General features: G+C 41.1%; 1 protein-coding gene across 1 annotated transcript; it reads right to left on the bottom strand.

Annotated features, from left to right (window-relative positions):
- Positions 1 to 29085: 29085 nt before the first annotated feature.
- On the bottom strand, positions 29086 to 100048 carry LOC115052110 (ephrin-A5b-like). The gene is made up of 5 exons (XM_029516035.1): positions 99210 to 100048; positions 43542 to 43834; positions 35465 to 35530; positions 35254 to 35334; positions 29086 to 33744 (listed from the first exon to the last, which is right to left on the bottom strand). Exons 1-5 carry the CDS (start codon positions 99332 to 99334, stop codon positions 33620 to 33622), a joined length of 690 nt encoding a protein of 229 aa, XP_029371895.1. The 5' UTR covers positions 99335 to 100048; the 3' UTR covers positions 29086 to 33619.
- Between the last annotated feature and the right edge of the window lie 44131 nt (positions 100049 to 144179).

Here is a 144179-nt window from a genome sequence, read left to right as displayed (position 1 = left end):
GGGGAATGCTCAGCAAGGAAGAGGAGACCTTGGACTGACATTTAGCCGCCCAGCCTGGAGAAAAGCCACAGCTCCAGCACGGAGGAAGATGGTGGTGGAGAAAGTGCGGCGTCGGGAGGAGGCGGTACGATGGGCCAAGGCAGTGGAGGAATGACCCCAGTTTGGGCTCCCAAATAGCGTGCCAGGAGGTATGCAGTCAGCTTAGGCTTGACTCAGTGAACCGGACACCCCTGCCATGCATAGTCACTTGACAACAAGGTGACTCTCATGGCCAATTGGGCTTGGGACGCAAGCTCAGGTCTGATCAGCCTGTAGCTGGCCACCTCTGATGAGGGTGTATAGTGTCAAATGGCGAAACACCCCATGATTCGGAGGAACACTACTGATGATGCATTTCTTTCCCATTAATCTACCATCCACCATTCACAGATAAGTCCACCAGTTACTTGCAAGTGCTTGCACACGGATATCAACATCCAATCCTGTGTTTTCTGGAATTGGCCTGTTCTGGGGACACTGAAAGCCTCATATTGTATAAAATTAGATGTTTGTTCTTAATAAATGAATGAATTAAGTCTACTTTAGGTTCTATATAAATATTTTCAAAGTCTCAATGAGCCACAGAAAAACAGCTTGTATACAGAAACTGAGCCTTAAAACCAGCTGTTAGCAGCTGTGATGTCACAACATGCAGTCACTGCTCAGCCCGTGTCAAAGCCCCGCCCACATAGTACCACAATCCAACTTCAATCAGGTAAACAATCTGTTGAGCGTGCCTGATATTTGCTACACTTTTGCAGGATCACTTTGCCAATGAAAAGAGAGGCTCTCCTGATTTGCTGACTGACTTGTTGTTACTAAAGCTCCAGAGAGAGGCCTGACAAAGGAGATGTAGAACAACACTGAGACGGTTTGTGGTTCTTATAATCACCAATATGTAATTCAATTCAAATGAAACACTTCAGTAAAACAAGAAAGTGACTATATATAATGATTATTTCCACAAACTTGTTGGTGACGGGACCACATGCTCATATTTTTGGTCATTCAAAATAATGAATCATCTAACGAGCTCAACCTCTCGGCCAGATACTTTTTTTTTATCTGTATAGTCTGTTCAGCAGAAGAGTTCAGTGTTTCAGACACTTTGAGGAAATTTGGGATAAATATAGAAATTCACTGCAACTCCTATCTCACTGTTAACTTTTCAGATACCTCGTGCTTAATGACCATTTTGTGTCCTAAAAATAACTTGACTTTTTGTTGCCTAGTTTTAATGGCGCATAAAAACTCATTTCCAGAGATAGAAAAAAACCTTTGTGGATGCAAACTTAATTAAAATAATAGTTACACACTGTCTGGATACTCCAAAAGCCTCAATTTGCTTATCCTTCATACTTTCACTTGGAGGTTTCATTTTCACCTCCACCTGTGAATTCTGCTCAATGTGTGAGTAAACTACCCTGAACTGTTGATAATCAATGTTCACCCATAAAAGCCCTGGTTGAATCATTCCCCAGGGCGAGGCGTGTGGGTGTCTTATTTATGAAATTCAATATGCGTGCAGAGAGAGTGAACTGCGGTCCTCAGGGGTATCAGTAATCGTCTGGAATAACTTCCAATTAATGAGCCAGATGGTATTTTCACAGTAACACCTGGGATGTCCAGGCACTCAGCAAGCAGGAATTAATTCCACTTAGAGTAATATTTCAAAAATTGTTATCCCATACAACCCCGTTTCTTTCCCCCCCATTGCTTAAAGTTGTAACATTACCCTTTATATCTTCTTATTAGAGAAAGTGATTCACCTGCGCAGGTCTCCTCGCTTGTTTCTGCTTAGTCCTTCGTAATCCTGCTGAAAACAGAAGTGTCTGGGACAACTTCCAGGAAAGCACACGGGCGAAAAATGGAAAATGGCAAATTCCATGTGTTGGTCCGTTTATAACTTAATATGCCACTCAGGCTCCTGCGGCGCAGAGTGAGGGCTGTGGCCCAGTGCACACTGGCTAAATCGTATTAGTTAGGCAAACACTGCAACATGACAGGATTAACCAGGAATGTGAGCAAAGGCACAGCAGCCAGCGGGGTCCTCACCAAATTCACTGTATTCTCTGTAAAAAATTGTAATTATGACTAAGATATGCCTGTCCGTTGACCACATTGGCCATATAAACAAATTATAATGTCACATGTAATAAATGGCTCTCTATGGGGTAACAGACAAGTGGTCATTTTGGGGTTTTCTACTCTTGGCTGATGTGTTGTAAATCGAAACCATTCAGTGATTTAAAGTAGTTGGACTGATTAATGAATCTAGAAAATATGGTCGCTTTTAAGTGTGGATTAACATTGAAAGAATAAATAAATAAATAAAAATGTGTTCCAAAATAAATCCATAGATAAATACAAAAAGTATAAAGAAATCACTTCAATCATAGCAAACTACACAAATTCAAATAAATTTCCCAAAACTGAAAAAAAAAAAAAAAGCAAACAAAACAAAAACCGATCCCGGAACCATCAAAAGAAAAACTATTAATGAGTTCAAAATAAGTAAATAGATTAAATGAAGAAGAAGAAAACAAAAAATCTGATAATAATTTTGAAGCACAATTCAACATTAAACCACAATATTTACATCATATACAACTAAGTTTCACCAAACTAATGAAAAAAGAAAACAATTTAGAAGAGAAAAATGTTCACAAATTCACAAATACATTTCCTGTATGTTCAGATGGTTACTCAGTATGAGTGGTATGAATGTCAAAAACATTACAGAACAGACGCACATACAGAGAAAATGACCAAGTGGCGCTCCAAACCACAGCGCTGAGGTTCATGTCCTCACCGTGGCCTCAGGCCTGATCCCTGACCAGAGTCGTTAAATGAAAGGAGCACTCTCAGTAACATTTTTACCGTTTTTATTTTCACAAGCAGCATCAGAGAGAAAAATCTGAGTGGGTGGGAGATATTCCCAATTACAAGCACAATGGCTTTATGTCTAAGATAATTGTAGCTCTGCAGCAGCAGCTTTTTTATTCGATTCACTGTGACACATTTTTGTATTCCTTCTCTCCAGATCATTTATTGTCATCTGGCAATACTTAATTGAACATGTGGCCTCTTATAGGGACCCAAAGCCCAGGTTGGAAACCACAAAGTCCAAATATGAGAGAAACAGAAAAAAGGGAGCCATATCAATTGATATTCAAACTGCACTTTACTAACTGCATCATGATCATCTGTGCAAATTAAAACAATTTCTCCAAGGGCGTGGAGAGATGGAATAGATTACCTATCCAACGATATCAACTGCATAATTCGCCTATCATTCCAGAAGTATAATCGTTACATTTCAAGAAGAAAATAATTTCAAATATCTACTGTTCAACACCAAAATATTTCCCCCTGCTATGAATTTGAAATGCTTCATTAAAAAAAAAGTGAAGAAGCGACTCCAAATGATGAAACTTTGCATGTTTTGTCTGTGCTTCTTTGCAGCGACGTTGAGTTTATTGTGAAGAGCACAATGGGAGTGCTGTGATGAGCTGCCTTTGATGATCATAAATGAAATCAGAGCTCATTACGATGAGTTTGTTGATCATCAATCGACCCGTCTTTTTGTTTTCTTTGTTTTTTTTACCGCCCATAATGATCAAAGTCAAGTCAAATGCCTCTCCTGGGGAAGTGTTCGTACTCGCGGTTTGCCGTCGCCTTGTTTCCAGAGGCAGACCTGCGGCCCGGGGGGCTCAGCTCCATATGGAAGACATATGCACCCAGTTATTTGCTCATGCAGACGCAGCCTGCCTCTCTTCCTCCACTATATGATGTAATTAGTAGCTTCCCTTGTCAGGAATGAGGTTACTGTTTATCTTTGCCGAAAGCCGTCCATTAAATCATTATTAGCTGGTTAAATGCTGCTGGAGGAGTTTGCTGCCTGCGTGGCCGGTTCACTGAGTTATGACCAAATATTGGCTGTGTCTGACGGTCCTGTAATTGATGGCTCTGGTTAAGCTTGGGTCGATCTATAAAGAGCAGTTTCTGTGCTGTGGTTAATGCAGGCCTGGAAACTGAGGAAATCTGAGCTCGAGGAGGCAGTGAGTCACAGGAGGACACAGAAAGTCCCCACATGAGAGCCAGAACAGACACTACATAGATCCTTGTAATGTAATGATACTCAGGTCCAGCCGGAACATACCTCGTATTACTTTTTAGGAGATTAATATGACATAAACAAAGAGGCAGTTCTCCTGAGGCCCCTTGTACTTGAATATTTTATTGCTGTCCTGCATTTGACAGTATATTTTAACCCTTTAAACCTCTCCTTTGTTTTAAAGACTTTTTTTTCCGGACTTATTCAACAGGACAGCTTGAAGAGTGACAGGAAACGGGGGAAAGAGTGCGGGGAACGACATGCAGCAAGAAACCAGCTGGAGCCGAACCAGCGTGGCCAACCAGAGCCTGTTCGTGGAGGTCTACCCACTACACCACAGGTGGCCCCAATGGGCTCCTTCTTAACATTATCATGTTATAGTCGGCAAATATAATTTTATGGCATGCCATATGTTTCAGAGACTCTAATCTTCCTTCTATTCAAGGTAGGCTTCTTTCACTGCAACATCCAGTCAGTTTATTAACATTTCATCCAGCTACAGGCCCACTTTTGGCCGCCAGTTCTTGGTTTGATACAAAGTGCATCTCATAAAGGACGAACAGCAAACAGCATTTATGTCTGTTTATATGCAGCATTCCTGTTCCGATTAAACATTCAACTGAGAAAATGTGGGGCTAGCTTTTATTGTGGGGAAGCCACAGGAAATTCAATGTATTTGCATTGACAGTAGAAAAAAGGTAATTGAGGTTCAGAAAAAGAGGATTTATCCTCAGGGAAGCATGAGTACAAATCACCCGGTGCTAGTAACATTGTGCAGGAAGTTTTGTCATCAGCAGTAAGACAATAGTTCATCCAACAGAGACCAGAGGAAAAGATTCATGGGAATTTCTTGGGCTCATAGAAATGTAGCTCGACTGTTGGGTAGACATGGACCTCCTCTGGGGACCTTGAATATCAACAATAAACTATTACCAAAAATATTTAAAGACCTGAAATGATTAATACTGTTATTGTTGTTAGTTTAATTATTAGTTTCTTTTTCAGAAATCTTTTTAAGCAAAGAGAGGCAAGGAATGGATGACGACAAAAAGTGTATCTGGATTTCTGACATAAATCTTAAATATTAAAACCTTCTCTCACTGTTTGAAGTCCATAGCTCTTGGCAGACCTGTAGAGGACTCGCAGGGAAATGTCTGTCTTCAGCAAAGTTTGAGCGGGCATGTGTGTGTGCGTGTATGTGTGCATGCTTTTGTTTGTGAATTTGTGTGTCCTGTGTAGTCCCAATTTTCCAGGAAGTCTGGCTCTCTGGGCATCATGCAGTGATGCATGCTGGGAGCCTGAGGCATGGAGATATTAAATAGCTCAGAGGAAACAATAGACTGGCTAACAGAGAACAGAAAACAATGCCGGCTTCCAAACAGGATCCTTTTCAGTCAGACTAAATTAAATATCTCCTTTGCATATCATGATTTGAACAGCATTATTTTTATTTGTGCTGTTAACAAATATGTTCCTGTTATTTTCACAACAAACTGTTAAATTTATGCAGCTAATGCTGCTGTGCAAACAGAATCGTAATAGAACGGTTCGTTTGCAAAGTATTAACACAGCACAAGCCTTCATTACAGGTTTCTAGATGGTGTGGTTCTTTTGTGCACTGAAATCAAACACATCATCATGTGACGGGGTCGTTTTCCTTTCAAGCTCATGCCTCAATGGGAATATAGTGATAGAGGGCATTCAATTTCAGAACTCTTCTTTTGTTTTTTTAACTGTCAAAACAATATTATTAGAATAAAACATACATACGTTTATTTGGAAGTTTTTCAAAACTCCTTTATTCTCTCAGGTCGTGTAAAGATATTACTTTTGCAACACTTTGGGTCAGTGGTAAGAATAAGAGCCTTATTCTAATCACACAAGTACAGCAGCGTGTGTGGGGGTAGGGTACATGGACTGTGTGGGCATCTCCAAACACATCTGCTGTTTAGTTTTGTGTAGGTACAGTGGATTTGCTGGGTGAGATCAAGTGGAAACTGACTCTTATGTCAACAATCAGTTTGCTAGCTCACGCTTTTGAACTCTCTGATTTGTAATTTTGTTGTTGCCACCTTGCACTTGAAACCAGAAGAACCCAAATTTTGAGGATAAGGATCTGACGTGGTCTGTCCTCTACTGTATCCTGATGGAGCTGTACACTCACGCAGTAGTCTGCTTTATGGTCTATTTTCCTCTAATCGGGACTTTCATTTCAAAAATGAACTTCATGCCATTTTGAAGAAGACCGAGACCATAAACTCATTAGGAAAACATTTATTCAGCTAATAAATCAGACATTTCCACTTCGACATCCATACAATATGACTTATTTTTACAAATAGTGGAGTCGTCCCCTGATGGTGATTAGCATTAACTTCAGTATTGGCTTCACTTTTCAGACCCAGAGTTTACGCTGTTTTTTTGTTGACAGTCTGTGGGCGAGATGGAGGAAGTGATAATTGATGAATTTACTTTTTACCTGTCAGGTTTTTCCTGGGAAGCTGTGTCTCCTTCCTCCTGTGAAACTCCACAGAGAGCAGCAAAGCGACTTCCAAGCAGTTTGTGCAGTGCTTGCACTGGTCTTTGTGCTGCCGCGAAGATTAGAGACCTAACCCGAACTCACAGTGGTCAAAAAGCAGCTTGCAAATACTGATACACACATCCCTCTGTGCTTTTAACAGTAGTACAGTAAGTTATAAAGCGTGAGCGCAAACAAAACAAGAGAAGGTTCAGAATGGCATCATGAAATAGTTAATGCAGCAGTGAACAACCTACAGTACAAATGATCTGCATTTACTGTATTACCACCAAACCGCCATGTTTTAACCAACATGTCTTCTATATTATACATTAAGCCTGAGGATACACTCACATTATGTCTGAATTTGCAGCTATGTTGGGAATAACCCCCTGTGTCTGTACTGGCCTTGAACAGAGCCCTCCTTAAAGCCATTTCAGAAAAAGTGACAGGAGACAAAGTCCACAGTCCATTCCACTGGAAGTTTAGCCAATGCAAATACCATCGGCCTGAGCGAAAAATATAAAATTACCTCTTTTTGCCACAATCCCTCTTCAGCAACTAAAGACTTGGGAAAAACAAATAAGGAAAATGTTTGACTGATACTTGGTTTTTCTGGCCAAGATTCCCTCAGATTAGCTTCAGCTGGACTTTAACATTTTTTTACACAGAGGGGGGAGATGGATCTCGCTCTTTCCTGCCACCCCTGAAATTGAAAACATTTAGGAGGGTTTAGTTTTTAGTTTTTTTTTAACCTATCAATGATCCATGTACTCCAGCAAAGCCAGTGTTGACCCCTAAGACCCCTCTTTTTCTCCAAGCCCCAGTTTACAAATGCTGCTTACTGGAGTTTATCAAAAGTAATAAATACAGTAGTGTCACTGTCGTTACCATCAGACACAGCTCTGGTGAGCAGGACGTAGATCTAGAGATGCACAGGCCAGATCTAATATGTCCCATTCACACAGATTCAAGAGCCCCGCTAAGATTTGGTGGCTAAAAGTCAGACCAAAGTCAAATGACTGCAGTGGACAGGGAGTGGACAGCTCCATCTTTCAGAGCACAAGAGCACTCAGGATGATGGAGGGAGCTGCAGCCCCAATGTAAGTTTCAAAAACTCATGATCACAGATCAAAGTGTCGCACACAGAGACCGAAACAATTATTATACAGGAGCGCCAACCAATCTGCTTTACCGGTCCACACACCTGGTTTACCAATACTTCAAAAACCCACAGATTTTGATGGAAAAGGGGTATCTAAGTCTGCTGTTGTTGGCTGAAATCACTCACAAATTTAGCTGCCTTTCCTTCGACTTGCTCTCATGTTCCCTTTTTATTCTTTCCACACTTTCCCTACATCCTCTCGTTAAGCTTGGCACACAGAGTTGATGGGGGCACCATGTAACATGCAAATCGCGTGTTTAGGGCCACTCGGCCCTGCCCTCCAGAGGGAGAGACCTTACCATCTCCTTCCATTACCGCCCCTTGCCTGTCCATACTTTGGCTAAGAACATGGTGGATGTGTCCCATCTGTGTAGCCGCTGGGCAACATCTTGTCATTAATTTCGGTTGTTAGCAAAATCAAGTGAACACGCTTCCTGCATGCATCTCATAGCTGGCAGCTGCATCACAAGTTCTGGAAAGTCTCCGTCTTTCCATTTTTTATGGAAATGCAATACGCACATCTTGCTGCAAAAACAGAGGAAAAAGCCGTTCACAGACACTTTGACATCATTCAAGCAATATTACACAAACCTGACACCTTCCACTGCAGACTGTCCAGACTGAATCTGATATATGTGACATGAAAAAAACTGAAAAATATTTTAGCAGCTGCATGCAGACACAAAGACATTTTCTGTCTTGGTGTTAATAAAAAATAAGGAGAAATGCATCTTTCAAGTACCCTGTGACCTGTAAAGAGACAGACCTGCAGTATCAGCGACACACTCATAACTCCAGATGTTTGACCTTCTAACAAGGTAAAGAGAGATTTGTTTCTCTAAAAACACTGTGTATTCTGCGGGCAAAACTCTAATTGTACCAGATATGTAAGATAATCAATGAAATCATGAAATTTTTCTATAGACTGCGTGTTTATCAGGAAGAGAAACGACCATCTGACATTATTATCGCACTCGAATGACCTCAGTATGTTTGATAGTTACTGTATTGTGTTTTCAACAGTTTTACATGTGCGTGTTAGGAATCTTTTCAATAGAAATAAATCACACTTCACACAGGATGTCTCTAATATGTCTTCCACTTTTTTAAATCACCGTTGTTGACACCTTGGAGCAGTGACCAGTTACAATCAAAGGCGATTTATGTGGCATACTAAAAACCTCAAAGGTTGCAGCAGGGTGCTGGTGGAAAAACCGAGCTGATGCTCTATGGTGACGAGGTGAGAGCTGTTCTCATGAGGCTGTGTAACGAGCTACGGCTGCGGCGGGCGAAGCTGCGATTTCCGCCCATTAAAACCGAAACCCTGGCCCGCCTTGGCTGTCATTATGAGGCAGCTGTGTCTGCGAGGGTCAGCGCTGACACGGAGTTGGACTCTGATAGCGTGTCTCCAGCTAATTGTGAGAACACTCATTAGGTCTGATAAAGAAGAACATAAATCACAAGGAGAGGCTTGACCTGTGGCTGGCCCTGGACTTTTGGCGCAGCAAACTCTCAGGGGCCAACTCAGAGCGGCTAAGATCTAATTACGCCTTTGCCTTGACAGAGAGCCAGCAGCATCTTTGATACCGCCGAGGAGACCTGTTTTTATACACGCTGCCTCTGTTCTGCGAGGCTTTATGAAAGCAACCTTAGACTGACACCAATTGTGGTGGTGAGTCTGTGATGCTGTTGGCTGGAAGTCCTGCCCACCTCACAGAAATATCACTGATCAGTCGGGAAAGAGGCCTGTAACCGAACCAACAACCAGAAATCAAAATACCAGCAACATCTCCTGCAAATTCCTCTCACGTGAAACTGTTTTACATTCTTGAGAGAAACATAATGCTGCAGTGACTCAGACCTCTCGGACAGAAACCTCATTCCTCATGAGATTACCCAGTGTGCTTTCACACCTAACTTATCAGCCTGAATGTAATTAACACTGCTCTTTCCTATTTGCTTCAGTTTGTTTAGCCTGGAGTGAAAGCTGTCAATCAAACCATTCCACAGACTAAACACACAAGTAACTAAGGAAGTAAGTTTGTTTGTATGGCACCTTTCAAGAACTGGCATCTCAAAATAAAAGATAACAACAACTAACTGGACCGAGACCACATGTTGTTGGTTGCAGTCCACAGTCTGAACATGGAAACTGAAGGAGGTAGTATTATATATGATGCACATATGTGGAAGGAGAGGTAAAAAAAGCAACTCTATAGAAATGACCTTGTTACAAACATTCACGACTCTTCGTGAGGAAAGTGGTCTATCAAAAGTATCAACGTTTTATTACACTCTATTACACTTTAAATTAAAGGTGCAAATCAGGCGTAACTAGCCTGTTTCATAAGTTGATCAATAAAATGACATTATTTATATGGTGGGCATTTTTATTTAGCATTAGTGTAATATTTTTACATTCCTAATTATTGAGTAATGACAACCCAAAATGTAAAACATATGTGGGGGAGTAGAGATATAAAGTAGCATACTACTGAAACACTGAAGCGCAGTTGCAGCAGTATCTATCCAATACATTTGAGCTGCTTTCCCTTCTGCTCTATAGTTCTACAGTCTAGCTTCACCTCTTGGTTTAAACCTTTGATGAAGCAGAGTTGAAAGAAGCAAATACATGAAAATCTTCTTCCCTGCCCGTCACACTGCTTCCTGTGTATGTCTATGTATGGATTACAACATAAAAAGCAGTAAAAGACTTTTTCCAATGGTAAAAACAAACATCTAACATCAGGCTCCTGTCTGTCTGAGTAGACTTCAATCGATGGCGAAATTACTCCACAGCAGACACTGTTATTTATTGGCTCTATCTCCGATTGGCATTGATGTAAACACAACGCTCAGGCAAAAGCGTTAATTTTCACGTCCTCTCCCACTGTTATGTCTCAGAGCTCAGACACAGACCAGTCAAGTGGAGTAAGTTCCATTGTAGCAGTTAGCACAGCGGATAACAGCTCAGTCTGCGTACGTGCATGCTCTGGGAGTGCACGTGTTGACAGTGATCCATGCAGTTGTGTGTCAGTCTGAGCAGAAAGGAAAAAAGCCTGTTGATACCTGCTAATTTTGGGGGACAATGGGAATAAGAAACCACAGTTTCCTTACTATCATGACTGAAAATGTGATTTCTGATAACTCCCCTCGATGCTGCTCCACTTCCACCAATGCAGATTGAGTCTCTCCCAACATTTCACCCATCAACGACTTCACAGGTCATTGACTTCTCTCCTGTGAGCATGAGAAAACAGAATTGGTATAAATACGCCGTTTCTGTGTGTTTTTGCAGGTTTTACTCTTGAACTGCTGCCCAGACAGTCTGCGTCCACGGGCCAGCTGCAGCAGCTTCCCAGTGAGATGTTAGTTTGAAACAGGACCTACAGTCTCTGGCCTGCTGATGGAGACTGGAAGTAAAAATACCATTCAAACACTTTGGCTGTCCATGTTTTCACTTTCCTTGTCTCTTTATCTTTTATCCTTTATTGTTTCCTTCTTTCCTAAACTGTCTTTATTTTATTATTTCTTTTTTTGGGGGGGTTACTTTAAACTGGTATATTTTGTAGGTACATACTGATGACATTTTCTGAACCTGTCCTTTGGTTTCCAGCTTCATTCACACTATTTTCTTGCTTCTCATTGTTAATTAATTTACTTTTTTCTCTACTCCTTTTCTTCTTTTCCTCTTTCTTGTTCACAGTATTTCCTTCCTTCCTCATCCTCTATGTCATTTTTCTCTTCCACACTAATGTGAGCTGTACCTCCTTTTCCTGCCTAAGCCTAAAGTTTTTAGTTGAAGAGGGAGGGTCTGTTCAGCAGGGGGAAGTATTGGTTTGAGGAAGTATTTGACTTTTGACCCTTTCTACATGCTACCTAACTGCCAGAGGCTTGACAGCACCCGGCGTGTTTCCAGCTTTCCTTCAAACGTCTCAGCTCTCTCCTCCAGAGCAGTGAGTCTGTACATTACTGCAGGACTTTGACACGTGCTGTTATTCCAACACATGGCTAATTTTCTCCCTGACACATTGGAAGCCAAGACAAATATTCAGTTTCAATCTCCTGTATGAGTTTGGATTATCAGCCAGAGGTTTGACAGCCCAGCATGGAGAGAGCAGACTGAAACATTTTGCCACTGTGGTGGACTGCTGAGGCTTCTCAACCTCATTGTTTTGGACACTAAATATACTTTCATTTGCCATGAGGGACGTGGATGTGTCCTTGTCTTCAGACAGCATGAATTAGTGTAAACACTGGCTAGAAACATTTCCAGGACATTCCAGCTCTGTGTGAATCAGGGCGTAGCAACATCTGTACAGTCAACCCCTCCTGAATCCTCTATTCACCATCAGACTGAGCCAAATCTATTTCCAGCTGCTTTTCACAGCACACTGACATGCTTATTTTATCAGAGAACAGTCTAATATTTGTGATTTAAGAATCTATGGAGAGACCTGGAGAGATGGTCCACCCTAATTTAATTTGAATCCCTTTTCTCCTCCATTCAAATTTTCCAATCTGATGGCATTTCAACCTCACAACCGCCAGCAGCATGATCATATAGATCACTTCAGTGTTAGCCAACTAAGCTAACTTTGTTTACGGCTACATTCATTTTTTTCTTGATGTTTCTCACCCACTGAGAGAGTCTCTGCAATCCATGTAAAATATACTTTTACAGCTGCTAAATATTCAGCAATTTTATTTAAAAGAACGGCAGCAGAAACCTGCACTGTTGGACTTCGTGACATTTTACTTCATTACCATGCACTCAGAAAACACATACAATCCATTGGGCTGACAGAACAGAGAAGTGGTTTCCTGAAGCAAAAGTGACATCCAGGATGCCATCTACATCTTTGAGGCCATCACGGCAGCTGCAAGAACTGGTCAGGTATACCGTGCGAGTGGTGATGCCTTGTTCTGGGTTGTTGTTGGTGCTCCAGGCAACAGAACCTTGTTCGTGACACGAATGCAAAGGTCTGGTCTGCGACAAATAGGTATTTTCTGGACTCAACCAGAGTCACACTCTGTGATAGGCAAGTTGAAACCCGCAAGTTGTGCAAGCTGAGTGGAAGACATTGTATCTAGACAGGTATCAGTCAAAAACAAGCCATTATATAAAGGAATATTTAGTTGGAAGCTGCTATTTCATTCATGGTCATGTGTTTGTGTGAATGGCTCTCTGTTGGAGTAGCTCCTCTATGTGGCTCAGCCATCAGGTCCTGTGGGGGGTCCTGCCTCCTCTGTTCACCAGGCAATGAGTTCTGGAGGGAGGAGCTGCTGGTTCTCACACGTTCTGGATACTAGGACAGTAATAAATTACACTATCTTTGAAATTATACTTAGTCTCAAAGGTATGAGTATGAATTGGTTTATTTAATAATTACTAAATGTTTTTTTGATTTCTAAAAGAGTGAAGAATGTAGAGCAGTTGATGTGTTGATTCTATCCAATGATGGTCATTTCTCTTTCTCATAGTTTTTCTTGAACATTTGCGAGATTTTTCTCTCTTGTTTCATACATAATTGCCAAAACTAAATTAAATAATATACGCAGCAGTAGATGAGGAAAGCCAGGCGTCCATCCTGGACATGGCCCTGCCAAACATCCAAACTAAAGCAAAAAATTTAAGTGCAGTGTCATTTTTCATTGGTAATAATCGGCTGTCTCTATCTGACCTGTTCAGCCCTGGGAGTGGAGTCACTTTGTGGCACTGCATGACTAATGGACCACAGTTATTCATCCATCAAACCATGAAAGCAGGCGTCTGGAAGCCACCATGCTACTCACCCCTGATCCCCAGGCCCGTTTAGTGGCACTGTACGGCAGCATGGAAAACAGGACTAGGTGCCACTTTACTGTAAAGCTATGTTAATTAGCCAAGTAATAAAAACATACAGAATAATTAACATTGAAATGGCATATCAAAGAAAGGAATGTCAAATAGAGGAGGAGGAGCGAGACAGGCAGCTCAAACAGTGGGCTCACAAAGGAAGGAATGTAGAAGACCAAACGCCAGCTGAGGGTGTGCTGACCATGCTCCTGTCTTTGTGTGGTTCTCTGGGTTTTATTTTGTATTGTATGCATATGCAATAAGGGGTTTATGTATATGATATAGAAACCATGACATCTGAGAATATCCAGCCCCTCCGTACGGTGTCTGAGGCTTAATTGCAGTTTCTGCCATGTTGGTCAAATAATTTCTTTTCCACCAAATAATATCATATATATATTTTTATTCACATTTTTTAATTAACATCCAGAGCTCATTCAGGTATATTTAAAAAGAGTGAGAATTCATTTCAATAACACACACTGTCAGGTACTTCAACCACTTCATCCACTTCACAGAAAAAGAAAGTCATTTTTATATATTGAAATTTGACACAATTTGAGGAAAAGCTAAACATATTAGATTCAGTAGTCTATTACACACGCAGGCCACACTCAGGCTAAAAGAAGTTTAGTGCAGCAATGATTTGATTTTCTTTTGTCTGAGATAAAGATAAACCAGGATGTGATATGAAAGCTGAAAACTGATTCTATGAAGAATTTATACACAGCTGTCAAAATTGGTTGATTAAAGTTTTACTGGAATAAGCTTATACTAAAGATTTCTATATTTTTATGTTGAAGGATGCCTTTATGTGCACAATGTAGAGAAGAGGCTGGAGCAGTTCAACCTGTAATTTAACATATGAATTGTTAATAGATTGGTGTCCTGTGTTTGAATGCTAGAGTGCAGCATCCACACACCAGGGGGCAGCACACATTACTACAAAGTACCCAAAAACAAAATACCATGTTGCTAACATGCAAAGATAATCAATACTAAAGATAGTATGTTTTATTCATAAAGCGCTGTTAACAACGCCCAAAAACACTTAAAATATGAAAGTATAAAAAAATTAGAAGCAGTGTTCAACAGGCAAGTTTTGAGAAGAGTTTTGAAAGTGGACTGATTAGCGCGTCAAACCAATGGAAATATAAACAAAGATAATAAAATGCTAGCACGCCCCCCCCCCCCCAGCAAAACCAAACAAAACCCCAAAAAACAACCAAGTGGTAAACTCTCAATCCTGATCTGACCTCAGCAACATTTTTTCCATGTGTGTTGGTTTGGACATAAAAATGTTGTCATTATTGTCACTGTTGGCACAGCTACATCGCCACCCATAACAATGTTTACTTGATCAGTATTGTACTTGTTACTCCAACTGGTGTTAGTCAGTGACATGCTATGCAGCTGGGAACATGCTCAGTGCATGCACGTCAGAGCCTCCCTCTGTTCTCTGTCCACTGGGCCTCCTGCTCCCCTGGGATTTGGTCCTCAACATTGCACTCTCACTTTATAAAGCCCTTATTGAAGAGAAATACTTCTTCAAGCTAACTAGCTTGTTCATTGTCATTTGTAGGACAGTTAGTTCCCATAGTTTATTCAAAAGAAGCCCTTCTGTCCTTGACTTCCGCCTCCACGTTTTGTGAAGTACTTTTTGCAAACAGAGGAGAGTAAATACACGTGGATCATGCCACACAGTTGCTGGCAAAAGCCTCCTCGAGCTCTCCAGGCTCAGCACTGTTAAGGTTGAAGATCCTTCACAGCACAAATTCGACTGTCTAGTTTTAAAATTAACTTCAACATGAAATATTTGTACAGATTTTTGTTTCCTGAGAGCGAATCCACTGACGGCTGCGTCCTACTATAATGAACCAAATCAAATCCCCAGCACTTACAGCACTTTATAGCCAGGTTGAAACTAAGAGATGTCAGGGGCTCACCGAAGTCATTAGGATTAATCTTCTTGGGACCATGACATGTCCCAAGTTCATTGAATATTTTTGGTGACATTTCATTCTCGACAGATCAGATTGATAATTTAATCCTGAGAGCCGAAACAGTCGCTCAGCTTCACTCCTCAGTTTTTTTACTCTAAACAAGATGCTAAGACTCCCCTTTATATCCACACCTTGTGGTTAATTATCTTTGTTTCATCCATGTAAAATACTTATACACAGGGTTGTTTAAATTTTATATAACTATCAGGGATATAGCAACTATCGCATCAATGTGAATAGTACTGACTGTTTACAAACTAGTTCAGGAGCCATTTTCCAATGGTTGACTTTACTTAAATGAAAAGGCAAATGCTAGCATTTCATACTTGCATTTTCAGTTTTATTTTATGCTACAGAAGTTGTGACTGGACAGCTGTAGATTATCACATTGTAAAAAGGCAGGCTCGGGGTGATATGTTTCAGTTCAGGAAGCTCCCTGTGACCAAAACCTGCAACAGAGTGATCCCAGCTGCAACAATGTGAGGCTGTAAAATGGACTGTAAAAAGGAAAAACAGGAAGAACGTCTAGATTCCAGCACATCTGTGTGTTCTTTAAGTATTTACAACAGTTTGGTAAAGGACTGAAAAACCCGCTAGTTCCCAAACTTTCCTAAGACCTTTTGGCGTGGATCAGTGGTGGCTGTACCTGCCTTGTTGCCATGAAAACAACTGTAAACACACTCCCACAGAAATTACTGACACACCCACACAAGTGTCACTATTTCCATATATGTCACAGTTACAGTGCATCTTTACATTTAGTGCTCATTCAGGAGCCACTTTGATCGGTTACTGTCTGGGTTGGTCATCTGAATCAGCTTGAAGAGATAAATCTGTTTATTAAATCATTCATTCATTCATCTTCAACTGCTTCTGGGTCGCAGGCAAAGCTTACTTACTCATTCATTCATCTTCTAAATCTGTTTATTATCTTCCAACAAAGAAAGAAGGCTGGACAAAGAAAACAGTTCAACCGATGCATCTGATCTTCTTGTCACTGCTCTCTGTTTCTTCGCCTGTCCTCTGTGTCCTATTTAATTTCTTTATTTGTCAACTGTTCTCTTGCCTTGTACTGCTGTGACATTCGAATTTCCCCAGTGGAGATCAATAAAGTATTATTTTATCTTATCTTATTTACTTTCTTGTGAGCCGCTGGGGGCCCCAACCACCAGATCAGGAACTACTGATCCACAATATCAGAAGAACAGGAGAAAACGCAGTCGCAGCAGCATTTAACCTGGTTATATTTCACAGCAAAGTCAGTTAATATGATTTGCACAGACACAATCATCTGGGAAGAGATGAATTTGTTTGAAAATGTTCCTCTTCTCAGATTTTAATGAGTTGTGATTTTTGAACTCCCATTGGCTAATAGCACCATCTGGGTGCTGAGTGAATGTGGAGGAGCGTCTGCCTTTAGCTGTGTCACCATCCAATTCCAGACTGTCCACTAAGAGCTGAATGCACTCAGCTATCAGCTCTTAGTTGTCAATTAAAAGGCCAATGGCAAGCAAGTGAGCTAACTTGCTAAATGGTACTATCATAAGTATTGCAGAAAGCATGTTTCTGGTTAACTTCCCAAATACAATAGTTGAATTGACTTAAGTTTTATTACTTGGACTTGGAAAAATTAGGATGAGACAAATGAATTTGTTTGCTGCTTTATCTCACTGTCAAATATATATATCACAAGAGCATTTCTGCCCTTGTGCATACTAATTCAGGCCTTTAAAAAAAAAAAAGTAAAAAAAAAAAACTGTTAAAAAAGTGTAAAACTGTTCAGTTGTTATGTTTTTAAGTGTACACTGACGGCCTTTCTTAAACCTTTCTAAATAAACAAAGTTAGCTTTTTTTATTCGTTTAACTTACATGTGGAGCAGGAATGATTTTCTCTTAGTGGATGATGTAAATTCACGTAAAGGGAGCCTCTCAGTATAACTCTGCAGACACCTGTGGTCAGATGTCACAATTGCAGGACTTGTCTGTTTCCTGCTCTGTTAGCCAGCCAGTGTGTTGGTGGTTTTTCTGACTTCTTTGAGCTCTCTAATAAACTCACACATGTGTCTGCTATTAGTGAACTGAAGGTTTAAATATGTGTCAAGATGTATTGTTGGGAGGAAACATGTTGTTCAAACAGAAAAAAAAACCCCACTGCAAACTAGAGCGAAACCTTTTCACACTCACCACTGTTTCTCCCTTCATGTTTACTTTTCCAGCGTTTCCTCGGGAGGACCTATGGAGTTGTTAAGATCCTGAAGTACCCTGAGTGTTTTGTCTTCTTATTATAGGGAAAATAAATGAACTGAAAGTCCAAACAAACATTAGACCTAATGAGGTTTAAACTGTTAAAGACAGAACAAACAAAAATGTCCAAAGTGGAGCTCGGGGTGCGGTGATGTAATTGCCAGTTTTAAATGTGCAGCTGGATGGGCCAGCTGAGAATAAGGGTTTATGCTCTCCTGTTAAATATCGAGATGCCTTCTTCAGTCTGAACCCTTAATTATCAAAACGCTGTTTCCCACAGATAAGACACCAGGCTACTGTGGTGTCTGTAAAAACACACCAGCTACACACTGCAAAAAAGTTACTCTTACCATAACTACGCCTGTATAACAAAACCGTATCAGGGCGAGTTAAAATAGTATATAAAAAAAAAAAAAAGACGCCAGCTAATATTGAGACTTGTTAAACTAACTAACTAACTTAGACTAATTTCTACTAATTTAAAGTAAATAATTAAAATATTTTGTGTATTTAGACACAACAATGTTCAGCATCACGAAGGTTGTTTTTTCCCAACATTTTGATACAGCCCATGAGTGTGTCCCTTGAAATAATGTCCCACTGGTGGCTGGCATACCCGATCTCAGTTGTCCTGGTTACAATGATGCCCCTGTAGACTACAATGAGAGCTGCACACATGCCTTCATCACTGTGGCAGCTTTCATTTTAATCATGGCTTGGTTAGGTTTAGTTACAGAGACTACATGGATAGATTTCCAAGTATCATGACTGCAAAAAAAAAAAAAAAAAATCAATCTACTCCATCTGTCAAAATCTCCTTTTGCTGCTCTATAAACTACATCACTGCACTTTTCCATTTGTCAGTGTCATATTTATGCCACCTAGCAAAAAAATGTAGGCCATATTAACCTGGTGATCAGATGACCAATGGCTTCAAAACAACATTTTTTTTACATGGAGTTTTTGCATATAGAACTTTAAGATGGTTATGAGCAAAGTTTAACGTAAAATTACTGCTGCGTCACACAGTTTCTCATCGAGACACTGCCACCGCAGCTCATTTCCAGAGTTTCAGTCCTATTCTGTGGTTTCCGTGATGTTTACAGACACTTACAGTAAGCAGCAACCAGGCTGCCAGATATTTAAACATACTCTACAGCATCTAATATGCAGTCTGTATTTGTAAGAGGTTGGTACTTGAGCCCGTCTTCAAACCCCACTTTTGCTGCTCCCATTGACAATCATCAAACACAACATCATTTTAAATTCAAAACCCATAAATGCAGAACTTGAGCCTGGACAGCTTAACACAAGAACCTTTGTATGTTTGCCCAGAAAAACGAACAGGCCTGGCGTTCATAAGAAACAAGTTATATCTCATCCATCTAATTCTTTCTACAGAAAGTGACTTGTGTTCGTGGAAGCCCTTCATCAAGTCCTCATCATGTAAAACTGAAAAGTCAGCACGTTGAACCCAGTGACAATGTCCTCATAGAGAGTATTGTTGATCATGAACCTGATGCTATTTTGGCTTTTCTTTTTATTTAAAGAGAAACAGTTTTTCTTACTTGAAACATGAAAATCATTTTTCAGACTAATATCCTGCAGCTCCTGAATTTTGCATCAATGAGTATTGTAGCAAGAAATATCCTGTAAAGAAATGTTCCTTATTTGCCATAATTAATCACGACAACTTTCAAATCAGTTGCTCCAGTTTTAATATCAACAACTCCAGTGACTGTTCCAGTTACTTTGCACTAATTCTACCTGGGCCGAGGTCAGCTCCTATACGGCATGTTTTGTATGTGAGTATGTCTTATAGTGTGTTGTAGAGGTGGCCTGTCTGTGAGCTGCCTCCTGGGATCTTATACACTGACACTGTTTTGAAGTGTGTCTGCATACAGTAGCTGTGAGTGTGTGTGTGTGTGTGTGTGTGTGTCTGAGTACCAGGTGGCCTCCTGAGGCCCCGGGCTGGGAAAACACCTGCCTCCGCATTGCCTAAAGCTCTTTGCTGTCCCTTGTGTTTCAGCTTTATGTTGTTGTTTTGTAACAGTTGCTGTAACACAGTGCTGACGGCCACAAGGATGCAACACTTACACAACATATACCCTCATGCCAGCACAAGCACATCCAAAGGTACATTATCAATGACACCATCTGAAGAGCTCAGCATGACCCTTGACTTCTCCTCTCTTTCATCTGTTACATGTCTCCGTCTTTGAGCAATTTAAGTTGTTTGCGATTTTGTGATGTTGTGTTTTGAAGAACAAGAGTGTCAGAGCAGGCAGTATTTCAGAGGAATCCTGCTTAGGTTTGACGGAGGACGAGGCTGAAGAGACGGGCCTGGGGTCAGTGTATGATAGGTGGAGAAGGCGTAGAAGAGTGTGAATGCAGGTCAGCTGCACCCGGTCTAAATTGGACAAACATACGTCCAGATTGGGGAGACGAACTAGAAACAAACACTCGACATGGGGAAGAAAAATGCATGAGAAACTGCTGCAGAATCCTAACAGAGCATTGATATGAAATATACATTTTTATAGGCAGAAGAGGAACCTGTAAACATCAAATTAGATGTTAATAGTCATTTTTTGTGTAATATAACCAAAAGCTAAGTGCCCTGATGGTAAAATTGGCTCCATTTTGTGTTGTAAGGTTTGCTTGGCTTTCATTTGCTATTTTCATATATCTTATCATATTTATTGCTGCCCTCCAGTGGGATTGCACTCATTGTATTCATGGACAGCCAATTCTAACAGCATTGTGGCTTTCTTGAGTTTGTGCAGGGCTAAGTTTGTGAAAGCTTGTGTGAGCAGTGACAATTGTTTTTACAGTCTGTCACGGTCAAAGTGATTTTCTTAAAGGAGTTATTTATTAGATTTGCTCTTGCTACAGAGCTGATGTTAGCACAAAGAGCTGATTACATACTGTTATGGAAGAAATGTTGTAAGTTAGACAACAAATTGAATTCATTTACTCACCAAGAGCGGTCTCTTGAGGTGGAAAGCATGCTTCTGTTTTGTGTCTTTTTCTTTTTTTTTTATCTAGTTTGGCTGGCAAGCTTTGTACATCTCAAATAGATACATTTAGCTCTGCTGCAAACAGCTTGACTCATAAGTTCCTTTGACATTTGTGATGTTGGCCACTGAAAAAAACAAACAAAACAAACAAACAAACAAACAAAGCAGCCACTGCAGTAAGACATCCTTTTTTCTTCGCTTATTCTGAAACACAAAACTACCTCACTGATTTAATATAACAAATTATCCTGGCATGTCATAATACATCAGATCAGATGTAGGGAGGAAAAACTAATTATCAATCACAATGCTCCACTCTGAGCTGTACCAGTACAAGGGGACATTTTGCCAATATCGTTGTTTTTTTTTTTTTTTCTCTAAAGTACAGGCCTTTAAATTTCAGTCCTGTGAGTCTGAATAATAAATTTAGCACACCAGCCTTGAGTCAATCACAGTACCGTGCTCGTTGTTTTCTCTGGCTTAGCTCTCTCCCTTCAGAGAACCCATTCAGCTCAGAGCCATCTACAGCAAGAGCAGAGAGCAATGAATTTGTTCTATTCCACTCTGGCTTTATTTTTAGGTTTGAGTAGACTTACAGATGGCCTACATAAAATTGAATAGGGCTTCATTTTAACAGCGGGGTAGAGAATTGGCCAACGTACGCTTGTGTGGTCTCTATTATCAGAATATGGGGGAGTTCAGTAATACAGCCAATCCCACACTGTCCGCCAACATGGCCAACATGATTTTCCATGATGATTTCTGAAATGGGTTTGTCCTCAGGGTTTGTGGCTGTGCTGCCATACTGCCAAAGGTCAACATCTCTGAAGAGGTGGTGCAATTGTTTGGCTGCTGATATTACGTCTTGCTCCCCCAAAGTACGAATCATTTACTAAAGGCCGTCGACCGATTCCATCTGCTCAAGCCTTCAGCTAAATTAAAGAGGACAGGAATAAAAGTTCGAAGAGGAAGCGGAGATATTACAGAGGGTTTGCCATGTGATATCAAATTAACACAAACCTCGTGAGATGTTCTTAAGGACAAGAGGACAAGAAAATTAATCAGGAAAATGAAGGATTATATATTGGAGAATGTCAAACTGGTCTGTGAAATGTGCTGGATATTCAGAGATATTGGCTCAGCCTCACATCTCCTTTTGACCTCCGTTCATATTCCCCTATTTAAACCATGATTTCTTTTATTTCATAGCACTCACATCCTGAAAATCTATTAGTTCTCCATTTAGCTTTTTCCCTGTTACCTTCCAACAACAGGATGAGACAACATTTTTATCTATGAAAATGACTACGGATCTCAACTGTAACCAGGAACCTACTTCACTCCACCAGTGTGTTTACAGTTCTAATGTACTTTTATGGTTTCTATTTGAAGTGAAAATAGTAGAATCACTTTAAATATATCATTGGCACTTGAACACTAGACTTTTCAAAGCCTGGTTTGGTCCTCATTCCCATTTCTAATATTAATATGAGTAACTTTATATAATACATATAAAAATATGTATCAATAAATCTATACCATAATAAATACACAGCATAGTTTTTGTTCACTAGTTGCGATTGTTCATATTTATTTGGTTGCTGGTTTAGATTTTTTCCTCCTGGTTGTTGACCAAGTTGTTAGAAGAAGAGAAACAGATTTTGGATGTAACTGACAATTTATTTTGACTTTTTTTCTTTTTATGAAGTTAACTTGGACAAAACTAATTGCATGTCTAAACAGGAGGAGTTACAGACACTTTTTTCAACTACTGGAGATAGTTTAAATCAAGTGGCCTCCCAAATGTTTTAAACTCTTGCCAACCTTTTAATTATTATTATTTTAGTGATCCAACAAAAGAAATTTAAGGCCACTAGTCACCTTTCAAAACTGGCTGCACATAATTTTTACTTCTTAGACCAGCTATGAATGTATGTGTGTGAGTTTGTAGTGGGAAATATCATGGAGGCAGTTTTGATTATTTTGGCAGATTTTTCTAGCTTTTCGTGGCAAAAAGAAAAAGTTGAGTTTGAAAAAGTTTTTTAAAAGTTTTGTGTTCCAGAATCTGCTGCTATAACAGCCATGTTTGTGCTGACTTCAGACTTTCCACAAAAGTTTGGATTTGCTCCTGTTCAGCCACAACAGCATTAGTGAGGTCCAGTGCTGATGCTGGGTGATAAGGCCTGGCTCGCAGTTTATCCAAAAAGTGTTGGATGAACAGAGGCTGTGCAAACTGGATAACTCATTTCTTTATGGGCCCAGCTTTTTGCACAGAGGCACTGTCCTGTGGAAACATGAAAAAGGCCTTATACCAGTAATGCCTGAAAGATGTAAAACATTAACACATTATTGTCTGAATCATCTGTTTGCTTTACGTTAGCTGGATAAGCCCAGAGCATGAAAAACAACCCTAGGCCAAAAATACAGCTGACAATGTCCAAATAGTTCTGGATCTTTTGGGGAAAACAAACCCACTGCAGCTGCTGTCAGTCCCCACTTTATCTCCTGCCCTTTCAGATGAAACAACAGCAAGCAGCAGAGTCCACTTCCTGCCACTGACTGATTTTCTCAAGGTGGCGGGTGTCTTCACAGCCGAGTTAATGAAAGTGAAGCATCTCGCACCTCCCGCCTAGGTGGCTGCTGAGTGAGGTGCGCTACAGATGGAGAAACTGACAGAAAACAGCTTCTAGGCTTTTGCTATTTTAGAAAAAAAAACTGATGGAGCAGGATACCTTCTCAAGCTCAATCTCTCAGGTGGTTCAAAGCAGGATTACACACAGATGCTCAGCCCTGAGCTCCTCCACAACACTCCCATGATGTCACATCGCTGTATGGGGCAAACCACGCATTTTCAAATGAGGTCATTTGTTGTTTTTTTTCTTCCCAGCATAATAAAATCAATCAAGCAGTAATAAAATAAATGTATCAAGTAATTCAGAAGAGTGAATGTATAGCAATGAGCTTTGACAAATCCATCCCTCGTGGTTATCAGTTGTCTTTAAGTTGATCTATCTAACAGCAGAAGAGATACTGTGAATCTTTCTGCAGCTAATCCTGCTACTGTGAACAGGTTCCAGGCTTTATCCTGCCTAATCACACAATAAGAGTTTAAACACGAGAGGAATCCCTCTGTCTTACACTGTGATTATATCCTCCATAGAGAAGCTGAGAGGGCCGATCACACGTTTTTTTCTTGCTACTGGGGAAGCAGACAGAACAGGAAGTGGACATGCCTGACAGACATTTCTCTCAGGCCTCAAACAGGGATGGCAGGAGACTAGTTATCAGTGGGAAGTCCAGATCAACACGTTCCCACAATCCATTGTCAGACTACTTGGGAAACACACAAGAGATAGCCAAAAATAATGGAAACAGCTCAGGGTTGATGGACTCTGAAGTAGCTTGATGCCAGCTTCCAAACTCTTCTACATAAATGTAGGTTATTATGTTGAATTTCAATTACTGCAGAGCTGACAATCACTGATTTAATACGTGGGTTTCCATAACAACTGGAGACCAGGGCTCAAAAGGGTGAGGATAGCTTGTATGTGAAGTGCAGGTGCAGTCAGAAACACTTTGAAACATTAAAAGTGTTGCAGGGAACATTATGAATACAAAGACTGTCTTCTGTTTTTGTATTTTCATCTTATATTACATTTAAATATTTGAATTGTTCTACATGAATTACCCCAATGTACGCCCTTTGTTTCTGTGTTTTAAGCTTAGTATGATTTTCTTAAATTGCACGTTTGCAGTACAGCAAAGGCAGTTTTCTCCTGAGTAGACATACGGCATTTAGTCTAACTTGCAATAATGTTGTAGGGCCTCTGTGCTACTGTACTGTAGATGGTCTGTCTTCATAGCAAGATATTGTAAATCCAGTGAAGTGGCTGAAGCGATCTCACATTATAAAGATTTAAAAGCTTAGTACAAGCCTTCTGGAAGTAAACATAATGTTATCCTTTTAACATAATGAGAAAATTCTAATTAAATGTCAAATTAAACATCTACTACACCTGATTTTACAGTGGCTTGTCTTCTCTCTAGTATAATAATAAAAGTAGTGAAATGCTCCTATCTAATGACTACCAGGGGGCGGCGACTCTGATTGTAAAAAGAAGACAGGTTTTATTGAAGTCTTTCAGTGAAATTATTCTACTTTTCAATTGATTTATTCCCTCAGTTAATCCATTTATTATACATACTATATGTTAGCAAGGTCTAGCAAGGTGAAATGTGTGCACTTATTTAAAAATAGACCTCATGGACTGCTTGACCCTGCCCCCACCATGAGGGCAGAAGTGGTGCCAGTGGTAATCGCCTCCTTTTGTGTCTTTAGGTTTGTCTTTCAACAACATTTTGAAAAATGGTCATGTCCTGTTGCGCAGTGTGTCCACAAACGGGAGAAAGTGTTTCCTGAGCATTGTCTCATTGACAAGTAAGGCGTTTCAATTGCTAATGCTAGCAGACACATGCTATTCCCAGAGGTACACTTTATAAGGAAATCAAGTTATGAGGAGAAATAAAAGCAATGTCTGTATTACCTTCTTCATCCAGTTTCACAAGTTTGTCTCTCTTTTGAATAAATTACAAAGTCCACCACAACATTCGTTCATTCATTCATCTTTGACAGCTTAACCGTTTCTGGGCTGGGACAAACCTACAGAGACAGACTAAGATGAACAACAACTCACGCTCAGACTGACGGGAAATTTAGAGTCACCAGTCAACCCAAACATGACGTCTTTGGACGGTGAGAGGAAACCCACACAGGCACAGGGAGAACATGCAAACTCCACACAGAAAGGCCCCAGGCCGGGAACCGAGCCCGCAACCTTCTTGTTGTGAGGCAACAGGCTAGCCTCTATGCCGCCATGCTCCCCTTCCACCACAACATAATATGGAAAATCAGGAGCTTTGCCAAGAGGTTATGCTAACATTACTCTTTTATCTGTGTGGCAGTAACCCGTTTTCGAAAATTTCTGCTTGGTTGCCAGCAACTATTTCCATCAGACAGTCAGGAAAAATTTGAAAGCATAATTGTATATAATGATGGAAGCTGCAGAGTGTTTGATTCTGAACAAAATAGTGACAGTCATCTAAAGCTTGCGACAAAATACTGATAGGCATGAAGTGAATAGCGAGCTTTAAGACTGCTTCCTGAGCTGTATTTTACCATGCAGCGGTACAGGTCATGTGGTGTGGAACATGGTAGACTCTGGATTTTAACAATGCCAGTAAACGCCCCAGGAGGCATCAGGTATGGATCCTCGTCAATACCAATCTCCTTTTGTGAGCACCTTTGTGTTTTCACGAGTTCACACTCAATTTCACAATTTTCTGAAATTGATCTCTATTACACAATTCAACTTATTTGTCATCTGAAAGCTTTGCGTAACGGGCTGCTACTTCAGCCTTCCACTGTTGGGACAGACGCCACAGTGGTCATGTGTTTGCAAATGGCCAACAGCAGGGTACGTATTATGGCGTGCCTGCCTTGTATGTGACGGACAGACTGTACCACACAATCAGGATAGAGTCCGACAGGTCAGATCCAGTCTTCTCTCCTTCTCAACCTTCTCCTCCATTTTTTTTCTGGTAGAAAAAAACAAAAAAAAAAATAAAATAAAATAAATAAAAAAAGATGGCAATGGTGAAATCACAAACTCAAAGTTTCAGAGCATTCATAAACGATTGGATGATGTTATGGAAGATTCCCACTCACCATTTAATTTGAGAAAGACTCTGTGTATTCTGTATTACGTAGATATTACATTAAGTATATGTCGAGCCCAGGCAGGGATACATCTATTCATCACTCTGAGCTCATTGAGCGGAGGATGGTTGGATGTTCAGAGCACGTGAGTTTGATGCTGAGTTTCTCATCCAGAGTTCTCTCTGCGGTTTAGGCTATAACAGTCAAGAGTTAAAGTCAGATAATTTTAGTAACATCAACACTTTGATTTTAATTTTCCTCTGAATTTTAGACAGAATGACTTATGAAATTAGTTTTGGAAGTGTTGTCTCATGGATACTCTGGCACTTTAGACTGTTTGAATTGGAAAAGAGACAGAAATAGATTATCATCTTTACAGTGAAGAGTCTCCAACCACAATAGCCTCTCTTCCTCCTTTAAACGGCTGCACTGGCTGCGATTGAACCACAGGTCTGTCTGAGAATAGACACAGCCCCGCAGGACCAAGATGGAGGGTGGCTTTGGACTTGGGTTTCACCAGGGGTAGTAAAACAGAAGAGAAGGTCAGTGACTTAACACTGTGTCCAACTGCAGCTTTTCTTCACATCACGTTAGGTCAATTTTCACTTATTCTTCAAAGTGAATTCATTCAATTTAGCACAAATGTCACTTTGACTCTAGTATGAACTGATTAGATGTTGGTGGTCAAAGGTCAAGGCTTTGGTGAGGTCACAATGTAAATGCAATATCTCTGTAAAGCCTTGAGGCAGTTCCTACAAATTTGGTAAAATCTTTTGCCTGCATTCACTGACTGGCTTTGCTAGCTGAAGGTGAAAGGTCAAAGTCACAAATCACTGCTCTAAAGAACAAATTGTTCAGCAAATGTCCACTTGGACTAGAAGATGAGCTGATTAGATTTTGGTTGGTCAAAGGTCAAATGTGCCTTTTAGCCAAAAACACACAATTTATGATGACATCTCACATAAATGGTTAATATTTTGCATTACTGGTTACTGGATTTTTAATTCTTCAGTTTTTTCATTTTATTTTAATTTGCAGAAATGCAGTATTTAAGTTGTTTATTTGTCCTTTTTAGGGTTATTGAGGCACTGAAAAAATCTTGAAATGTTTTGGGTCTTCCATTTACTCTTCTTTCTCATTTTCTTTCTTCTGCTCGTTTTATTTGAAGAGTTTCTTAAGACAGGCTGTGAGCGGTTCTCTGTGAAGTCCTTTCATACTTTTACAGTATTAATATGGAATCTAGATCTGCTTTGTAACCAAACAGGATACACTATTCATAATGGGAGCTTTAGAGAAACATGTCTTTTCTTTTCTTTTCTTTTTTAACTATAATTACCTTTCTAAACTTCTACGTTCTCACTCCACGTCTTTGTGTTTTATTTTGTAGATTTAATGGAAGGAGAGGGAAAAAGTGCTTTAAATGGCCAACATTGTCAACTCCTTTTTCTTCCTGCCATCATACTTTTTAGCCAGCTTACTGTGAAACTCATCTTTGTTATGAGTGATTTTACTTTTGACATTTGAGTAGATTTTTGTTTCTGCCTCTTTACTTTTACTAGAATGAAATTTCAAACTGAAGGTGTGGAGTTAAAAGACAGGGCCATGTGTGGGTGCGATGAACACTATCAGGTTGCGTTATGGAAAATGAAGGACGGGTGTTTTGGAGCTTGATCTTTCTGAGGGAATAAAAGTTGAGCTGTTTCAGCATCTGCCATTTAGATTGTGACCTTTTTTGTTTCTCGTCTATCTTTTGCGACTTCACAAATTTAATGGAAGGAAAATAAACAGCTAAAGTGCAGAAAATTTCATCCATGGCCAGAAATTCGTGGCTAATCAATGGCAGAAATCCAGATTTCCACCAGCATACACGGCTCAGATGCCTCAGCTGTATTTTATTACTGTTAATAAAGGATGTTACACTTAACCAAAGACAAGTATGTTCTTGACCTTTTCCCAGAGATTTTCCACTGTGTTTGTGACAACACAACATATTAGCTGCTGTTTGACAGGAAAAACTGTTGTTGCATCAGGATGGTAAAGTCACTGGAGAGACGGAAGGAGGAAGACAAAGACTGGGAAAGACAAAAAGTGAGAAATTGAAGCAGACAGCAGGAGCTAGAGAGCGTGTGAGACAGAGTTTTCTTGGCAGAGCTCCCTGAAGCGCTGCACATTCCCGCAAGATTAATTGAAGCTGTTTCTGTTTTTGTTTTTTCAGCCTGTGAATTACCTCCAGATTATAGAGAAACAGCTGTTCACCCACTTCTCCCGGACTCAGCCTGCGCGATTATGCATCGAATGACAACCAAGACAAACATCTAGCATTCGCTCAAGCTGCTCCGACGCAGCCTTCACGCCTTTTTGATGTTCGTTCCATTTCACAAACTGTCACTCATTTACATGACTATTAATAAAACAAACCAGACATGCTAATTACAACGACAAAGGAATATTTATTAAATCTTTTTTGTTGTTTGTTTAGTCATAGCTGCTCCAACACGTGTATTTACAAAGAAATGGCCTTTTTGTAGAAAAGTCTAGTGAGGGACTGAGCAGGAAACAGACATTAGAAGAGTTTAGATGAGTACAGGAGGAGATGGGGCTCATATAGGCACAAGGTACAGGAACTACCATGTTAAAAGAAATGTGCAGTTTTGTGGCACATCCATGACATGTTTGGGAAAAAAAAAATAAACAAGCAAAAAAAAAAAAAACAAACAAAAAACAAACCAAAAAAAAAAAAAAAAACACAGTTGTGGCTAAAGTAACAAAACATCTCCAATGCTAGACACACATCCCAAAATACAGAGGATGTAAAACAGATGCTGCAAGCCAGAGACACAGCGGTGTTAGCGTCAGGCTACATGGTACCATAGTCAGGTGAAGAAGAAGTCCTCAGAGCTCATTAGTCGCCATCCTTGTAGCAGAGTTTGTTCAAACAACTTGAAACATCAAAATTCGATGTGGAAAACAGACGTTCTCCTGCCGCAACAAACAAACACATTGAGCGTCTTACACCAAGAGAAGTCAGTTGCATCTCATCATCTGAATCCTGCAACATCGTCACAGCAACAGATTCTTAACCGCAACAGCTGGAGGTGAAGATTAGCGAGAGACCACAAATGGAAACAAAGATCATACTGCACCTTGAAGCCACTTTGGATGCAACAATACAATGAACAAAAGCTGTTTTCTTCTTTTTTGTTTTTGTTTTTTTTTTTTTGCGTGGTTTTTTTTTTTTTTTTAAAAAGGAGAGAAAATGGATTTTCAAGCTCTTGGAGGTCCATCTGTTCTTTCTTCAGGCCCTTTGATTCGTGATTGTTACCCGACCAAACTGCATGTTTGATACAAATGTATCCATAGCGGGTGCAAAGTTGATCCTGTTTTGTTTTTGATTTCATATAAAAGACATATAAAATGAAATAAAGCATTTCTTATTACAAACATTGACTCGTTTTCTTGCTAAGAACATTAATGTGTCAGTTAAATCGCCCTTTAATAGAGGTGTGAAAAAAAGAGAAAGTATCTAACAGCGTATCTTACAACAGGCTAATTGCTGGATACACAGTACCCACAAAACTAATTGATTGGTTTTTGTCATTGTGGCATGGCTAAAGGAAAAGATTTCAGTGACAGCTGACTTCTATTGTTGACCAAACCAAAATGTATGGTGGCTGAAAAGTGTGAGGAGGAGAAGTTTTTCGAGGAAGTACTACCATGTGCTCCCAAATTTATGCTTATTCTCATATTAGCTAAATGCTGAATGCAATTCTTCTTAACTTGCAGGCTATTATTTATTTATTAACCCTGCAATCGTGAATTCTTGGGGAAGAAAAATCTAATAGTTCAATGCTTTCACTTGCTGTTCTTTTTTTCCCCAGGACTTTCAGCCGAGATTTAATTACATTTTGTTGTAAATTTCATATTGAGTTATATCAGTGACTTTTAGGTTTTTGTCTGGGAAACAGGCAGGATAAGTGCAAATCAGATAGTAGTTCAAAGGAATTCATTAGCAATACAAGAGGACCGAAAGTCGAATGCATTAAAGGTTCTATCTGTACATTTTTGCTATTGATACATTAGCACTAACAGGTAACAGGTCACCAAGAGCTTCAGCTATCGTTGTGTTTATGAGTGTACAAAAACTCACTATCACTGTAGTATAGTCTTAGCAGACCGCGGCTGGCTATATAGCATTAAAACTTAAGTAGAGAATGAGGTGGTAGGAACAGGGTGACAACAGGAGCTAACGTTGGTGTTGCTTTACGCTGCTGGAAACAGCCCTTCACAAGAACCTAGTGCTTCTTCAAGACAGCCATTAATGCTTCAAGTGGCGACGTAGCAATAACTTCTATATAGCACCGTTAGTGCTGCAGATTTGAGAGAAATAAATAATAAGGCATAGTTTTGTAATTTCATGGAACTATCTGTAACACGAGTGGGAGAGTTATGATTTTAGAGGCACTGGACTAATTTCACCCATTTTCCATCTCTTCTGTAGCTCTGTCTGAAAATCAACCATAACGACAACATATATTCAGCAATTTGGGCTTGACCTCCCTGACACGAAGCAGTCTCGCTTCTGTGACAGAGTATTCGGGCCACTGTCAAGGGGACTATTTTATTCTATTTCATTCTTGCAATATTGACGATTTCTTATAAAATTATAACTTAATTTTACTATTTATTATAAATTAAAATTGAAGCATCATAATATTCTTTTGTGTAACTTTATACTCATATTTATACTTATAAAATTATAATTATACATAAAATTACAATTTCATTTGTTAATTATAATTATTATTAGAAAATTTGGTCCCAGAGCTTTCTCTTAAATTGTGATCAATTTGCTAATATCCTAATTTTATTCTCTGAAATATTATTTCATTTCTTGAATAATTCTCATTGTGACAAGTCTTATTATGTATTATCTTATAGAAGTCTGATATGTTTTTCCCCTGAAGTGGCCCTGTATGCCTTTGCACTGAACCAAATGAGCTACAAGGCTTCTGTTTCAGCTGTGAACCTAGCAGGGCTGATTCCATTTGGCAGTGAGTGCGTGCGAAGGTAACAGTTCTGCAGCAACTGACACGTGGAAAAGATATGTTTACCGCACACAAAAGAAAAATAACAAATTAAAATATGGAACATGCATATTGATCTAGGCAGGAGCGCTACAGTGCTTCACAGTTCACTTTTTTCCCCTCTCAGGTCCAAAGGTGATAGAGTTTCAGTTTGCTCCAGAGAGACCAGGACACCTCGCTCTGTTTATTCCATCTCTCCTGGTGGTCGATTTTTCATTCCTGAAATAACTGGTACAAGGGTGCCCCTGGTGTATTTTCTCTACAGATGCCACTTGACACAATATCAAAGAATGCAACCGAATCCACACAACCCCAGACACACACATGCATACTACTACCACCTGCTCTGTAACTCAGTCACTGTCTCACGGAAACATCTTTAGCCACAGAAAACTTGTGCTGCTTTATTCGAGGAAGCATACGCACCTCGATTGAGAAAGCAAAGGGGGAAAAAAAAAAAAAAGAAAAGAAAAAGACAAGTAATTTTTTACCTCATGTTAAGCATGGACACATCCCTGAACTTTGTAGGAAATTTGCCTCTCTATATACAATAGTCATGTTATGACAGTGATTCACAAAAGCAATAGTGTAATAGTAAAACTACGTTTGTGACATTCGTTAATTACAAAAATCGAAACACAAATATTCTATGCTTTATACACCCTGATAGCACATCAGACTTTTTTTTTCGTGGACAATTTGAAACCATCATCAGCAGTCCTTCCAAACAGATACATAGACTGCTCTCAGTTTTACTGTATGATTGTATCAAATGAACTGTGTAATCTGAACTAACTTTAATGAGAAGGGTCCTTTTTTTATTGCCTTTCTACTGTACTTACAGATTAAACCAGAACAGAAAAAAGCACGAGGACTTCACAATAAATAGGAAAATACATTTTGCCCGACAAAATACCATGTTGACTTCTAAGCTCCTCTCAAATATTTTACTGTACAACTCGTGTTGACTGCTACAATTGCATTATGTGATTTATTAAAAAACACATACATTATTCAACCATTAAATTGCCTCTATCCAAACACTAAAAGATGGCTGCCTCTTTAAAATTTTCTTTTTCTTCTTCTTTTTTTACTCTCACCAAGGGTCCTCCACAGTCTGAGATGATGCATCCTTTTTAACCTGAGAGGAAGGTCATCAAAGGCCTGTCGTGTTACTCCACTTGCCCTCGGCAGCAGTCTCCTAGCAACAACATCCCTCATGTTTTCCTTTCCGTTGGCCTGTGATGTGATAAGTTGCTCCCAGATCTTCACTGAAACCTTTTTTTTCCCACTTTGAAGTAAGATTTAATTATGTTACATGTCGGGGTGTTACAAGATGTTCCTGAACACAAAGATGTTAAAAGTCTGTAAACGTTTGAGGGATCCTGCTGTGCTTCTTTGCCATTCGAGCTAAAGAGTGTAATGATTGTGTAGCTTGTTTTCAATGTAATGTGTATATGCATAAAAGCATGTATGTGTGCTTTGCTTATAAACACAAATCAATGTGTAATATCTGCAGCGACCAGTAGAGACCCTATTATCTCAGGGGGTGATGGTGGAGGGCTCGGTCATTGGTGCCCTCCCTAAGGTCAAGAATCACACTTGTTGGCATTTTCCAAAGTAAAAAAAAAAAAAAAGACAACAGAGGCTTCAGCGCTGAAGTCCCTCCTTCTCTCTTTTCACTGAGAGAGATTGTCAATGTTTTTTTCTTTCTTTCTTTCTTTCTTTTTTTTTTAAAAAGTGCTCCTTCAGGGGAAGGGTTTTAGGGTAGGGCGGCATGTGGTCCAATCAGGACAGTCCATTCCAGGCTAGGGGTGGGGGTGGGGGTGGGGCGGGCGGGGGGGTGGTGGTGGTGTTGGATTCCACACACTTGGCTATAAAGACAAGATGGAAACCAGGAGTATGAGGGCGGAGCTGTGCAGGAGAACTGAGGTCTGGCACCAAGTGGCTGAATTGACATTCCTCCGAGCTGGCTCTGGTGACTCGTGACTGATGCCGTCTGAGGGGCGAGACATGGAAAATATCATCACTCTCTGTGTGAGTTAAAACATTGAGCAAATCAGACACTGTGCGGAGGACTGTTCATCCAGCACAGCAGTAAATGAGCACAGACAACAAAGCTGGATTACCAACCCAGGAGAAGCCTGCAACAGCCCCCTGGTCCTGCACCTTTATATTAATCATGTGTCAGTTGGTTTGTGGTAAATTGAATAACTGCTTAATACTTTGGCTGGGAATATGCACCCCTAAAGCTGAGTATAAACTGAAATGAAAAGGGCCTTAAAGAGCAATTCAGCACTCAGCACCGGCTCTAACATACCCCTTTCAGTTATTCAGATAATGCATCCAAACCCAGGGGCCTGTGTTGAGATTTATATGGAGCTAAATACAATTTAGTTTAAGGTGAATTAGAGACATTTAGAGGTGCTGCTAGGTGGAAAGGCAAACTGTCTCTCTCAGTTTCCCTTTAACTGTCTCCCGGCTGCCGCTTTGTGTTTGTTTGGCAGACTCAGCAGAAAAGTAAATAAGCTTATTTCCCAAAATGTCAAACTGTACCCTCACAAACAGAGGGTCAATGGGGGGTCCAGAGCAAATGTGTACCCCAAGGTGTGTTAATGCAGCTATGTTGCACAAGCAAAACCCTACGAACTGTTGACAAAAATAAAACCCCAACAAAAATGCTGACACGCACTAGAGGCAGTTCAATTAGGTAACCAAATGTGAGATGTACGGCTGATGCATGAGCCAGTTCACATTGGAGTTCGGTTATCAGCAGTCATGCCCAAGTAGACTTCCCTTAGCGTCTACGGTATAGCGCACATTGCACACTGTGGCCATTTTTACTCTTATTTGTTGGGGTAGATGTCCTTTATAAAAGCAGCTGTGGGGCGTGAGTGGATGACATGCAGCAAAGATTCAAAACCTGGCAGCAATACCTTTTAGTAAAATAAAGCTATAGTATTTCAGGAGCACGGTGAAATGTTAATGCCATCTCCAACATTTCTTTTTTTTTTTTTTTACTCAAAAACTCAGCAGCAGCGGTTCTCTTGCCCTGAAGTATGTTTGTTTTTTTTTAATTCAGGTTAAACATTTCCATGTTTTTTTTCTAAAACACTAACATGCTGGCGTGGATTTTTAAATGTCATCACATCAGTGCTTTATAGTCTCACATTAGCTTTCTACTCCTGGATGGCCCATTTAGCTGCAAATATGAAAGTGGCATTCATTTAAGAACAAAATCCTCACTTTCATAAACTTTGCCACAGATCTAATGGAAAACCTGGGTCAAAGTCCCCCTGACTTTTAGTGGAGCGAACCAAGGTGAGACTAACGCGGGTTAGCATACAAATGAACTCATCCCTGCAGCACTTTGTTACATTCAACTTTTTAAGAAGTATTCATCAATCTTCAGAAGGAAATGAAAAGAAAAGAGAATTATCAGCAGATACACCAGGACAGTTTAATCTCTAACACACACACACACTCCGTGCTATGTAATCCCACCAACCTCTGGGTTCAAGAGAGTTGTGACTGTTGTCCTCAAAATCGACCCCTTCCTGCACGCTCCCAGTGTTTTTCACACAATTGTCTTTGGAAAACAAAGAGGGGAGAGGAGATGTGAAGATTAGACAATTCAAACGTCACGCAGCCCGATCACATGATGATGCCTGGCAGCATGGAAATCTGGACAGGACAAACACAACGATCCCATGACTCACTTTGAGGCCTGACGAAGACTTTGAGTCGAAGGCAGCTCCGTCTTCCCTTGTCGTCAGTGATAGAGGCTGTGGAACAAGTGAGCACATTAGACACATTAACACACACTTTTCCATTTCTAAAAGCTATGCATGATCTAATCTCTGTGTGCATGATAATAGGCAGAAATGACTGGCACTGTTTTCTGGATTATCTTTGCTCAACAATCAGATCATGACAATTCCACCGTCGCTGAAAACAAAACCATTTTACTGCACTTAAAACATTTTCACCTGACAAAAATTGACTTCACTTCCACTTTCCACTTAAGTACAAAATAAAAGAAAATGCTTTGAGTACAAACACAAATTAACCATTCTGTGCCAGCATTGCACCATATCCGCTTTGATCAAAAACAATGTTGCATAAAAATGGGATTTTATATTGTTTAGTCCACATCCTCAGAATATTGCCTCATTGCCATAGGACGCTCCCTCTCCATCACTTTATGATGTTTGCTGGGGCATCAAAGTTTTGATTAAAAAGGTAAAATGTGCCTCATGAAGGAAAAAACATTTACATTTTTTTAAGGTAAACAATTGCAAAACGTGGGCTTTGGAATCAATTCTGAAAGTCAGATATTTTCACAGCGTGACAATCAAAAAATTGAAACCCATCAATACCAAAGTGGGTCCAAGACCCCAAAGTTGAGCACCTTTTATGTTTTGTGTAGAAAAACCCATTTATAAAACAGAGATATGTATGTTCACCCTGCCACCAGGCCAACATCCTGATGAGCCATCAATGAGGATGACACAATCAGAATACAGAGCGAGAGAGAGCCTTTCAAATGAACAGTAATAATAATAATACATTTTATTTATACGTCTTTCAGGCCACCCAAGTATGACCCACCTGACCAACAAAAGTGTTATTTATATGCACATTCCATAGTGCAATATTAGATTGTTTATATTAAAACTGTAACAGACTGTAGCTATTGCATGATTCATGCTACACAGTTTCAGCCCGGCGAGCCCCCCCCCCAGGGCTTCCCAGGCAGGTGTGGGGTATTAGTAACAAACTGTTCAAATCCTGTTGTATCGCATCAAGTGTCCTGGTTCTGCAAACCCTCTCAATAATTTCCATTCACATCCAAATACGATAGAAACCTATCGACTCTGCGAACTCTACCTTCATTCATAAACATCAGCAGCGATGGAGAATATGACAAGGTTGGTTGTTTTTTTTCTCGTCGCAGGAATTCCACTGCAGCGTCCTTTCAATACAGTCTGAGGAGCTGTATCTTGATTTATCTTGCTGTCTGAACGTTCGTCTGATCTTGATGTAAAGTGTTTCTGCCTCATATATCTGATAGGAAACAAGTCAATGTCACCCTCATATTTCCGTGTCTAATTTAGCCAGGGGCAGCCATTTCTGTAGATGTGTGGCACGCTGTTATGCTCACCTACAAAATCTCATTTCCTCTGTTTCCTGATTGTGAAAGGCAAAGATTAAAAAACATTTTTCTGAGTTGATGTGATTGTTTTGCAGCGCTAACAAAACTAATTAGTTTTCAAGTAGTGCCGGGGACCACGTTGCTAATTGAGTGCTGAGGGTGTCTCCAACTGTGACGAATGAACTTCAGTTTTCACTTTTGTCAGAGAATATTTTCATGTTCTCTATGGCCTTATCTTTGACCCGCAGCTGATTTTCTTTTACCCTTTTCCTCACGGGCATTGATACTCTGACCTTTCCTTCTAACTTCTTCACACACAACGTCAAATGTGTTGGGATGTTTGCCACTGTGTGTCGGGTATGCATGCATGCACGTATGTGGTTGTGGTTGCCCTAGTATGTGCATCTGTGCGCAGACGTGTCTGTTTGTCCACAGACACTCCTCTATCCTTTCACCCAGACGTTTTGTGTAATGGATTCAGGGCCGGCAGTGAATTCCAGATAAAAGCAAACTATGTCAGTGTTTCCACTGTTGCAATGGCTCGGGCTCTTATTTCAAAAGTCACTTTATCAGATGCCGTGCGGCTGCAGGAGGGGATAAAAATCATCTTTAACACTCTGCCATGGGAGGAATATTGAAAGTGAAGCAGCAGAGAGAGGAATTAACGATAGAGACACTGTGTCAGTCATGCTGCTTCTGTGTCAGCGGGTATCGAGTAACTTACCTCACACTCTGACAGTGGCGGGAACAGGCGGAAGAGCTCACTGTCTCAGTTTCTGCCTCTGAACTGCACTGACCAAAACTCTTTCTGCTTCTCCCTTTATCTTCCCTTCCTTATCTGTTTCATTGACTGTTGTTATATCTTCAGCTGTATCAGGATTTACGACTGGATGACAGAAACTGTGGTCTGGAATAAATTTTTAATCTAGCGAAAGGATTCAGATTACAGCTGCAACTCACCAGAAATTTTACTTAATGATCATTAAATGGATAATCATTTAACTATCAAAAGGAAGCACCCCAAAATATTCTAGATAATTCAGGCAGTTGTCCCGATTTCTTTCCAATACATAAGACCAGTCACTAAATCAGTGATTGAGATGCATAAAACTCATGGTAACCATAGCTATGATGATTCCAATTGCATTTCCTGTTTACAAAGAACTGAGGATGTGTCACATTACCGTAGTAGAAAAAAAAGGACCAAAAACATTAACTGACAGCAGCAGGTTCAACTGCAAAGAATAATGTTAGTATGAGTTTGCCTGCTGCACAAGCTCAGAGCACTGGCGTGCTGCTTGTTATTGCATTTGTCACGTTAGCATGTACATTACACAAGCTTCACTCCTGACAAACTGAGACTGCTTAATTTTTTTCTCTCTGGAAATTTATAAGCATATCAACGTGACACAATTTCCATCCAGAGCCATCAGCTGTCACCCATTCCTTCAGTGAAACCTGAAACGCATGTCAAACACTGGGGCTCATTCATCAAACAGCCTAAAACACACAGCGACACTGTGAAGCCGTCTGACCTTAAAACTGCCGTTTATTCCTGCAAACCATCTTCTGCCTTCATGAAATCTGCCCATCAGCTAACAACTCACTCAGCCCTCTGAGCTAACAGGCAGATTTACTTCTTCTAATAATCAATCTTTAGCCTTCTGGTACTGTTTTTTCTTTTTACCCATTTTTGCAATTCTACAAAACAATCATTTATGTTGAACTCTTCATAAACTGTGAGTTTATTTTATTGTCTGCCTGTGCACATGTCCCACTGTTGACGTCGCTCTTGTTGAAGTTAACGCCTTACTGAAACAAAAACGGCGAAAACTTGCTACATGTGTGAGATGGAAAAATATTGAGATCACAGTAATCAGCCATTATGACACACGTTATTCTCAATATTTTCATGTATGACTTATTACACCTAACATCCCAGAAGAAGTTGAAGACATCACAGTGAATCACATTACAGATGACATGATGAAAAATAAGAGGAATTGGAAATTGCCACATGTGCAGCTCTCAGACTTTTTGCAGGTGTTTGAGGTGAATCTGTCGACTGTAGGAACTAAAAATAAGTTGTGGTGTTGCTCTGCACCTCAGAAAGAGAAATACAAGTGATAAAGTGGCAGAACAGCAACTTCAATTGTTTTTTTCAGGTTGTAAAAGGGGAAATTGAAAGTATAAAACTGCTTCGGCATCCAGAGGAATAAATCACAGCTGCTCTTGTTGTGACCACAGTATAAAGAGAATAATGAAACGTGCAGGTTATATATAACAGACCTTATTATATCTCTTTCAGATTATCAGATTTTATTTGGTATTCTTAATAGGTTTGTCTGAGGACATGGTCATAATACATTTTGGTTATTTGGGATTATTATTATGTTAGTCCCCAGGGAAATTCTTCAATCCATAATCTCCTGCTTATTATTGACAGTTTTGTTTGTTTGCTTGTTTGGGAATGACACTAAAATGTGTCTTTCTTAGCCTTTCTTCTGACAGTTTTTCTGTTATCATACTTTCTCACCATCTCTCTTTCTACCCGTACTATCAACCCACACTATTATCCAACTGTCTCTTCCTCCCTCCGATGTCTACCGCTGAGGTCAGAGTCTGGGTTTTCTGTCCTGGAGCAACACAGTCGGGATTCACTGTAACTGTGACTCCAGCTCTGCCTGCAACTCTAGACTCAGACTGTCAGTCAGGTCGTCTTTATGCTGCCTCATCATGACGATGGGGCGATGGCAAACCTCACGGTTACACGCTAAACCGAAAGACACGATGCAAGTAGAAGTCTGGTGCTGCTGAACCTGTGATCTTTCAATCATCACCAGCAACGTAATAGGCAGGGATGGCATGTCGGGCAAGGATTTAGTGTAACTGTGAATTAGACACATTCTGACATAAATAGCCTAGCGTAGGGTCCAGTGTTTTGCTTTTTTTTTATGTTAGCTTCATCTTGGTGAACAAAGCCCTTTGTCTTCACTTCAGCTGCGAGAAGCTAAAGGGAAACTGTCAGAGTACTGTGCCCTCATGTCATTATCAATATAGATCTGCGCTGGCTGTACGAAGTGGGACCCAGGCGTTTGAAGCGTGAGGGCTTTACAGGGAGACAGTCATCCCTCTCACACGGGGAGAGCCAGACTCTCAACTGTCTCCTCTGAAAATTGGATTTCTATCCCCTGAGATTAGGATCAGGCTTCCCCCGCTCTACTGCAGCTCTATTAGAAAAACAACCCTAACTCGCCCTCTAAGGCCATGAGAAGCTTGCTGTGCAGCCTTCGTCATCTTTGTGACCTTTGACCTTCTAGGACCAGCCGCAGCACTGATCCCACACCAGGCTTTCCCCCGGGTGTCTGTCTGTCTGCCAGACATGCAGGCCTGTAGCCGACTGCAGGTGTCATCTATTTGACGTGGCCCCGCCTCCAACCCCCCCCCTTGCCTGGGGCAAATGACAATCACCGCAAAGAAGGACAAAGGAGGGTCTGTCTTCACTGAGACAAGCAGGCATGAAGCCCCTTTTCCATGTCATTTACATGGCCACTCAACAGATTTCTAAACCATATTATCTGTAGAACACAGGTATTTACCCTCAGCTATTGTCAGGCTTTGCTACAGCAAGATACTGTTAACATGCAATTTGACACTGATACCAGCAGCTGATACAACATCCAGTATTAACTGTAATTCTGCCAGAGTTTGGGGATCTGGATGATGTTGATGGGAAGAAAAACAAGGAACCATCTGGAAAAATATGTTTTGCAGTAGTGCTCCAATACTTTTTCCTTCCTGCCTAAATATGCATTTATAGATTCCAAATGAAAGAAACTGTCATGGCAGTCCTTGTTTTCTGCACAGACAGTGTTCAGCATTAAGACAGTTGGAGTGCCTTAAGGCTTGGCTGGACATCAAACTCCGGTACAAAAGTCAGCCAGCTGCATTATAAAATATCTTGTTCTTTGAGTCAAGGATAAAGTCTCTGGACATAAAAACTTTTTTGGTTCAAAACATTCAGTGACTCAGACAAAATTTTGTTAGTGCACTGCTACTGGTGAGCTAAAGCTAAGGATTACACTTTGTAGACACCTAGTGAAAGATTCAGAGGCTTAAAGCTGCACTAATCAACATTTCTTTATTAACCATGGATTAAATGACTGTGTGTAATGGAGCCATTCGGTAATGAGGATGCTACAGCTATAATGCTATAATGAACTCTGAAGCTGCCCTCAGGCTTATGGAAAATTTTATCCTTGCTTTGCAAAAGTTTTTGCAGTTTTTTATTTTTCAAGTCCACGGCTTCAATATTTATTTTTTTTTTACTATGATAAACAAAGATTTCAGTTAAGTAATAAAACCCTGAAATACCAAAGAGTCAGCCTTGTAACGAAACCCTCAGCAAATCTAGCAAAGGTTAGTTATTTGTGAATGTGGCCATGTCCGGAAACTATTGAACTGTTGAACAGGACTATTGAATTCTAATGCTTTGTGTCTGTGGATGTGTATGAATTGTGTATATATTTCACTACATATCATCATATGGGATGAGAATATGTCATTGTTGTGGTTGCATCTTATTCTGCTTCCGCTGAAACAACAAAAATCTGTTTTAAATCGGCTCATTCAGATTCTGGATCAGTTTTACATGAATTCAGCAACTGTGTTACATTGTTTTGTTTAAGTATTCTGGGTAGCTTTGTCTCCACTGTAACAGCAGCAGAGACTCATGGATATTTGATTATTTGGAACCATTCATCAAACCAAACAGATGGAATTGCAATAATTAAAACCAATGGCCACAAGACAAACCTATAGAATTGTTAACATTATGCAGGTGACGCCATCGTGGAGGAATGAGGGACGTGGAGGAATTTGATGGTTAAAAAAAAAAAAAAAAAACTCTTCCTGAACCAGATCCAAGAACACAAATCAACACAATGAGAACAAATATTGGTATTATGAGAAATGTTGTGACTATAAGGTCATGGTATGTTCCCTGAGGTGTCTTTGTTGTTATTTCATACCGTGCTCAGATCCCATGTCCTCAGAGGAGGGAAAAGTGTCTTTGGTGAACAATGATCTGACGGATGAGTCATGAATCTGAGTCAGAGAGATAGTCCATATGGCCTGAAACTGCACAAAGCCATATGGATTGTCTCTCTCGCTTTGAATGATCAATCATCATTCAAATCAGCAAAAACATCATCTTACTCAATTTCGTATCAGCCAAGAGCAACACAGCAACTGAAACAGAATTAGGCAATCTATGCTTTTTCTTATCAACATCCAGAGGATTGCAACAACATCAGTAATTTTCTGGCAAGGCTAACAATAGACCACAATTTTTCCCGAACAGTCACGTATGCGATCGAGTGAATGCATGCAGTGAAATATGCAGTGAAGGGTAATACATCACAAAACTAATTATTACAACATATTAAGGTTTAGATCTGGCTAAACTTGGATGACAGGAGATTTGATGAGCTTGTGATTCCAGATGTGCAATTGCTGGACAATCTGAGATCAGTGAGGCAGAGGTGAAAGCATTGGAGGACATGCAAGGAGAAAAGAGGAGCCTTTTTGTGTTCTTTAACCCGCCTGTCTCTTTCATTACCAACACAATGTTCTTCATTTCATCCTCTAGTGGAGGTCGGAAAGTTTAAAAAGAAACAGAGAAGAGACGACATAGAAGAAAATCAACAAATGCGTGATGAAGCGTTTTTTGTTTTTTTTTTTTCCTTCTAGCTGTTATCATAGTCCAAAGGTTCAAATCAGCAACCAGCCATTAGATACTGAAACCTGGTTTGATAGTATTGCTTTTGGTTAAATTTTGATTTTCAAACACTTTATTGAAAGACCTGCTGTGGGTCTGGGGGCTGAACAGCTGCATGAAGGAAAACTAAATGTTGTAGGTCACTTTTTTTGTAAAGTCAAAATTGTTCCAATTTTCCTCTGACGCTTGCACTCCTTATTATTCTTGTTCTTGTTCCTGTTCCTGTTGCTCTTAATACCTGTAAACATTCTCGGACCATGAGTGTCAGCTGAGTTCCTGAAGCTCACTGTATCTAATGTAGTCCCTCTCCTCTGCACCTTCAGGACATTGACTTCATTTAAAAAAACATGACTTCCCGGCTGCTTGTTTTCCCTTGTCTTCTCATGAGGAGGAGAAAGCTGAGCTCAGCCAGTTAGCAACAAAAGATGCTTCAGACGAGACCTCAACAGCAGAAATGTTTTGCTCCCTCTGGCTCGTGTTTTGGTTTGGCCCTCTTTTCCAAAAGCTTGCAAAACAAAACCCAAACATTGCTGCTCTCTTTTTGCCAGATTTTGAGATTAAACCGATATGGATCTTCTGATGTGAGACCTGGGCAGAGTTTGTTTTCTCTGTGCATCTCTTTCACTAGTCCTGATATATTATCTTTTTCGTACTGATAAAAAAAGTCTTCTTTTCATTAAAAAAAAAAAAGTTATTAAGGGATTGTTGTAGTACCTACATAAAAAAGATGAAATATGTGAAGAAATATGAAAATATAGAAAAGAAATATGCGATCAAGAAAAAGTAATTCCGAGCACATTTCAGTTAGTATCAGAAAAACTGCTAAATAATAAATATTACCCTGAAGCATATGCATACTCACAGATATAATAATACTCTCTGCCAGGACGAAACTCGAAGCCTAAGGAGAAAGGAGTGAAGAGCTGGAACTTCTCAGAGAACTTGAGCGGTCCGTTGGGCGACAGAGGCCTGTTGCACTCCCAGCGTTTGAAGCCCTTGGCAGTGTGGTCGCAGGAGCTGTAGCCGTCGTAGTTCACCATGTAGAGGATGTAGCGCTCGGCTCGCTCGTCAGAGACCGGGCCGCTGTAGTGCGGACAGTAGACGTCAAGGTAGTCATTGATGCAGACGTCGATGTGGTAGTCCCCTCGATAAAACCTGGAGAAGAAGAAGAGAGACAAGAGTGAAATGGAAAGTTGTTGCTTGGTCAAATAATTTCATTGGTAGGTCCCCTTTTTAACTGATGCAGCACACATTTGGCGTAGTGCTAACACACAACAAAGGCTGCAATCAACCAACAAAAAGCTTGAAAGAAGATGACTGTGTGAGTGGAAAACATGAATGCGAGCTTTCCAAAAAAAAAAAAAAGTGGATCAACACAAACACGAAGGGACACACACACACACACAGGGATACACAACAGCACAGCTGGATTGAGTGGAGGCCTAGAGCCCCGACAGACCACAGAAGCTTGTGACCAGTTCTGCTTACATGTCTGAAATAATATATGTTCATAAACCACAGTGAGGGGCAGTTTTTGTCATGTCGATTAATCATGTTGGTACACACCGACATGATTAATCTATTATCGGTCAAGGTGATTGTACTACATGCAAAGATAATTCCCACAATGCCATTGTACGAGATCATGTGATCGCAGATCTTGAACTTTCTAATGAATTATTTTTTCAGGGAGAACACACTGAGCATGCACATTCGCTCGCTCTCTCTCTCTCTCTCTCTCTGCAGTGGCCTTCTGAGGTTTGACCACATTTAACATTCAGCTACTCGGAAGCAGCCCGTTGCTCAGGGGCACATTGGCAGCAGCTGTTTAAGTATGCAGACAGTTACTCATTGATTTGTTTGGGGACTCTCTCACCAACAAGTTCCTTGAAGCAAGCACTCATGACTGTTCAATGGCAACACACGATACTTTGGGCATCTTAGCGAGGCCACGGCTGAAGGAAAACTTGCCACATGTGCTCTCAAACTGAGGCCGGACTGTGAGAGACACATTCAGGCTACAGTGCCTCTGGTTCTGTTTACAGGCTCTCATCATGTCAGTCTCAATCATCCTGACCCTCTTGTGAGACTAAACTGAATCCCTGGTGCAACACACCCGTCTCGGCAGAAACTCTTACGACGCACGCTAGTCCTAAACCATATATCAATGTTAGTGCCTCACAGTGATGACTTATACTGGTGCTGAAATTAAAGTCCCCTAGCGTTACAGGGCTAATCCCCTGGTTAGCATGTGCCTTTAGCAGCTTTAAGAGGATCCCTTAGTAGAATGAGATTTTCATTAGTCCAACATGACAGCTTGATGTAGGAGCCCCTTGTGGAATCTCTGAGTCTGGGAAAATGAGGCCTGATCTCAAGGATCGCCTTGAAAGAGCCACGAGAGCTTGTGCCTGGTGTATACTGTAAACCGAGTGGACGGGGGAAAGGGGGTGAAAGAGTGCGGCGACAAGATATGTCAGGTATTCCTTCCCGGGGAGAGTGATTGGAAGCATATATTCCCATAGGCGCCGTATAAGGTTGCATTTCTGAGGCTTTTAGTGATGGCAGATTAGTCTTGGACGGTGGGACGGTTGTGTCCCTGTAGCTGCTAATGGCCCGCAGCTCAGTATCACTGACACACTGACATACTGCGGATGTCTTCAATGCTCTACCTCTGTTCATTTACACAGTGAGGACTGTCGGGGGGGGCTGAGGGTCTGATGTGAGCGACCTCGTGGAAGTGTGAGGGGAAAAGGCCGGGGGGCAGTTTTACTTTTACGTTTCTGGCTTGACTGGCCACAGATCGAATGTTACACCTAGTCCTGCTCCTTGCTGAGACAGTGTGAGTGCCAGTCAGCAGATCTGAGGCCAGGTGTGGCAGGAAGGGAGGGGTCGGGATGCAGCTGTTGCCACTGACATGTACATGTTGGGGCATCGGGAGGCATGAGCAGCATAAAGAGAGGTGTGTGCTCGCCGCGGCCTGCTGGGGGTATCAAGTTGTCATTACACAGATTGTAAATGTGCCGCAGGATTAGTGGCCGTCCTACTGGGTTTGCAGGGGCCTCAGCTGAGCGGATGTATGTGCACGCATGATAGTGGGGTGTGTAGGTGTCTTGTGGCATCGTCAGCCATATTCTTAATCTTTTTCTCTCTCTAATTATAGTCTGGTCAAACGAGAAACCAAAGCTCTTGTTTTCTCTTGCACTTTTTTCTCCCCCCCCTGCAGCACCAGTTAAGCGTGTTGGCTCCAGGCAAGCGCAGCATGGCTTCCTTTAGCCTTAGTTTCATAGCTGTTGGCTGATATTATGACAAGCAGGGGTCAACCGGCTCCACAGTATCATGTCCTCAGCCAGAAGCACTGTGGGATAGCCTGCTTTGTCCTTCTGTGTCTGAACTAAGCCTTGAATGTTAGCTTTACCCTTGCGAGTGTCGGTGGCTGTCGATCAAACCTGACCCAGGAGTAACAAGTGAGATTAGACAGGATTAAAAAGAATTTCTAACTCATACCTTTGTAGGAGAAAGGTGGGGGAAAAAGTTTGTGACAGTGACGACAACCCTGTTCAGAGCTGGATATTTATATTCAGATACATTCACATTGCGCCTGGAGCGGGGGCAATGTTTACCCCGGGCATCAATCTACCCTATACACACTGTTGACACTATTGGGGATTATCCAGAGATACAAGTACACACACACACACACATATATATATATATATATATATATATATATATAGTTATTTTTGATTGAATATTTTGTGGTCACAAAACCTAAAAATCAAACATGACATGACATGACAAGAAAAATTATGGTCTGTTTTTATACAATATGTATAATACATAGAGTTTTCAGATCTTTTTATTATTGTCTACAATGCATTTTTTTTCTCATATCCATTTATGAGCAGATATCTGGATATGGCTCTGGATACCAGTCAACCATGTGCTAAAATATGGACTGTAGGTGTTACAAATGACGATGAAATGCACAGTGAGAGTAGCCAACCAAGCTCCAGATGTTTGCCAGATGGAGCCTATCAGGAGGTTTTTGAGTGGCAGGAATGAAATACTGCTGAGACCCTGAGCTGTAAACACACAGCCTGACTCAAGATGTGGGAGATGACATTTTGATTCTCAATGTCTGCTGGTTTCTTCTTTAAATTTGGCTGACCAGAGGCTTTCTCCTGCTGATCTCTGCTCTGATCTTTACTATGTTCACACGTAGACTGATACACCCATCAACATCCCCCAACTATCACAGCTTTTTTTTCCCCACATGAACTGACCCGAAGCATGAGAATCTCTTCATTTTCTGAGCAGCAAACCTTCAGCATCGGGGTTTTTTTCTTTTTCCTTACAAACGAGATTTATTCATCTTCTTTTCCCAGACTCTTCCAGGCTATTCACTGAGTCATTAAGCCTTCACAAGGCCAATCGAGACGATTTCAACAGTTGTGTTTTCTTTTTGCCGTTGTTCAGAGCAGCAGGTGTTGGCGAGGGCGCTGATCGAATGTTCGCGTTTTGATAGCAGGCGGCAGAAAGAGCGATAAGCGAGAAAAAAAGCAGTCCTGTATCTCAAGTGTCAGTTAAAAATGTGTCATAACGAGCCATTAGGAAAATAAAAGCACCTAAATTCTAAATCCATTTGTCTTGGGGATTAATGATCCCTGATTGTCTAAATTACTCACAGGCAGTTAGAGGAAGCTTATCAATGAATCAGAGGCTAGAGCTCTTAACAAAGCACACATCTATGGATAATCCCTCTTTTCACTCACCGCTACCCTCCTCCCTCCACACTTGTTTACTTTCTTTAGCCCCATCTGGTGCGTTTGGCCTGGCGCAGGTAAGGTATGGCAGAGCCAGTATGGAAAGAAGCAGACAAAGAAAGGGCGATGGTGGGTGGTAGAATTAGGGAGTGGAAGAAAAGAAGAGAGGAAGCAGGAGGACTATTCTCTACAGTTTCTTACTATTTAGATTGATTCAGCCTATTCCATTTGATTTTATTTTCTGCAAGTTTCCCCTGGCATTCAACAAGTGCTCATGAACACAACCCAGCTCACTAAATACTAACTGAAAGAACTTTGTCTTCATTTGCCAGATTTCAAAGCGCTTTCCAAGAAATGTTGAGGAAAATTACTGGAAAATTGCAGAACCAACCGTTTATTTCCCAACATGAAAGTCTAAACGCTGTTTCAAAGCCCTCTCTGAGGGGGCAAAAATTACATTTGGTGAAGAAATAGTGATAGACTGTCTTGCCTACATACTTTATATTTATCTGTGAGATTTTGCTTTGTTTAAGCACTGACATAGGTCTCATTTATTCAGGGAATTTTAAGTACTGTACTGTCACTAATAGTGTCACATATAAAAATATAAGGATGAAAATACTGGAAAATGCATCAGGAAATAATTAATCCCCAAAGGTTGCTAAAACCTGCAAAGTCCCAGAAAGAAAAATGTCTGAGTGTTCTGTGTGGTAGCTCAGGTCCTGAAAGGAAGAAAGAACTGAGGAGAGAAGCAAAAACTAATTAGTTAGTTTGTACGTGACAGTTTTATAGTCTCTACAAGTGCAATTGAGAAGTGTGAAGTGCCTGAGAGGGGAGGAGAGGAGAGGAAAGGAGAGAAATGGGGTGAGAGGAGGAGCTGAAGAGAGAAAAGTGAAGAACAAGAGGGCAAAAAAAGAGAATGAAGAGAGAGGAGTTAGGGGTGAGGAGAATATCTTCTCCAAGGATGAACTGATAGGAAAAGAGAAAAGGAAAAAATTGCAGAAATTGTAATGGAAGTCACTGGGAATGTGGGAAAGACAAAGACAAGAGGAAAATACAAAACAGAAGAAAAGGGTACGGTACAAAAAAGGAGAGGAGAATTGAAAGATACGCAGGATAACAAACTGAAAAGACATGGAGTGGGATTAGCAAACAAGATGAGAAGATTGGAGGAAAGGAGGCTAGGGTTAAGGAATGAAGGAGAGATGAGGAAGGAGAGAAAGACAAACTGTAGAAGAACAAAAAAGGAGGCAGGAGGAGGGAAAAAAGGGGGTGAGGAACAGGAGATAAAATCCTCTGGTTGTTTTCCTCATGAACACAGTAGGTCAGACGAGGGGCAGCTTCCCAGGGTTATTCCACAAAGGGAGAACAGAAAAAAAAGAAAAGAAAAAAAAAAAAACACATGAAGATTGTCTCTTAACACACACACAGACCACGGACCTCATGCTGTTTCTATATCCAGTCCCTCTATTTACTTCTCCACAAACCAACGTGCACTCACAGCCTGCAAAAACCTGCAGTTCCCAATCACAGCCTGAAGGGGGAACTCTTTATGGGGCCTAAAATGGGGGATTCAAGCCTTACTCATGTAATGTGATGTCACCAGATGGGGTCTGTCCATCCTGTTACCCTCAGGGTTGGGATGTCCCAGTAACCCTCCCCCCACATCAACCATCCTTTAGGACTTTGCCGCTGGGAAGTTAAAGCCATTATTACTTAGTTGGCTAATTATATACACACATCTGTCCATGTAGTCACAAACACACAGACACACAGAGTGCATTTAAGCACACAATGTGTCTGCCAGGGGGGGCTCAGTCGGACTGGGCGTTGACATCAGATAGATGAGAAAAATGTAGCCTGTAAAGTTCAGACATTTTTCTGTTTCTGGGTTTTTCCTGCTGGGAACAAAATAAGAGAAGGTAAATAAATGGCTTTAGATTGGAAACATATTGCTACTCGTGGGAAGGCACCTCAGGTAGTTAAAAACTAAAACAGAGGCTGGAGGGAGGAAGCAGAAGCAGGGAGAATGAGAGCAGATGCTCTGCCTATGGATGCTGGTGGTCCGGACTGTGCCAATCACTAACTTGTCCTGCCGTGCAGCTGCAGACACTGTGTGCCAGGCCGACGCACAGAAAGACAGCGGTTATGTAAAGCGTCATGTATAGTCTCATCTCTGTCTGTTTGCAGATTAGGTCATGTTGTTTTTGTACCGTGTGCACCAGAGAGCACAGTGAGAAAAAGTGGGAAATGGCTGAGCTGATGCCAAATCACAAATATATTGATGTTTTTCACATCGTTTCACATTCATCGTGAAAAGTAAACACAAATTCTTATATTTTGAATGTTAATGTTAAACGTAAACACAAACACTCATTTGGAAATGTTGATGTGATTTTGTTTTAGTTTTCGCTGAAGATAGGAGTGTCTTAGATGAAAAGTTGCCTTCCCCATGATTGCGTGTTGTGTCGTTCCATAACGCTGGAGGACTCCAGGGCAGATTACAGCAGAATATTCCAAACTGAAGCAGCACACGCTAAGATTTGACTATTTTGCTCTCTAAGTTCAAACTCATGCCATGGATTAATTATGGGGTCTGGATACTGGACTCAAAGATGGTGCCCAGTCACATGACAAAAAATTGCTCATTTGGTGCAGAGACTAAAAAACACTTTCTAGCATCTTGGTCTGCTTCCATGTTGTGCGGCCGACCGCACATGCACACTCACATTTAACCGGCTGGCAATGCCTGCTTGCTTGTGGTCCCGCCTTAGACCTTTTATTGTGATGACGAATCAAACGCAATAAAACAAATATAATCCTTCATGAAATAAAAATTCATGACCAAAAGACTGACCTTGTTTACAGTTCCAGATGTCCTACAGATGTCTCTTATGATGCTGGTTTATGGGACAAATGCTTTTTGGCAAAAACCTGCATCTGATCATCGACATTAAAGTCTGTGGTGTGTCCCATTAAACCTAATAAATATACATTCATTGCTGTTTTATTATTGTCAGCTGATCACTGTGTGTGTTTTCACAAAAACACAACAGACAATCAGACCACGAGTGACTTGATCTGAGTGGACTGACTGCTTAAGAAGAATATTTCTGACAGTCTACAGAGCAAGTGAGACAAGTGATTCTCTTCCTGTCTTACATGGTTAATTACTGACAAAGCTATTCTGGTGTTAAGGAGGTCAAAGCAGCAACAGCAACATGGGGTTTGTGTCAGTCAACACACACACGCACGCACGCGCACATACACACAGCAGGGCTCCGTCATTCAGTCAGTGTAAAACCCCAAGAGGCCGACAGACTGGCTCATAAACCCCCTCTGTGCCAAACATGGTTGTTCAGGTTGCCATGGCGCCAGTTTACAACAAAACAATGTTCAAACCTCCGAATCAGTGCCTTTTTAGAAACACACTGCTCATATCTGTGGGTGTATTCCTGCAGCACTCGAGCCCAGGCACAGGAGCACACACGGACCATTGTGGCCACATCGAGTTTAACACCAGGAGGGCCACAACAAGTCTTCCTGAAATACTGCATGTCCCATCAGCACCTGCTGGGCTGTGGTCGGAGCAACAACATGTGCGATACTGCACTTCGCTCTGTTTACATATGATTATAGTGATGATAACAATGTATGCTCGTTGGCTTTGGTTCAATTTAGTTTAAACTAAACATAAACCAATTTAATTTAATTATTGTCCTGCAGAGCACACAGACAATGTAATCAAGCTCAATGTCCCAAGATGCCCGTTGTCAGGCGAGCTTGGCCGATATCGATCTGACACCTTAGACCGTGAGCTGAGGTCAGGGGTTAGTGACAGCCCATTATTCAGCCTGAGAGCTGGTGTTTGGTCAGTGTCTGAGCCCAGGTGACAGACTGACCTCGCTGTCGTCCGTCTCAGCAGCTGCTGAGCGACGGAAGGTGAAGTTTAAAAAGTCCATTAAAAAAATTCAATGTCCCATGACAAGCTTCATGCTTCATTCATTTCAGCATTTTCCTGTAAACTGGATTCCTGCTCAGCTTCCATTTCATCATCCTCTTTTTGATTATTTACTTAAAATTTCCTCTACGCAGCTGTACTGTATCTACAAGTTCTCTGCCATTTTTTACTTTCCTTCAATTTCAAAATGACAAAACTACTGAGATGTTCTTAAATATGTTAATTATTTTTCCAACATCGGGTTTTACATGATTTCAACTTTTCTTATTTTATCTATTTGATTCTACACAATTTAAAGGTCTGATAAAGGTGACCTTCATGTGGTCTCGGATTATAAATCAGGTCTTGATTCTATGTTCTAATGTTCTAATGTCTAATGTCTACGTTCTAATGACCGTATCAAAGGTCTCAGCTCATAGAGAAACCGCCTTTATTCACAAACTGAGCTTTAAAACCAGCCAACTGGACTTCTGGTAAGCAAAGAAGTCACTGCCCTCAGCCCCAACCCCAAGCTTTGCCCACCTTGACCCTCATCAAACTTTGACAGTTTTAGTTTTTTGTGATTTTCTACCTGGAATCTGCTATATTTTAATTGGATCACTCAGAAAAGAGTCAGCCAATCAAAAGAGTGGACCGGAACACCTCTCTGATTATTGTTCTTAGAGCTCGAGACAGATGTAAAACTAGACTGATACCAACACTTCAGATAAAACACTGGAAAACAGTAAAACAAAGCGCTTGAGAGTACATCAATATAAATATATCTGTGAAAGTAATGTGAAAATAGATTTTACTCATTAATTGATTGAAAAGATGACAACATTTTATTACGAAGAAGGAATACAAATGTGAATATCTTAAAACACAAAAAAATGTACCCGACACGCATATGTGCACACAAACCCAGATGTGTGCTAGTCAACGCAGCAGCAACTGCAGGAAGGCCCCACCTGAAGCTGTTTGACTAACATGGCCCTGATCCTGGCTCAGCAGGGCTGAGATTCTCACCTCTGACCTCCCTCCCCAGGGGCAATCCGAGCCCCCCTGTGCTGCCCTATCACTTTACTGCACCCCAGGGAGTCGTGGCCCTGCCCGCCTGGGCCCAACACACTCTGAACCCACAACCAAAGGGGTGGGGGGTTGAAGAGAGCAACCCACAACGTCTGGACTCAATCACCCGCCCATGACAAGCCTGCAAAGCTCTCACACCAGAAACACTGCACACATGCACACAACACACACACACACACCAACACCAGCACTTATCCACCAGTGAGGTCTCACACACATCAAAGTGCAATGGAGCTGACTTGGTTGAGTAATAGGCGTTTTGCGGGAAGATGGTGAAATGCTAAAAACTCAGACTTGGAAAATTTGTTGTGTTCAAGGTTCTGAGAAGAGAGGGAGGGGTGTAAGGGTGAGACAGGATTATGTTCAAGGTTTTAAGAGGGACAAAGAGGGAGAGCAAAAAAATGTGACTGTGAAAGATTCACTAGTGAGCTAAATGTGAAAGAGGCCAAAATGATGTGAGGAAACTTGAGGGATGTGAGAAAAAGGGAGTGGGGAAGAGCACATCCTTGATTTAAAACTCCCAGAGGTGCTGTATAAGAGGTAGGAGGTCTGTGTGTGTGTGTGTGTGTGTGCACGTCTGCACATGATGTTTCTGGGTTTATTTGTTTGGCCCAATTTCACATACAATGTCTCAATGGGTTGCACAGACCTGCAACATCAATGGCCTCCAACCCTGTTCAGCCTTTTGAATGAGACCCTCTTCTTAAAGAAAGAGAGGAACCCTCGGTGTCCACTCACGCAGAGACGTGTCACTTTGGACTGAAATGCTTGACTGTGTATTTATATGGAAAAATGCAGCACATAATTTTCCAGCAGGGCAGCGCCCCAACATGGCAGCCCAGCAGGGGGGTGACAACAGGGAATCCTTGAAAAGCCCTTCATGCAAGGTAAGGGCCACATAATTGAGGAGGAGGAGGATGAAGGTGTCAGTGGGCTACTCTGTATTAAATAAAGGCAGCAAAAGATATAGTGAACATCTCAACCCTCCTTGAAGTTCTATGCTAGATAAAACACCGTCACAGCAAAAGGACGACTAAGAGAAAGGTTTTTAAACAACCACTCACGTTTCCCTGTTGTTACACCTCCATAATTTTCTAAAATGACTATGACTCACACATCACGGTGGTCCCTCAAGCGTCTGCTGCTGAAGAGAAGGTTGAAAACACTTTAACATTTAAGGAAATGCAATGCACTTCTGTCAAGCTGAGTGACACAAGATCAGAGGACCAAACTGTATTCCCACCCACCTTTCTATCCCCCTCTTGCATTGCTCACAATAGATAGAAGACACAGAGATGTGTTGGTGTGGGCATGTTGCTGCATGTACAGATGAGAGGATGACCTCCTCTATACCAACGCAGCTATTCTACTGAAGGGAGCGCTGCTGAGATAGAGTGACAACGTGAAGGGAAAGTTTTCAAACAGAGAAATTCAAAACACAATAAAATAATAATAAATAGTAAAAAGGATAAATGGAGGAAAAATGTTAAATGTGAGCTAACTGGACTCAGTTTAAGTAACTATCCAGGGAAAGAAAAATAAATGAATGAATGAATGAATGAATTTACCAAAGGTGAGAAAGCAAATTCGTCAAACTTGAGATATTAAATTGAATCAACAGCAGTTGAGTCACGACGACAAGTGGAACATTTTCATTTTAGTTTAGCACCAACTCTCTGCAGCCACACAGCTTGAACAAGACATTAAAGGAAGCGGCACTAGGTGACTGTTATCAGTCACAGCTGTTTATAGGGACTGGGATTAAGGTGGATATGAACCTTCATCGCACTTCTAATGTTTTTATTACTATCAGAGGAAAAATATGAGATGCAGCATAATGCTTCAGATATGAAAGATTAATTAAAGTCTGCTTCTGTGCTGCTTTCTGGCTGAAGTTTGAATTGATTTGAAATCACGTGTCTTGTGTTATTACATTTCTGCGGCATGTTTAACAGTCTTAGATTATATTAAGTGTGACACTTACACACATACTAACAACACTGGCACAAGGCCAATAAAAGAAGTCTGTTGAGAAGAGGCCCAGTGTGAGAGCCGCTCAGGAGGCGCTGCTCTTCACATCGCACAGCACGCTCAGAAAAAACAGCACATGTAACATCATGTAAGGGCTAAACATAGAAGCGCCCTGCGAGTGCCCCGCATGCCTGCAACAAGCTGTACCACCTGGTCCCCTCAATCTGCAGCCCCAAGGGTCCCATAACACCCCTCTGGCCCTTCCCCACGACACAGAATGGCTGTCAAAGTCTCATCCATCAGAACCCAAACCGGAGACCCTCAGATCTGCACACATCGCCTTAAGAGAGGCCTCGGCTCGGATTCACACCAACCACCCTTAGAAGTCCTGGGCTCAGATTCAAGATTCCACCTGAAGAGACGTATTTCATTTTCTCACCCGCTGTAGCATTCCAGTGCCGATGGAGGCCGCAGTCCTCATTCATGGATTGAGCGCAGTGCAAGGCGTGCAGTCAGCGAGGTGTAATGGGTCGTCTTTTGGGCCATCAAGTGGGAATATTTCAATGCATATAAAAGTGTCTCCTACTGCTGTGCAGCATAAATGAACCTGAGAGTGTCCAAAATTTCAAACACACGTGGATTAATGTGAACTCACACAGTGAGGAAGCAGAAACTCAAGCTTGAGGACGGTGACTAGATGAGGAGGAAAATAAGAGAAAAATACTTTGCAGCTTCAGTCATTCAGCTAATATATTTCACTGCATGTTAATCACTCACTCACTATGGGCCCAAAAATTATGACGTATTTAAGCGTTGAAGAAATTAAGACTAGAACGTTTTACTTTCATGGACAAAAGATTTGGAATAAACAAAAAGGATACATATAATTTTATATTTTTATATAACTTTATATTTTTTTAAAAACCAAATTTTAACATTTTATTTCACAAGCTTAGAAGGAAGTAGTTTAGGTCAGATCTGCTCACAATGCAGTCTGTGTATTGCTCCTGGAAATGAATGCACTGCTTTTGAGCGTTTCAAATGAAATGATCCGAGCAGCATTCCCTTCCACCTCAGACAGGTATCTCACAGTCTAGGCAATTGAAATTGAAACTATCTGCATGAATAAATACCAACCCTCCAACCTCTGGTGGGGTTGGAGGGAAAGAAGTGCATTTTTGTTATTTGGGTGAGTTGGCTCTTTAATGATTGATAATGAGAGGCATTAGGGAATTGGGAGCAGGTCCTGAAAGAGCTCTCAGAACTTAATACTGTGTGCAACAGTTAAAGACTCTAGTGTAGGTGGTAATGTGGCTAACTCTGTGAGTCTAAAGCAGGGCGTTGCCAACAAAAAAAGAAAACTTCCCGGGATAAATAAAAGTTAAGAAAAACAGCACCCATACAAATCCATCCACCCACATGAATATGCTCCTTTCAGGCATAGCTCATATTATTCTGAGCAAAAGGCCACAGAGAGCAGGCAAATATGGCCGGACCGGCCAAAAGAAATATCACCAGCTGCTGTCCAACAGCTGACCAGCATTACTGCTAACCAAACCCCCTCATGTACAGAAATGCCGCTTTCAAATGTCTGAACGAACCCCATTCACGTCACACCAAAGAAACATCACCGTGTGCACGTCCTCCTCCTCCTCGTGTGTTTTGCAGCCGCTCGCACACATGCAGCCAGTCCGCCGCTGTCTGAACTTCAGGACCGGCCCCCAGATCAGCCATCAATGCCACAATTAGCGTCACCTCTGGCTGAATCCAGGCCGGTTGTGGAATCGCTAGATGGGAACCACATGTCAGCAGCTGCATGACAGTTTGAAGGATTTACTGGCTCGATGTGATGATGGAGAGGGCCATAAAAGAAAGATAGAGCCATTGTTGATAGATCACCTCACCACCGGCCGATTTCCATCTCAAGAACACAAGCAGGTTTTTTTTTCTTTTTCACCTCCCCACCTCGCCCAAGGGAAGGAGACATAAGACAGATGTGTATCTGTTTTTGTGACAATCTCAGTCTGTGAAACTTCCTTTTTTCTCCTATCACCAAGCACCAGCTTGTATTTTTACAGGTACAGTATGCGCCTGGGTTAAATTAAGCATTTCACGGCAACCAAATCCAGCCCTCTGCCAGTGTTTTAGGGAGCAGACTGCAGTGATTAGCCCCAGCCACTGAACCTTGGGCCACCTCATTTAACACACCACTTGATGTAATTGTTATTGGAGTAGAGATACTAGCCTGCTGTTCAGACTACAACACGCAGCGGCACTCTTCTCCTTTCTGTCTCACTGTTGCTGGCGACATTCTCACTGCCTGCCCTTGTTTGTGATTCGGAAAATGAGGGGGAAGTGAAAAAGAGAAATCAAGATTTTGGCAAAGGCAACAGAGCTCAAACAGTGAGACAGAAAAACGCATGAATGGAGGCCAAAAATGCACATAAAGAGACTGCTTGTTGAGCCAAAAACATGGAACGGGAAAGATATCAGTACAAGCCACTTCTGACTTCTGTGATTTACAGATACAGGTCAGTTCAAACTGGGCCATGTTAAAAAGCAAAGATGTGCAAAACATTGAAGCTAAAAATGCTGTAGATCTTCTCTCAGCAGTTTTAATGTCAAACTGGTTATTATTATATGTTTTAATGCAGTCATTAAATGTAAATATAAAAAAAAGATTTCCATCATATAAAATTGCAGTTTTTGACCGTATGTAATGTCATCCACTGTTCAAAGGATGTGTATCAGAGGTTTTTATTGTGTCTCAATTAAAAATATCTGTACACCAGTTCTCTTCAGATTTAGAGACACTGGAATAACAACTGACTCCTGGACTGTCCAGTAATGGAGTTGTCTTACATTGTGTTCCTTGGAACTACATCCATGATGAATGAATGAAAAAATAGTGACACGTGTTTATGAGTAACCCCTCTAAAACCTACATAGCATAAAATGAAAACAATTTCAAGGTCAATGAATGAAGTGCAATTCAGTCGGTTTGTTCCAATAAAACATAGGGACATTTATTCCGTGGTTTGTGTGACAAATACAGCAGTTGTTTCTTTTGGTTTGGGTGTTGCCCAATGCGACACGTGTCTTTCCCAAAGGAAATCTGTGCCTTGATGTTACTTGAAGTCACAACTAATGACCACAGTTGTCTCTAAATTATATATATATATAATGAGAACTAAAAACCTTTTTTCCTAGTCTCTCTTTTGTTCTCTAGAGTATTATTATAAGAGTTTTGTTATACGATGTCACATCTTCCACAAAGTAATATAAAGGATCACATTTGTTTTATCAGTGGTTCTCAACACATCTGACAAAATATAATACATATCAGAAGAACACCCATAATGAAATCGTGATATTGATTTCATTGAACTGGGTGGTGGTTTCAAAGAGAAAGAGACAAAGGAATATGTGAAGAGTGAAAAAGGAGAAAAATGACCAGAGAGAAAATTGAAAATGAAAGATTTAAAAGAGGAAAGAGCTCAAACAGGGATAGAAACATATTCAGTGGGAGTTTCAGTGTGCAGGGCTGGATAAATATACTCCACTGCACTGAATGACAGGCATTCTCATCTCTCATCTACCCCCTGGGGAGACACAAAGAGCAGAGCAGGGCTGGACCTGCCATCTTAACCCTTCCTCCGCGCTCATTTTACACCACGCTACTATTCTTTTTTTCCTCTTTCTGCCTATTTTTCTTCCACTCGCACTCTCTGCTGCCATCTTAATCCTCGCCTGTAATGACTTTAATACTATCCCTAAACCTCTGTCTCCTTCACCACATCTCTGCCCTTTCCCTGCCATTACCAACTCCTCTCTTATGGCCTAAATGGCATGTGACCGCCATTATGGCCTTGTGGATAGAGGGGCGTCATCATGTGTGCCATCATTTTCATCCATAACCATTAGGGAAAGTTGTAAAAAGATACGACCACTCACACGGTATCCTCAAATAATGGACTGTAGGCACATGGTTGGACTGTAGCTTGCCAGCATCAGCAGACGCTGTCATTACTTTTTATGACTTTGAGTACTTTGGCCCTTAATGTACATCCTTCCTGTCCTTCAGTGTTGAAACCCGGACGAGGAGGTGGATTAGCATTGGCAGAGACCATCCGGTGATCAAAACAGCCACAGGTTCAATCTCTGCACCAATTAGCAGTGCTTTGTTTTTCGACCTCAATCAGTGTCAGAGCTGTTTGCCCAGGGTAATGATGTCCCACTGGAATCCGGCTCTGATGCAGCACTGCTGTCTTCTTGCCATGGTGTGTAGATTCGAAAGTGAATATCCGGGTGAAATTCTGTAGCTATCAATCAATAGTGGTACTGAAATGTCATTTAAAATGGCAGCATTCCACGTAGTCTGAGGACCACGATCATCAGTCTGTGGCTGCTTTTGAACAGTGATCTGAGCAAAGGGATTCTAGACATTCACGCTGGTTATTTAACCACCAACTGAAAAGACTGTTAACAGTGTACTTGACACATATTGGCTGATTGGCTTTGATGAATGCCAATACGAACATTATGTTGTTTCCATAGTGCTTGACCTTATCTTAAATTCCTGCAGCCATTGTTGCCCTTATTTTTTCTCTCTTGCTCTCCGGCAGTTTTTTAGGCTGAGGCGGACAGAAATACATTTGAAATACAAAAATGTGGTGTTGAATCAACATTTCCTAAATCAACATTTTAAAATCCAAAACTCAGTGATATCTCTGAAAAGAAAATATCTGGCACGAGTCAAGGAATGACACAGCAACGTCAAAAATGCCAGTGAAAACCTATGGAATTCACTCCAAGTCTGCAACAATCCCAGGAAGGCAAGACTATCTGTAGAATATTCCTGCTGAAATATAAATGCAGCTGCACCCCAGGGCCACTGGGGCCTGCGTGACACATGCTGAACAAGTGTTTCTGCTGACTGGCTAACCTTCAGTGACCAAGAACGACCAAGTGAACCTAAATCACTGACAGAAAGAGACTGTTGAGCTACGAGGGCCAGAGTTTAAAATCACTCCTAGCCAGCATCAGTCAGCACACACACACACACACACACACACACACACACACAGACTGCTGAACACACAGCACACATACTGTTCTCAGCACTCACCGCTTTAACACACACACACAGACACCAAGCACTTCACAGGCTCAACACTTCTCAGATAGTGTTTACCCTCTGAACAACAGCCAATTACACGTACAGGGAGGCTTTCAGCGGCTAAATGAAGGCCATTATAATCACAGAAACAAAAACATTTGGATCTTTTTTATGTTATGTTACACAGTGTTGTAAGGGTTAAATTAAATAATATCAAAGTGACCCACATAACTCAGTACAATAATAAATACAATGTTAAAAAACAAGCAAAAAAGCCCTTTATTTTATACCATATGGAACCTTCAACATTTTTCTAATTTTGTGTACTTGACTTTTTATGGGTATAAAAAGACCTTTCGGATAACTGTTGGTTGGACAAAGCTGATGGGTTTTTTTTGTTATTGTTGTTGGTACTTGTTATTTTGTAATGTCTAGTTTTCCTGCTTAATCTACTGCTGGGTGACCATATCATACTGCCTGGATAAATCAAAGCCAAGCAGCATTCAGCTTCACAGGACTTCTTTGACTTATCTTGCAGTTAATTAATTGTAAAAACTCAAAATCTTTCTCCAGTGTTATATTCTGTAACGCTTAATTAAATTGCCCTGTAATTTTCCCTGTAAATTCCTGGGTAGATTCTTTGAGCGATCAATGTAATGTGACACTAATTCACAAGGAAAATGGAAACAAAGTTCTGAGACAGTTGTGTGAGTTTCGTCAACTGTGTTGAGTTATTGACTTTCAGAAGGATTTCAAAAGGATATCAACTGGAGAATTCAGTGCTTAATTCAAACCAAAAATAAATATGCACATTTATTTATGAATTTATAGATTAGTAGATTTTGAGTTATTAAGTTCAATAAATTAGTTTGATGTGTAAGCTACATGTATGACTTTCTGAACATTGTCTCAATTTTTTTGTTAATGTCAGTCCTCATTAGAACAGTTACATCTAATTTTAATTTGTAGAAAATTTTAGGAATTTTTGCCACATTAATGAAAATCAATAATTCCACACATAATTCTCTTCAATGCAATCTAATATCTTGTAATTGGGAATTAATATTTTACTTATTCAAGGTATTGCAAACGGAATAATTCACTGCCTCAACATCTGTGCAATCATGCAAAAAGTAGTATTATTACTGTGAGGCCATTCAAATGGAAAAATCCGGTTCTGCGCTGTGAGTGAAGATGTCTTGTCACACATTCAACCTGTCTGGCCGCAGTGCCAGGTCATCACAGTTGAGAAGAGGTCTCAGTTTAACACCTATAGGTCACATAGTGCACCTTTCCTCTGTCATTAGGCGCTAGCTGAGCCTAAACCAGGGAGTAACCCGAGCCCGGCCCTGCAGGCAGCTAATCCTCCGCAACAAAGCCTTTTTGCTGCTCTGACAGCCTGAGCGATCATCAGTCAGGTAAAGCAAACTTCTCCAACCTGACCACTATACACACAGGTGGCTTTACTGACCACTCTGTGTGTTTGACTAGGTGTGTATTTGCGTGTTGCGGATGGTTTGAGGTCTGAGGAAACACATTTGATAAACAGACTGTCCCTGCCTGTCCTCTTGTGTGGTTGTATGTGTGATTCATTCAGAGTGTATGACGTGTCTGGACCTGTTAGGCTTCATTTGACATGAGACGGTCCGACGCTGCCACCGAGGCCGCTGCAGCCTTAGCCTGACACGCTGATTAGGTCGACTATTCTCACGGCAGGTAGAGACTCAAATCCCCATAATCCCTCAAATGATTAAACTCAGGTCATGAGTGACGGCACACACACAGATTCAAAACTGCAGGAACATACTCCTTTATGAAGATTAATTGGGAAGCTTATTGGTAGAATAAGTAATTATGAAGCTTTTAGTGTCTTTTATCCAGTCAATTGACAGTGTAATAAAATTATTAAGACAAATAAAGCATATTTATCTGTATTAGATTCATTTCTAACCAATAAAGGGAATATTAAATTACAGGTCACTACAGAAGCAACATGTCATACTCTGTAACAAGTTACTACCAGTAAACAGTAAAACCTGACTACACACAAGGCACAAGGCTTAGTCCGTGATCCACCTAACAAAAGACTGGAATGTCTCAGTTCATACCCGGACACTGGTGTTTTTCTCAGATGTTACTCATACAGGAGTAAACAATGAATTTGTTGGAAACTATTTTCAGTTGCGGACTAATACTCATCTGGTGTTTGATTGAGTGTTTCCAGCAGTATTCATGGTAATGAAGGGACATGTCACCAACTGCAACATTGTGGTTCACTGATGTACTTTAAATATTCTTGCATGACAATGGAGCTCAGAGGCATAGAGGAATAATCTGTATCGGGGATACACAGACAATATGAGCTACAGGATCGGTCCATCACTGGCTTCCGTTCTATTCAAAGGATTTGCTGAAAATAAGAAAAATATAGAACATCACAACCCGGATTCTTTAATTTAAACACAATACGCTTTAAGCTTATAATGCCTTAGAGTGATAATACATCCTGGGCTGCCCTGATATTGAAAATATGTGAATCTTTGCATTCGCTTTGGAAAAATCCAAACTTCTTTCTTGGAACATCCTGTTGGGCAGAATCTCAGTTACAGTTACACTAACCGGGTTTCATAGGATTCTTCTCTCATTATTTGTCCTGAAAAAGCACTGGACAAGGAAGATCATTTTTTTTTTAAACCATCCCAAGGCACCGGATTTAAATGTCTCTAATTTTTGACACAGATTAGGATGACATTTGCATTTAAAGACCCAGCCAGTGAAGATATTTCTGGTCCTAATAAAGAATGATTATGACATTTAGAGAAGAATAGGAAACAGGACAACGTGTGTGACATAAAAGGAGGTGAAAGGATTTTGTTATAGCAGGCTGGTCGAGACTCTCGAGGAGACTCAGGTTCACTGGAGGCAAACAAACTAAGAAAACAACATGAATTGCCTTCAACAAGCTCGTGAGAACAATTCTTCCAGTAGGGAATGAGTGACGTGCACGCACCAGCACAAACACTCACATACACAAAAAGTGTCGGCTGCATTCCTGTGCTCCTCCTGGCTCTTGTCCCTCCACACTTGTCACTGGGACAGCGCAAGGCCCTGCAGTGTGTGCCGGCCAGCCTGAAGAGGCTCTCACAGGCCTGTTAGCGCACAGATGGTGTCAGGTGACAAGAGCCGGAGCTGCAGGACACAGATGGAGGCCGGTGGCTGCTAGAGGACTCCAGACTTTCCTTTCCAGCAAGCTACACCAACATCTTGAGGGGATAAAAATAAATCACATGAGCTCAACACACAACACCCTGCATTAGAGTTTGGTTTATAATTGATTCAAATTATTCAAAAAAGGGCTTTGTTGATTTGCTGTGCCATTTTTTAAACATCTGTTGATTTAACTTGAGTTGGCCACGAAGAAGAAATGTTTTACTGTGAAATTTTATGTGATTATTGCATCTTTCAAATTGTGCACAGAGAAAAAGAAAAGATAATTTGTTCCCTGGAGTCTGGCCTATTTTTATTTTGGATGGAGGACTTATAAATGAAGTCTCACGATTAAAAATAAATAAATAAATAAATACACAATTAAATAAGGCTTTATAATGCTAAAGCCTGTCTGTGGAGGAGATGATGTCACAGCGTTTGTTAACAGTAGAGACTGACAAACCGTGACATCTGTGTGGATGAGGCCAAAGCCAGCCAGACGGACTCACAGCAGTCAGTGTCAACGGTGGAGGTGGTGGTGTGTGCTTCGCCGGTGGTTGGGGGTCTTAATTGGAAGCAACTACTATGCTCTTTTCAGCTCGGCAGCAGATGTGAAGCAGGTTTCAGACAGACAGGACATGAGGGGAATGCAAATGACCTTTCTGACCTTATCCACCTCTCAGTATGTGATATCTGGCTCCTCTCTGTCTCTCAATTCACGATCGATCATTTCCCCCCCCCAAAAAAAAAAAATTCATGATAATGGCATAAAAACAGCATTGATGCTGTTTCTGCATCTGTATCTCTATAATATGTAAGTATCACACTTCCTGTGAAAAGTCACAGTTCTGGTACCTGCACCTGATTGTCTCTGAGAACTGAGTACTGGACTACTTCTATAATGGTTTCTGTGCACAAGCTGCAGTCCAAACAAGGGAGCATCAAAGGGGGTGTGGGTGTTTGGGGACTCCAGGAGAGCCAGAGATCCCACTAAAGGGTCACAAACCAGCTGTGCTCACTTGGCTTTATTTCATAGCACACAGGAGGAACTATGAGGGAGGAAGGAGAAAAATTACAGGAGATAATAGATGGGCGAACAGGGATAATTGACTTCTTGGTGGTTTGCGTGCACAAACACTTGTCAGCTCTTGTCAGCTATAATGTTTATACAGTCTGTAGTAAGTACAAAATCTACATAGTCAGAGAATATTGAATATTTAGAAGTTGCAGTGTATGTATAGTCTACTGTGAATGGAACACTGTGTCTTGTCGTGTCTTTGTATATTGTATGTGAGGTTCTGTTTAGATTTTACCACATGTTTCAGTATAAATTGTCCTTGTGGCAGCATAGTTAAGACAAATCCTAACTATTTACTGTTTCCCTGTGATTAATTGATTCTCTGCTCATAAAATACCATCATGTCAGCAGTGCCTATGCCTTTCATTGTCCTCATATGCAGTGCAGATCAAATAGAACCCAAGATCACAATGCTCATGATTAAAATGGGAAAACTTGTCAGAGATGAAAATGTTAATGATTCTCTGAGATGGTCTTTAATTCTGAAATTCTTTCTGGCGTCATCTCAGCCTGTATTTGTCTTCATAAAGAGGAATTTCCCCTGTTTGGAATAAATATTCACTTCCCGCTTCCTCTCTTTGCATCGATGATCTGACACCGGAGATGAGAGCTCATATTTATACACATACACACGCACACACGCACACCTCCGGGCTGTTCTGCTTCTCATTAACACTGCAGTGAAGTTCACAGATGTATGCACACAAAGGCACGCACATTCTGAGATATCTGCCTGCGCATTCACATTCACATTCCCAACCGCAAATGAAGCTTCTTTTAGCAGGATCCGTCAACGTGCACGTTGCGCAATATTCGACAAAACTCTTTATTTCTGACACACATCACAGAGGGCTGTGTTCAATCACTCACTAACCTACTCTGGCAAACACTCCTGGGCTCTGCCAGCTCTGCCTCTGGGCCTCACGTCATGACCGAAGCACTCACTGCCTCACCGTAAATGGATGAGAGCATCGGGGTGGCCCGGCGGTCAACAGGACCAGCCTACAAATGACATGTCACAGATTCGGTGCCAGCGACGGGCCGATATGTGCATCTGTGGCCGTGCTAAGTGGATGGTGCTGACAGTAAATGCTGCACAATAGGATGATGTTACAGTCGATGAGTTTTTAAATGGCCTCGAGTGATTTCTCAGCACAGGGAGATGGTGTGTGTATGTGTGTGTCCGAAGGTAGCCGTGACACTGTGCATGATGTTAACAGGCAGCACATGTGTCTGAGAGGAATAAAACAAGCTGAGCAATGAGAACCAATGATTCTGCACCTTATGAATTCTGATATATTATCAACATACTTATAGAGGAGGTGAACAAGAACTGACTAAGCTGTGATGGGGTTAGAAATCAGGTCAGAGATCCACATAAAATGCTGTTGACGTTTGAAGATGGCTCTCCCTGCCATTCCACTTATTGATTTTTGATTTGCAAAAGCCATTTTGAAATGCCCTCTGGTATGATATCATTAATGGAAAAAAGTAAGGGAGCAGGCAGTGAGGGCAATTTTTCATTATGGATTAATCTATTGATTGCTTTCATTAATGTCATGCATGTCGGTGGTTGAGTATTACACAGAGACAGGACGACATCTTAAAATGTCTTGTTTCAGAAATTAAAAGGCTGAAGTGGACCTTGGGTTGAGATTTTTTTTTTTCCCTTTTGCTGTTCTGATTTATGAAGGATTCATGATGTGGATAGTTTAGTGTGTGTGGTAGAGTATAGGCAGGTTCAGTTACCCAAGATGTATTTAAAAGTCTGTTGAAACCAGATTTGAACCTATTTTGGACACCCTTGGGGATGGGAAAGTTGCTGAACCATTTTTAATACAAGCCACAAAGTGTCGACTTCAGTTTCCATTCGGGTGAAAATTGCCAGAATGCCAAGCAAAAAGTTTTGTTCTTCCTTTTTTTTGTGGCAGCTGCAGTAAGTCCTACTGTACCCTCCTACAAGAAAGGAACAGCGGCTGGTTCAAGGTAGGAGTGCTGAGGACGGATGATGGGAGGCTTGGGGGTGGGATCTGTGGAGGAGGGGCTTTGTAACTCACTGGCGCTGTAATCCGCCTGAGCTCAGGAGAAGGTGTTGCTGTGGAGAGCACGCCTGTCACCACCTAAAGACTCCATTCTTATTCACTTTATCATCCTATTCACCCTACAGTCTTGTTCCCTTTCCCTCCCTGGTTTTTATGCATTCCCACATTCCTCAGATAAAATGGCAGGTACAGAGGAAAAGGAGGAGGACGTTGACGAGGGCAGCTGCAGCTCAGGGCAGCAGAGGTGTGTTGGGTAAAGCCCATCATGAAACCCTGATAAGCGTATCTTGCGGCCTCATGTGTGCCAGACAAAACCCATTTGTTTCTCATCTGTTTCCCTGATTTGGGCCTGACAGGCCAGGGTGAGCTGTGGAGGACCGGGACAGAGTGATGGAGACAAGGAGAGCACGTCTGTGGCTTTGTTGTCTGGCATGTTGGCATTGTCTTTTTGTCTGTACATCATCGCACATTGTTCGCATTGATTTACAAAGCCTGCAGTCATAAAGCAACATCCGCATTTCGTTTGGAGTCATGCTTGTTCCACTTTGGGTTCTGGCTAGTTATTAACGTTGTTTCCCTGCTGTTTGGCGCTGGGTATGAAGGGTTAAGTAGGTTTCCAGGGACTTCTCACTGTGGCAACATGGAAGAAGCGATGGGCGTGACTAACAAAGATATGGCCTGTAAAACCATAAAAATGACTTTAAAGACACTAAAAAGGTAAATAATTCTTCATGGGTTCTAAACTAGAGTTGTAAAAACATTAACAATGCCCTGAGTATTACTCTACAGTCTCTGAGAAGCTTTCTTCACACGTAAAACACAATCTGCAGATGGAAGTTGCTCATCAAACAGCAGCCCTCCACAGTATGTAAATTCCAGGCACACACAAAAAAAAAAAAAACATGTGGTGCAACCGTGACTGAGGCAGCTGTTGCACAAAGCTGGACGTTATTCTAATAATCTACCGAAGTGACAGAAGCTGAGGACTAACGAGGAGGAAAGAAGTGTGTGGTCGTGCATAGCTCAACTGGCAGAGCATGGCACCGCCGCCGCCAGGGTGGGGGGCTGGCGGTGCGTTCCCAGCGGAGCCAACGGTGCTAAAAATGTATCAAAGCATGGTACGGTGAGGCACTTTGGATAAAAGAGCTTATACTAAATGGCACAGGAGAACAAAAGAGAAGAAGAGACAGGAGGAGAACATGCCTGCTGTTAGTAAATGGACTCTCTCTGTCTCGTTCCTTCTGTATTCTTCCCTCCATCCTGTTTTGTGTGGATGTATTCTCTCATCCCTCATAATCCCTTCCAAACACACTGATGAGTAAGTCCTGACACACAGCCTCATTGCTAGACTTGGTCTTGCCTGCTGGGGATTTACTACCTAAATAAACGCTCTGCACGCACACACAAAAACACACACATAGAAATTGAATTGAAGTAATAAATTCACGCTGTCATGTTACTCGGGCTGAATATTGTTGGAGAATTCGCCGAATCTAGTACCTATAGCAAGTACTGTTTTTAGAGGATCAAGTCACATCAAATATTGGGAGAATCAACATTTTAAAACTGGTCAGCCTAATCAGGTGGGCCTCCAAAAATGTGAAGCAAGCACCGAATTTTTTGGGCTACCACTCAAACTGCAGTGTTTCAGCCTTCTCAACCAACAAAAGCTGTTTACACATCAAAGTTATTTATATTTCTTTGCAAATGTTATTAGCGAAACCTTATTAGATTTATTAGGAGAATAATTTTGGAAAATTGGATTGTGAATTTTTGGAGATTTCGTAATTGACCGTTTTGGATAGTCTGTGGCTCACACACACTTAATGGTACAGACTCAGACCTGAGATTGAATACAATTTTCTATTCTTAGGGATGAAATACTGTAGCTGGATGGGTTCACTCTGCACCTGAGATGTCACACCGCCCGACAGAGTTTTGTTGGCGCAGGAACTAGTGTCACCGCTGGTCGAAAACAAAGTTAAAATTTCATCTCAGACAATAAAAAAATGTATGTTCCTCTTAATGTGATGCAGAGAACCACAGAGGAAAATAGCTCCCGGGAGGATTCGGCTTCCTTTTACAGTCCGATTTCCTCCTTCCTGCTTTGTCGCTGCCACTCGCCCTCTCCACTTTAATGACCATACCGCTTGCTGGAACATGGCCCATGTCCATCTATAACCATCCATCTGGGCTGAATGTGTTGTCTTTGTGAGTCTGGGATGAGCTCGTGCTGAATCTCTCTCTCACTGTCTGACACACCTGCTCCACATGCACCCAACGCATGGCCTGTTAGCTCCTCTCTGCACTCTGCATTGTGCCATTAGCCAGCGTGGCGTTGCTAATCTGAAGTGTTCAGGGTTAGCTGGAGTCTCCTGTGCTGCTGTCTTTACACTGTGTGAATGGGGGAGGAATGTGGCACAGATGTTCACTGTGTGGACCTGTTTGTTAGACTGCATGTGGACTTGGCTCATACTCTGACATGTCTGTGTGTCCCTGCATCAGAAAATAACACATTTTTAATATGGTACTGCTGCTACACTACATATTTTCCTTAACTGAATACTAAGATTTACTGTAAAACTCAAAAGCCATCAATTGGCTTTGTTAAAGCTAGACAACACATTTTGCTAGATGCTTTTATTTGTAGCTTTAATTTGTAATGGTCTTATTTTTTCATAATCTGCTGTCATTTTAAATCTATCTTTGCATTGATCTTGAGCTGTACTTATTCATTTGGATTTTTTTACCCGAGCTTTCCATGTAAACCCACACACCATCAGCACAGTCATCATGGTTTACCATGTGACAATGTCACCACTGACACAATTTGATTATCTAGAAAACCACCAATTCAACACACACACCTTGACAACTTCCTCCCTCTGTATGACACATCCAATGTGTGCTGCTGGCGTCAAATGACATGACGCTACATGACAAGGCTACTGCGAGTTGTCCTTTTGCTACTGGCAGCATGTCAAAGCATTATGGGATGTGTAGTGTGGAGAATGTTAATCGAATCATTGTTTACTCTTTTTTATTACAATTTTATTCTCTTGATTAATCTGCCACAGATTTTTTTTTTGTTGTTGTTGTAATGAATAAATAGGTAAAACCACAGGAACACCTTCTCCTTTCAGAGAGTAACATGCTGTTAGAAAATACATTTTCACCACAGCTGAAAAAAGATGAGCACAGAGAGATGTTGGGGCCTCAACTCCCTAAAACACACATCACACTTATTTTAACCAAGGGATTATGTTATCAGCCTGGTGTCTTCAGTGTCTTAGTCAAGGACACTCGCACATGAATGGACACAGTGGCTCTTAAAGGAATCAAACCACATGACGTGACATCGAAGCCATGAGCCATCAGGCTATCCAAACAGTCCTTACGTAAGCACCAAACCTGCGGCTCTCAAAGCTTTCCAAGAGAGAAACACACAAACAACTGCAGTGGGGAGACAATGAGGCCATAACTCTTCCTCCCTGAAAGGATTGTTATTATGACAGCAGACCCATTAGCTAAATGGAGAAAGAGCATGTGCAGCATGTACTCCGGCTATATAAATCTGCATCCCTCACCCTGACCTCTAGCAGTCACTCCCAGGAGGAGTTGACCTGGGATAATTCCAGACACCCCACCATGGCCTTCCCTGGGTCAGGTCACCGTAAATCTCATGCTGATCAGGACCAAGTGACACTGGGGAGCACAGCATCAGCGGCCAGCAAGGTATGTCAAGGACTTTGTCATGACCAAAAAGTGCTGAGGTGGTCAGCTGGTGGCCATGAAGTGACCAGAGTCTCGTGTCCTCGCTTTTGTTTTTTGTTTCTTTGCTGAGCATATTTATGTGTCTCTCTTTAGCGCTCCTCAGCAGAGACAGAGAAAAAGATTAACTGTGGCTAATAGCCACGTTAGCTAACGAGTCACATGTGCACAGAGGTTACAGAATGACTTCCCCTCTCTGCTTTAAAACAGATGAGGGCTGTGACCGCACAATTGCACAGTAAAAAACATGGGCGTAAATTAAAGCCTTCTCCTCCTCTGGTGGAGAAGTGTTGGGTGAAAATAAGGGTCTTAAATCAAAAGCTCCAGCCGCCTTCTTCTCCCCTTTGAGAGCTTAGACCTCAACAATCTTGAGGTAATGGCACAGAGATTCATATCAAAGACACAAGCTGGAAGTTCACACACAACAAATCCCAGCAGAGTGACGAGAACTGATCTCTTGAGCTCCAGAGGGAAAAATGGCAGCACTGACAACATGTGCAATGACTCTTACTTTTCTATATATAATGGCTGTAAAATAATCACTAGCAGGCAGAAATCTCAAACACAGCAGACATTTGCTTTGTGTGTTTTGAGCTAAGGAGCCTCTATTTGCTCAATGAACACAGAGCTGTAATATTTAAGATAGAATGTAAATAGGATAAAGTGGTTACGCCAGTTCAGACATGTCCAAACAAGCCACTGGAATAACATGTTGACTGACAGCAGCTTGGTCTGCGTTAGTAAATGCCAAAGACAGAAGCTGAAAATGAAACAAACAAACAAAAAAAATAAATAAATAAATAAACAAGCTAAAACCCTCCAGAAATATCTTTTCTTCTACAGATTATCGATTCAAATAATTTAGTTGAGTGTCAAACATGACAAATGAAGAATGTGACAAACTAGTTTTTCTCACATGATTGTTCCTGAGCTTGAAATTTTAGCTAACCATCTGCTTAAAAAGCATAAAATTCCATTCAAACAGGTCTAGGCTCTATATTAATACAGTGAAAGTATCAAAGGTCCACAGAGGAATGTTCACGGCTTGTAATCAGAAACTGAATCAGCTGTCAAGACTTCCAGGATCCTGTGATGTCACAACAAACCAGTTACCACCCTCATCCACACCTATTTTTTTCCGAGTGCTACTCTAATCCGTTGTGTTTATTTTGTTCATTTTGTTAAACTCACAAAAATTGTATCTTCTTGTGGCTATCAACACAAGACTATCAAATATGGACCCTTAAAATATATCACTACTCTAAGTCCACAATGTCCTACCTGAGCTGTTTAAAGGGGAAATATCACTTGTTATAGAGTTTGAACATGCATTTCATCTCAACCAGTATCATATATGGTCTTCTGTATGTGCAGCATAATGTACCAACTCTCACCATATTTATAGAACAATTCCTGGTCTGTCTAAATCTAGACTGTATCAATATACAGGCCCATTGTCACATTGGCTCCACTCTCAGAGACCGCACGTCACTGATGGGACAATCCCACTCTGTCCACAATGACTTCCAGTATTTTATCAATATCAGCCGTCTGGATGCACCACCACACAGAGGCAGGAATACTGTGATTTCAAAGAGCGTCACTGACAGATGTATTGACCTGTTTTGGAGCATTTCCTCTGATCTGCTTTGTTTGGGTGTGTGTGGGTTTGTGTGTTTATATTGATGATCTCAAGAGTACAAGGGGAGGATGGGACACAGGAGGAGGCAGAGGCACCATGATAAGGTCAAGCCCTCTTACATCTCTGTCCCCTGATAAAGCAGGAAACACACTCACACACACTCAGACGACCATACCAAAGCATCAAAGACTGATAACACACCTCTGCGTTATCTTCCTGCGGCTCTGTCTCTGGCCACAGCACCACACATAGTCCCCCATGGCATTGCTGGGCTTCAAGAGGGTGAATCCAATTCAAAGGGTTTACAGGAGCTCAAACGCATACTTTATTCTGATGAAAAGTTTTCTTCACAAACAAGATTTTTAGCAACTGAAAAAAGCTGAGTCATGCTGATTACTTTTATCGGCATGAGAAGAAACTTCTCTTGGCTCCTGTTTGATGTCAGAAGTGTCACATTTTAAAGTCACAACGAAATGGTTGACAGACTGTCTTTATCTTAATGTGAAGTATCTTAGAGTAGGTGTGGTTTAGCTTCAAGAGCGTTGAGTCAACTCTTTAACAGGTGAATGGATATCTTAGAAGTAGGTGGGACTCGGCCAATGCTGCAATTAGATACAGAGCTGAAGAGAAATATGGAGTGGGAGAGCTACAGAGGAATAGGTTAGCTGTTAGTATTAGCTTTTTGGACAAAGGTTAAACACATTTGTCGTTTAAACAAGTTTATCAGCTGTACACAAACAACACCTCCCACATGAATGCTCCCCCTTAAGCTAACGGCTCCACACAGTTAGATGTGATGGGTGGTGTCGGCTGGTGACCCCAAAGCACAATGACTCCACCGCATGGAAGACAACGCAGAAAACATTTCATTGTTTGCTTGCAATTAGGTGGGATATCACTTTACTACTTTGACAACGTCAAAAGTAGCTATGTTGCAGTTAGCCTTTACATAACGGAAATAACAATTCCTTTTCCCTCATATTGACCATTTTGGAGCACAAATTCATCCAGTTATTTAAAACTGCAGCAGCCACGAGAACGTTATTTGCAAAAAGAAATTCCAATAAGCCCGTTTGTTTCCATGGTGGAAACCCAACGACTGAAACTCAGGCAAGGTAAACTGAAAATCCTCAGGCATTTTGACAAAAGCTAAATCCAAACAATACTCTTATCCCTCATCCAGTACAAAGCCCATTCAGTCAGCTCTTTCATCTGTGCAAACAGGGCAGGGAGGAACAGAAAACATTTGATCAAGTCAAAGTTAATCTTCCAACAGTTTGAACTCACCGAGCCTTGTTACAATGGGACCATCGGAGGATTTTGACACAAAGTCTAAGACAAAAAAAAAAAAAAGTCTCTGGTTGTTGAAAATGATTTTTTGCGCCATTTCATATCAAATTCTCTTAATTTTCTCTTCTGTTTTAATGTTCTTTTTCTATTATTATTTACGTTATTGACAAACATGTTTTTCTCTTGTGAGCTGATGAAAATGCCATTTATCAAAAGCTGATGATAGAAAATTATAGATAAATGATAAATAGACTATGGGATGGTTCGTCCTAACTGTTGCATCAAATGCTAAGTTTATTGTCATCAAACAACCGGCTTTATACTGTAGGAGGATACAAAGAAGTACAAGGATTCTTGGTGTTTATTTTGGTGGTAGTCACGTATGTACTGTATGTACGGCGCTTACACATCCTCCTCACTCTGAGTATGTTACCACTCGGCATTCCTCTTTTAAGTTGTCGACACATGTCTTTACCAGAAGCAAATCAAATTTTTCAACAGCTAAAATGGTTTTTCAGCTGTTTCATTTCACTTTTGACGTAGACACTATTATTTTTACCCCACTTTCGGTGGAAGAAAACTAAAACATGAATGATATAAGTGTTTTAAAAACTGTGAAATCTTCTGGGGAAATTTGACAGTTTTTTATTGAGGAACTCCAGCTCATTAAAAGTTGAGAGAGCGACGGCCAGGTACCTTTGGGAAACATGACCCTGAGCTGCATGATTAAAAAAAAAAATGGCAATGGACCAATTGATAAGGACATAAAATTAAGAAATTAAAGTATAAAGTAAACAACCGGGCTGAACTCGACTCTTCGGGCCCTTGGCTGCCACACTGGGCAGCAGCGCCACCTGATCCTGGAGCCGCGGGGCCTCGTCACCGTAAATCAAGAGGCATCCGAGACGCTGAGCTCGCGGGTGAGACGAAGACGAGACCGCAGGCAGACAGACAGGAACGCTGATGCTTGTCTCTGATAACAGATCTACACACTCATATCGGACACACACACACAGATTTCTGCATGTGGCGCAGCGTTCCCACTCAGCTCACAATAGAGCACCACAAACAGTCGAACACAAGAGGAGATCACAGGACAACTGACATAGTTGTGTACACACTAATTAGGAACATTGGCATAACCACAATGGGCTTTTTCATAGCCCACATGGAGGAATCACACACGCTCACAGACACACACACACATAAACGATTGGTATGAGGGATGGGATCTCTGCCATGTTTGCTGTGATACCTTCTTTGATCTGGGGTGAGAAGTTCTCTGCCCTCGATAATAAAGCAAAAGAAAGAAAGGAGACGGGTTTTTGAGGCGGTGGCAGCGTTTGTTGAGTGTTTGACAGTCGCAGTGTGAATGGAGGATGCTGTGTTTTGTTCCGGCTCTGTATGAACAGGCGTTTTGTTTGCAGGGTGACATTTAGACAATGGCAGCAGGACGGGTGGAAAGAGGGAGGGAGCGGGAGGATGGATCTGTTGTCGGCACGAATCATATGAGCGACGTCTGAAGCTTTTGTGGACCCATGAAGAGCAGAGGGTCAGTAGGTCGAGACCGTGTGACCTCTGCTGACATCAAGGCACAAAATGACATGCAGTTAGATGTTGATTTTCTATCTACAACTTTGTGAGTTAACATTAAACTAAATCTGCTAAAGCTGACTGTCTCTGTACTGTAATTTGTTCTTTGAGCTTTTTTACATGGTCTTTTGATTTTTATTTAAAGTAAGAGTTTAACATTATAGTAATCTTGGTATGCACTGTTTTGTTTAGATTAAACTGAGTCTTAGAATCTTATCATCACTGTGAGGCTCCATGAAGTCATTGCACCAGACCGAGAAATAGTCCCACACATAATCTCCAGTCAAAACAAAACAAATTAAACAAACCAAATACTGCGTGTTCATTCAGGAGCTTGAAAGGTGCTGGTGGAGCTGTCATCTAGCTGGAATGTGCTTGTAAAAGGTCTTTTTTGTGTTGTATTGGTGTAAAGGAACTAAAATTTGGATTTGGTATCAGCTGCATGAGATCAGCACCTGATGTCCACTGGCAAATAAATCGGTAATATGCCCTCCAGATGAAATTTGTTGAGGTCAACTATTTTGCATTCAAAGGAGAAAAAAAAAAGTAAGAGGAAGACACTTTCTAGATAATCTTCTAACACGGTAGCAGCACCACAGGAAAATGCCACAAAATGAATACTACACAACCACCTGATTGCAATAAAATGCAATGTGAAATAAAGTGCTAGAGTCTCAGACTGCTGTGCGCAGCAGCTTGTCAGTGGCCGTTGGCCGTTTTGTCCTCTTATCTCAGGCGCAGAGGCCAATGGCCATGATAAACACACACATGCAAACATTCAGGCGACTCCAATCAGGCCTGTTTTGTTCAGTTGCAGTTATTTGTCACAGGATTTGACTCAAGTAGGAGCACTGATGAAACTAACAGACGCTCCACAGAATTAGATCATGTTTCTCTCTCTCTCTCACACACACACAGAGGCTGTGCAGCCTGCGTGAAGTGATGGTAGACAAGAGATCTCAGAAAGTGTGCACTGAGCATGATTCAATGTCTCTGACTCAGTTTGAGACAGAGATGGAGATGGAGATGAAGATATGACGGTCTTCACTGTGCTTGTGCTGCCACACCTTTGACTCTATACACTCTTCCTCTTCCTCTCTGAACTTCTGCACACCTTGAGCCAATTTGTACTATTTAATTCAGACAGACTCTTCTGAAGGTTAACGTTATTATTAGACCCTTAAAGTGAGGGTTTTCTTTTCAGACAGATGTTGGGACATGATATGAGACAATTGATTTAGTTTTCAAACCAGTCTGTTGGATCAAGTTCATTTTGTCCCACTTATATCCGCTTTCTCTTCACTGTTGGGCTACAAAGACAACTATTATTTGTCAATTCAAGCACAAATGAGTGATTTATTGATTTCTGGTTCTTATATGTGAGAATATGCTTTCTTTCCTATAATGGACTGCACTTATGTAGAACTTTTCAGGCACCAGTCAAAAGTGCTTCACACTACAAGTTACATTCACATAGTCAGACATACATTAATGAAGAGCTGTGTTTTTCTGTCACAGACACATTGATGATATATCAGGGCCAATTTGGGGTTGGGCATTTTGATCAAGGATAATACCACATGTGGACTACTGGAGTCCCGAACCAAATTGAACCAGAGCAGCAGTAAATTGAATGCATTCGGGACTCTGACTGTTGGGACAGACAAAAACAGACAATGATAAAAGACAATGGTCTTAAGAAGATGACTATGGTCATTTCACCATTTCCTGATGTTTTACAGGCAGAGGTATTGATTGATTAAGCCAGTAAATAGCTAATTCTCAATGGTGACTATTGCCATTAACTGTAGGCACTGCAATTTTCCCACCACACTGGTGTCCCAAGTGATACCATTTCAATTTAATGTGACATCAAAAGAAAATCAGGCAGCAGCACCTCTGTGACTTCAACAAATGCACACTGAATATTTTTTCTTTACTGCTCTCTCTCTTTATTCTTTCGCACAGTTAAACCCAGTTCATCAAGGGTCTTGAGAGGCCATCACAGAGAACTACACTTGGCCTTTATCCCCCCTGATTTAAGCACCTCATCAAGCCAGACTTACACCTCGCCTAGAAATAGACACTTTCCATATATAGAAATAAAATAAACAGTTATGTCTGCATCTGCCTGCCCTGCTGCTTGTCGTGATGGAAGATTTCAGGGCTATCAGCTGCTGCAGGGGAGCGGTTAAAGAGAATCACATGTTTGGCCTGACATAAGAAAGCTCTGTCAGACAAGGAAAAAGACAGACATTGAGAAATATGTGTGAGGGAAGAGTGACTGGTTTCACTGGTTTCCTTCCAGCCCTTGATTTTGATTTCCAACTCCTAAGCTCTGACCAGCTCCTTGAGATAAAGAGAAACACATTTTTTATGGGAGGTTTTTACAGCGTGTAATATATTGGGTGTTGATAAGGCAGCCTGTGGTTGCGAGCCTGAGAAAAGAGCAGAGAAGAATGGCGCTTCGGCTGTATTTTTGGGGTTAGTTTTCCCATCAATTTCGCTCAAGTCTCTAAAAGGTCCATTAAGGCGAGTCAAGTAGAACAGCGACAGAGGGCAACCTGACATCCATCACCTCTGCTGCTTCACAGGACTCACACACTCCCAGGAAAACTAATGAAAAAAAAAAAAAATGTTGTGGAAGCTGTGTGTGTTGCAGGCAAAGCGGCTTCTTTTGAGTACAATCCTATCAGTGTCACAAAGGTTACGCTCCCTCAAGATAACCCGCCAAGATCACCGTGGGCTCCGGCTGATTTTTTTTCTGTCCTCTCTTTTTGTGATTAGGTGTCAGCAGAATTTCCTTGGTGCGCAGACGACGCCTTTCATGTTGAGTGTTTCTCATGGTCTCGTAGCCTATCGAGCCGTCCATTCAAACACCATGCAAAGCGGCCGCAAAGCAAAGTACACATGTCTTTTTGCAGTCTGCTCACACATGCATGAATCCATATTTATCTAGGCTTTACTGAGCTCATTTCTACAGCCTTTTTTTTTTTTTTTTAGGTGTTATAAAATTTAGACCTCAAGTCAAAGCTGCAAAATTTATTTTTTACATGCAGTAGATACATATATTGAGAATTTAAAACCCTGAGAATATCATCTTGAACATGATGGAGACAAAAATGACAGAATCATAATCTTAATATATTTGACCTCGAGATCCTGTCATTGAAAACACATCTTCATGTTTTGGGGGGAAAGAATTCAGCAGCAAAAAAAACAAAAAAACAAAAAAACTTTGCGTAGGCACAGATGTGGCACTACTGGCAGAGTGCTGTTTGGCAAAGACTCATGGTGTCTGGAAACCGGATTTGTTCCTCAGCCACAATTTGGGCGGACTGTGGTTTTGTTGGTATGTATTTTCTTTTTTGCACAAACTTGTCATTTAGTACAGTAAAGATCCTGAAAAGACCAGCAGCATGTCAGGGCTCCTGAAACTGAGTTTAGTGTCCGTCATCCCTCCAGCTACATTTCGGCAAATCACTGGGTTTTTTCAAACTTCATGTATAATGAAGAGAGTATGGACTAGAATAATCATCTCAATCAGTCACTATCATTTAACACGCCAATAAACTAAAGGCACCTAAAGAGAGACCTACAGTATCTGATCAAAAAAAACTATACAATATTTTTAGCTGCAATATTATAAATAATGGATACATTTTAATGCAGGTAGAAAACTATGCATTCCTAATTTCCATAGAAATAAACGGTCAAAGCAAGATGTGATAGAGTTCAAAAAGATAGACAGACATCTAGATGTCTTCATTAGACCACTTGATACCACTATTTTGCTCTACAGAATTAAGTTAACATTTTTGTAACCTTGATTTACATTTCCATTACATTTCCAACACTTCCACTTCACAAAAGTTCATTCAGCTCATTTCTTGAGAAAATTATTGTATCTGTAACTTTCTCAAGTTGTAAATTCAAGCCTCAAAATGAGCGCAAGCCACAGAAAATGTTTTACTTGTCTTGATGTTACTTATGGTGCCACCAGTGCATTGAACTGTTTTTTGATTCAGCTGCTGTGAGTCCGAACATGGCCTCTCCCGTGGTATTCATTGGAGTCTAGATGAGGCCTAAAATGTAAATGGGAATGTGATTTACCATGGGAACTTCATGGCATTCTTCTTGTTTTGGAGGACTGTGAAAGGAAGCGGACTTGAGCCAGCTGAAAGGAACAGTGAGGTCTAACAGCCCAGAAGCGGCTGCAGTGAAGCTAAATTGAGAACAGCGCATAAATCTTGGCTTTTTTAAGAGCAACATTAACACGCAATCACACACACATGCGGCTACACGTATGCACAGTAGCTCTGCAGCGAACAACTGTTTATAGCTGATATGTTAATAGTTCATCCCAGGTTGGTTTGCAGCCAGATTGCCCATGCTGGTCTACAAAAAACGCCAGTTTTAATGAAGATGAGTTCACAAAACTCATTTACACATGGAAGACAGAGAAGAACACTGAAGGGTGTCCTGTAACTGAACACAGCCCTGCCAGCTAGTCAGTATGTGTGCCAGGATGTGTGAAATTTGTGTATGCAGCATGAGCAAGAGAGCCAGAAAGGAGGGAGATGGTGGTAGTGAGTGGGAGACAATGAATGAGTGAGAAAGAGAGAGAGAGAGTACAAGTCAAAGCCAAAAAGCCATTGCAACTCCTTAATATCCACCTCGAGCAGAAATATCACAGGAAAAAGCAGGGGACGAAGGTGTATGGGTGAAGAAGGTGGGAAAGTGTTAAGAGCAGAGTGCAAGTGAAAATGGAGTGAGTGAGGTGGATACACTCAACTAGCAGCTGAGGAGACAGCAGAGAGGGAGAGCAGCTCAGCTCACGATCGGAGTGTAGAGCGGTGGGTGTCGAGGAGGTGAGACAGAAGTGGTGTGACAATGGAGGAAGGTCTTTGTGTGTGTGTGTGTGTGTGTGTGGGGGGGGGGGGGGGGGGTGTACTGTGATGTCATAGTGTGGTGAGGGCCAATGGTGCTATTACACATTGATCATGCATGAAGAATACAAAAAAAAAAAACAGCCCATTATTGATGGAACCTGGTTTTTTACTATCGTGAATTAACTTGAAGGAAACCAGAGTCATACAGAGTCGTATCATGTGGTGGTGTGTGATGTGGCACAGACCTTAAAGAACAGCGGCCAAATGTGAAGCGTTAGCCTCAATCTAATAATGTTAAGAGCAATGTTAAGAGCAAGAGATATGGGATTTTCCACTTGTTGAAAAATAGCAGATGGACACCAGAAAAAATAAAATCTGTTATTACCAAATAAGTACATACACATTATTTAGGGAGAGAGTACAATATTGTTTCCTGATGGGCTGATGTGTGTTGACCCAGAGGAACATGCATGAAGACACATGAAAGTAGCCTTGTATATTTTTAACGTTGCCCTGAATACAACTGCTAATTCAAAAAGGTCGTAGGCAGGGTGCGTTAGTTAGTCCATTATGGTTTGACTACAAGTTGCCATGACTACACCACACCAGAAACATGATATTCTCAGCTCAAAAATAAGATTAAAATTAAATTCAATGATCTTCTTCATGCTTGAATATTTCGATCTTTTGTTTTTTATGAAAAACGCACTAAAACACATTTAAAACAATAGATATTTTACATAGCATTTTCAAAACCGGTCCTCCCGTACAGCTACGGACTGCCAGACTTTCAGGATTAGATATTTTGACACAAACAGCTTCTGTGTTATAATTCGTGACACCTGCCTGATGTTGACAGAAAGCAGTGAGCTAGCATTAGCCATAGCTATGGATGGACCTGTGCAATAATCGGCTGATTTTACTTTTTGTATAATAAAGACATTTTCTCACTTTTCATTTTTGGAAAAAATTAAATTAGTCAATCATTGTCACTCCCACATCTGAATAATACATATTATTATTATTCATTCGCGTATGTTATTTACAATTTTGCAAATTCTGCCAACACTGTGCTACACTGATTACGCTAAAGTGGAGTGACAAAGGTGATGGAGCAAAACCATATTACAACTCCTGAGGTGCCAATTTTGTGGTGTAACCATTCTAACCCAGAAAAATAAAACTTCCAGTTGGGTTATTTGTGATAAAACTAAGTGGTCACTTTACAAGGGAAAAACATTTTTTCTGCTTCACAGCGTTATTATGTTATTATGTATTATTATTATGGATAGTTTTGCCTCCTCTGGTCTTAAAAAGCATTCCAATAAATCTGTCTGATAAGGGGGAAAAAAACCCTCTATGGTTAAAATGTACTATATTAAATTTGATGAGGGGTTACAAATATCTAATACACAAAAATTCAAGCCAAAAGGACTTGGAACGAAAACAATTACCTTGGTAAATCACGGAATTTTTAAACAGTTCATGTGAGCAGTTCATAATCTATCATAGAAAGTTAGGGGAGTTTAACTTTCGGTCAAACACAGAATGGACTCAGGGACTCCTGGGGCTCATTAAAAAGTTTAACAATCTTAGACACCCATCATTACAATATTTTTGTGTTTTGTTCATTGGATCACCAGAAGTGTGTTGGAAAGTGCAAGGCCGAGGTAATGACCGAACAAAAGCACGTGAAGCTCTGCTACTGCCACTTGTTTATTTCTTTCTTCTCTGGGTTTTCCCTTCCCGGCTCAGTCAGCACATGTTAACCGTAGGCCAAGGCCAAACACCCGCAGGGAACAACCCTGTCCTTGTCACTGCTGCCTAGCACTTTTTTGTGGCTTCTTTCTGCCTCCCACCTATCCCTCACCACATTCACAAATATGCTTCCCGCTGCCCAACGCGCAAAATATGCTCAGACCAAATAAACATGCCGCACTGGTGAGGAAATGCAAGTATATGCTAAGATCTAGAGCAAAAATTGTACGAGTGTTGAAGCCAAGCAGGCTGAAGTGATACTGGCCATGCATCAACACACACACACACAGGTCTGCAGCAGAGCGAGGTGTCAGAGCCCGTTAGAGGCCTTTGGCTGGACGCAGCTCCAGTACAAGCTGGACAAAAGCGTTGCCTGTCTCCCCTCATTAAGTGATTTAAGATCCCGTGTTCCCCTGACTCCTTTCATCGCCGTCCAAAGTGAACACACTTAAAAGGCCCAACAAGAATGCCAGGGCCTGCTGACATGAATGAGGTGAAGAGGGGCAGGAAAGCCAAGTTCATGGCAGAGGACCAGGGTCTAAAGCTGAGCTACGCTAGCCATTCGGATTTGGAGGATTGGGGGGTGGGGGGGCATCTAGACTGAATAAACTGGGGTACGATCGAGGCTTGAGCCCCGGCTGGGAAACAGCAGCCACTTAATCCATTAACAGTTCTTCCTCCACAGAAGAAGCAACGTTTTCCCATGAAGGTTTAGTTGAGCAGAAATGTGCTGTCTCCACATTCCTGGCTAACACAGCAGTGAGATCTGAGGAGGTGGGAGAGCGGCGGGAAGACGGGAGGAGCTGGATGGAACATCAGAGCTGCGTCCAAAATCAACCTCACCAGAGCGCCGCTTCAGCTGAGTCGTGTCATAATTATGAGCGATTAAAGCAGACTATCATATATCACACACTTACCAGGATCTGCATTCAAATCTCCATTACCCTCAGTGATCTGGGCTGAGTCTGGATTTGTCAGCATGAATGTACTGAAAGTCGGAGCAGCTGCTGCAGAAAAGTCACCTTCTTTTGAGCCATTTTTGTTCATTTGCTGAGCCAACTGAGAACACTGTATTTTGTTAGAAACAAGAGAACAATTTCTATTTCCAGAAATGTCAATTTTAAAACAAGGAAGAACGAGAACCAGACAGCAAGGGGATATCAGTGCAGCTGTAGCAATGAAGCTTACCAAACGCTGAGACTTAAAAGTCTTGCTTGAGTAAACAAGTTGAAAATGTGTCAATGCTTCAAGATTTTTTTTTTCTTTTCAGGAAATGGCTGTCTATTATGAAGTCCTTCAAAGTCCTGTCTTATCAAAGGAAGTGCATTTTTTTTTTTTACACTGGTCCAGAACAGCACTGTTTCAAGAAAGAATGTGTCAAAGGATTTTATACCTGCTGCAAAAGAATCAAACTGCTGTCAACAAACAAGTTTCTATGACATCAATGTCTCAAAAAAAAAAAAGCAAAAACACAGATTAAAGTAGGTTGATGCAGTCAAAAGATGCTTGCATGAAGAAATTCAGCCGTCATGTACATGCAGCCAGACAAAACATGTGGTTTTTACTATCTTTAAAGGTCCCATACAGTCTGCCGGTAGACCTCCATCTGGCATTTATAAATGAAGTCTAGATTTTATATTAGTACTGTAAAATTATCAAAGTGCTCGGTCCAATGACAAACAGCCTTTATTCAGAAGACCAGCTGCCAAGACTTTTCATACTTTGTGATGCCACAAAAAGAATGTCACCTCGGCCTTGTTCCACCTGGACCCACTGTCCATTTTTATAGGTTATGGGCTCTCTTAGTGAATACCTGAAACCTCCTACATTTTTTATTATCTAAAATAGTCTGCCAATTACAAGAGAAGTTCTGTTCCTCTGGTCTGAACAGGTCTCTACAAAGAGGTTGGTCTAAGTGTCAAGAGTTCTACTCTATTTGTCAAGTGCCTTGATGTCACTTTGTTATGACTTGGCGCTACATAAATACATTTGATTTGATTTGATTGGCTGGCTGGCTGACTGCTCAGCACAACTGGAGCAATTTTTCGGGGAGGAATGTGCCTTGCTCAAGGGCACCTCTGCAGTCCCCTAGAGGTGGACTGGCAACTCTCCATCCACCAGTCCACACTCCACATTTTTTGCTGTCCAGGCTGGAACATTCCCAAGCCAAGTCCCAACCCACTGAGCCACTGCCGCCCATAAAATAAGGACCTTTAACTAAATAAATATACAATTACGTGATAATGGACAAAATCACTTGTAAAGAAAGAGGTTTTTGTGTCTGTGTGTGGGGCTGAATTTATAGTAAAAATACACAATCTCACATACAAGCGCACATATAAACATACCACACACAGCTCCAATTAACACCTGAAAGGCAGCAGGCTCTTGTAGTCACAATGTCATATGTTAACATTCAGATTGAAGCTTTGAGGAAACGCCTCCCAACATCCACCACCAAGTGCATGTAAGAAATGAATCTTTGGTCAGTTCACTGAGAGATGTGATGAGCTGACAACCACAAACTGAGCTGATGACAAGAAACCTGCAGTTCAGAAACCTACAGTTCAGACTCGTCTGACAGCACAGGGCTGCATTAGAGACATTGCCGTGAGGAAGAAATCTTTAATATATCCGTTAAAGGAAACTAACTAGAAAGTTGAGCGTGGTCTGAAGTGGACCACATACAGAGAATGTAAAAAATGCGCTTTAGATCTGGAAGAAAATGAAGTCCCCTGAGCAGCCAAAGTCCAATTAGTGTGGTACACAATGTGGGATCCAAACATTTGTTTACAAGAGGCTGTTTTTTTAATTCCTCAGCTCTCTCCCTCTCTCTCATAGATGAGGGACCCTGGTCGGATTCCACGGAGGCTGCACAACGGAGTGGGTGTGGCTACACCGCACGAACCTCTGGGCCTTTTGACATTACACGGCGCAACCATGAGGTCAGAGGAAGGCTCTTTCTTCCTTTGAACAAAGGAGTGATTTTTCACTCGCCCCGTGAGAACAGCAGCGAATAATGAACTCTCCGGCCCCTGGTATCACGTTTGGTTTCACACGCGTCAACTCCATTCTGGAGTGGAACAAAAGGGCAGTAGGAGAAACATTTGTGGGGAGGGACGGCATGCCCATGGGTACAGCATGCAGGGAGAGTCGGGTGCATTTTGAGACATTTTAATGGCAGTGATGCCGACCGATTCGCCCAACTACTCAGAGAAACAAGCACAGCTCAGGCTATCAGGCAGACATGCAGATGAATGAGTATCTGCAACATGTGGCAGCAATGCAGGACAGACAAAATCAAAGTAGATCCTGTTCAACTTAAGGCAAAAAGGCAGACTGGCTGCATGGCATTCTACTGAATATGAGTCCAGCCACAAGTACATCTGTCTTGAAAATGAAATGAAAAGAAATCCAATGGACAGCAAACAAAAGATGGAAGCGCACAGGGAAGGTACGTTCTTCATAAGTCTGGTTTTATATACGCCACTGTTGGACCTTTGACTGTGTCCACACACAGAAACCTGAATATTGTATCTTCTGCTTCAGTAAGACATTTACACTGCCCTGTTGCAGCATGGTTTGCAATTTTTTGTGTCGTTTAGGAAACTTTTCAGCAGTCATTTTTTTCCATCCATCGATTAGATTTTCTCAGTTAATTTTGAAAGGGTAAAACAGAAAATTTGAAAATAATCAGCATGGATGAATAAAGGATACATAAAGCACATTCTGAGTGATTAAGGTGTCTTTTTCTGGCACTAAACATGCCTGTGACATTGGTAATAGATATTCACCTATTCTGCAAGAATGGATGGGGATTCCAGACAAACATTTAATCTGTGCGGTAGGAGCTTATTGTTCTCAAGACACAACTGGGACTAAAACGTGTGACTTCACGGTTCTGGGGTGCTTGATAACCAGAGGCAGCACCCAGCCACCCTGTTCTGTGTCATCTGCTCTACTAAACTATAAAGCATTTGGGAAAGGCCAGACGGATTAGGCTGCAATTACTCTGACATGAAAAGCTGCGCTTAATTCAAAAGCTCTCATGGCTGATTAATCACAAATTATGATCAAACAGCTGACTTACAGGATAAACATATGACACCCTGCTCACAAGTCTACGTCTGCGTCCGTGTGTATTTGCTTCTGTGTGAAAGCACGGCCCGTGTGTGTTGTTGTAAAAGTACATGGGTTTGTGTGTGTGTGAGATCACACTGTCTCCCCAAAGTCTGCAGACTCATTTTCCACAGTAGATTAAATGTGTGCCTGGACCCACCGAGCACGCAGCCAAATTAAAGCCACCAAATACACGGACATACCTCTGTGTAGCATCTAAACCTTTTCCTGTTCAGGGTCAGGACCGACCCAGTTTTCTTAAGAGAAGAAACAAAATCAACCTCTCAAGTTCATTAAATAAGTTGGACAGGAGGTTTTACATGAATGTAGGCGCTCATGGAGGAAGTGACTTCAGCTGAGACCTGGCAGACAGCGAGGGAGTCAGCTGAGCAAGCAGGGGGTGAAAGTCTACATTTGGGGGAGCAGAACAAAGCTGTGAAACTGGAGAAGGCTTAATCGCCCCTCTCATATCTGGTAGTGGAGCAGCAGAAGTCAGCAGCTGGATATCCGACATCTGGACACCATAGAGTAGATTTGGAGGCAGCTCATGGCCCCTTCTACAAAAAAGGGACCTGAAGCTGCGTCCACTATGACAAACTACATATATAGACTTTGGCGCTGTAAAAAAAAAAAAAAATCTTAATGTATCATGCTAAACTAATTTCACATTCACATGCTGTAATTTGAAATATATGTTTGTGTGACATCTCATTTGTGGAATTAGCACACACTGGTGCATATTTGTCAATCACACTTTCACACACAAAACTTTTGGAATTACTGTGGAGTTTCTACATGAAATGTAATTGTGAAGCTGCAAAAAAATGAAAAAATAAAATGGGGATTTATCACAAATAAAGCAAATAATTTGTCATGAAATACACTAACTGTACATGAATCTTTTTTTTGCCAATGAATTAAAAAAATACTATTAAATATTGCCACTCGACTAAATAACTGACAATAGGTTTGGTAAAAGTAGCAAATTTTTGGGAACATTACAAATTCTGGTTTTTTAACATACTAGACTGGCGTTTAGGGGGAAAAAAAGACTGGAAGAAATGATCTCTTGTGAGTGGGGGAGCAGGGTTGTGGTAGGGGGTTGTCAGGTTAATATATTACTGAGAGTGATTGTAATGTATGAATTTCAGGCAATAGTTGGGGCTGGGGGGGGGCATTTGAGTTTCTTTGAAAGAGCACCAAGGCAAAGATAGGAACGAGAGAGAGAGAACAGGCGAATAAGAATCGCTGAGAGATAATGAGCAAGCACTAAAGAAAGAAAGCAAACTCAGCTCCCTGTAACCCTCTGCCATTAATACTGTGGTTGACTCTCCAACTGTGTGTGTGTCCATGCCACAACGTACAGACACCATTCAGATGGTGATTTATTCAGATAGTTGTTGGCATTTTGAGTTTACGTCCCCCAGAAAACAGCAGGCTGCTGCAGCATGAATTCAGCAGGCTGCATTAAGAGCTTTGCTCCCTTCAGGCAACAGGAATTCTGGGTTATTACTACCCTGGTGTATCTGGCACAGTTTTGGTTATCTGTACTCAACGGGCCAATGACAGCACAGCTGCTCTGCGGCTCATTGGCTCCCACGAGCTAATGGGTAGTGGGTTAAGTCTGATTGGTGACTTTCTAAGAGTACACACCCCTGTTCTCATTTTTCTTTTTCTTTTTTTTCGTTTTTTTGAGCTTAGACGAAATTTGCATATTTATCTAATTTCACAGTAGGAAAGAAGACTTTCTGACAACATTTTTTGGAGACTATTTTGGCCCACAAATCAGAGACACAATATCACCAAATGTGGAAAAGACCTCTCACCTGGCTCTCTTCAAACTCTTAATTCTGCATGGAGATAATAATTAAAAAGTAAAGCTAATACCAATGCAGAGACTTAAATATATTTGTTACACTCTGCAGCAATCAGAAAATAATGCGTATTTACAGGGCAAGTATGGTATGTCAAAGACTGGTCCTGCACCACATCTCCCACTACACTGCTGGGTTGCTGGGCAAAATTTAGAACAGGCCTGCCTCCATACAGGAGTGGCTTGGTGGATGGTAAATGTGTGTGACGTCTTAGTCGGCGTGTTCCTCTAACCCCCCTGTGTATTGCGTGTCTAGGCCTCACCAGCACTTCTTCTGGAAGGACCATGTGACCCAAACGAGCAGTCACAGGACTTCAACATCCGCACCTCAGGCCCTTAATTCACTCTTCTGCGATCAATTCTTGCTAGAGTTTCCTGCCTATAATCAGAAAGGCTCAAATAAGCGAAACTGAGGGGAAGTGACACAAGTGGAGCCCAGCGCCAACAAAAACATGGCCGCATCAAAGCCAGTCTCAACCTTACAAATACCAGCCCGTCATAGAAATCTATTCCCCTGTAATTTGTGTCCAACCCCTGTCATAAGACTTATTTATACGATTAATTTTCAACAGAACAGTGCAAATATTTTATATTTATATATATTTTGTTTGGAAATTAAAAAAATAATAAATAAAGCTATGACGTATTTAATGCCAATGATTTGACTGGAAGTTTAAATTTGCAGCTATTCCCTGCTAATGTAAAAAAGTTTTTTTTTTTTTTTTTTGTAATTTCAGCTCATTTTAAGAAAAATATTCAAGATTTAATTAATTCTCTTTTGAAGTAACTGTAACTGTAACATCCACATAATTCCAGTGAAAAGTATTTTCCATTCCATATATATGTATTTTTTTTCCAAAATAAATTATTGTACTTTATCTCCAAAAGTATTACTTACAATTTAAATGTTACCACTAATATTTAAAAATTCTATTTTATGTTTAAAAATTACAAAGGATATTAAAAGTGCCTTTAAGTCACTGGTAAAAATTATAATTTTTTAAATGTATAAAAATGATTTAAGAACAGAAACAGTATCTGCAAGAACGTATTTTAAATTATTTAACAATAAATAAAAATAAAAAAATATCAGATTTTGCATTTTAATTTTGTTTATCTATGATGCAGAAATTAAAACATTGAGAGTTCACGCCTAAATTAACAAAAAACATAAAAGAATTTGTGAACTTCTGGTGACCAGGATTTTGCTACATACAAAAGTTCTACTTCATATCAACTCTGTCCAGAGACAGAAACATGAGCACCAAGCCATAAAGACATCTGATGGAAACCTAAGCAGCCGGCACACTCAGGAAACAAATAAAACATCTTTATGAGAGGGATTTTACGATCTTAATGGGCACAGTCCCGGTCCAGTGGCCTCTAAGGGCTGCACTGGACAGGTCTGTTTCAGAGCGACTTCAAACGCAGGCTACTCATTGCACAGACACACAAAACTCTGCACGAGTCAGTGTTTTCATTACGCTAGGCTGCTGCATAATTAAAAGAACACTTTTCACCGCCTGTGAAATTTCAATAAATTCCCATTAGCTGTGCCTAATGCACATTTTGCACATTAAGACAAGGAATATGAAACTAATTGCTACACAACAAACACTGTAAGAACAAGTCATATGGTCTGTGTAATATGGAAAAGGATGAAGAAAACAAGTTTATAAAGTGATGAAGTGGAGAGAGTAGATTTTTTTGCTATTTTTTAAAGTTTGATAATTCCACCGAAGAAGCAGCATTTCTTCAAAATCCATGCAAAGCCACTAATGTTGTAAAATTATTTTACATTTCAGGAAAAATTGACGTTTGAATCATTTTATACATTGAAATATGTTTCCTTCAATATTTTTACAGATTTTTTTTTTATGGCTTATTCTGTGATACTAATTTTGTTTTTAGAAAATTTAGCATTCAGTGGAAGGGTTACTGCACTGAAAAGGAGTGGAAGCGTCTCCACACCTCTGGCACACGTTCTTAATGTTTTTAAGGGAAAAAAATATATGGTAAATACATTAAATTACACAAAATCACATAAAATAACTAATGAGTTTTTTTTTTTTTTTTTTTTTTTTTTTTTTTTTAATCTTTCAAATCTAACCAAAAAATGCAATTATTCAATACTTTGGATGGTCCCCTATTTCAAATTTATGAATGAATATTCCTATTATGAGATTTTTGGTGATTATTGTTGGACAGATTTCTTTAAACTAAAGCTCTTAAAACTGAAACTTTGAGCAGTGCAGAAGGACTTTAATTTGCTCTCTCAGTGTCTTTGAGGCAGGACGGGCCAGGTTATCTGTGACCTTGTCCCTTTTGTTAAACAGACAATGCAGCCTTGTTGGGCCATTAGTTTCTCTTTGTAGGTGCTCGTCTAGGTGTGATATCCACCCTGTCACTGCTGATACCGCAAAGGCAACCAAATGCACCACAGGGACAAAGAAAGCCTTCTGAGGGAAAAATGTGATTTACAGCATTCCTTTCCAGTCAAAGTGGAATCTCCAGTAAAATGGCAACAATCTCAATTATACCTCTGACTCCACTTGAAGCTTTAATACCACAAATAAGGGAGAACGGAGGCTGTGAGAAGCACTATGACTGAAGACTCTTGGCCAATTCATGAGAACGTAGTACTCTGCTCAAGTGGAGACCTCTCATTGGTGGAGAAGAGGGACGCAGTGATTGGCTGAGCTGGTGACATATTCTGCGTGGACTCAGCGCTGGGACCTGTTACGCCAGATGCCCTCCTCTCGTCCCCTGCAATGTTTGCAGCCCCACGCACGCGATCCCTCGCTCCGCTTGGCTGCACCCTCTCATCGTATTACTTCTGCTATTCTAACTCCTCCATCAATTATGCACTAGAATAACTCAGGGCCCTGATGGAGCCAAGACATAAAAGGGGATGATCAGTGTGAGCGCTCGCAGCGTCTGCCCTCTTGTTCCCACCATGTTGCTGCAGCAGCCAGTCATATAGGGTAGCAGCGATGGCACACACCAACACGGGCCGAGCATAAACAAACACATGGCAAGTTGCGCGATCGTGATTGTGTTAGGAGGTCAATCAGACTGAGACATAGAGAGTAATCAAAAGAGGCAAACTCAGCTCGGTTGGAAAAGCTTATCTTACGTGGTCTTCACTTTACTTATTAAGCGGGAACCCACAAGTCTTAAGAGGGAACTAGTTAGTTGTTGCACTCACTTCTCAAACTCGTCTACAGAGAAAGCTGAAGGATTGTTCTTCTTCCAAGAATCAGAGCAATTAGATATCAGGATAAAAATTAGATAATTATCTCAGTAGCTTGTGGCTTGAGCAGAACCTCCTCAACTTCAATCTCCTGTTACTGAACTTCTTTCACTTATCAAGTCTGGATACTATATGGACGTGGCTTGATTTTTGATCATTTTAGGAAGTCTTTAATTGCTCTTTGAAGAACTGCTGCTCCGTCCTCACCCAAATATTCTAATTCAGGACAATCGTCTAAATTTTCATTGATAATAAAACTCAAGCAAGTTAAACATCTACAAATTAAGAAGAAATACATTGACGTCTCAAATCTAGATGAATACAAATTTCAAACATTTTCTAGAAATGACTTTTATTTTCAAAGTAAAACAGGTCACTGCAGAGGAAAGAAAAGGGAAGAGCAGGATCATTCAAATGAGCTGATCTGCAACAATAATAACTTAAAAATATTTTTACTTCTGGTTCAGGGTTTTAGGAAAATCTGAACCCAGTAGTAAACACAAATGATTTCTTTCACAGACATGAATGACTTCATAAAGATCTTTGCAGTGGTTCAGTGTCAGATCAGAAACATCAAATACTGCTCAAGTGACATCCCAGGATTCGTAACCTACTTTTATTCCCTGAAACAAAATGGAGGCAAATTTGGAAAATGGCTGCCTGTGCTCCTCGCTCCGTCACACACCACAGAGAAAAGGCGAAGGGGAGAAGTCTGCCACGTCCGTGGAAAGTGTACAAATCTTGGCAGTCTGAGATTTCAATTAATGACCCAGCAACTCAAGTTGCGTGATAATAAAATACTAAAAACAACGTAATCGCAGCCATTCATCACCAATGCAGCACAGGCCAGGAACAGATTTGAGAAGAAAAAAAAAAAAAAAAAAAAAAGAAAATCCAACATAATGTCGACCCCTTTATTTAAGTCATGGCGGTCCTGACCTGGATTTCTCCTGGTTGCGTGTGAAGGTTTGTCCAGGCTCTATCGTGAGATCACAAACTGCTTTTTTAATATTTTATAAGTCCCAAAGCACCAAGTGCTGAAATCCAACAGGAGGAAACACTTTGAGTCTCAACGGACCAGAGAGCCACACGAAAGGTCCCGCAAAGTCACACCAAGTTCATCAAGAAACTGCTCCCCGCACAGATTAATAACATTTGTCTTTTCAATATTTTTCACCATGGGAGTCTGAAAAGAGCAAAACAAGCAAAAACCTCCTCTCCCTCTGTTGTGGTCTGAGGACGACAGATCCAAACCATCATCAGATAAACCCTCATACCAAAACCATGACACGGGACATTTGAACCCGAGAAACAAAAGCTATGAGCCATCTCAGCAGTGTCTCGCACAATAGCTTCATCATCATGTTTTGCTTTGTCTTTTCAGCTAAAAGGAAACACCTTGTGTTGTACGTAGAGCTTCATCCCTCTGAATCACACATGATTCAGGCAACTGACTGGAAAAGTAATGTCCTCACACATCGGCTTTGTCCAATTTCTTCCAAGATACACAAAAAGCTTGAAGTGAGCACCCATTTAAAATCAGGAAATACTGCTCTGATGAAGAGGTGCGCATACTCTCAGTTTCAGGCTTCCCTCCAAAGCCGCACTGACCCAAATGTAGTTCCAGAAACATTTACTTGGAGGTTTGGCCCCCACTGTCAAAATGATCACATTTGCTTTTTATCAGGCCTATATTATAAGCCAATTTACATTTCAGCTTTAATCATACATGAGCCCAAATCTACTCTGTGCCAATTTTCTCATTACCTCTTTTTGTCTTAAACCAGAAGAGACAGTGAAGCCTTCTGTGTCAGGAGATCAACGTCAGGTAGTAAAATTATTGACATCGCAGCTAATGAGTCAAAGCTGCAGACATTCTACTGACAGTTTTTTTTAGTCTAAACTTAAACCCGATTGTCACGTAAAGACAGTTACTCACTCCCTGATCCTAATTTCCTCCCACTTTCACTCAGTCCTGTCATGTAAACTCATCAATTAGGTTTACTCCACTTAAAACAGTCGAGGACGGATTTGTCTCTAACTTTCACACTGCAAAAAATCCATGTTATTTATGTATCTGCTAGGATACATAAAAGTACAGAGGAAAAAACATTCCAATGAAGTAACATTGTTTCATGTTGTTTCCAATACAAATCAACTTGTTTCAAGAATTTTCAAATAAGCACGAAGATCAAACAAGAAAAATGTTGCACTGGAATCAAGAAAAATATTGCATCTTTGGAGAAAAGGCTTGAAAGAATTGGAGCTATATTAGAAACAAGCTGAAATAACAGTTTGAAAATGGAGTTGTTTTTTCACAGTGACCAGAAAACCTCAGGTGCATAGGACAGAACAGAACGAGCACAGTCTTTGTTGTTGCAGGATCAACCAGATCAGCTCTGTTTTCTCTGACTCCACGTTACTCATCAGCTCTCCACACACACACAATCTATTTCACGGTGTGGAGGATGCGAGTACAGCCAGCATGCCCGAGCAGCCATCTCGCTCCCCTCGATGTTGTGTGATTCCCTGCTATTAGGAGCAGCCATGCTCTGTCTGTTAACACCTTGGTGGCTCTTTAGGACCATTTTGGAAGCACTTTTCAGAGGCTTTACTGCAGTCATTAGGAGCTAAGGCTGATTAATGTGAATGGTCAGGCAGGGCCTGGCTTTCTGAGGGAAGAACAGAGAGGGGTGAAGGGTCCCACAGGAAGTGTTTTGTGTCTCCACACAAAGGGAGGGTTGACCTCTTAAGCCCCTTAGAGCCTCTTTGCTAATACCCTCACCGGTGCCTACAAAGACACAGGGGATGCCATTTCACCACTCACATTTAAACAGCAAACACACAAAAAAGCCCCACCAAGATTAAAACAGCAGAAAAGTGAACCTCTGTGCAGCGGAGTGAGACTGAGATTAGACTTGAAGAGTCCCCCGCTAATCCATTGACTGTCGCACATATCAAACAGAGGAAGCCAAACCCGCACAGTATCTGATCTGAAGACAATGCTTCTTATCAAGTCACCTCTGGCCACTGCTGAGTCCAAAATGCTTTACTACTATTACTGAAAAGATGTAATTATGTCACGTTATTTCAACATTTTATTGATTTTTCTAGATTTGCCATTTTCTCTTCATCGATTTCAGGATCCTTCGAAATAATGCCTCAAAATCAACTTGAGAAAAATAATGTGAAGCTTTCGTCACGCTCTTTTTTTTCTGCTTGATTTGATTCTAGCTCAAGAAATTATTCTTCTTTTTCAGTTCTTCCTTTGAAGTTTTGACGTATTGTCATGTCATGCTGCAAAGCTGGATTGTTTTTTACTTATAGCAGGATTTTCTCTAATTTCAGGTGAGTGTTTTCTTGATTCTAGTGCAGTGTCACCTTATTACGTCATTAAATCAATTCCACAAGACCCTTGAAACCTGCTAACTTCAGTTTGGGCAATCGAGTTATTTTGGTCACTTTTGTTCACCTTTTTTTTTTTTTTTTTTAAATAAAACCAACTCTTGTGATAACAAAGAACTCACAAAATAGAGGACAATGCAGTGATTTGCTACAGTTACTGTGGTCACAGTGTGCGTACTGTTTCAGAGTCTGAGGCAATTGTTGTCGTAAACCAATAAACCTGCCATTCTTATTAGTAACCTTCTCATCACTAGTTCCTGTCAATCACACCCTGGCAGCCTGAGGACTTAGCCTTATTAGTGCAAAGGGGGTGGGGGCAGCCTCTCTCTGCAGGCATGGCCATACAGAGGATTAGGAATGTCACCCTCTTTGCTGAAACTCACAGTTAAAATGACCTAAAGGTTCAGTCTTTTAAGTACAGCCTGTAAGATACAAGCTAATAGTAGGAAACTGACACAAAATGAGGAAGGGAATATTGGATCTCATATCTAAGATGTGACACTCTTTCATTTCATGCGCAGAGAGACTAAAGGGCGGCACGGAGGCTTAATGGCTTACACTTTGTAATAAAATGGAAGGTAAACCTCAGATAAGCAGCTTCTCATCCTCAGTTTATTGATATTATCTGAGGCCCCCTGTGCAGGAAATCACATTCAGTCAGCCCTCTTTGATGCCTTTTGAGACTGACACTTCCTTGGAGTGGAAGTACTGGTTCTGACCCCACCCTGGGACTCCAGGGCCTGGACAGTGTTCCTCTGTCACAGCCTCTGGCCTCCAATGTGCTCTTTCTCACCCCTGCCACTGAGTTGTCCTTCTTGTTTCAATCTGCCTACTCCACCTCAGATAACATATGCACACTCTCCAAAACCGCCGCTCCCGTCTCCTTCTTGTCTCAGTCTGTCTCTGCACTCAGCTAAAAAGCCAGCTATGGGCCACTGAGTACGAGCGGAACAATAGTGGCCTTTCAGGCAGTCTGTGCCGGGCGCTGGGAGAGGGCTGCAGTCCTGAGACCCAGTCAATATTTGGATGTGGTTGCCTTTTTGTGTCCGTTTTTAATCCAAGCGGAACCAAGCAGCAGGGAGCCGGGAAAAGGCTGAGAGGGGAAAGCGAGGGTAAACAGAGGGAACAATGCAAACGGGGGAACTCACAATGCCACTGGGAAACTATCACAACATCAGCTCGCCACCAAGTAAAAAATGCCGTATTGTTTCTTTAAGTGGAGATTAAAAAGAGAGCAGTGTAAGAAAAGCAAATAGCGGAGGTTATTCTGCTATGAGAAGAAATATGCACAAGTGTCAAGTCCTAGCGCTTTCTGAGGTATTACTTAAGCCAAAAATAATGAAGTATGTCCAGAAATCGAGAAGGAACAGATCATTTGGATCATCAGAGAAGTCTTTAAAGTCAATAACCACATTTAGACCAAACATGAAAAGATTGTCTGATTCCCTTATGGAGAAATATATTGCATCTGCTGGGGAAAGCTTTGGATGGGCATTATCAGGGATTAAAGGAAACCCCTGGGGTGACTGTGCTCTTCTTGAATCCCAGAATCCCTCTCTCCCCAGCTGTCAGGTCCTTAGTCCCACCCAATGAGGTTCTTTGATGACGAAGGGTATCAGTTTCCATGGCGTCTGGGACACAAACAGTTTGGGAGATTAGGGACAGAACTCGGCCCTGATTCTCCGTTGATCCCACCTATCAGCAACAAATAAACACCTTGGGCCACGACAACGCCTGCTTGCAGACCATATGGACCCGGGTGGGTTTTAATGAAGCAGCTAAATAGCTGGTGAGCAGGGAATTCACTAATAGCCCCTTGTCAGAGCAGCAGTAAATACCCCACTCATACACTTTATTCCATCATTTGGTTACCGACACAGACGGCAGAGCTGACAAGGAACATCTGTGGCTCATTTTTCTTACATGAGCTTTTCCACCACGAAACGCTGCAGCTTTTGTTTTCCAGGTTTTGATTTCTTGCCTTGATTGGAATGTATTTGTCTTGGTGCCATTCTCTCACAAAAACTCCTCAATACATGGTTTATTAGTTGTAACTATGACTCTGTTGATGAATAATAAATTTGTTACTAAGATTTTACTGATCATAAAAAGGATATTTGTATTATTCTAATATCTAGAGATGGGTGCTTTACAAAGAGTTTCTAAGTTCTAATTTATACACAATACCTAATTGATTATTAAACAGCAACTGGCAAAGATAATGCACAATCAAATCAGAGTGCTATTATTTACAAGTTTCTAATAAGTCACTTTGCCAAGTTTTTAGAAAGTTGCATTACATGCTAAATGATTAACAATGCAGTTATCAATGCTTTATAGATCAGGCATTAACAAGTTGCTAATGGCACAATAAACTCTGATTGAAAAAGCCACTATTATTTATTTATTAACCATTTGCTAATTGCTCCTTTTCAATGTGACCGGAGCTAATTTATATCAGATGTCACACTCTCATTATTCTTTGACCATAATATCTGAAAACACTTTGTATCTATCAAAAAGTTTGCATGTATATCCATATATATATATATAAAACTACTTTCTCTCTTTCTAATAATCCAACAGATAATTGTATATAGAATATTAACACGTTTTTAATAAAGGGTTCTCTGCTACAATAATCCATCAAGACAGCAGTTGTAAATGTTAATAAGATGTTAATATAAATGAGTTTTGGCCTGGCTCATCTTCCTCACATAGTAGGAGGTCGGGCTGTTCAGCCTTTTCACAACCTGGCAACCCAGAAATTGTTCTGATAAATGGCTTTTCACTGACTCCTAATTAAATGATTTATCAACATCAATACAACCATTAGCTAGAATGTGAAAAACTTGTAAGTTATCATCTTTATTAGTAAGAGGAACTATGTACTACAGACTGATGAACTTGTGTCTTTTTTTGTGAAACAGGGAAGTGTAGCGCGGATGCCGTGCATTACTCTTCATTACAATATCTGAGACCACATGGCTCCACAACGAAAGGAAGACTGACATAAGAGCATTTTTCCACATACTTTTTACAGATCTGTGAGTTTTCAGAATAAAATCCACACCAAGAGTTTTCCCAGACTTTCCAATCCCACATAAAAACTACAAGCACAGCACATCTTGCAACCACCCCAACACACACACACAGACGCACACACACACAAACACCTATATATGAAAAACCAAGTGATAAATAACAAAATAGCGCAATTACCACAAACAGTTTCAGTTCTTTTTGGCAAATTTGGCATTAAAAAAATAGCTAGGAGTCATAACATTAATTGTGTGTCAGCAGTTTTTACTTAATAAGGCTGATTTCACTAAGCAACTTATACGAGCAGAGTAACTTGTTGGTGATTCTGAGCTTTTCAAACTCCAGTCAAGAGCGAACCACCCCAAGGGTTGTAAATCCTTCGACCGCTCTGGGTCTTGCTCATCTCAGCCTAATCAGCACCAAGCATCAGTTTCAGAAGATGTGGCCCTGAGATGAAAGCACAGCAAACATAAATGCATGTTTATCTAAATTACATAAAGGCTCCTTTCTGCCCCTTTGAAACAATAGCAAAACATGAAAATGTCATCGCATTTTCATTTTTCACGATTCACTTCCCATTTCAATTCCAGAGCTCCTGTAGGGGATTTCATGAATGGCTGAATATGGACTGCTGCTCTGGATACTATTTTTCCCCACTTTGGTTGAATATACAGCGCTGGCGGCAGAAGAGGGGGGTAAGAAAGCTCATCTGGAAGTTGGGACTGTACCGCAGCAGGTTCCCAGGGCTCCAATACTGAGTATGGTTACATTAAACAGCAGGGATCCAGGGCCCGCAGGCTTCTATGGAATACTGTTAGGTTCTGCCCTGGGTCAGGGGGCCCCAGGCTTTTAACACGGCCCTCCCTTAAATTATACAGCCCAGGTCAGGTTTAGATTAAAGTCATGAATGAGAAAAGGAGACAGTCATTTAGAGTTACTCATTTATTTAGCTGCCATTCTGCCAAGACAAAGCTCAGGCGGGGTGCCTTGCCGGGCCCGTACCCGGGCCCCATGGCCAGCGGTTCTGCCCCGGTTTTGACCCTGACAACGGTTCCCTCTGTGCTGCTTAACCTAAGACTCGCTTGGTTACTACTGAGTGTGTGACCTCAGCATGTGTGGATCTCTCACAAGACTGAGCACCACGCTGTGTCTTGGCCGCTGCTGAAATACCCCTGTGTACCCCCTTATTGTCTACCCCAGCGTGGGCCGGGTTGGGGGGGCAGAAAGGGGTGGAGGGGGACACTTGGATGGGGGAGCATGGCAACTGAGAAACCAGACTTGGGAACGGGGAACTGAACTGAAGGCCAGGAGAAATGGAAAAAACAAAAAAAACACAACCTGCAGGCTGTGAGTGGGACAGAAAGCTGTTATCAGCCTCACATATCTGTCTCTTTGCTGAGCAGGAACTCCATCAGCCTTTCATGTCACCATCACAGCATTTGCATTTGTATCATTAACATCCTGTCGGGTCAACTCCTCTACACCAAACCCAGCGCACTTTCTACACTCACACAACTGCTTTGTTGAGTGTTTTGACTCTGAAGCCCAACAAACCAGTTTCTTCTCCCTGTTGATATGATTTTCCTTTCGTCACACTGAAACTACAGCCTAGTAATACCGGCAGGTAAAATGACTGCAGTCCCGTTAAAACAAAGTGACACACGCTCATTACGTGCTCAAACACCAAGAGTGAGACACTGAGTCACCCAGGGAGGTGCCCTGACACACACCGGAGGGCGATTAGGAGGAAAATGTCACATTATAATCTACATCTCTCTATCTGGACTCTGGGCTCCAGTCCAACAAAGTTTTTTTTTTTTTCTTTTTAACACTACCAGGGAGCAAAGTTTTTACCTGCATATTTCTTTTTCCCGGTTCCACCGCAACAACAAAATACACTCCATCAGCAATAAAACACAAGACGGCATGTGACTGTGAAGCGAAAATAATACACAATCCGAGCTCGACACAAATCGGCACAACACATCTCCAGATTCCCGCTGAACGAATCTCAGCGTGGCGTAAAAACTACTCCGTCAATTCTAATCGATGGCAGCAGACACGGAGAGACTCAGCTCCGTTTGAGCTCGGCGGGCTGACTCTCACCGGACGGTAAGCCTCTCCCGGTCGCAGTCAACGCCGGCTCGAGTGTTTCATTTCCAACCAGAACGTGGAGCAAAAAGTGACCAGCTACGCGTAACAGCGCGTAATGGTGCGTAACAGAGGGCGGCTAGTGTGAGAGCGTCAAGTGTGATTTATCCTGAACTGTTGATTGACAAAGGTGATACTGATTAAAAACTCCAGCTATAACACCTACAGCTCAAGGAGCACGACTAATAGAAGGCTGCGCTAGAGAACCAATGGAAGCGGGAGGGGGGTTCATAGCGGTGGTAATTCAAAGCAAATGTTACAGCATGGTGTGCGTTGTCGCGAATTAGTGCGTTAAAAAGATGGATTTCAAAGAACATACACACAAAGTGCAGTTTCGATTTTGTTGTTGTTTGTTTTGTTTCGCCTGTTTAAGAGAAACACTTTGATTGAGGGGTGTCCAGGAGTGTACATCTGACATCCAGGCACCTCAAGATGCAAACCGGTGAGAGTGCGCCTTCAACCGGGCAGCATCGGGGGGGAAGTTGGGATGGAGCGCCCCGAGAGCAGAGCTGCAGGACGGGTGACTTACTTGGGGTTGGTCCGGTTCCAGTAGACGGCATAGCGGTCGGACACCACCTTGGAAGCCGGGTCCTGGCCGTACACGCACATCCCAATGATGAGGATGAGGAAGAGGATCATTTCCACCTGCGGCATATTTGCAGTGGAACTCCGATGAAGCCAGATCGGTTCCAGTCCCTGCCGGCTCTGGGTTCTACGGTTCTGACGGACGTGGCGGTGAGCTGCTGTGCTGCCACGGGATAGGAGTCCTCTTATTCCCGCTCCTTCCACTGTGTCGATGACAAAACTAAATCTCAATTTGTTTGAAAGCAGCGGTTTCCTGCTCAGCCCGTGTTTTTATTCAGTCAGATCGTCTCCTCTGCACACTTTTCAGAAAACCGCTTCTCTTCTAAAACTAGTGAGCAGCGGAAATCCTCAATGATTCTGCCTGAGCCGCGGACAAGTCCTCCTCCGATTCTTTCCCCAACACTTTCTTCAACTCGTGCTGAATTTCCCAGAGAGCGGAACATGCAGAGGGAGGCTGAGGGGGTCAGAAAAGCAGAATAAACGTCCCGCAGGAGCAGTCACACAGCTCCCTCCGGCTCCGGGCGGTGTGGATCACCAAAGAAGCCGAAGAGAAGCAGTCAGACCAGCAGCGGCTCCACCTCTGGCTCCGGCTCGACCTGCTGCTGCTCCGCCGAACCACGACGCTCACAGTCGATCAAACGTTTCCGTCGCGCGTACACGCACACAGTAACCGACTGAGAGGACCGGCGGCTCCGCCACATAACCGGGAGCGCACGGGAAGTGTCACCGATGTGGAGGAACCAAAGCAAGTCAGCGGTGGTAAAGCTCCTGCAGCCATGCTCTCCCAGACCAACCCCCCCTCCTCCAATTCCCCCACCCCCCAATCCCGCTCTCTCTCCCTCCCTCCTACTGTGCCAGCCGGCGTACGCTGCAAAAAATCTCCGTCTTTGCAATTGAGCAGCTCAGCCTAACCCCCCCCCCCCCCCCCCCACCACCCCAAAAAAAACAAAAAAACAAACAAACTTAAATCATGTGCAGCTTGTTTCCTCCAAGAAAACCATCCAAGCTCTCTGCTTCCGATATAAAGTCAAACATTCCACACTTGGCAAAATCACCTCAAAGCGAACTGGTCCACTGTGAAAAAGACCCATGAACCTCAGCAGTTTACTTAAAAAAAAAACTAATGCCAGATTGGTCATTTGTCATTCTCACATTTCTCCAGATCGGATTTTGTGCGCAGCCGCATCTGCACTGTTTGTTATTGCGGATATTTCTTGCAGTGTACAGTTTCACGGGTGCGCACAGTCTCATTGGTTTGGATTTTGAATGACGGCCGTCTCGCTTACAAAAACAACATCCCTCCTCCTGGGGGGTATCTGCGCTTTCCCAGACCGACAAGGATCCCACATCATTTCATAAACGTGCAGCAGAACAAGCCCGCTTTCACCGTCCACCGCTCACTCTCAGTCAGTCTGTCCAAGTTTCACTCGCAAGCCTTTATCCTCCAAAGTTGCCTTTGTATCGGCTGTGCCATCTCAAAAGTGCGGCTCCTTTTAGTCATAATTTCATGAATTCACTAACACAACTTGCATGATGACAGAACTATTGGGTGTTGGGTGCCTCAAACAGACCGCAGACCAGGACGGCTGACGAGAATCTCAGCTGGCAGCGAGTTCGCTTGTTTTGGGGAAACAATATTTCCATGCCTAACTCACAGTTTACCGCCAGGCACATTTTCCTCTCAGCATCTTTATTGGCCACACACGCATCCAGCAGACTCTAGAACACTGAAGAGTCCCGCAGGTCTCCGGGCTGCGGACCTGCAGTGTGCGGGCTCATGTCTCCGTGCGCCACGCAGCGGTGGCGAGGTGAAAGGCAGCCCGGCTGCCTGAAGCGCCACACTGAGTCTTGCTGAGAATTCAATACCAATACTCATTAAAGAAGAGGCACTTTTAACTGCTCTTCCCTGGATTGTAAAGAAAATGGGAATATAAAGTATTTAGACTGCGTGATTATCACCAGTTGGAATGTGGAGTCCATTAGTGAGTCAGTGCAGAGACACATGAGCTCAGCCTGGTCGTTGGACTAATCCTCCACCTTAAAACAGTACCACTGAGGAAGCTGCTCTGGGCTCAACTGGATTGTAAAATTTATTGAGACACTGAGCAGTCTCCTCAAACGGTGGCTTCTGCTCACAAACAGCTTGATTTATTCCACTTGAACTGTCTCACTGAACTCCATCTCGCCTGGTTCAGAGTTTCTCTCTGTCTGTTTGGCCCCCAATATGCCGGAGCGTAGACTTACGTTACAGCTACTGGGCCTCTCAGAGTGCAAAATCAAATCGTTTTTTAAAAAGCGACAGTTAAAGGGACAAGCAGGAATACTTTTTCACATGATGAGGTTTTTTTCACTTTACCAACACAGAATCCCTGGGCCATGCACCTGCCAAATGAAGTGAGACAGAAAAGGGCATTGGTTTGATATCACATCAAATACTTTATATATAACACATGAAATGCTTTATTGCCTGTGACAGAGCAGCACAGTGTTTGAGAGGTCCTCAGAGTGACATAACTTCAGCAGGTTTGTATCCACTGAGGACCTTTACGCTTCAAATGTGCATTTATCTTAATGTATTAGCAGCTGTTACACATTCAGGCTCTTTAGCCTCTTGGTTTTCACTAAATTTGTCTGAATTTTGGTGCTGGAGAGCAAGTAATGTGTTCATCAAAGGTTGATGCGTCAATTTATATTGAAAAAACCTGTATACATGCTGTCTTCTCTACTTACAGCAGGAGTCTTTCATGAAGTTGAACCTGAAAAGCAGGTTTGACTGTGACAACATCAACAAAGTGAAGCAGCATTGCATGCTGCAGTATATGATGCAGCATGCAGTATATTGTACATCAAATCTGGTTTATTTAATGACTTTGATACCTAGCCATGAAATATGCAGCACCAATCAAGGTTTGTTAAAAAAAAAAACCAAACAAACAAAAAAAAAAAAACAACACCACATAAAACAAAACATAACACAAAGCCATAGAAACAAACTGTTTTAGTTTTGGTGCGTCCTGCGAGCCCATGAGATAAACCCATAACCCATGAGTCCCCTCTGTTTTCTCAGTTTGTCTGTAATCATGACATCAAAAGTTGCATCACACAACACCAGCCAAAAACAGAAGTGTAGATGTAGATGCAATGTGACATTAAACAGCTTTGACACATGAAACAGATGCCAGCATGGTGATTTCTTTATAGCAAGAAACTATGATCATCAGCAGAGTTGTATTTTATGATTTTCATAATGGTTGTACTGTATAAGAGCGTCAGATTGGCTGTGCTCCCGTTAAATTTCAAATAAGCCATTTCCATGGTGCCTGCTCCTTTTATGATTTTAATAACACAATAAAAATGTAAAATTTACATTTACATTTACTCATTTAGCTGACGACTTACCGTGAGAGACGACAGTAAAGTAAAAAGCCTTGGTGTAAGTATTAAGAACTACATCTGTTAAATAAAAAAAGTGCACATCATCCAAGAAACAGCAACAAAAATGCCAGTTAGACATATTTTAAGAGTGGATAGTTCAGTTTTCAGGAGCCTCTTGAATACATAGGTACATTCTTGCTCTGATAGGATTCAAGAGCCTGAATCCACCACCAGGGATCTACAGATCAAAGCAGTTTGGACTACAAAGGCATTGTTTTCAAGAGTGGCAATACCAGAGTACATTGGAGGAACCGAGTGATGGAGCAGGAGAACAGGGATGAATGATTATGTTCAAGTTGATCGTGGTGACACACACATGTAAGGCAAACATCAGTGACATGAACTTGATTCAGATGATCATGGCTAGCCAGTGAGGGTCAGTATCAGTCAGAGAAACAGGCTGGGTGCCAAAAAGTGACAGTGGGTTTGTCGGGTGACGGCGTAGCTGTGATAAAAGAAGCTGTGTTATGTGGACAATTGGACCCGAGGAGGTTGTATAATATCGCAAAGAGGAAGGTATTCAACCAAGAGAGGAGTTTTCTCAAGATGATCATTTTGGAAAGTTCAAACAGCAGGACATGGTGGCCCACTGTATCAAGGACAGCTGAGAGCTCCAGCAAGACAAGAAATGAGCTAGTCAAGGTCAAGTGATGGATATGTTTCCATGACAACTTAAGTCAGACTTGGTTAGACCGCCTTTATGAAAAAAAAAAAAAAAAAAAGTTTTCTGAACATAAGCCTTATACAGCATAAACATGGTTTTTCAAATTAAAACCTCTCTGTGCTTTAAATGCCCTGTAAACATGGAAAATCAAACTTGTCAACATCACAATCATATTCTAGTGTGCTTCTTTCACAGCGAAAACAACACATTGTTCAGGTGTCGAGGAGATCAAGGCATGTGGGCCTCCATGCACATATGTGTCCTGCAGCAGAGTACAAACCTGCAGGGGTGTTCCGCGCACGTGTTTGTGAGTGCACGTTTTCTTTCGTGCGCACGGAAATGTGCTTGTGTGTGTGAGCATATCAGTCTGATCAGCCACCTCACACAGGCAGACTAATGCATGAGCTATAATCACCTCATCTCAGCAGCTAAAGTGCCTGTCCTACTTCATTTATGCCTGATGTATGTCTGTGTCCCCCAAGACAATGGAGTCATTATGAATTAGGGTCAGTGGGGCTGCCAGTGCAACACACAGCATTCTAACGGCTCTCATGGTCTTATGAGTCCACTGTAACACACGCAGAGAAACAGGAGGTGTATGTGGAGAGCGTGTCACACAGTTTTGACACGAGACGTTGAATCACATAAGCAGACTGAGAGCATCGACAAGCTGAAGACTGCTCCGATATGTTTATGAGTGTTAATGTTTTGACGCAGGCATTTCAACCCCTCAACGCACCTCCACCAGCATCTGCTAAACACACAATAATGGCATTTGGTTGTGCAAAGAAAAATCCGTTTTTAATATTCCTATCTTGCTCTAAAAACAAAATGTTTCTTTTTCTCAGCACAAGTCAAATACCTGCTGTAACTACTATAGTATAGTATAGGGTCAAGGGAAACTGAGGAAATGACCTGGAAACAGTTGTGGAACTGCTGTAAACAACTCATATTAATTGTGCTGTATTAGCATTCTGCCTAGTCTCAGCTGGTTTCAGCTTTATGTCTGTCAGTTTTTCTCCTCTGGGCATGTAGAGTGTTTTGATTCACATCCCCTTTAAATCCGTCCTCTCCCACATTTATGTGTTTTCGCACTGGCAAAAGCGCAAGTTTGAAATAATGACTGAAACATGACCCATTAATACTACAAGTTAACACCCTTTGTAACCACCACATCTGACAAACAAAGACTGTGCTGTTATATCAGCAATATTTACTTAAACAACAATCATTGGGAGAGAGCACTTGGATAGACAGAATATGATTCTTATTTCGTCTATCACACAGTGAACAGCCTGTGTCTGGGTAACAAACTATCCCTGCCTGTCTGCCACTCCCTGAACAGAGCAGACGCAGAGAAAAGTGAGCCTCTTGCTCTTGGGGAAATACTGATGATTTTCTTCTAATGTCGGGAAGGTTTGTCCAAAAAGTCTTTATTTGTCCATAAATCTATAGCAACACTAAGTTGGCCACATCACATGCTGCAAACGCCCACAGATAGAAAACGCATTCATATTGAAAGATGAACGACCAATAGGAATACCCAAACTCTCAGCTGATCATGACTCACCTCTATCGCTAACATAGTCATGGACTCTGGTGTTTGTAAGGCTGGTCCAGCCAAAGCAGCATAGGTGAATTCACAAGTATGACATGATGAGATTTTTGCATCCTGCCATAATGACCCTTTTTGCAGACCCATTGTCATTTAAGTATAATTGCAAAATACATATTTAGAAATCTAAAATGGCTGAAAGCTCATATTTTACTGTCTATCTAGCAGTTGCGCTTATCTTGTAAAACTATGATATTATATAAAATCATTATATTTCAGGGGAGATTAAGTTGGGCTGAGATATATCTTATTTAAAGCCATTTTGATCTGATTCTTGTTGAAAACCTACAGTGAGTTCTGGTAACCTGCCTGAACTGCAGATTAATGCCTGATAGTGGTTAGGGTCACTTAACATTCAACAGGCCTTGCTCTGTTAGTTTTCACAACGTTTGTGTAAAAGGAAAAAAAAAGAAAAAGTCAGGTCAGGCACTGTTATTGGAATAAAGTGTGCATTGAATACAGACTGATGAGTCATGTACTTCCCTTTCTCTTGTTCTCACTGTCCATTTAACTTCGTTCTACTTCCTTCTCTTTTCTCCATTTCCATCTGCTTGTAATGCAATCGCCATCCCCTCATGGAAAAGTAAATGTTTATCTCTTGCCCAAGGGAGCGGTTTATTCCTCCATCTCCCTCTCTCTTTCTCTCCCTCTCTCTCTCTTTATCACTCTGTCTATAACTCCAGTATGAACCGTTGCAGCTGGCCTTGAACGCAGCCCTGTGCAGAACGTAAGCGTTAAGGCTTGAAGAAGAATAGACTCTAATAAAGAATTTGGCCCTGCTGAAAAATATACAAATTAAAGTGAAATGGGAGATGAGAGAAGTACGGTGTGATGAAGATGCGCGATGACAAGCCAACTCAGACCCAGAAAGACGTGGGAGGTCTGAATTATTCCTGTTGAATCTGCACTTGTAGGTCTGTGTGGCACCTGGTTGAACTCTTTTTGTATACATGACCTCTGCAAACACAAATACACAAGCTCACACAAAAGCCTGAGAGTTTGTGTAAGCTCCCACAAAGGTCGGACCCATCCACACATACACACACACGCACAAACGGACACACTTCAGGTGCTTTGTGAGGAAAAACGCCTCTCAGTTCATGTTTTCAGAGTGATGTCTCCCTGCATGTAAGTAATGTCTGTGACCCATGGAGTCTGCCCTGCTCAAAGTCATTCAGACTGAGAGCTGCTGACAGTGGAATGTTTGCAATGTTGGTTGGGGGAGGTCCTCACCAGATTTGCACATTTATACCACTGGTGTGCATAGGGGATGATGCTGGGATGAAGTGCCCCTTTTTTGGAGCCTTTATATCCCCACAGCATATGTCATTGTCACACCAAAGTGTACTTGGGTGGCCTAAATACCCTTTCTGGTTCACCACAGAGCACCTTTGCCCCCAAGTGTCCCCTTATTTGGCCCAAGCATCCATCGCGTTGAACAAAGTACCACTGTGATCAACAGAAGTGCCCTGAAATGCACCTGTGACCAGCCTAAGTGCCTTCCTGGTTGGCCAAAATACCCTTTGTCCAGTTCGACTGCAGCTCTAGTCAAACAAAGAGCATCACCAGCTGCACCAAGTACCTTCTGCTGAGAGAGAGCCCAGCCTCAGTTGACCTTCTCAGCCTCCAAACTGCCCTTCTAGTCAGCCCCCTGCCTCTGTAGTGGCCCAACACTAAATTACCCTGTGCTGGTGTCCATCTACAAAATCCTTGTACTACATTTGGTCAAACAACATGAACTACAAATCAAACACAGTGCAAATTGTTTGATTGTACTGTCATACTGTCAGCTTGCATGGCACTCTGGTCACCCACCCAGTGCCCCTCCTGGTAAACAACTTGCCCATGTTGTCAACATCAGATTGATTCATTTGCTCCTCTTGTCAGTGCAAATCCTCTCTGCTGACAACAGCCATTACCAATCTGTGATATCTGTTTAACCTCCTTGGCTGGCAGAGCAAAGACATCTCTGATCTTACTTTCTGTCCGTGCTTGTTCACGAGATTTTCCACAAGTAAGTAACCAACGGAACAGTAGATGATGTACTTCCTGTTCAAATGCTGCACTTCGAGCGGACCTCACTGGTCATGTGATAAGCTCTTCTTTGTATGAAACGTTACCTCAGAGAATGTGTCCATGGAACAGCTCAACAAAGTTCGCGGGTGGGCAAGTGGGTCTGATCCAGGATCAGATCTCCACAGCCTCATTCCAAAGACTGGAAGAGACGCAGCTGTGAGTGAACGCTCCAAAGACTAAATGAGGGTGTGTCATCCAAATCATTGCCAAATCTGCCCCCGGGAGTCAACCACTGTGGAGCTAAAGGTCCAGAGCTCATCTGCTCATTGATCGGCCTTTATTGCCCTTTCAATCAATCCGCTCACTACCGTTCTCATAACACAATTTCAGCCTGAAATTAGCTTATTTCTGAAACCACAGGAGTTGAGATTAGATTTGAGCAGAGGAATAAAGAATGATTTACATATACTGAGTTGCAATTTCTGCCAGTGTCCAGTTCTTAGCCCATCTTCAAAACAGGAAAACATCCCTTCCAGTATTGGGAGCTGTAAACAAAAATTTAAATCAGCTTGGCAAGAAATGACACTTTAAAGTAGCTGTTTGAATGAATCTCAGTAAAAGTGATTATCATACGACATGCACTCACACTTTTCAGTTCTGTTAATTGAAAAGGTGTGGATATTAGCTTAGACAGCCTTTATTCATTAGCCTTTGATCTGAGGCACTGAAAAGCTGAAGTAGTACTTGATCATAACAGGATGTCAGCGAAATGTGAATCTGGCTACATGAGTAAATATACTCCAAACATCCAATAAAACCGACCTGAAGCCAATGATCGAAAAGAGTCATCAGCTCATATGCCTGTGACGAATGAAGCGGGGTGGAGGAGGGTCAGGATCCTGACCTGACAGATGAGGGGGGTCGGCTGGGGCTACGGAGGAGGGAATGTGCTGTCTGGCTTTGCTTCCAACAGATATCCGATCCCCCTTTGGGAAGGTCTGTGTGAAAATGAAACAGACACTCTTCAATAAAGTCGGTGGCCTTTAACACAGATTTTGAAAATAAATTGTGTGTGCTGTGGTCAGTTTGAGGAAATGCCCCCAGAATCAAGTCATAAACATAAAATAATCTGAAACAATAATTTCAGGGGTGACCTCAAGGTTGAGCAGAGAACAACAACCAATAATCCAAACAAACGACTGAGTCATGATGTGATGTATTTCATACATTTAATTTAAATGATAAAAGATTTCAGCATAACAAGGATAGCCATTGGGAAACTACTAATCTTCACTACAAGACTTACCCTAGGTCTGCAACTAATATTTATTTGTATTCTCAGATCATGTTACTTTTTTCATGAACCATTTAGCCTACGAAAGCTCCAAAAGGAAATTAGGAAGTTGTGGAAAACGCTGGCCACACAGCCCAAGTCATTATCTTGTTGGCTTTAACATTCAAAAACCTGTAGGTAGGGGAAAAAAGCAAACATTTACAAAAGGATTTTATTTCTTTTCCTTGAATTTGAATGTATCAAATATGTAGAGCAACTAATTAATTCACCAATTAATTCACTATAGAATGTACATAAAAGCTGTTTTAGACTTTGGGTCTGAAAGGTGAAGCCAATACTTAAGTGTTAAACTGAAATTCTATCTAATGACCAGCAAATAGAAGTATTGAAGTCTATGAGAATATTTCCCTACTTCCATATTGATTTTTTACATCAATATTAGTTTTCCCAATGACTTTATGGTCTCAGTCTCCAGTGTCAATTCTTCAGTACTGCATAATGTTAGTTTTTAAATAATGGTCCCATTTACAGGAAAATTAACCATCAAGCAGGTATGCCTAAGAGGTGTGTCACTGAGAGACTTGACCACGCAGTCGGGATAGAGCACAGAGCAGGTCCGATCAAACCCTCTTTGCCACATATTGTAAAATGCAGCCTTAGTCAGTCCTGCAGTGAAGAAAGAAAGTGTCAGGAGCAGGGAGAGCTTCACTCTGATAGTAGAGCAGAATCACAGTCTATTTAATGATGTCAGGAGACAAGTTTCATGCATCACTATTAACGCTGAAGGCTCATCTGGAAATATCAGGTACACACACAGCCCGTTCACCTAAACAAGAGTGCAAAGTGTGCTGATTTAAAGCAGGTGTAGTCCATATTTAACGTACAGCTGATTAACCTCAACGTAGACCAAAACCCTGTTTAATCATATCCAAGCACATGTTGTAAGCCTCACTCTGCCTCATTTGTATATCTGTGACTTTCAAAGTTTGGCCTGGCATCAAGAATTCTTTCACAGCTTTTTCCAAGCAAACCAAATCATCAGAAATTGTCAAACAGCCAATGGGAACCAGCTGCCAGGTGTTGCAATGATGGCAGCGATTGACAGGACATGTGGTAACACCAGTATGTGGGCGACAAAGATGATGGCACTCCAAAGATCACCTGAAAGCAGTCATCAGCGTTTACTGACATTTCGCTGCTCAATGGAAAAATAAATAGTCATTTGTGGCAGGTGGTAAGCTGAGATGCAGCCTGTGCCCACACGTCCTACATACACAGAGCCCCATAGGGTTCTCTGTATAAAATGAATATGATATATTAATGTGATATGTGTTTTATATTAGATGGATCTCAGCCCCCTATAAGAACTTTAGAAATCAACATTATTTGTTTTCTTATTCTTAACTTCCAGCTCAAGTTATCTCCCTGAAGTCAAGTTTTACATTTTATTTTAATTTTGTTCTTTTCCAGTGGAAGTTCTCTCTTTTTAAGACAAACTTTTGATATAACAGCATATTTAAACATCCCCTCGCTGAGCTAAATCTAAAATATCACTGCTCCATATTGGGCATGCATGCATAACTTGTAGATGTTATTACACCGCAGCTACTTTACAACTCTCTGCTTCTCCTAATTAGCAGACAGCCTGCGGAGAAGTGTGGGGCTGAGGTGACTCTGCATTGGCTGTGGCTGGTAATGATGGATCACAGGCGTCTGTGCCAGCCCAGCAGAGCGGCACAGCCAGAACTCAGTGGAGAGAGAGCGGCACAATATCTGCATGTTAGCAACCGACTCTGCCTTATTGTGAAGGAAATTAGTTGTCATCCAAACACAGGAAAGAATCTCAGATTTTATCATTTCCAATGAAATTTATTTTGTATGCTTTCATTCCAGTGATTAAAGCTGAGTGATTTGACAAATGACTGGCTTACTGAAACTAGTGAAACGTGAAAGAATCACTGCGTTTGTCGATCAAATTCTAAACACTGATCTATTTGTTCAGTCAGTTTGAAATATTCATTCATGGTACATGAAGTGCATGTGCTGAGGAGGCTAAAGCCACAGCAAAAACAAATAGGGATTGAAAAAGTTTAATCTTAAAATATATGAGACAGTCCCAATATTTGGGCACCGGTTTTACTTCAGATAATAAATATATCTATGTGTATATTCTCCAGTGTTGGTATTCACAAAAACATATATTTTTAGCTAGAAAAACACACAAAAAAATCTCTGTGTAGTTTTATATCTTCTCTCTGAAGCTCTAGCAACAACAGGTCAGTGAGCCAATCAGAAGACTGGATTTGAATCACACTTCATGTGATTGGCTGACTATTCACTGATCCAAAAAGAGATAAATCTATGATAATATAATAATGAAAAAATACAGCAGATTTCAGGTAAATACCTGGATGGTGGGTCCAGGTGGACAAGGTTTTGGGGTGTGGCTGAGGGCACTGAGCAAAAACATTTTAACTGCATCTATATAGAACTAGGAACTGATTTACAGTCAAAACAGACTTCTATGCTTATATTGTATGGTATTAATTAATTATTATAATTAGTGACTCTAAATTATCCGTAGGTCTGAGTGTGAGTGGTTGTTGGTCTCTGTTTGTCTCTGTGTGTGGGCCCTGTCCAGGGTGATTCTGCCCTCACCCAGTGTGAACTGAGATTGGCTCCAGCACCCCCCGCAACCCGGAAATCTATAAGCAGCAGAAGATGAATTAATTAATGGGAAATACATTCAGAGAAACCAACAGCATCCAAGTCTGTTAGCTGGAGCTTTATCTAAAGTGTGGAGGGTCAGAATTGTCTGTGGAGCCGTTGTGATCAAATCAACAGATTTTAAATGATCAGTGCTGATTCTAAACTTTCTAACAGACACATTAACTGCAGGATGTCGGCTCTTTTGGGTTTTGGTTATTTTCAATTATACAGTGTAATGTTAACAGGCTTAAAGTGCCCTAATTAGCACTAATACTCCTACTTTTCAATTACTTTCCAAGGATCTTGAGACTTTTATTTCACCCAAGGTCTCCAAAGGATGTGTTTATCCCAGTCAAGAGTCCAGCAACCACCAGGAGGGAAAAAAATAAATAAATAAATAAAACACAGGGCACCCCATCCCTCAGTCATCTGTCCTGGCAGTGCAGGGCACAGGAGGATGTACAGGATGTTCAGGGAGCCTCAGCTATAGTCCTATTACTACTGACAGCTGTTCTGAGAACAAGCGGGGACCCAGTATGATTCCTGTGTTAGTCAGTAAAAGAAATTAAACTTACAATCTGACTCAATCTAATCTGTGAACTGTACCATACAGAGGCTTCTGTTATCTCAACAAAGCTAGCTTTACTTAATATTGGATCTCTCTCCAACAAGTCACTGCTAGTCAATGACTTAAAGATTTCCAACAATTTCAATTTTCTTTTTCTGACAGAAATGTAGTTAACAGAAGCCAGAAGTGCTGCTGTTCTTAACGGAGCAGCACTGCCAAATTTTAGTTAGATGAAGTGTGGAAATGGCAGGAAGGGAGGAGGAGGATTGGCCTTATTTGAAGATACATTCCACTGTAAAGAGGTTTCACTATTATTTTAAAGGTTGCTCCCAAAAATTTTATTTTTAATAATTTACAGACATCCAAGACACTGTGGACATTTTATTGAGGAATTTTCTGCTTTACTGTCATTTATTTCCACTGATTTTAACTACTTTGTCTTAGCTGGGGATTTTCACATTCACATAGATTATAAAATGATGGTAAGGCCAAAGAACTTTCTTCAGTATTAGACACGGTGAGATCTAACATGTTCAAAAGCTTACAAACATTCACATTCTGAACCTGGTTATTTCTGAAGGGGTTGATATTTCCTCTGTTGTGGTTACTGATCTAGACTTGTCTAACCATTTCTGTGTTTTATTTGATTTACTGATCACTCAGAGGCTTAAAAAAAAAAAAAAAACCTTCTCTGTAAAGAAAAGTTCAGCTTAGTTTGTCGAGGCTGTAGCTACATCACCAACAATGAGTGCAGTCAGTTGACATACTCTTGGATCATTTCAACTAAAAATGTTTAAATGTAATGGATGCTAATGGACTGATCAAAATCAAGATCCCTTTACCAAACAGAAAACACCATGGAGAAGCATCACTATGGCTACAAACCTGCAAAGAGAATGCACGAAAACTGGGAGGAAGTGGATGAAAACTTCCAATCCACTATGAGCTGTACAAACAGAGCTTGTGAGACCGTAACAATGAGCTCTGCAAAGCCAGTCAGTTACATTAAAGCACGTAGAACATCAACAATTCTCACACCTTGTTTGCTGTGGTTGATAATACTGCAAACCCTCCAAAACAGAAAAGCACCGAACTCCTCTCCACTCAGAAATGCAATGAATATTTGGAGGAGAGAGAAAAAAAAAAAAAAAATCAAAGGCATTAGGCCAAACATTGATGCCACATAGTCAAACAAGGAAACTAATCTGTGTGTAAAACCTGGAAGAAAAAAAAAAAAAAAACTCAAGTGTAATGTCAAAATGATTGGTTTAAAAATCCTAATTGCAAGGGCTCAGCATTTGAAAATAACAACATGCACTCTGGGTATAATTCCATCGCACTTTTCTAAAACTATTTTTAGCTCAGCAGAAATTGATCTCCTACAAATAGTAAACAGCTCACTGGTATCAGGCCTTTTTCCCAAGTCTGTAAAGATAGCTGCCATTCAGCCATTCTTAAATTAAGAGGATGTCTCTATAATAAACAACCTAAACCTGTCTCAAACCTCTCTTTTACATCCAAGATTATTGACAAAAGCTGTATTTAATCAGCTCAACAACTTTTAAAACAAAAGCATGAATCTTGATAAATTTCCAATCAGACTCACCAGAGTACTGGTCAAAGTGTGAAGTGATATAAAACTGAATACCGATTCCGGTCCTTCACAAAGCCAAACCTTCACCAACCTTCGATGAAATGGAGACCAGCCAGCTCCTGCATGATAAAGTGAGCGCAGCCTTATGGCAGCTGAGGGAGGAGATCCTCATAGATGTCTGCAGTTACATTAAGTGCGATGGCCCCACAGCAAGTCAAGGAGGATACATGAAAATGGCAGAGAGCGTGATGGACCAGATAGAGGAAAGTGAAGAGACAGGTGTCTCAATATTTCACTAATTTACTAGAATTCATGGAGAGAGAAAACAATAAATGTCTCAATACAGAGAAAGAGCTTCCTTTGAGACACATGTTGGACATCAAGCGTGGGCAGACCCTCTCATCACTGCTCACCATCCTGAAGGGTCATTACAAGGTTGACAGCTCAACTGAACTCTACAACCACGTCAAACATCTCTCAGGAGCAAAGAGGGATCCCCATGGACTTTGTATACCGTGCAATTGAGCTGAAGGAGAAGCTGTTTACAGCAAATGAGGAAGAGGATGACCAGTACAGCAGAATCATCATTCAACGCAAATTCCTCCACTCAATTGGGACAGGGCTATCAAGTGACACTGTGAAGTTAGATATTCTGCCCTACCTCAGTGATGTGAGAATAACAGATGAACAACTAATTGAAAAGGTCAGTGAAGCTGCCAAGATTGAAAGTGAGAGGTAGGAGAAACGGAAAAAGGTCAATCCTGTCAGCTGAATTCTGAGATCCATACAGACCCCATACCCACTCAAAGCCCCCAAACACAGAAAAAAAAAGTCCAACATAGCAGTGGCAGTCAAAACAAAGAGACTAAAACTGAAAGCATAAATGCTCAGCACCTCACAGAATAGCTTTGCACAGAAATGAAGCAAATGTACCACACAGTAATGGAGACAATGGATGTGGACCAAGACAGCAAGAACATGGTGCCGGAAGTGCTGATGGAAGAAAGCAGCTAGCACACAAAGTGATGATGAAGTAGGCTACATTCCATACCTTAAGTAGGAGAAATCCGTGAAGGTCAAGGCCAAGTAGAATAGAGATGAAAACCAAGCATCCAGCTGTGACTGCAGTGCTGAAACAATGGCTGAAGTTCCAAGTAGAGGAAGATGGTGTCTTGCGCTGCAGAACTTCTCACCGTGTTCAAAGAAGAAGACCAGGATATGGACCATCTAGGGGTAGAGAGAACACTTGACCTCATCCGAGAAACATTCTACTGACCACAAATGCACAGAGGTCGAACATTTCATTACCATTGTGTGCGAATGCCTTAAGAAGAAGAAGCCAAGCAGGCAGACCTGTGCACCCCTGACACCCATCCATACCACCTATCCACTTGAGTTAGTCTCAGTAGACCTTGTTCATGAGAAAAAATGCAAGCATGGCTATGAGTACATTTTGGTGGTCATGGATCATTTCATAAAATTTTTACCGGAGAGGGGAGGGACTGGAAGCAGACCTGAACAGACTAGTTGGGGCTGAGTTACAGGCAGACCAGTTACAACCAGTAACACCCACGCAGACAGAGACACCGTCCGGTGGTACTTAGTTATGATAGACTGGGTCAGCCTTCTTTCATCACTATACATTGTGATATTAGAGACACTCGGGCTGTGATTGTAAACCCTTATGGTGACTACGGACTGTTGAAGGGGTGTGTTAATTTGAACATTCCAGAAAATGTCAGGTGACATTTAATTTTGTGGGGGAGAGTGTGGCCCCTAAGGGATTACTTAAACACTACAAAGTACTACAACCCCCCCCCCCCCCCCATTTAAAAACCTTAAGAATTTAACCTAGTTCAGAACGCTGTCATGTTGTATTGTCATGTATTGTTATGTTAACAGCAGCAGAACCAAAACGTTTGTGCCTGTGACAGTAAAAGGACAGCAGAAAGCGCTGCAACACGATGAAGTACCAGGCAGACTCTTAGGGGAAACCAGGAGTGTCTAGCTATCGACCTTTTTGACATGAAGTCCGGTTTGAGCCGTGCAAACCGAAGATGCGGGCACTCATCGAAAGTGGCCCCTCACCCAACAGGCACAAAGCTCAGCATCAGCCGGGAAGTCGTGGAAACTAAGATACTTGTTGAGATTTTATCGTTTGAACAGGGTCTCAGTGAGTGTGCCATGATGGATAGGACGCCGTTGAGAGACGAACAGCGACATCGGACTCCTGATCAGTGGACATCCTGGACGGTAACCTGACAGAATATTTGGTGGCTGCATCGCGTTATCATATTAACTCTAAAGCTGCCGGTTAGCTTGCATATCTTTACGTTACTTTCCCACGTCAAGGCAGCTACGTGACGGCAACGATCACTAACGATACCAAGGGAAATTAAGATGATAAATACGGCAAGCGAAATATTATAGTCTCAATCTTACCTTTAGAAAACACGCTGAGTTTCGTTGACCGCTGTCTTACGTTCCGCATCTTCAGTTTAAAAAGCTCAAACCGGATGTAGCGATACCCTGCTTCGCTCTAAAACGGAAGTTGTCTGACGTCACTCTGACGCGTCTATTCGAAGCACAAAGCTGATGTGTGTTATTATTGTTATCAGGTAAGAGCTGATATGAGGACAAAACTGTGAAGTATCTACATGAAAAGGGGAACTGTGAGGACGACTGAATTAATATTGGTGTTTATAGTTAACCAGCTAACCGAGATAGTTCTTACAGTTGGTTCACAGAGTTTTCGTGTTTTTGTTTGTTTTGTTTTTTTGGAGTGAACAAGTCTACTGAGTCTTTGGGGAAAAATGCTAATGTTCTTTGTTTATGTCAGTTTTGCATTAAAGTATAAAAGAATGAGTTTGATGTTTATTGTACTCAAATATGTTTCCAGTTTATTGCATATGGCATTTTAGGATTGTTATTTTTTTGCTAGAGATATTTTGTTCACAGAAATTTAAGGACATTGCATCAATAAATTAAATGTGCTGTACTGGGTGAATGGCCTTCATTCTTATACATATAACATGCTCCCTCTGGGTGAAATTTTACAGAGCTTTCATATCAATTATCACAGTTGTGCAGATGGCACACAACTTTATGTGTATCTGTCACCGGACCATAGAGTCAGGTCAGCCAGTCCAGACCAGAGTCCTGACTAAACATGGAGAAGCAACATGTAGATTTTGTGCTGCAAACAAGTGGAACAAACTGCCATTGGAGGTTCAATCAGTACCAAATGTCAATACTTTTAAATAGAGATTAAAAACATTGCTGTTCTCATGTGCTTATGCATGAAACCTGCACTGTACTTCACTTGACTTATCCAAACAGCTGCATATTCTTTTAATCATTTTATGCTTTTATGACTTAGATTTTATGCATGTCACTGTCCTTACTTTTCTCTGTATGTATGTGAAGCACATTGAATTTCCTTTGAGTACAAAATGCGCTGTATAAATAAACTTGCCTTGCCTTAAAGTAATTTAATGCTTCTGATACAGTTCGGGCCACAGACAGACAGACTGGCAGTCACTTTGTCCCCCCGATGCCCAAGGACCTCCAAAACAGATGTAAATAATTAGCTTTTTTTCTCTAGAAGTAATGTTTTCAAATACCTCATCAAAACACAATTGTCCCATTGATACAAATAGGATTTTTCTTCAGTGTAAAGCTATGAGGGGCCTGCGAAGGGAGACTGATGTGGCAGTTTACACCAAAGCCTCTTGTAACAGTTTTCACTACAAAAATGTAACACATTTTTCCGAGTCAGCCGCAGAAACGACATAAGAGGCAGGAAATGAAGAAGAAAATTGTTAAACTCCCAAAGGAGATGTTTCCCGAGTTGCTGCACTCGACAATGGTTAAAAAAAACCCACAACAAAATAGCCAATCATAGAAAAAAAAAAACAGCCTGTGTAAAGTGTGTTACATGTAGGTGTGATTGTGACATGAAACAAGCTTAGCAAAAAGGGACAATGAATTGTAAGAAAGCACTTGTATTTGTTTCAAGTTTCCAGATCATGCTTTGATATTGCTGTTGCTTTTAACAATGAACAGACAACAACCACCTGATAGTTAGCACAAAGGTGTGAGCTGATGATTATGATGTTTAAAGAGCGTTTCTTCCAGTATGATTGCTTGCGAGATTTCTGGATGTTTAAGCATGATGGACATTAGATATGCTGACACCACAGGGTGGTATCTGTGGGTGTGGATTTGACTAAATTATGAGTAAACATTGTGACATCTGTGATAGAGTGCAAATCAGTATCTGTTCAGAGCATTTCATCTCTGCTCATTAAATGGAGTCATATGCCGTTACAACACAAATCTTTTCAGCATGGTGGATTTAGACTCTGAGTCTGTAAAGTGAAAGAGATGCTGAAGAGACCTTCAATTATATTTATACTTCAGTGTCAAATATTTAAAGCTGATTTTCGATCTGCCATGTACTCTAAATATTATATTAATATTAAATATTTGCAAGTTATCAAATATTGGCAACTGGTTGCAATAATTTTATGCTAAAACAGTTGAGTCCCTGATTCTTCTTCAGGTTTCAACCCAGCTCTCTCCTTGGAGGTCCAGAGAATAAGGTGCTCCCCTTCTTAATTCTTGCTGTTTTTTTGTTTTGTTTTGTTTAGATTCAGACTTCAGATTTTTGACTTCACAATGCAAAATTAAAGTATTTTCAAGTTTTGCTCAAGAAAGTTGATGGGAGCCACAGGAAGTGGAAGCAAATCACAGATTTTTTTTTTTAATTTTATTTATTTTATTTTTTTCAGTTTTTGCTCAAGCACATGTCAACAGTCAGTGACACACTGATTTCTGTAAAGATGAAATGTACACTCTTCAAGTCAGAGGACGCCTTTAGTAGCTATCAGATCACCTTACTGTCACAAACAGACACCTATGTCTCATTCATGGTCTTTATTTCCCCAGCAGAGACTCATCTTTCACAGATCACCTTGAAGACAGATTTAACCTCCAAAGGCAATGTATTTGTTTAGTTAATCTACTTCAAAATCCCAGAAGCACTTGCTGGTGAATTGTCAGCACGGATTATTTGGTAAATCTGTTTGGGGCTGCTCGGAGTGAAAGCAACGGTCACATTTTTAAGGAGGAGGTGGTCTCGGATCTACAGTTTTTTTGTTTTTTTTTTTACCTGTCATCCTTAAATAGGGCGATTACAATCAAGAGTATGTGAGATATTTTCACCACCTTTCGGTGCCAGAGAGAAAACGTCTTTCTCAACATGGCCATTGATTTAAACAATACAATTTTTATTATCCAATGAAGCAAGAGCTCGACACTGACGTTGAAAGCACAAAGTAAGTAAATTCTTCTGAGTCCCTGGTTAGTATCACACAATAGATTCACATGAAGGGACGGTGTGAAGTAAAGGTTGAATGAGAGCAGCAGTCATAGTTCAAAGTAATTAGTATTTCACTGACTGAGATGCCTGGTTATTGTAACCTTGTCATGAACAAACAAAGGGTCTGCGTAATGTGTGGAACTGAACTGGTCTATAGTGAACAGAACTCAATCTATACCGTTGACAGAGGAAGGTTAGCTGTGTAAAAAAAAAATACAAAAAAAACTTTGGAGCAGTAACTTTTTGTGCTTCCAGAGAGAAAGCTCTTCTTGTAGAGTGACAAAGACAAGGTCAAGACATGAACGGACGGTGATGATGGCGATTAAGCTGATGGAATTAGTTTCTTGTGGAAACAAAGGACCAAATTCCCCCTCTTTCCTTTTTCCTTTGGGTGAAATTCTCATAAATTACATCTTGAAGTGTATTACTTGTCTCGATGTATAAGCTGTTATACTTTCTACCTGTCAGTGAGTGGAGGACTCAATAGTGTCCCCATAGATCCTTTGTCCCAGTAAAGAAGCTGGAGTAGTACTTAATGAATATATAAAGAGCATTCAAGAAGCTACATTGTAGCACTTTGGTCCATATCACAAGCCAGTCATCCCCTAGAAAAAATGTCATTCATCAGTCAAAAGCACCAAATCAATAATCAATTCAATTCATCTGTTGCCCAGAAAAGACAATGACTCTATAAGGCCTTAAGTATCATTGTTCTATCATGGTTGCTTGTTGACAAGATGTATAACATTTGCCATTTTGAATGTTGCACACATATCATTATGTACAACTATCATGGTTATCATTTTTAAACCTCCGTTTTCAAGGAAGACACTGTCATGCAGCAGCTGATCAGAGAAGGGAGATATCAGCTGCTTCTGGTGCTAAACTTTAAAAGAAACATTTCTTTGCAAAAAAAAAAAAAGGTTGGTTTTGCGGTGTTTATCCCTAAAACCACATAAACACAAAGCATTCAAGAAAAATACAAAAACCGCCAGGTTGGATTTCCCAGCATTCGGTCACTGAGAATAATTCTGTAAATTTCTGCAAACATTAAGGACAGTTCTTAGCAATAGCTTGTCCTTGAGAGTCTATTACAGCAGTCAAACAATAAGCCCTGCTGTGCTAGCAGAGCCATTAGGTTTTTATTGTTTCCACCTCTTATTTCCACTTTATGAATATGGTTTGTATTTCAACTGCCAATTTGGGCAATGAATAAAATAACAATAAGCAGTTTCATAGTTTCTCTTCTTCCTGACAAGTTGTGATGGAGCGCCGCTGCGCTGATCTCCATCAGGCTGTGTGATGGTACATGATTTCTATCTGTGACATTATGGCTTCATGATGATGTTTGTGTGGATGTGGCCATGAATACATGCATTCATTGTTTTCTTATGATAATATGACTATTATATTGTCTTATGGCTCCTCTGTAATTACTTCTGATGGTAGCAATGATATTGACGTTATTCTTCACTTACCCCTGTGGCAGGTCAAAGAGCTGTGTCAGCAGCACTTTAGCAGCTGCTGGGGATCCAGTGTCTTGCTATGTGACACTCCAGCAGAGTGGATTCTGAAATACAGAGATGGGATACAGAGCTGCATATTTACAGGCAAAAGGTGTATGTGTATGGACTGCATTTATGATGCTTTTGTCCAAAGCACTTTGTGTTGCAGCAGCACTAAGGCTGTTTCATGGAGTGGAAAAAACAGCAGCAGCTTTCACTTCTCAGTCATACCGTCAATCAAATGTGTCCTCAAAGGACAACAGAACAACACACTGAAATGTCTTGCATGTACATACAAGGGTGGTAGTTGTGATAGGAGTAGTAGTGATAGTGCTGGTGACGATATTAGGTTTTGATTTTGAATAAAAAATACATTGTGTTGAAATTTCAATACCCAATCAATTGATTTCTTATTTTATTCAGAAGAAAACTGGTAATAAACGGCCTTGAGCAGAATATGGTTGATAGATTATATGATTATCTGATATTTGCCAGTGTGTTTGCTGATTGTGCGACCTGATCCTTGTGCGTTTCTTCTGGTCTGACAGTCTAAAGGTAGGCCATTAATTTGCTATCTTTCAGTTTAGATCACAGAGTCTTCACAAATTGCACAAGCTTTAATCATGTCATATATTGACTTTCATTGTCTCTCTTTGAAAATCCACTATGACTGTGAAATATAATTGGAAATATACTGTGTGTCCAATCATGCCTTACAAATGCGTGTTTGTTACTGCACCGAACAGCCAATAGTTAAAATAACTTTGATTGATGAATTGCTTGTGTCATGGCCATTATGGTTGTCATTATTCTGTTGCTTTCTTGCTGATCCTCAGGAAAATGAGTCTTATCGAACAGGAGGCAGACCTCTGGAGAGGAGGATGAAAAACACTAACAAAAAATTTGGATGGTGCAGAGTAGCTAGAAACCCTTTTTAAAAAGTAATCAACTGTAAGCCCTTTTCTACTGGTCAGAAAAAAAAAAGGACTCACTGACATCTGGAAAAGGCTAAGACCAGCATCCAGAAAGGGGTTAAAGGACTCACATCCGTCTGGCACAGCGCTTTTAGCAGCCATGAAGTTTTAAGCGTCTCACACCGAGGCGCTGACTCTACACATTGCAGGAGCCCCAAACCAGTGATAAGACATTTTACCAGATTGCATGACTGCTAGGGGCTCACTCTTTCTTCACTGTGTCTCTGTCTATGTTGTGAAAGCATATAACATCACATCGCTCCTTCGAGTTGTGTGTGTCCTTTAGGGGTGTGCCAGAAAATCAATTCATATAACAATCGCAATTCTCATTTACTTTAAAATGTCCCAAAATAGATGTAAAAAAAATAAAACAAATCCGCAGGCTGTCTGCCTCTGTTTTGTATGTGGGTAAGCTGCTTCACTGGTGGGGGGCGTGCTTTATTAGTGACCCCCTCTGAGAATTTTCCCGACTGATACGTTTCTTTTTATTCTGAAAAAAAAAAAAAGACTGGGGTCTGCCCTCTGTGGAGGGGTCTAGTCTCTGGCCTCTGCTCTGGTTTAGGCTGTTCGCTGTTTGGCCCAGTCCATCACTTGTTAATTTACCAATTAACCTAGACATGTTGAGGTGCCCCCACTAGGAATCGAACCGCGCCCTTCTTACAACAGCGACAGCGTTAACCACTACGTCTTCTGTTTCACCCAATTTTCTCAGAGAAAAACGTGAAACCAAAATGCTGTCAAACTGAACTGCAGTGTCAGATCAACCTCTGACATAATGAATAATCTGGCATATACATTTGCTTGGGGCTGGAAGCAGCCAGCTCTAGGATATAAACATTTTTCACACTATTTTTATTTTCACTGGACAGACTTCAAATTCATTTTGGTGTATATTGGGTAATAAGGTATGATGCCCTGTGCACCTCCGCTGTCACTTCTGTGTGTACAGAACATGTTGTGGCCTGTTCGCCACCATGATCACAGTAAATTAGACAAATTCTCCTACAGGAAGCAACAAATAACATATCTGGTATTCTCTGAGTCATAGAAGTGTTGGCACCACTACACACAGCACACACCAACAGATAAAACCTCTATTATTATTATATCTGCAGAACAGTTTGCTGTTTTTAGTATTAAGTAGTAATGGACTGCTAATAGTAGTTTTAATTAGTGTCTTCTTCTTGTGTGTCTATTTGTGTCCACGAAAAAGTTGGTGGACTGGTTCAGGGATGAATCAACTAATCTGTTTCTGCCTGTGTGACTCGGCAACTCTGTGCAGCTTGTTATTCTTCCACCTTCTCTTCAACCATTTTCCTGTGTAAGGGCGACAGATAAGAGAGGAGCAAATGAAAGATGATGATGATTAAAATAATACGCCTCTTATCACAGCAAAGAAAGTCTCCCCGTGCCCACTGAAGAGCCTGTCTCAGGCGGTCGATATTGCCTCTGTTAAAAATGAAAAGTATTGATCGGTTTTACCTCAAGCCGCTCAGCTGATTGAGCCTGTGAAAATGTGTATCAGCTGCCAACTTGCACAAGCGGGCCTAAGAATGATAAAAAAAGAAAAAAAAAAAGAAAAAAAAGAAAAAAAGATGAAAACCCTCAGAGTTCATTCAAGGGGACCGCATTTCCCGTCAAAATGATTTCGGAGAGCAGAGCTGAGCGGCTTGTCCCATCCAGTTCTGTAAATCACATTGATAACAGCTTTATCTCTGAGCCGTCCCTGTCCTCAGTCACACCTGGACATCCTCCAGGTTTCAGATAGACCAGCGTTGTGTGCTGTGCTCAGGATGCCAGGCGTGACCTCTTGTTTACACTTAAGCGACTAGCCAGAGCTGCTGAGGTGTCTAAATTGAAGCAAAGGCCGCTCACTCCCACAGTAATCAGTCTGGGAAACATCCGCGGGCTATCAGAGTCGGTCCAGACACAGCTTGTCACTGAGCAAAAGGTAACGTGTTGACAGACTGAGGTCTGTGTTCAGCAAGACTACGGTCCCAGTCATGAATGCCAGCTCACAGCTGGATGATTAGATTAGTGTGACCTGTAATCGAATGACAGGGTCCGGTGACACACATGCACAAACAAACGCTGCTCTGGGTGATTTCTGTTCCACGCTCAATATCACAACATCACATGTGCATACCAACACACTGAAAAAGGTGGGATAAAACTGGAGCATTGACACAAACACAGATTTCTATATCTGTGATTGTGTTTACATATTTTGCATTAATGTGTCCATGCGTGTCTTCGCTGAGGTGGGATAATGAGAAAAGTGGGGAATGAGACAGACAGATGGAGATCTCCTGTTCCATACTGATGACAGACTTCACTCGTTTCAATCTCTTTGTGGCTGTATAGACCCCAAGGTCGAAAAACTGGTGCTGTTTTCTTTGATGGGATTTGAAATGAGCCTCCACAAAAGAATGAACAAAATAAATATTAGAAAATTAGAGTTCTGAGTATGATACAGGACCATTGTTGTGCCACTTTGTCACAATATGGAGGATTACATCGAATAATAGTGCTTCAGCTGCTTGAAATATTTTTTGAAAAATCTTTCTGAAAATCTGTCCAGCCAGCCATAAAAAATATGAACGGTAATTGGTGTTGGAAACGTGAATTGTCATTTTAAGTGTGGCAATTTATAGTGCTTTGATTCGTAAATGTGAAGACCTTTCCCCTTTTCAATAAAGATTCATAAATATAAATCAAAACAAACGGCTGACATGTGTTGTGTGACAACTGGTCAACAGATCAGCAGACGGGGTGATGTCAGGAAGCTCAGTTATGACCTAACTGCATTATTCTCTCATTCCTGTGAATTTATACACAACTGCAAGTGCCCTTTATATTCACCTGAAGTCACATTTCCTGCCTCTCAAACCGCTGAATTAGTCTACAGGCTGTAATTTTTCTTCACCCTGGATCAGAACTAAAGGAAAACAAGAAAAAAGGTTGATGCCAAACAATTTTGAAATAATATTACACCGAAGCCTTAGATATGCCAAAAAAGAAAAAATAGAAGCAACAAAAGGACTAATAAAGTGAGAGCTTGTAGAGTAAAATGTTTTTCTGAAATGATGTTAGGCTGTATTCAACTATAGCTGGTAAAGGTATTTACATGAAGCAACATGAAGGAGTCAGCAACATCACAAGATGCTTGGAGCTCAGCTAAGCCTCCACCGTCCTTTCCCTCTCTGTCTTCCTTTGCCTCCGTAGCCCGGGCACAGTAAGTTGGACACAGCAGTTTGAGAGAGATGTGAAAGCCACATATGTTTAACGCTTTGGTCTACCTGGACAATCACCACACAAATTGAGCAATGACGAAGCCGCGATTAATTGATTAGTCAATTAATTATTTAATTGTGAACCATTTTGATAATTGAGTAATCGTTTAAGGCAACAGCAGCATAATAGAAGGGAGTTGGCATTGTGACCAAGAAGGTTCTGGGTTTGATTCCCAGGTCTGGGGCCTTTCTGTGGAGTTTGCATGTTCTCCCCATGCCTGTGTGGGTTTCCTCCGGGCACTCTGGTTCCCTCCCACAGTCCAAAGACATCATGTTTGAGTTAATTGGTGACTGTAAATTGCCCGTAGCACTGAGCGTAAGGTTGAAGGTTTATTTGCAGGGGTTAAATTGTGCCGGGGCTGTCTGGGGCTCCATCCCGTCATATAATCATAACCAGGTTTCCTTTTTCCCTGATCCCTTTAAAAGCAGCATAGCATGTAGCTGCAGCTGTCATAAACCTTAAAGAAGAAGAGGAGGAAGAAGAAGCAAACATACTCTCTGGCACTTTTTGTCCACAAACAAACAAACAAACAAAACAAAACAGAACAAAAAAAAAAAATGAATAAAAAAGTTGACAGTCCAAGAAGACAATCTGGAATTGAGGGTGCCACCTCCCTGAAATGATTTTTTGCAGGTTGGGATGTCTGCACAAAGCTCCTCCACATAGAAAATCCCAGTTTGGCTGTTCGTCTGTTTATACCTCTGATATGTCCAGAGTGAACTATGCCCTTGCTCAAGATGTCAGCTGGGATTTGCTTCAGCACACCCTGCATGCCTGATGGATGAGCAGCATAGACAGCGAGATGAGATGAGATTTAAAGAGACAGTTTGGGTACTGTAGTCACTGATTACCTGCATTTGATGAAGATTGGTGGGCTCCCAGTGCTGAGAAGCAGCAGCAGCAGCAGCAGCTGAGAGATGCGGTGCTGTTGGTGGGGTCGTCTGCAAAAATGTGTTTCAGACTCTTTAGAAATATGCCTAGAAGGAAAGTTGAAGTGAAGGCTACATTCTGAGCAAATGAATCACCTCTTCATTGCCGATTGCTTTGGAAAAACTACATTTTAAGTTTTTCTGCCACACAAAAGAGGATGTGTAAACTGAAGTCACTACAATAGAGCCTTAAAGCAGATTATTTCTCATGGTCATCAGGGAGTGACTCCAATGGTTGTATACAGAAGTCAGTATGTATTGAAAACTATGAGAAAATGGGCCCACATCCAGCTTTATTTATTAGCATGGTTAAATTTTACCTAATGAGTTTAAGGTCTGACAGGAAAATAGACCATAAAGCAGAATACACATTAGAGGGAACGGCTACTGTGTGATTGACACACTGTACCATCCCATCAGGATAGAGTACAGCGCAGGTCAGATCCAGCCCTCGCTCCTCCTTCAAAATGGCAGTTCCAAAACCATTTAATGACATCAGAGATGGCTCCTATACACACAAGTTCAACTACGTCCTGAAGAAAAAACTCAAACATAAACAGCTTTCATAGCAAAATTAAGTGATGGAAAAATTCAATATATAGTTTATTTTAGAGTCAATTTTTTATGGGTATTTTTTGCCAAAACACATCTCATCGACAGCATATATCACAGAATATCACCAGCGGAGTGTCACTCAGCCTCAGCACAAGTGCATCTGGCTGCTTCTCTGCATTGGATGATCTGAAGATACTGCATGTAATAGACTGAGACTATAAATAAGTAGCTCACATAACCCCACATCAAGTTATTTCCCAAACACAAAAGCCAAAATTGTAGATGATTCTCAAGTGAGTGGGTGTCCTTGAAGGCTCATCCAGAGATAAACTTTCATAATATACACATAACTATTTCTATAAGACACTTCATTTTCAGGAGGCAAGGTCTCACCCAATTTGTTTTAAAGGAGGCATTTAGAATAGACACTTAAATGATGACAGAGTGAGCACTAATGCATGTAGTCTGATTAACTAGGGGAAAGAGAGGGAAGATGGAGTGAAGCAAATGACAGAGTGCTCTTACTGCTGAGAGAGGATGAGGAATGAAAGGAGGAGCAGAACGAGGTGAGTGGGTGAAAGATGGGGTGAAAGGAAGGGAGCAGGAGGGGAATGAGTGTGGAAAAAGGAGGAGAAGGTTAAATGGCGAAAGAGGAGACGCATCCGAAGATGGAAAAGTTAGAGGTTTTGCGTAATTTGAGACAGAAAGTGGAGGAGAAATAAAAGCAGCAGGACAAAGCTGTGTCAGGGCGAGAGGAGACCAAGGAACATGAGAACGAAAAGCAAGAGATAAATGGTAAAAACAAACTACTCAAGTAGGAGGGGATAAAAGAAGGATGAGAGGAGATGAATGATATGGAGTAGGAGGCACAGGCTCCAGGCTGCATCGGCAGGCTTGGCTGTGGGTCATGGAGGCCACAGCTGAATCCACAGATCTTCCTCAGTCAGGAGGATGACCCCTCTGAATGAGGGGGTGATTTATCATTTAGGCCATAAATCAGCATGTCTGAACTCCCCTGCACACAGTTCACGCCCTGAACTGTTTACTCTGCCGCCCCAGCTATCCATTATGTGGTAACTGTCAGATCCAACAGCAGCAGATACACTGATGATACCCTGGTCAGACTCTTCCAGGACCTGGGCATAGATTGATTTGTGTCTCTTTAAATTGCTGATGATCAAAAGTTTTCTCTGCTGCTAAATGTGGTTTATTGCACGGAATGGGGGATGCTGATTGCTCCGGGACAAGCACCGGAAATTCTTCAGATACATTCTCCGTGCATCAGTCTCTCCTCAGTGCATTAGAAAGCTTTGCTCCTCTCATATTGGAGCTTTGTCAGTAAGCAGGAAATGGGCTCTCACTGTCTGATCTTAGTGTTTCCATGGTTGTTCCACTCTGTGATTACATGTGTAGCCTGGAAACAACAATGGATCTTAATCACATTCGTGAGCTGGCAAATAGAGACACATACAGCGGTGTGAAAATGTGTGACACGTCATATGGGTTTCTTCACAGACAGAGGACACTTGCAATGAAATTGTAGAGAGAGGCAGTATCTTACAGTATATACCATTTACTAATGTTTCAAATTTCAAATCATTTAACTTGTGCATTTAAAACCATTTAAAACCAAGATTTAAAAAAAAAATAAATAAAAGTGTAATGTTAGAAGGCTCCCAAAGGATTACTTTTTAGCATTAGCTTTAGCATTAGCTTTTCTGAAATATAACAAATATCCCAATAAATGTGTCCCCAGTTTTCATATGCTTCCTGATGCTGAAATGGCAGAGGCAGGAGTGAGAAAAGTGAAACTACTGCAGAATTCATCTAATTGTCTCTGTTGGTCTCCTGCTGTGTTGGTTTAGACAAGCCAACCTCACACACTTCAGCTAATCAACCTCTATTATCTGAAAACTGGAGAATGTAAACAGCGACTTATCTCATGGCCGATGGGGGGGCGAGGTGATGGGCTTCATGTTTTGATAGCGTGTCCCTGCTGTCATCAGTAAACACTCCTCACCTTTTACACAACAGAATAATAAAGATGTTGGAAATCATGTTTCACCCGTCATTTGTTTCTTTAAGGATTATAGTGGGATTAAAATATTCATTTAGTTTCACGCATTTCTTTACTTTTTTTTTTTTTTTTTAAGGCTGCTGCCTCACAGATATTGTGACTTGTGGATCACAATAGATTAACAATGGATTAAATCTCTTAGTGAATAGAGACTCCCACGTTCTTCATCTTATTCTATTTTTATATGGCAAATGTTATTACGCTACCAAGCTAAAGTAAGATGGCGAGCAGGGGAGACGCAATCTGCCAAATGTTTGCATTGTCATTAGCAGTCACACAATACTTTATGTTTTGTTATGCTTTATTTACACAATGCTAATGTTTTTTAACTGTATTTTTAATTTTTCTTCAATGTAAATTTTGTTAAAGTTCACTCAAGAGCTGCTTCTCTGCCTAATTTTGTGACATCGGCGTGAAGCTCGTCTCGTCTGATACAGCACCCAGTAATGATGTAGCTGCTGCCAGACCTTTCGCTTGATGCAGTTTGTTCAGCATCAGCAACAACGGCAGCAATTGGTCACGACTGGGCAGTTTGAATAATAGTTCTTAGTGGAAGGCAATGAGGTGAAATTTATTGACAATGCCAACGCTGAAACATAAAAAAGGGTCATGTTGAGTGTCATGCCACTTAGCAAGACTGTCAGCTCCCTTTACAGTAAGTTCATCATTCATATCCATTTTTGCATGTTTAAACAGTTCATTTCAAGCTCTGCCTGTTATGAGATGTTCTGAAAAGTGCTTTAGAAATGATTGTCACACCATTTTTACAGCTGACAAATGCTCCTAATATGTAAAGTAATGTGAGCTTTCATTAGGACACTGAGTGGTAAAATTTTTTTCAATTTGGTGTTTCAATGCCTTTCCATCAGGTGGTCCTTTTATTATTTAGCTGTTGTGGAGTGGTATGGATTCTGTCAGAATTTCCTGATTTCTTTTTTTTTAGCCTCAGTCATTTAAAAGACACTCACAGAAAACATCATTATTATACTTGTGGTTGCTGACCTAGTCAAAAGTTATGAAACCAGAGCAGCCCGCTTCACCACGAGCATTAATCATGTGACCCAGCTGCCTAGCTTTTATATGCAGATTCTCTCAGGAGCCCAGAGTTGTCATTGTCGTTCTCCGAGTTAGTGCCACCAGTATTTCTGGTTACAGTTACAAATTACCTTTAATTTGCATGTGTTGACATGACTTTGCAGCATGTTCCTAACTAGTACGCAATAACAGCAGACAGTGTAAGACAAGATTTCTGTGGGAGGCTCATACCTCAATGAGCTCTAAAACAACACCTTAGGGAGAGTCGACAACATCCCCTCAAAGAATGTAATAGAGGTCATGTGACCTGCAGCACCTCACAGAAAAATGAAGTGTAATCAAATAACTATTGTGAGATACTCTACAGCCTACGCTGGACCATAGAGTGTTTGCCTCTCATTACAGCCAGCAGTGGGAATTTATCCGTACATAACGTAAAAAGCAGCTGTTTTTTTATATGTTTCAATTCACTCAGAAAAATGTTCTTTTGATAAAGAAAGTTGCCTGAAAACTTACCAATGAACTTATGAAATGGTTCATCAGGACTATGTGGGGGCAGTTTGGTAACATTTATTCAAACCAAGTGTCTTCAGATTCTGAGTCAAACGTTGCCCTGTCATGATTTGTGCTTGGAAATTCCCCTTTTTTCCACTGAGCACCAGCCACAAGTGGAAGACAAAAACAAAATGTGAAAAATCTACTCAAATCCATTCGATTCAATACTTTATTGGCATTATCATAATAACACTTATTTATAACAATACGATTTTACTGTCTTAATACTGGCATTGTAAAAGTAGTTCAGAAAGTGCCTCTCAAATGTGAATGTGAAATAACCAAAACTTTGGCGGACAGGAGTGTGTCCAGGCTGTATCCTACCGCTAAATGTAAATTCTTGAGGCCTGAAAAGGTACAGCCGTGGTGGAGCACTTGTGTTTTTATTCATCTCTACAGTAATCTTTCCTTTAGGTGAAAAGTTTGCATTTGTAACTGAAATACTATAAAAAGTACTTACATTTGTGGAACCACTGGTGCTCATGCAAAGGGAAATCAGCAGATGACAACTGCTTGATAATTTCATAAAAAGCCCCTATTTTTCATTTTTTGAGCCACCTTATCAAATAAATATTGGTCAAAAAGAAGTTTTGCTCCAATTATCACGAAGGTCTGTACAACCAAGAGTCTCAAGGACACAACTGCTGCTGAGAAAGCATGAATATCCATGACAAATTTAGAGGAAACGTGGAAGATAGCTGTGAAGTGTGGGATGTTTTTTGCCTGGAGCAAGAGATAAAAAATGTCCGCTTGATTTTTAGATCAGGAAGACAAAAACAGATTTGTTGTCATGCTGCTTAAATGCTGTTTTTTAATGAGTTAAATCTGCCGCTACATTCACTGCCACCCACACCCTCTAAATGCCTAAAATGCAATGTGTCGTGTAATGCACTGTCACCTTATCCTGCATCACGAGAGCTGGTGGTGCAGGCTTCTCCCAGAACAGATGAGCAGCCCACATTCCTAAGACCAAGCTCTCCTCAGACATCCAGACAGGGGTCCTCATTAGCAATGACCTCTTTGTTAATAGCTCTTAATTTCACATGAGCGTGGCGACCTTTAGCGCACGGAGGTCACAGGTCACGATCTGGCTCTCGTTAGCTCAGCGAGAGGACACTGGTAACATTTTATATCCTGGTGATTGAACCCAAAGCTGTGGCTCATCCCCATTTGAAAAGATTCTATTCTCCCAGTGAGTTTATTCAACCCTAGCACTCTTTTTTTTAGAGGAGGACATGACCCCACGCTTTAAAGAAGATGACACACTGCAACTAGCAAAAGAATATGCAAATGAATGCGTGTTTCCATCCATTACGGTCCTCCACAGAGGAGAGAGCCTGATGAATTTTGTCATACACTGCTCTTCTCTTGTATCACCAGCAGCGTGACATTTTCTGACTTGACATTTGGCACAGACGTGCCCCACAGCACACGAGACGTCTGCTTTGTCATTGCATGTTACACGTGCAAGGTTTGGTGGTATGAGGAAGTTTTCACAAAAATACAACCATCAATGAAAAATGTATTACAACTGCGCCGACCGCAGAGTATGTTGAAATGTTTGATTTGGTGGCAAACAGTTGCTCCCTCACAGCCTGCACGCACTGAGAAACGCTAAAGTTCTTTGTCCGGACACCTGACAAGTTCTGAGGTCACTGTTCTTTAAGGTCCATTTTTGGTCTCCACCAATTCCATGGGAGAACGCCAAGCACAAGATTCATCAGAAAATCATTAACTGTGACCTGGAAACGATAACCGGTAGAAGACGAACAAATGAATGAATGGCTATACATACATATTTATGTTGGAGGCACAGTGGGAGGAGCTCCCACTATACATATATTATATATATATATTGTTATGTTTTTTTGGCAATTGGAAGAGTAACGCTGATTTTTTTCTGACCAATGTGGCAGGAATCTTTCAGCTGTCAAAAGGTCCTCCCACTGTGCCTCCTACTCTAAGTTGTATTTCCTCCGCTGTTCTCTCCCAACATATGATAGGCAGATGGTTTATCCAATTTTCAAGCCAAGTATTTGTTTAAAATTTATTTAAAAGCACCTGCCCTTTTACGAATACTGTCCAACAAGCTTTCGCAGATGGTTCTGTGTATCAAACCATCTGGTGTCACATTAATCACTGTTGTTGTTACGATCACTTTTATTATTATTAAAGCATATTTTGAAGTTTTTTTTTTCTTCTTTTTTCATTACTGGAAATCATATAATCTGCACAGAACCAAAAAACCTGGCTGAAAGAGCTAACTGAAGATAAATGACTACAGTCATGGAGGGAGTAAACCCTTTCACTCTATGGAATATTTTCTTGTAAAGACAGATGAGCCCTAATATTCGCCGTGGTATTTGATCAGCGCTGCTGCAGACTGCTGTGTTGTTGACGGGCACCAATAACCTGACAAGAGTATCCACTTTGGGTGTGGCTGATATTTGGGAAGCCAGTTAGGATTTTTCGACATGTCATAATTTCTACAGCCTAATTTGTATAAAAGCAGAATCTGAAAAGATGGAGACAAGGCCAAACATCGCTTTTCACATCCAAATGGTACAAAGAAAGTAGATGCTAAGATAAAGTTACTGAAAACAAACAGGGCAGAAGGGCACAGGGTTTTGCAAAATAATGAATTTATTGATGTTTCTTCTGTGATTAGACCAAATAAATGATAGACCAAGTATCACAGGGAGAGAGAAAATAACGACAGTCAAGTGAAGTAAAATGTGATTATCATGTACCTTTAACAGAGTCACTTTGTCTTTTAAAAATGCATGGATTTAAGAGTCCTGCTTGGTTTATATTCTCTAAACATATCAAGTTTGTATTCTGGTCCCAAACTGTTCTATGTCTGCACAGCATATTATGAGAAATACGGTACTTCTTTTTATAATACAGTGTAGTTCAACAGCACCACTTATTGCACAATGGACATCGATCACACAGCTGAATCAACACCTCTTTAACACAGTGCCAACAGCAACTGGACACCATATTGAAACCACAATGAAGGAAGGACCAGCTCCTGTCCTATTAGATCAGCGTAGCATCATAGTTTCAAAGCGAGGAACCACCAAAAATCTCCGATATGGTGGATAAATCAAACAGAACTGACTGAGGAAGAACATCCCAGTGCGTCAAAAGGGGCGGCTCTCTTTCATCAAAAGAAAGTCAAAAATGTGAGTGACACAGAGGATACATTTGCAATAGTTATGAGCTGGATGATACATTTGAATATTTATAATTCATTTAAATACGATCCAAATTATAAGGGGACAAAGCTGTGTATCTCGGTTAAATGGAATAACTGCAGTGAGACTGGATTAATGCAAGAGATAAACAAGGTGGGGCAAAATATAAATAAACAAAAGACACAGTTCAGCTCGCACAGTGACTCAGACAGAAATAGAATTGTGAGGTATTTAGCTAATCCACAAGGGAAAACAATCCCCATATTATTCTGAAGCAAACAACAGACGACATAGTGAGAGAAAGGACAAATTTAGAGAAAATGCTTCAATACTACTGCCGGTAAATGTAGTAATAAAAATACTGGAAGAAATGCAACACATTAGACAATTCCTTATTTCAGAAGAGTTACTACAAAGTAATATTAATGGAGGAGTCACTTTACGTTGTCAAAAACCACAAAGATAATACCTGGACAAATAACAATTCATAAGATTAAATAAATGAAATAAAAAGATTTGTGTAAATACAACTGAAGAAACATAAAATATATCAGTTGGGAAGATTACTGTCCAACTCAGGTTCACACAAAAGATTTAGCGCGTTATGTTTATAGTCTAAAAGAATAACATAACAGATGAAAGAGGAAGACCATGGTGAAGCTCACGTTTCTTTAATAGTGTTACAGGGTTAGCGGATATATGAAATTCTAAGATCACAATTTGTTTAGTTCAGTTATTGTTAATAGAGCATCAGCAATCACTCCAGACATCTTTTATAAAGATGAAACTGGTTTTATTTATATTTGTAGTGATACAGTGATTTAAAATTATTCAAAACAACAAAATTTGTTGAACTTCAGATGGACTAACAGGGTTATTGGCACAATTAAAACAAGAAGCAGTGTTAAATAATTTACTTGAAGCAACTTTTAGCAGAGCCCAAATCTAACTGCTAAATTCTTACTTGTCTGGTTACTTGTTAATAATGTGTCTCACCAAAAATCAACCAGCTGCATCCTGTTTGACTTTACTTCTGTCATTTTCATTACCTGTTGACAAAGGCTGCAGCGTCGCAACTATGGCAACTAGCAACTATAAACTTAATAACGACCAATTTCTATTTGATTTTTAGAATCAGGAAATAGTGTCAACGTGTCCATTTAATGGAGGGTTACTTCTTGGCTGGGGCCAGTTGCCAGGTAACCAGTAGAGCCTCCAAAAAGTCACTGCATGCCAAGAAATAGTACAGAAATATTGTCAGCCCCATTATATCCATGGCAGTGCAAACTGTAATGGCTCTTTTTTACTTATTTGCCATATGCAGATAAATGTAAAGACAGTTGAAAAAAAAAATAAAAAAAAATTCATCTTTATCAACAACTGCTCCTCCTTGACTGCCACCCTGTCCCAAGCTCCCCCCCCCCCCCCCCCCCCCCATTGTTTGGTGCTTGGTCTTCTCCTCTCCATCCTCTACCTCCTCCCCTTTGCTCCCCCTATTCTCACAACTTTGGAGCCATCTTTGACAGCAATCTCTCCATCAACCAGCATATTAAGCAAGTCATCAAATCAGCTTTCCCCCACCACAAAAACATTGCCCGCCCTAACCCCGCTCTCTCTTTCCCAGCAGCTGACACCTGGATTCATGCTTTCATTACATCATGTGTATCAGTACGTATCGACTACTGCAACAGTATCCTCTACTGCACAACCTCCAATCTCCTCAAGAAACTTCAGTACATCCAGAACTCTGCTGTCCATCTCCTTACATCGCACCTGCCCAGAAGCTACACTGGCCTACCCTGTCCCCTACTGCATCCAATTCAAAACCCGCCTACTCAACCACAAAGCACTTGACAACCAGGCACCCTCCCAGCTTAAAGACCTGTTCCACCCCCAAAACCCTTTTACAGCCCTCTGCTCCTCCTTACCGTCCCTAAGGCCAAATGTCACACCTGGGGGGGACAGAGCTTTCTCTGTTGTTGCCCCCACCCTCTGGAACTCCCACTTTATAACTCATGATACGCACCATCCATGTCTAGCTCAGCACTGGAAATTATACACAGCGTCGGGAACAGTTGGTTTACAATGCTGGCTTTTTGTTTATTTACATGATTACAAATGTCAGTGTTGAATGGAGAAACATTTACTTACTACTGGAGCAGAACCAAACAGATTAGGTTCAAATATTTCTCTGTGCTGATGATAAATGCGACACAAAGACTGAGTGGCAAACTGGTAAGTTCATGATGTTGTATATGAAATGAACAAAAATGCAAAAACAGCAGTGCATGAACGCCTAAGAGCCCATGAGCAACAATGTCAACCATAGCAAACAACACGACGCGCACACACATGCGTTGTCACAGCTCAAATTTGGCTACATTACCCAGACTTTCCTTAATTTCTTTACTCTAAACCCAACCACTACCTGTTTAACCCAAACACTGACCACTGACATAAAAGTCACCCTGTTTTCCAAATTAGGGACACAAATTCTGTCCCCAGTTGAACAAGCCATCCCCAATTATGTTATCCTTCATCTGCAATGAGTCCCCAGATATTGCATATGCAAGAATTACATGCAGACACTGAGACATCAGCCCGGGAATTGATACTCACTGTGGATGTGTGTCTCAGCTGGTGGTGTGAAGAGAGACAACACACTGTTCAGAGACTGATAGAGAACATGGTTTTGCATACTCACAGCTAATATTAGCGTGTGCCTGCTAACACCTCAGCACAGCAGGCAAAGAACACCACTAATGATTTTTGCAAATGCAAGTGGCAAAATCATTAGATATTGTAACAAATTATGTTTGTTCTATTTAATGTGTACACATCAGATATGAGCTCATTGTCATTTTTTTCAAATTGTTTGCCTCATACTGTTTTCAGGATGAGAATGAAAATAGGATCAGATGATCTCTAATTAATGAGAACAGAATAGCAGTGTAATAGATGGGACTGGTGATATCAAGCTGATATGAATGACTGATTAGTAGCAGTTTAAAGAAAAAAACGCAAAGACTAAAAAATGAAGCGTCAGATTTTCCATAAGGAAAATGATGCCAGGTGAATTTTTCAAAAGTTAATTTTTTAAAAATCATGCAAATCATAGATCTATGTTTAATCCAAAGGAACGTTTAACTTTTTCGCTGACTGAACTAACTGATTTCAACAAGTCACCCTTCTCCAGAACGTATAGTTATACACATAATTTCCAACATGTACAATGACAAATACGTTCGATCACATTTTATATAGTCAGTGGCAAAACAATTTAAACTAACGCATTATCAAACATTTTATGTTTATGTTGGTACATAACGGGTAGGGAAAGGTTAGGTTCAGAAACGTTCAATGGTAACTTCAAACAAAACCTACTAAAATTCATCAGAAAGACCTGCAAGGAGCCAGGCCATTCTCAAGTGTGAAGTGTTTTATTCGCTCAAAAAAGGGAAGAGAGAAAAAAAAAAAAAAAAAAAAAAAAAACTACTTAAGCTTCTGCTCTCTTGCCAAGATGCTCCATAACGTCATCTTAGGTTGTTTGTCGGCTTAAATGCTGGACAGGGATGCCCACCCATTCTGTGTACCTTTTGTATCTTTTATACAGAGCAGTGTAATAAAGGTGTAGCTTTACTTCTGTAAATAAGCTGTATAAAAGGGACTACGGCTATAAAGTATGAGTTCTATGCAATTTTCTGACCCTCTAATATTTCATTATGGCACCACCTCTAAACAAATTTGCATTTAAAGGACCAGTGTGTTAGATTTAGCACCATATAATGTTGAGTTTGAAAAAGCATATAGCATGCCCGTGGTTGCCTTCATGTTAGGGTGCAAACGCTAGAGCAAGTGTTTAGTTTCCCTGTTCTGGGTTACTGTTGAAGCCAATGGCAATCACACACGGGAACCTGATGTAGATAGCAGGGGCTCATTCTGAGCAAATGGACAGGCGATGATTCTTAGTTTCAGGCTATCTTGCATTATATTCTGTTTCTGATGATGGGGCCCCCTACAGCCGAAAGCGTTCCTTTAAAAACACTGCAAAACTGAACAACAACAACAAAAAAAATAATATGTAGAATTTAGAGTAAACAAAAACTTGTGCAACAAAAAATGGACCAGACTCAGTGATTAACTCCCCTACAACAAACTTTGCCCTGCCTATGTGCCCTACAGACAATATCTAACTAGGCCAGTGAGCAGTGATAGCTAACATGTCTTTGGGGTCATCAGGTGGGAACCTCCTTTCACTGGTGTTTCGTCTAGTTAGGCCCACGACACCTCCAGGAGGCTAGACAGTGATCACCGGCGTCCCAGAGTCACCCCCTAATGCCAGCCATCACCGCTGCTCACACAAAGACAACTACGTCAAGCAGCACTGCTGTCAACTCTGACCTCTCACCAACTGCACCAGTGAAAGCGGGGTGGAGATACAGACCCTGGTTCAGGTAGGGGGCATGAAAGTATAGAGGGTGCAGGAGGTGGAGGACAAACTCACCTGGACAGTCCTATAATCAAACCAATACAGACTCACCTGGACTAACCGCCTGGTCTCAAAGAGGCTCAAACAGGCCACACCCTCCACTTAAATACACTTCCTCTTCCTGGATTTCTTCCTCTGCTTCGCCCTGTCTATCTTAAGAGCTCCCCCTGCTGGGCCCCCAGCTGCTATTACTTCTTCTAATCCAAATCCACTGACTGGATTTTACGGCCTCATCCGACATTTCTTTGATTATTTTCCTCACGCTCTGTCCCCTTCCTCCTAACTCCTTCAACAAAGCAACAACAGATCTGGCTACAAACCCTCTACATCCTACATCCACTGGACAAATCCTAACCTTCAACCCTCACTGCTCCGCATCCTTACCTAGATCTGCATACCTGAGCTTTCTCTTTTCATGTGCTTCTTCAACTGAATCCTCCCACGGCACAGTCAGCTCTAGGAAATATACTCTCTTTCTACTCCTAGACCATAAAATTATATCAGGCCTTAGCTTTGTACAGGCTATTTCCTGGGGAACAACAAGCTTTCCTCCTAAATCTACCTGCATCTCCCAGTCACTGGCGTCCTCTAAGCTGCCTTGCCTCCTTGTTATCTTATTAACTTTCCCTCCTTCTTGAATAAACTGAATTGCAACTCTGTTTGCTTTAGACCTTCCTAAATTTGCCTGCCTCCGTATATTTCAATGCCTGCAGCTAAGCTTTTTAAAACCTGGTTATGTCGCCACGTATACCGTCTTCGTGACAGACTGAACACAACGAACATAGCGGGTCTCCATTTACCCAGAGTTTTAGGTTCTGGGGAGTTGGCAATACATCATATGCTGCCCCTATCAAAAATCTAATACTACTTTCCTCCATACTCTGGTGGTATCTGTAGTATCTCTGCAATACAGAAGATGAATGTTTCACTTTGTGGCTGTTATTTATCATCAGCTATACAACCTAGCTTATTCGGAGTTCTTCAAGGCTCAATACCAAGGCCCTATTACTTGAAATATATTGTTTCCATTAAGCTAAGTTATGCAAAATAATTAATTATCATGTATATTTTTGGGGATTATAGCAAAGCCTACAATATGACTGTCACCAAGTTCAGAGGTTTTCTCTGCCAGATCATTGAGCAAATTAGTCATTGGATGGGTATAAAAACCTTTCAGCTTAAAGCTATTAATTCTCTCTTAATTGCTATTGGGAATGAATGTGCAGCTATCTTATCTATATTTCAGTTGGCCCATGACCTTAAAGCAGTAATGTTTACGAATAAAACTACAGGAATAGCAAAATAATATATTTTTCTTCACTACTTGTGTTCTCTATATCTGAACAATCTTAAATATATAAAAGTTTTAAAATTTTTATGTTTTGTTTTAACTTTTTGGTGATTTTTTATGTCCTGTGGTGAATTATATTTTCAGTTGTATATGTATTTCCTATGACATTTTCAAGCACTAAGTTAACTTGACTTAATGATCATTATAAAACAGAAAGCAAAAGCAATCCGAAACAATAATGATAATCACAGAGCAACAAAAAGCTATGAAGGCAAAAGAGCCAAATGAGTAAATGTTTTCCATCTCAGACCAATGAGAGGATTCATTTACCCACCATTGTGCTCTAATGATTAAAATTACCCCAGTAACACAATAAAAACATTTTCTCTGCTCTTTGTCAGTATTTCCAATTAATATGCAAAATGTCAGTGCGGTCTTTAAGGGAAGTCAAAGCATCATATGAAAGGTTACAGCTGTGCCTCAGGAGAATACTGAAGTAAAGGAAAGAACAAAAGCACATGAGCTCAAGAATCCTTTCACAAGTAGCATGGGATTTATTGTGGGCACAAAACACTCCTGCAAATCCATCTTTCTTTGTGAGGTCTTCAACACAGCAATGGGCCCAACCATTTTATAAGTGGTAAATAGGTAATGACATTAGTTTCACTCACTTGCTTCTACTTTAAATCAAATGGTATTTAGCTTATGAAAAGCCATCGTTATACAAGCTCAAGAAAGAGCCGAAAAGGGCAGAGCAAGCCTCACACATATTTGCAATGTGCAGGCAGCCATAACAATCACACACTCTAGGGCACCCCTCTAACCTTAGCAGTAACTTTAACACATCTGCCTCTTCTAGAAGAAAGACAAGCACAACATGAGTAATACGCATACAACCAACCAGGTTTCATTCATCACTATAAGTCAAACTGGCGGCACTCTTTTGTTTTGCTGTGTGTGTTATGTACCGTAGTAAGATTATTGCAGTAAACCAGAACTGTTAATAGAGTAGTCTGAAACAGAACTGAATTAATTTGTAAATAAGCTGAATATGGGAGACTAATACTAAGTTCAGAGATGCAGAGGCAGAGCTGCAGCTTCTCTGCGTCTCAGTCAGAGCGGTTCCCTGCTCAGAATAGAACAGTGTAGAACCAGAAACTGTGTCTGTCCTCCTAAATTTAGTTGATCTACTGAACCAAAAGCAAACACTCTGTCAACCCGACCAGTCGAGGCAGATGGCCGCCCTCCCTGAGCCCGGTTCTAGCTGAGGCTTATAGGAAGGTCTCCTTGCAACTGTCACAAAGTGTTTGCTCTTGGAGGGATCTGTTGGGTCTCTTTAACAACTCCATAAAGAGTTTGTTCCAGAGCTGCTCTCTGTGTGAAGTGCCTTGATGTGACTATGTTATGATCTGATGCCATATCAATAGATTTGATTTGATTTGATTTGATTTGATAAATGAGCATCGATAATATGTACATCATTTTTGTTTTTGAAATCATTTTCCTGTTAGACTAACAAAGGAATCTATTAAGCAAATCTCAAAAAAAAAAAAAAAAAATCTTCAAACAATGTTACTGTTGACAAACTCATGAACTGTTACTGTACATACATATTTTTAGGCAATTAGCCAGCATTAAACCACTGATTATCAGCAGGATGTGACCCCATCCAGAAGTAAACCAGAAAAACAGATACAGAGGTGAGAGTACAGAGTTTCTTGTCTCAGAGATGCGCCCGAACATCTTCATCTACACAAAACGTACAGAAGGAATCACATAACCAGGTCAATCAGTCTGAGTCAAACACAACCACTTCTTCAAGATATTACAGTGAACCAAAGTCCCGTTCATCAAATACAATCAATAACAAAGAAACTCATTTGCATGATTGATTGCCACATTCAGGCCATGCTTTTATTGATATATGTGAAGCTACAAGTGACAAAGTAAGGCCACCATCCACTAACCACAGCTGCTCAGACGCTAATGCAGCTGCTTTCATGGACTGACTCACCACAGCTGTGCTGTGTTGTCACAGACGCTATGTTCCCCTCATTACTGAGGCAACAGGCCAGCAGCCTAAAGGATGCTTACATCACCCATCTCTATATTTAATATTCAGCAATCCTTTTGGGCATCGTAGTCTATCATACGTTAGAAATTCAAACTAAAGACAGATTATTAGCCCACATTAACGTCACCATGTGACAGGACAGGACTAAATAATAATAATGATGAATACAACAATTGCAGTTTAAGTTCACTCTATACTAATGTGTGTGTGTGTGTGTGTGTGTGTGTGTGTGTGTGCATGCTTCAAACAAACCTATTATATCGGTTGTATATACTGTTCCCGGGAATGCACACCATCATCACAGTGTAACTTAAATATTTATTCTTCATGTACATATATAAACATGCTCACGTACATGTACATGTAAGGCTAATGAGCTAAGAGTGTCAGACACTATTCCCTCTGGCTACAGAACGGATACTGCATGAATACATGCAGAGGTCTGTGTCTGCATGCACATGCGTAATGAATGACCTCCACCTTATGGCCGTCAGCATATTTTTCTCATTGATAATCCCCCCGTTTTCCTGCAGTTCCTTGTGTGCAGGTGCACAGGGATTTGGAGCAGGCTTTGTTAAATTTATTTCAGCATTGCTTACATGTCTCATGCCTGGGAGTAACCTCAGGCCAGGTTGGATGTAAACTCAGGGTTGGTATGTGTTTACAGCCCATAATCCCTGCACTCCCTCTCAACCAAGTTCAGTATTATGGCTTCAGGAATGTATGTTTCCGATTGCCAGTTTTTCTTTCATTCTTTAATCTTCTGGAAAGAATATTTTTATTCTAGATAGATTTTTATTATTGCAGGTTCAGTTCCCGACCTGGAATCTTTCTGTGCAGCAGTTTACATGTTCTCCTCGTGTCTGCGTGGGTTTCCTCCGGGTACTCCAGTTTCCTCCCACCGTCCAAAGACGTCATGTTTGGGTTGACTGGTGACTCTAAATTGTCCGTAGGTCTGAATGTGAGTGTTTGTCCTTGTGTGTTGGCCCTGCGAGGAACTGGTGACCTGTCCAGGGTGTACCCCGCCCTCGCCCAGAACTTTGGCTGGGATTGGCTCCAGCACCCCCCGCGACCCGGAAATGGAACAGCGGTAGAAGATGGATGGATGGATGGAATTGTATGAAATAGTATTATTAGCCAACATTTCCAACATCAACCAGCAGACATGTTCAGTAAAACAGCGTAAGCATTATGAGTTGGGATTCATGCACTTGATTATAGGTAGATTCTGCACAAAATATTGAAATATAGCAAAAAATGTATCATTGGTTGGGGAGAAAAACGCAAAATACACAAGAGAATCAGATTTATGGAATATATAAAAATGAGTTTGAAGCGTCTCTGTTGCACTCGAAATAACAGCAAATCTGAAATATCTATGTAAAGCAATGACAATCTGTAACCCCCAAATTACTACATGAAACTAACACATCGTATTCACCTCTTCGAAATGTATGTTCTCGTTTGAGGTTCAGTTAACCTGTTCCTGCTTAATGCTATTTTCTTCTGTGATGGTTTAATGGCAACTCAGAGAAAAATGAGCTCCTAATCTTTTCATATTTTTAGAATATCTTTGGAAACAGGAGTTTGAGTTGGCCTTCGAGAGCTGGTGGTGACTAAAAGAGAGGTAAAAGGATGGGGTGGGGTTGCAGCAGGAAGAGCATCCGGCATGAAAACAGTGGCCAACTCTATCAACCAAGTCACAGAGCTGATTTGCTGTGGCGACCCCAAATTGGGAGAAGCTGAAAGAGAAAAACAAAACAAAACACGCTCTGGTGGCGAGGAAAAACCAAATGAATTCTAATTTTAGGTGTACAGATAGTTTCACACGTTAATGCAAAGGTTTGTCAGGTTGTTATTCATTTGTTTGACCTCCAATAAAAACAACAGTATGCAGCTTTATTTACACCTTTTTTTTTTTTTCAGTTTACTCTTTTTATACTGTGGTAAGTTCATTATCAGGTACAATTTCCTCCACAGCTGCGTATGTGCTGCACACATCCCTACAAAAACACACATGGAAAGTGCACAACTGTATATATTTAGATTAATATCCACAGCCTCTGGTGGATAAACACATCCTTGTGCTATGAGATCCTGTCTGTCTTACTTATGTGATATTACTATATTCTGTGAAGGCCGATTAGGTTTCACATCTTTGCCAATACAAACTCTTAAACAGTTATTTGTGGCAGAAGCACTTCTGACCATCACAATCTTATGTTCCCTGAGGGAAAACAAAGAATATGCGAGCTTTCATTTTCGGTCTCTGTTGTATTATCAGAGACTTTTAAACACACACAAGAAATATGTTAGATATATAATATGACTTTGGTCATGAGTTTTATAACCAGAAAATTGTTTTTATTAAAATTTCTGAAGTTCATGTCCAGTGCAACCTATTCATCTATTATCTATACCATTTATACTGAATCATCATGTTGCACATCAAGGGTGATGTCGCCATATCTATGCCGTAAAAAAACTTTGTTTATTTATGTATGCAAGATCATTCAAATGAAATAAATGCAAAGTATATGAAATTGTTACCAATTTGTAATAGATTAAATGTAAATTCTGCATGACCCCGAGTGAAAATCCAGACTCACTGATTGGCTAGCTCAGTGTGGGGCTTAAAAATACACAGCAACTCTCTGCCTTTACCATAAAAGCATGCAGCTTTGAGAGTATTGCTCAAAGAGGAAACAAGCTGATGTGTGAACAAAAGGTCTGCCAAAGAAAAGCTTGAATGAAAAGGTCTGACCTGCCGCCAGACAGCAACAGCGAATTCCTCTCAGCCTTCATTCAATGCACTCCACCTCGTTAGTGGTGGTATCTCATGTGGTCGATTATTCTGTGATGCCACAGGTTCTGCCTCTCACTGAAGGACACTGACAAACACTAAGTCACCGCTGGTGTTTGAGAAATGGGTCATCTCTTTTTCTACCACGACGCCCTCCTGTACCTTTTTTTGTCAGCCAAGTCTCCATTCTCCGTTGCTGCATCTGTGCTCTTGACCCCGTGGTCGTGTCCTTGTTGATGTTCAGTGTGAGCCATGTGGCAGAAGTATTTTGACTTTGTCAACAGAATGAAAACCTCTGTGTTCACACGAGAGCTGATCTTCAGATGATTATTCTATTTGGCCTTCCATCTCATCCTGACTTCTTTTTTCTCACTCATACACCCATCTCCTGAGTTGTGTCTCCACTGGCCTCACTGTCCCAGAAGCCCCTGCAAGGAAGGCAATATAACCCGAACAGGAAACCAGTCAGCCTGTTATTGCTGGCAGCCCAGTGGAGCCGCTGTGTTTTAATATTTATTCACCAAACCCCTCGTACCACATAAATCAGGGGTGCAGAGGGGCAATACTTGATCTAACCCACTGCTACAAAAACCACTAACGCCCTTGGACAGGAAGACAGGGTAAATAGTTGAGCAGATTAGCAGAGAGGATGGGACCAGCAGTGCCAACATAAGTGGGCTGGTACACTGATAAATAGGTGGTGAAGTTTATTGGGTGGGAAAAACGAAAAGAAAGATGTTCTGTTCTTGATTTGTACTAAGCAGGATTGGGTTTGCTTTACATCCCAAGGATAATAAATGACAAATTTGCCTTCATGACACTGTTGTAGACACAGACAGCTCATGATCCAGATAT

This window comes from Echeneis naucrates, chromosome 12 (assembly GCF_900963305.1).
Source record: "Echeneis naucrates chromosome 12, fEcheNa1.1, whole genome shotgun sequence".
Taxonomy (NCBI): domain Eukaryota; kingdom Metazoa; phylum Chordata; class Actinopteri; order Carangiformes; family Echeneidae; genus Echeneis; species Echeneis naucrates.
Note: the sequence above shows the minus strand (reverse complement) of the source record. Positions and strands in the feature narration are given on the sequence as shown.

Bases quoted from the DNA above. Each gene is read 5' to 3' on its own strand.
- LOC115052110 (XM_029516035.1), bottom strand. From the start codon at position 99,334: ATGCCGCAGGTGGAAATGATCCTCTTCCTCATCCTCATCATTGGGATG. The intron at 35,335-35,464 runs GTGAGTCATGGG...TGTTTTCCAAAG, and splicing joins AGTCTTCGTCAGGCCTCAAA to ACAATTGTGTGAAAAACACT. The intron at 33,745-35,253 runs GTTGGTGGGATT...CTCGCCCCTCAG, and splicing joins CAACTCTCTTGAACCCAGAG to ACGGCATCAGTCACGAGTCA.